The sequence below is a fragment of the Drosophila miranda genome (assembly GCF_003369915.1).
Source record: "Drosophila miranda strain MSH22 chromosome Y unlocalized genomic scaffold, D.miranda_PacBio2.1 Contig_Y3_pilon, whole genome shotgun sequence".
NCBI lineage: Eukaryota > Metazoa > Arthropoda > Insecta > Diptera > Drosophilidae > Drosophila > Drosophila miranda.
Window position 1 is genome coordinate 10,230,163 of NW_022881625.1, and position 144,179 is coordinate 10,374,341.

The 144,179-nt window shown below is 47.0% G+C and overlaps 4 protein-coding genes, 6 long non-coding RNA genes and 1 pseudogene across 12 annotated transcripts; 10 read left to right on the top strand and 1 right to left on the bottom strand.

Moving 5' to 3' along the window:
* Nucleotides 1-32,685: 32,685 nt before the first annotated feature.
* LOC117194715 lies at nt 32,686-53,486 on the top strand. Its single transcript, XR_004474881.1, has 3 exons — nt 32,686-32,747; nt 46,403-46,466; nt 53,355-53,486. It is a non-coding gene; the product is annotated as an uncharacterized LOC117194715 (long non-coding RNA).
* Nucleotides 46,971-47,264, top strand: LOC117194714. The gene is made up of 3 exons (XR_004474880.1): nt 46,971-47,005; nt 47,098-47,170; nt 47,224-47,264. It is a non-coding gene; the product is annotated as an uncharacterized LOC117194714 (long non-coding RNA).
* A 328-nt stretch (nt 53,487-53,814) lies between the features above and the next one.
* Nucleotides 53,815-54,085, top strand: LOC117194717. Its single transcript, XR_004474884.1, has 3 exons — nt 53,815-53,826; nt 53,919-53,991; nt 54,045-54,085. It is a non-coding gene; the product is annotated as an uncharacterized LOC117194717 (long non-coding RNA).
* Nucleotides 54,086-57,542: 3,457 nt separating this feature from the next.
* LOC117194716 lies at nt 57,543-58,087 on the top strand. Of its 2 annotated transcripts, none has more exons than XR_004474883.1 (3): nt 57,543-57,573; nt 57,921-57,993; nt 58,047-58,087. It is a non-coding gene; the product is annotated as an uncharacterized LOC117194716 (long non-coding RNA). The 2 variants fall into 2 exon arrangements; XR_004474882.1 differs by lacking the exon at nt 57,543-57,573 and adding an exon at nt 57,794-57,828.
* A 21,818-nt stretch (nt 58,088-79,905) lies between these two features.
* LOC117194768 lies at nt 79,906-80,199 on the top strand. The gene is made up of 3 exons (XR_004474912.1): nt 79,906-79,940; nt 80,033-80,105; nt 80,159-80,199. It is a non-coding gene; the product is annotated as an uncharacterized LOC117194768 (long non-coding RNA).
* A 719-nt stretch (nt 80,200-80,918) lies between these two features.
* LOC117194864 lies at nt 80,919-81,448 on the top strand. Its single transcript, XM_033399330.1, has 2 exons — nt 80,919-80,999; nt 81,044-81,448. Exons 1-2 carry the CDS (start codon nt 80,919-80,921, stop codon nt 81,446-81,448), a joined length of 486 nt encoding a protein of 161 aa, XP_033255221.1.
* Nucleotides 81,449-86,567: 5,119 nt separating this feature from the next.
* Nucleotides 86,568-87,112, top strand: LOC117194758. Of its 2 annotated transcripts, none has more exons than XR_004474907.1 (3): nt 86,568-86,598; nt 86,946-87,018; nt 87,072-87,112. It is a non-coding gene; the product is annotated as an uncharacterized LOC117194758 (long non-coding RNA). The 2 variants fall into 2 exon arrangements; XR_004474906.1 differs by lacking the exon at nt 86,568-86,598 and adding an exon at nt 86,819-86,853.
* Nucleotides 87,113-91,639: 4,527 nt separating this feature from the next.
* LOC117194775 lies at nt 91,640-92,497 on the top strand. The gene is made up of 2 exons (XM_033399267.1): nt 91,640-92,172; nt 92,263-92,497. The coding sequence occupies exons 1-2, from the start codon at nt 91,831-91,833 to the stop codon at nt 92,359-92,361; spliced, it is 441 nt and encodes a 146-aa protein (XP_033255158.1). The 5' UTR covers nt 91,640-91,830; the 3' UTR covers nt 92,362-92,497.
* Nucleotides 92,498-137,370: 44,873 nt separating this feature from the next.
* Nucleotides 137,371-139,323, top strand: LOC117194865 (annotated as a pseudogene).
* A 1-nt stretch (nt 139,324) lies between these two features.
* LOC117194866 (kinesin-like protein Klp61F) lies at nt 139,325-139,704 on the bottom strand (the record flags this gene model as incomplete). Its single annotated transcript, XM_033399331.1, has 2 exons — nt 139,633-139,704; nt 139,325-139,576 (listed from the first exon to the last, which is right to left on the bottom strand). Coding segments are annotated over exons 1-2 (324 nt in total), but the record flags the coding sequence as incomplete, so codon positions are not given.
* Nucleotides 139,562-140,397, top strand: LOC117194867. The gene is made up of 2 exons (XM_033399332.1): nt 139,562-139,961; nt 140,046-140,397. The coding sequence occupies exons 1-2, from the start codon at nt 139,912-139,914 to the stop codon at nt 140,395-140,397; spliced, it is 402 nt and encodes a 133-aa protein (XP_033255223.1). The 5' UTR covers nt 139,562-139,911.
* The last annotated feature ends 3,782 nt before the right edge of the window (nt 140,398-144,179 follow it).

Genomic DNA, 144,179 nt, shown 5'->3' on the forward strand with positions numbered 1-144,179 from the left:
CTGCTACAAAAATATTTCAAAACTTCGCCCCGCCCACTTCCGCCCCCACAAAGGACGAAAATCTGTGGCATCTACATTTTTAAAGATAGTATAAAACTAAAAACTCAGAATCTTAGAAGATGACTATATCTTCTAGAGTGCAAAATCTGAACCAGATCGTATAATTATTATAGCCAGAATCAAGAAAACAATTTCATTCTTTCTCGCTCTGTCTCTCTCTAACACACAGGTTTCATGGTCGGTTTTGCCAATTGCAAAATATGAGTTGAAGGATCTCAGAACCTATAAGAGCCAGAGCAACCAAATTTGGTATCCACACTCCTGTGATATCGGACCTTGACAGTTTCGTGTCCAAATTTCGCCCCACCCCCTTCCGCCCCCGCAAAGGACGAAAATCTGGGGCATCCAAAAATCTCAGAGACTATTAACGCTAGAGTAACCAAATTTGGTATCCGCACTTCTGTTAGGTCTCACAATAAAACGCATACCTCAGAATTTCGCCCCACCCCCTTCCGCCCCCACAAAGAACGAAAATCTGTTGCATCCACAATATTGCACATTCGAGAAAACTAAAAACGCAGAATCATAGAAAATAACCATATCTATCAGATTGCTGAATATGGATCAGATCAGATCATTTTTATAGCCAAAGGAAACAAATTAATTTGCAGTGGCTACGCAGCGCGTGACGTCACGCTCAGACTGATTTTCTGTCTCTCTCGCACGCACTCTTTGTCGTGTCGTTTAATATTAATGGCGTCTGCCGGAGGGGAGCCATACTGACTTAGTATCGGTATAACTGTAGAGTTGCGGTGTCCGCAGCAACTCACAACGTTCCCCCTCGTTTTATTTGCGGTTGTGTTTGCATGTGTGTTTGCGTTTTTGTTTGCGGCCAGGGCCTTCGTCATGAGGGGGGGTTCAAGCTCAAACCCGAACCAGGTTCGATTGTAATGTTCGATCCGTTCGCTGCTTCTTCCGCTCGGGCTGCAGTATCGTCTGTATGTATGTTCGTGTAATCGCGAAGGCAGGTATATTTCGAGGCCTCTTGTTCTGCGGACTCTTCACTGTTAGTCCGCTCTCTTTGTCGTTTCCCCCCTTCGACTCCTTCAGTTGATTCACTTGTTTCGAATGCAGGGGGAGGAGGCAATAAGAATGTGTGGGTGTTCGCGAGGTGCGGGAAAAGTGGCGTCCCCTCGTTTGTATTGGCGGGTCGGCAGCAGCCGCCGTCGCTGTGGCGTCGCTGGCGCTGTGCGCTGTCGCTGGCGCTGCCGTCTCTGCATTGGCAGCCGCTGCTGCTATCGTTGTGGATGGCTGCTGCTGCTGCCGCTAGGGTCCCTCTGCGGGCCGCTCTGCCGCCGTCGCTGTGGCGTCTGCTTGACCCTCGTCTGGCCATTCCTCTTGCCATTTTAGTTGCTGGTGTAGGTTTTCCCTTTCGTTAAGTTAATTGCAGTTGTGTTTTTTTTATACCCGATACTCAAAATGAGTATTGGGGTATATTAGATTTGTGGTGAAAATGGATGTGTGTAACGTCCAGAAGGAATCGTTTCCGACCCCATAAAGTATATATATTCTTGATCAGCATCAATAGCGGAGTCGATTGAGCCCTGCCTGTCTGTCCGTCTGTCCGTCCGTCCGTCCGTCCGTCTGTCCGTCTGTCCGTCCCCTTCATCGCCTAGTGCTCAAAGACTATAAGAGCTAGAGCAACGATGTTTTGGATCCAGACTTCTGTGATATGTCACTGCTACAAAAATATTTCAAAACTTCGCCCCGCCCACTTCCGCCCCCACAAAGGACGAAAATCTGTGGCATCCACATTTTCAAAGACACGATAAAGCCAAAAACGCAGAATCGTAGAGGATGACTATATGTTCTAGAGTGTAAAATCTCAACCAGATCGTATAATAATTATAGCCAGAATCAAGAAAACAATTTCATTCTTTCTCGCTCTGTCTCTCTCTAACACACAGGTTTCATGGTCGGTTTTGCCAATTGCAAAATATGAGTTGAAGGATCTCAGAACCTATAAGAGACAGAGCAACCAAATTTGGTATCCACACTCCTGTGATATCGGACCTTGACCGTTTCGTGTCCAAATTTCGCCCCACCCCCTTCCGCCCACGCAAAGGACGAAAATCTGGGGCATCAAAAAATCTCAGAGACTATTAAGGCTAGAGTAACCAAATTTGGTATCCGCACTTCTGTTAGATCTCACTATAAAACGTATATCTCAGAATTTCGCCCCACCCCCTTCCGCCCCCACAAAGAACGAAAATCTGTTGCATCCACAATATTGCACATTCGAGAAAACTAAAAGCGCAGAATCATAGATAATGACCATATCTATCAGATTGCTGAATCTGGATCAGATCGGATCATTTTTGTAGCCAAAAGGAACAAATCAATTTGCACTGGCTACGCAGCGCTCGACGTCACGCTCAGACTGATTTTCTGTCTCTCTCGCACGCACTCTTTGTCGTGTCGTTTAACATTAGCTGCGTCTGCCGAAGGAGAGCCATACTAACTAAGTATCGGGTATAAATGTAGAGTTGCGGTGTACGCAGCAACTCACAACGTTCCCCCTCGTTATACCCGATACTCCAAATGAGTATTGGGGTATATTAGATTTGTGGTAAAAGTGGATGTGTGTAACGTCCAGAAGGAATCGTTTCCGACCCCATAAAGTATATTTATTCTTGATCAGCATCAATAGCCGAGTCGATTGAGCCCTGTCTGTCTGTCCGTCCGTCCGTCCGTCCGTCCCCTTCAGCGCCTAGTGCTCAAAGACTATAAAATCTAGAGCAACGATGTTTTGGATCCAGACTTCTGTGATATGTCACTGCTACAAAAATATTTCAAAACTTCGCCCCGCCCACTTCCGCCCCCACAAAGGACGAAAATCTGTGGCATCCACATTTTCAAAGACACGATAAAGCCAAAAACGCAGAATCGTAGAGGATGACTATATGTTCTAGAGTGTAAAATCTCAACCAGATCGTATAATAATTATAGCCAGAATCAAGAAAACAATTTCATTCTTTCTCGCTCTGTCTCTCTCTAACACACAGGTTTCATGGTCGGTTTTGCCAATTGCAAAATATGAGTTGAAGGATCTCAGAACCTATAAGAGCCAGAGCAACCAAATTTGGTATCCACACTCCTGTGATATCGGACCTTGACCGTTTCGTGTCCAAATTTCGCCCCACCCCCTTCCGCCCACGCAAAGGACGAAAATCTGGGGCATCAAAAAATCTCAGAGACTATTAAGGCTAGAGTAACCAAATTTGGTATCCGCACTTCTGTTAGGTCTCACAATAAAACGCATATCTCAGAATTTCGCCCCACCCCCTTCCGCCCCACAAAGAACGAAAATCTGTTGCATCCACAATATTGCACATTCGAGAAAACTAAAAACGCAGAATCATAGAAAATAACCATATCTATCAGATTGCTGAATATGGATCAGATCAGATCATTTTTATAGCCAAAGGAAACAAATTAATTTGCAGTGGCTACGCAGCGCGTGACGTCACGCTCAGACTGATTTTCTGTCTCTCTCGCACGCACTCTTTGTCGTGTCGTTTAATATTAATGGCGTCTGCCGGAGGGAGCCATACTGACTTAGTATCGGGTATAACTGTAGAGTTGCGGTGTCCGCAGCAACTCACAACGTTCCCCCTCGTTTTATTTGCGGTTGTGTTTGCATGTGTGTTTGCGTTTTTGTTTGCGGCCAGGGCCTTCGTCATGAGGGGGGGTTCAAGCTCAAACCCGAACCAGGTTCGATTGTAATGTTCGATCCGTTCGCTGCTTCTTCCGCTCGGGCTGCAGTATCGTCTGTATGTATGTTCGTGTAATCGCGAAGGCAGGTATATTTCGAGGCCTCTTGTTCTGCGGACTCTTCACTGTTAGTCCGCTCTCTTTGTCGTTTCCCCCTTCGACTCCTTCAGTTGATTCACTTGTTTCGAATGCAGGGGGAGGAGGCAATAAGAATGTGTGGGTGTTCGCGAGGTGCGGGAAAAGTGGCGTCCCCTCGTTTGTATTGGCGGGTCGGCAGCAGCCGCCGTCGCTGTGGCGTCGCTGGCGCTGTGCGCTGTCGCTGGCGCTGCCGTCTCTGCATTGGCAGCCGCTGCTGCTATCGTTGTGGATGGCTGCTGCTGCTGCCGCTAGGGTCCCTCTGCGGGCCGCTCTGCCGCCGTCGCTGTGGCGTCTGCTTGACCCTCGTCTGGCCATTCCTCTTGCCATTTTAGTTGCTGGTGTAGGTTTTCCCTTTCGTTAAGTTAATTGCAGTTGTGTTTTTTTTATACCCGATACTCAAAATGAGTATTGGGGTATATTAGATTTGTGGTGAAAATGGATGTGTGTAACGTCCAGAAGGAATCGTTTCCGACCCCATAAAGTATATATATTCTTGATCAGCATCAATAGCGGAGTCGATTGAGCCCTGCCTGTCTGTCCGTCTGTCCGTCCGTCCGTCCGTCCGTCTGTCCGTCTGTCCGTCCCCTTCATCGCCTAGTGCTCAAAGACTATAAGAGCTAGAGCAACGATGTTTTGGATCCAGACTTCTGTGATATGTCACTGCTACAAAAATATTTCAAAACTTCGCCCCGCCCACTTCCGCCCCCACAAAGGACGAAAATCTGTGGCATCCACATTTTCAAAGACACGATAAAGCCAAAAACGCAGAATCGTAGAGGATGACTATATGTTCTAGAGTGTAAAATCTCAACCAGATCGTATAATAATTATAGCCAGAATCAAGAAAACAATTTCATTCTTTCTCGCTCTGTCTCTCTCTAACACACAGGTTTCATGGTCGGTTTTGCCAATTGCAAAATATGAGTTGAAGGATCTCAGAACCTATAAGAGACAGAGCAACCAAATTTGGTATCCACACTCCTGTGATATCGGACCTTGACCGTTTCGTGTCCAAATTTCGCCCCACCCCCTTCCGCCCACGCAAAGGACGAAAATCTGGGGCATCAAAAAATCTCAGAGACTATTAAGGCTAGAGTAACCAAATTTGGTATCCGCACTTCTGTTAGATCTCACTATAAAACGTATATCTCAGAATTTCGCCCCACCCCCTTCCGCCCCCACAAAGAACGAAAATCTGTTGCATCCACAATATTGCACATTCGAGAAAACTAAAAGCGCAGAATCATAGATAATGACCATATCTATCAGATTGCTGAATCTGGATCAGATCGGATCATTTTTGTAGCCAAAAGGAACAAATCAATTTGCACTGGCTACGCAGCGCTCGACGTCACGCTCAGACTGATTTTCTGTCTCTCTCGCACGCACTCTTTGTCGTGTCGTTTAACATTAGCTGCGTCTGCCGAAGGAGAGCCATACTAACTAAGTATCGGGTATAAATGTAGAGTTGCGGTGTACGCAGCAACTCACAACGTTCCCCCTCGTTATACCCGATACTCCAAATGAGTATTGGGGTATATTAGATTTGTGGTAAAAGTGGATGTGTGTAACGTCCAGAAGGAATCGTTTCCGACCCCATAAAGTATATTTATTCTTGATCAGCATCAATAGCCGAGTCGATTGAGCCCTGTCTGTCTGTCCGTCCGTCCGTCCGTCCGTCCCCTTCAGCGCCTAGTGCTCAAAGACTATAAAATCTAGAGCAACGATGTTTTGGATCCAGACTTCTGTGATATGTCACTGCTACAAAAATATTTCAAAACTTCGCCCCGCCCACTTCCGCCCCCACAAAGGACGAAAATCTGTGGCATCCACATTTTCAAAGACACGATAAAGCCAAAAACGCAGAATCGTAGAGGATGACTATATGTTCTAGAGTGTAAAATCTCAACCAGATCGTATAATAATTATAGCCAGAATCAAGAAAACAATTTCATTCTTTCTCGCTCTGTCTCTCTCTAACACACAGGTTTCATGGTCGGTTTTGCCAATTGCAAAATATGAGTTGAAGGATCTCAGAACCTATAAGAGCCAGAGCAACCAAATTTGGTATCCACACTCCTGTGATATCGGACCTTGACCGTTTCGTGTCCAAATTTCGCCCCACCCCCTTCCGCCCACGCAAAGGACGAAAATCTGGGGCATCAAAAAATCTCAGAGACTATTAAGGCTAGAGTAACCAAATTTGGTATCCGCACTTCTGTTAGGTCTCACAATAAAACGCATATCTCAGAATTTCGCCCCACCCCCTTCCGCCCCCACAAAGAACGAAAATCTGTTGCATCCACAATATTGCACATTCGAGAAAACTAAAAACGCAGAATCATAGAAAATAACCATATCTATCAGATTGCTGAATATGGATCAGATCAGATCATTTTTATAGCCAAAGGAAACAAATTAATTTGCAGTGGCTACGCAGCGCGTGACGTCACGCTCAGACTGATTTTCTGTCTCTCTCGCACGCACTCTTTGTCGTGTCGTTTAATATTAATGGCGTCTGCCGGAGGGGAGCCATACTGACTTAGTATCGGTATAACTGTAGAGTTGCGGTGTCCGCAGCAACTCACAACGTTCCCCCTCGTTTTATTTGCGGTTGTGTTTGCATGTGTGTTTGCGTTTTTGTTTGCGGCCAGGGCCTTCGTCATGAGGGGGGTTCAAGCTCAAACCCGAACCAGGTTCGATTGTAATGTTCGATCCGTTCGCTGCTTCTTCCGCTCGGGCTGCAGTATCGTCTGTATGTATGTTCGTGTAATCGCGAAGGCAGGTATATTTCGAGGCCTCTTGTTCTGCGGACTCTTCACTGTTAGTCCGCTCTCTTTGTCGTTTCCCCCCTTCGACTCCTTCAGTTGATTCACTTGTTTCGAATGCAGGGGAGGAGGCAATAAGAATGTGTGGGTGTTCGCGAGGTGCGGGAAAAGTGGCGTCCCCTCGTTTGTATTGGCGGGTCGGCAGCAGCCGCCGTCGCTGTGGCGTCGCTGGCGCTGTGCGCTGTCGCTGGCGCTGCCGTCTCTGCATTGGCAGCCGCTGCTGCTATCGTTGTGGATGGCTGCTGCTGCTGCCGCTGCCGCTAGGGTCCCTCTGCGGGCCGCTCTGCCGCCGTCGCTGTGGCGTCTGCTTGACCCTCGTCTGGCCATTCCTCTTGCCATTTCAGTTGCTGGTGTAGGTTTTCCCTTTCGTTAAGTTAATTGCAGTTGTGTTTTTTTTATACCCGATACTCAAAATGAGTATTGGGGTATATTAGATTTGTGGTGAAAATGGATGTGTGTAACGTCCAGAAGGAATCGTTTCCGACCCCATAAAGTATATATATTCTTGATCAGCATCAATAGCGGAGTCGATTGAGCCCTGCCTGTCTGTCCGTCTGTCCGTCTGTCCGTCCGTCCGTCCGTCCGTCTGTCCGTCTGTCCGTCCCCTTCATCGCCTAGTGCTCAAAGACTATAAGAGCTAGAGCAACGATGTTTTGGATCCAGACTTCTGTGATATGTCACTGCTACAAAAATATTTCAAAACTTCGCCCCGCCCACTTCCGCCCCCACAAAGGACGAAAATCTGTGGCATCCACATTTTCAAAGACACGATAAAGCCAAAAGCGCAGAATCGTAGAGGATGACTATATGTTCTAGAGTGTAAAATCTCAACCAGATCGTATAATAATTATAGCCAGAATCAAGAAAACAATTTCATTCTTTCTCGCTCTGTCTCTCTCTAACACACAGGTTTCATGGTCGGTTTTGCCAATTGCAAAATATGAGTTCAAGGATCTCAGAACCTATAAGAGCCAGAGCAACCAAATTTGGTATCCACACTCCTGTGATATCGGACCTTGACCGTTTCGTGTCCAAATTTCGCCCCACCCCCTTCCGCCCACGCAAAGGACGAAAATCTGGGGCATCCAAAAATCTCAGAGACTATTAAGGCTAGAGTAACCAAATTTGGTATCCGCACTTCTGTTAGATCTCACTATAAAACGTATGTCTCAGAATTTCGCCCCACCCCCTTCCGCCCCACAAAGAACGAAAATCTGTTGCATCCACAATATTGCACATTCGAGAAAACTAAAAACGCAGAATCATAGATAATGACCATATCTATCAGATTGCTGAATCTGGATCAGATCGGATCATTTTTGTAGCCAAAAGGAACAAATCAATTTGCACTGGCTACGCAGCGCTCGACGTCACGCTCAGACTGATTTTCTGTCTCTCTCGCACGCACTCTTTGTCGTGTCGTTTAACATTAGCTGCGTCTGCCGAAGGAGAGCCATACTGACTAAGTATCGGGTATAAATGTAGAGTTGCGGTGTACGCAGCAACTCACAACGTTCCCCTCGTTATACCCGATACTCCAAATGAGTATTGGGGTATATTAGATTTGTGGTAAAAGTGGATGTGTGTAACGTCCAGAAGGAATCGTTTCCGACCCCATAAAGTATATTTATTCTTGATCAGCATCAATAGCCGAGTCGATTGAGCCCTGTCTGTCTGTCTGTCCGTCCGTCCGTCCGTCCGTCCGTCCCCTTCAGCGCCTAGTGCTCAAAGACTATAAAATCTAGAGCAACGATGTTTTGGATCCAGACTTCTGTGATATGTCACTGCTACAAAAATATTTCAAAACTTCGCCCCGCCCACTTCCGCCCCCACAAAGGACGAAAATCTGTGGCATCCACATTTTCAAAGACACGATAAAGCCAAAAACGCAGAATCGTAGAAGATGACTATATGTTCTAGAGTGTAAAATCTCAACCAGATCGTATAATAATTATAGCCAGAATCAAGAAAACAATTTCATTCTTTCTCGCTCTGTCTCTCTCTAACACACAGGTTTCATGGTCGGCTTTGCCACTTGCAAAATATGAGTTCAAGGATCTCAGAACCTATAAGAGCCAGAGCAACCAAATTTGGTATCCACACTCCTGTGATATCGGACCTTGACCGTTTCGTGTCCAAATTTCGCCCCACCCCCTTCCGCCCACGCAAAGGACGAAAATCTGGGGCATCCAAAAATCTCAGAGACTATTAAGGCTAGAGTAACCAAATTTGGTATCCGCACTTCTGTTAGATCTCACTATAAAACGTATATCTCAGAATTTCGCCCCACCCCCTTCCGCCCCCACAAAGAACGAAAATCTGTTGCATCCACAATATTGCACATTCGAGAAAACTAAAAACGCAGAATCATAGATAATGACCATATCTATCAGATTGCTGAATATGGATCAGATCAGATCATTTTTATAGCCAAAGGAAACAAATTAATTTGCAGTGGCTACGCAGCGCGTGACGTCACGCTCAGACTGATTTTCTGTCTCTCTCGCACGCAGTCTTTGTCGTGTCGTTTAATATTAATGGCGTCTGCCGGAGGGGAGCCATACTGACTTAGTATCGGGTATAACTGTAGAGTTGCGGTGTCCGCAGCAACTCACAACGTTCCCCTCGTTTTATTTGCGGTTGTGTTTGCATGTGTGTTAGCGTTTTTGTTTGTGGCCAGGGCCTTCGCCATGAGGGGGGGTTCAAGCTCAAACCCGAACCAGGTTCGATTGTAATGTTCGATCCGTTCGCTGCTTCTTCCGCTCGGGCTGCAGTATCGTCTGTATGTATGTTCGTGTAATCGCGAAGGCAGGTATATTTCGAGGCCTCTTGTTCTGCGGACTCTTCACTGTTAGTCCGCTCTCTTTGTCGTTTCCCCCTTCGACTCCTTCAGTTGATTCACTTGTTTCGAATGCAGGGGAGGAGGCAATAAGAATGTGTGGGTGTTCGCGAGGTGCGGGAAAAGTGGCGTCCCCTCGTTTGTATTGGCGGGTCGGCAGCAGCCGCCGTCGCTGTGGCGTCGCTGGCGCTGTGCGCTGTCGCTGGCGCTGCCGTCTCTGCATTGGCAGCCGCTGCTGCTATCGTTGTGGATGGCTGCTGCTGCTGCCGCTAGGGTCCCTCTGCGGGCCGCTCTGCCGCCGTCGCTGTGGCGTCTGCTTGACCCTCGTCTGGCCATTCCTCTTGCCATTTTAGTTGCTGGTGTAGGTTTTCCCTTTCGTTAAGTTAATTGCAGTTGTGTTTTTTTTATACCCGATACTCAAAATGAGTATTGGGGTATATTAGATTTGTGGTGAAAATGGATGTGTGTAACGTCCAGAAGGAATCGTTTCCGACCCCATAAAGTATATATATTCTTGATCAGCATCAATAGCGGAGTCGATTGAGCCCTGCCTGTCTGTCCGTCTGTCCGTCTGTCCGTCCGTCCGTCCGTCCGTCTGTCCGTCTGTCCGTCCCCTTCATCGCCTAGTGCTCAAAGACTATAAGAGCTAGAGCAACGATGTTTTGGATCCAGACTTCTGTGATATGTCACTGCTACAAAAATATTTCAAAACTTCGCCCCGCCCACTTCCGCCCCCACAAAGGACGAAAATCTGTGGCATCCACATTTTCAAAGACACGATAAAGCCAAAAGCGCAGAATCGTAGAGGATGACTATATGTTCTAGAGTGTAAAATCTCAACCAGATCGTATAATAATTATAGCCAGAATCAAGAAAACAATTTCATTCTTTCTCGCTCTGTCTCTCTCTAACACACAGGTTTCATGGTCGGTTTTGCCAATTGCAAAATATGAGTTCAAGGATCTCAGAACCTATAAGAGCCAGAGCAACCAAATTTGGTATCCACACTCCTGTGATATCGGACCTTGACCGTTTCGTGTCCAAATTTCGCCCCACCCCTTCCGCCCACGCAAAGGACGAAAATCTGGGGCATCCAAAAATCTCAGAGACTATTAAGGCTAGAGTAACCAAATTTGGTATCCGCACTTCTGTTAGATCTCACTATAAAACGTATATCTCAGAATTTCGCCCCACCCCCTTCCGCCCCCACAAAGAACGAAAATCTGTTGCATCCACAATATTGCACATTCGAGAAAACTAAAAACGCAGAATCATAGATAATGACCATATCTATCAGATTGCTGAATCTGGATCAGATCGGATCATTTTTGTAGCCAAAAGGAACAAATCAATTTGCACTGGCTACGCAGCGCTCGACGTCACGCTCAGACTGATTTTCTGTCTCTCTCGCACGCACTCTTTGTCGTGTCGTTTAACATTAGCTGCGTCTGCCGAAGGAGAGCCATACTGACTAAGTATCGGGTATAAATGTAGAGTTGCGGTGTAAGCAGCAACTCACAACGTTCCCCCTCGTTATACCCGATACTCCAAATGAGTATTGGGGTATATTAGATTTGTGGTAAAAGTGGATGTGTGTAACGTCCAGAAGGAATCGTTTCCGACCCCATAAAGTATATTTATTCTTGATCAGCATCAATAGCCGAGTCGATTGAGCCCTGTCTGTCTGTCTGTCCGTCCGTCCGTCCGTCCGTCCGTCCGTCCGTCCGTCCCTTCAGCGCCTAGTGCTCAAAGACTATAAAATCTAGAGCAACGATGTTTTGGATCCAGACTTCTGTGATATGTCACTGCTACAAAAATATTTCAAAACTTCGCCCCGCCCACTTCCGCCCCCACAAAGGACGAAAATCTGTGGCATCCACATTTTCAAAGACACGATAAAGCCAAAAACGCAGAATCGTAGAAGATGACTATATGTTCTAGAGTGTAAAATCTCAACCAGATCGTATAATAATTATAGCCAGAATCAAGAAAACAATTTCATTCTTTCTCGCTCTGTCTCTCTCTAACACACAGGTTTCATGGTCGGCTTTGCCACTTGCAAAATATGAGTTCAAGGATCTCAGAACCTATAAGAGCCAGAGAAACCAAATTTGGTATCCACACTCCTGTGATATCGGACCTTGACAGTTTCGTGTCCAAATTTCGCCCCACCCCCTTCAGCCCACGCAAAGGACGAAAATCTGGGGCATCCAAAAATCTCAGAGACTATTAAGGCTAGAGTAACCAAATTTGGTATCCGCACTTCTGTTAGATCTCACTATAAAACGTATATCTCAGAATTTCGCCCCACCCCCTTCCGCCCCCACAAAGAACGAAAATCTGTTGCATCCACAATATTGCACATTTGAGAAAACTAAAAACGCAGAATCATAGATAATGACCATATCTATCAGATTGCTGAATATGGATCAGATCAGATCATTTTTATAGCCAAAGGAAACAAATTAATTTGCAGTGGCTACGCAGCGCGTGACGTCACGCTCAGACTGATTTTCTGTCTCTCTCGCACGCAGTCTTTGTCGTGTCGTTTAATATTAATGGCGTCTGCCGGAGGGGAGCCATACTGACTTAGTATCGGGTATAACTGTAGAGTTGCGGTGTCCGCAGCAACTCACAACGTTCCCCCTCGTTTTATTTGCGGTTGTGTTTGCATGTGTGTTTGCGTTTTTGTTTGTGGCCAGGGCCTTCGTCATGAGGGGGGTTCAAGCTCAAACCCGAACCAGGTTCGATTGTAATGTTCGATCCGTTCGCTGCTTCTTCCGCTCGGGCTGCAGTATCGTCTGTATGTATGTTCGTGTAATCGCGAAGGCAGGTATATTTCGAGGCCTCTTGTTCTGCGGACTCTTCACTGTTAGTCCGCTCTCTTTGTCGTTTCCCCCCTTCGACTCCATCAGTTGATTCACTTGTTTCGAATGCAGGGGAGGAGGCAATAAGAATGTGTGGGTGTTCGCGAGGTGCGGGAAAAGTGGCGTCCCCTCGTTTGTATTGGCGGGTCGGCAGCAGCCGCCGTCGCTGTGGCGTCGCTGGCGCTGTGCGCTGTCGCTGGCGCTGCCGTCTCTGCATTGGCAGCCGCTGCTGCTATCGTTGTGGATGGCTGCTGCTGCTGCCGCTGCCGCTAGGGTCCCTCTGCGGGCCGCTCTGCCGCCGTCGCTGTGGCGTCTGCTTGACCCTCGTCTGGCCATTCCTCTTGCCATTTTAGTTGCTGGTGTAGGTTTTCCCTTTCGTTAAGTTAATTGCAGTTGTGTTTTTTTTATACCCGATACTCAAAATGAGTATTGGGGTATATTAGATTTGTGGTGAAAATGGATGTGTGTAACGTCCAGAAGGAATCGTTTCCGACCCATAAAGTATATATATTCTTGATCAGCATCAATAGCGGAGTCGATTGAGCCCTGCCTGTCTGTCCGTCTGTCCGTCTGTCCGTCCGTCCGTCCGTCCGTCTGTCCGTCTGTCCGTCCCCTTCATCGCCTAGTGCTCAAAGACTATAAGAGCTAGAGCAACGATGTTTTGGATCCAGACTTCTGTGATATGTCACTGCTACAAAAATATTTCAAAACTTCGCCCCGCCCACTTCCGCCCCCACAAAAGACGAAAATCTGTGGCATCCACATTTTCAAAGACACGATAAAGCCAAAAGCGCAGAATCGTAGAGGATGACTATATGTTCTAGAGTGTAAAATCTCAACCAGATCGTATAATAATTATAGCCAGAATCAAGAAAACAATTTCATTCTTTCTCGCTCTGTCTCTCTCTAACACACAGGTTTCATGGTCGGTTTTGCCAATTGCAAAATATGAGTTGAAGGATCTCAGAACCTATAAGAGCCAGAGCAACCAAATTTGGTATCCACACTCCTGTGATATCGGACCTTGACCGTTTCGTGTCCAAATTTCGCCCCACCCCCTTCCGCCCACGCAAAGGACGAAAATCTGGGGCATCCAAAAATCTCAGAGACTATTAAGGCTAGAGTAACCAAATTTGGTATCCGCACTTCTGTTAGATCTCACTATAAAACGTATATCTCAGAATTTCGCCCCACCCCCTTCCGCCCCCACAAAGAACGAAAATCTGTTGCATCCACAATATTGCACATTCGAGAAAACTAAAAACGCAGAATCATAGATAATGACCATATCTATCAGATTGCTGAATCTGGATCAGATCGGATCATTTTTGTAGCCAAAAGGAACAAATCAATTTGCACTGGCTACGCAGCGCTCGACGTCACGCTCAGACTGATTTTCTGTCTCTCTCGCACGCACTCTTTGTCGTGTCGTTTAACATTAGCTGCGTCTGCCGAAGGAGAGCCATACTGACTAAGTATCGGGTATAAATGTAGAGTTGCGGTGTACGCAGCAACTCACAACGTTCCCCCTCGTTATACCCGATACTCCAAATGAGTATTGGGGTATATTAGATTTGTGGTAAAAGTGGATGTGTGTAACGTCCAGAAGGAATCGTTTCCGACCCCATAAAGTATATTTATTCTTGATCAGCATCAATAGCCGAGTCGATTGAGCCCTGTCTGTCTGTCTGTCCGTCCGTCCGTCCGTCCGTCCGTCCCCTTCAGCGCCTAGTGCTCAAAGACTATAAAATCTAGAGCAACGATGTTTTGGATCCAGACTTCTGTGATATGTCACTGCAAAAAAAATATTTCAAAACTTCGCCCCGCCCCCTTCCGCCCCCACAAAGGACGAAAATCTGTGGCATCCACATTTTCAAAGACACGATAAAGCCAAAAACGCAGAATCGTAGAAGATGACTATATGTTCTAGAGTGTAAAATCTCAACCAGATCGTATAATAATTATAGCCAGAATCAAGAAAACAATTTCATTCTTTCTCGCTCTGTCTCTCTCTAACACACAGGTTTCATGGTCGGCTTTGCCACTTGCAAAATATGAGTTCAAGGATCTCAGAACCTATAAGAGCCAGAGCAACCAAATTTGGTATCCACACTCCTGTGATATCGGACCTTGACCGTTTCGTGTCCAAATTTCGCCCCACCCCCTTCCGCCCACGCAAAGGACGAAAATCTGGGGCATCCAAAAATCTCAGAGACTATTAAGGCTAGAGTAACCAAATTTGGTATCCGCACTTCTGTTAGATCTCACTATAAAACGTATATCTCAGAATTTCGCCCCACCCCCTTCCGCCCCCACAAAGAACGAAAATCTGTTGCATCCACAATATTGCACATTTGAGAAAACTAAAAACGCAGAATCATAGATAATGACCATATCTATCAGATTGCTGAATATGGATCAGATCAGATCATTTTTATAGCCAAAGGAAACAAATTAATTTGCAGTGGCTACGCAGCGCGTGACGTCACGCTCAGACTGATTTTCTGTCTCTCTCGCACGCAGTCTTTGTCGTGTCGTTTAATATTAATGGCGTCTGCCGGAGGGGAGCCATACTGACTTAGTATCGGGTATAACTGTAGAGTTGCGGTGTCCGCAGCAACTCACAACGTTCCCCCTCGTTTTATTTGCGGTTGTGTTTGCATGTGTGTTTGCGTTTTTGTTTGCGGCCAGGGCCTTCGTCATGAGGGGGGGTTCAAGCTCAAACCCGAACCAGGTTCGATTGTAATGTTCGATCCGTTCGCTGCTTCTTCCGCTCGGGCTGCAGTATCGTCTGTATGTATGTTCGTGTAATCGCGAAGGCAGGTATATTTCGAGGCCTCTTGTTCTGCGGACTCTTCACTGTTAGTCCGCTCTCTTTGTCGTTTCCCCCCTTCGACTCCTTCAGTTGATTCACTTGTTTCGAATGCAGGGGGAGGAGGCAATAAGAATGTGTGGGTGTTCGCGAGGGGCGTGAAAAGTGGCGTCCCCTTGTTTGTATTGGCGGGTCGGCAGCAGCCGCCGTCGCTGTGGCGTCGCTGGCGCTGTGCGCTGTCGCTGGCGCTGCCGTCTCTGCATTGGCAGCCGCTGCTGCTATCGTTGTGGATGGCTGCTGCTGCTGCCGCTAGGGTCCCTCTGCGGGCCGCTCTGCCGCCGTCGCTGTGGCGTCTGCTTGACCCTCGTCTGGCCATTCCTCTTGCCATTTTAGTTGCTGGTGTAGGTTTTCCCTTTCGTTAAGTTAATTGCAGTTGTGTTTTTTTTATACCCGATACTCAAAATGAGTATTGGGGTATATTAGATTTGTGGTGAAAATGGATGTGTGTAACGTCCAGAAGGAATCGTTTCCGACCCCATAAAGTATATATATTCTTGATCAGCATCAATAGCGGAGTCGATTGAGCCCTGCCTGTCTGTCCGTCTGTCCGTCTGTCCGTCCGTCCGTCCGTCCGTCTGTCCGTCTGTCCGTCCCCTTCATCGCCTAGTGCTCAAAGACTATAAGAGCTAGAGCAACGATGTTTTGGATCCAGACTTCTGTGATATGTCACTGCTACAAAAATATTTCAAAACTTCGCCCCGCCCACTTCCGCCCCACAAAAGACGAAAATCTGTGGCATCCACAATTTTAAAGATATGAGAAAACCAAAAACGCAGAATCGTGGAGAATGACCATATCTTTTAGACTGCAGAATCTGAATTGGATCGTATTATTATTATAGCCAGCATCAAGAAAACAATTTCATTTTTTTTCGCCCTGTCTCTCTCTAACACACACGTGGCATAGGTGGCTTTGCTTAGAGTAAAACATTAGCGCCTAGATCTCAGAGACTATAAAAGCTAGAGCAACCAAATTTGGGATCCACACTCCTAACATATCGGACCGAGACGAGTTTGTTTCAAAATTTCGCCACAACCCCTTCCGCCCCCGCAAAGGACGAAAATCTAGGGATATTCACAAATCTCAGAGACTATTAACGCTAGAGTAATCAAATTTGGTATCCGCACTCCTGTTAGATCTTACTATAAAACGTATATCTCAAAATTTCGTCCTACCACCTTCCGCCCACACAAAGGACGAAAATCTGTGGCATCCACAATATTGCACATTCGAGAAAACTAAAAACGCAGAATCATAGATAACGACCATATCTATCAGATTGCAGAATGTGTATCAGATCAGATAATTTTTATAGCCAAAAGGAACAAATCAATTTGCACTGGCTACGCAGCGCTCGACGTCACGCTCAGACTGATTTTCTGTCTCTCTCGCACGCACTCTTTGTCGTGTCGTTTAACATTAGCTGCGTCTGCCGAAGGAGAGCCATACTGACTAAGTATCGGGTATAAATGTAGAGTTGCGGTGTACGCAGCAACTCACAACGTTCCCCCTCGTTATACCGATACTCCAAATGAGTATTGGGGTATATTAGATTTGTGGTAAAAGTGGATGTGTGTAACGTCCAGAAGGAATCGTTTCCGACCCCATAAAGTATATTTATTCTTGATCAGCATCAATAGCCGAGTCGATTAAGCCCTGTCTGTCTGTCCGTCCGTCCGTCCGTCCGTCCGTCCGTCCCCTTCAGCGCCTAGTGCTCAAAGACTATAAAATCTAGAGCAACGATGTTTTGGATCCAGACTTCTGTGATATGTCACTGCTACAAAAATATTTCAAAACTTCGCCCCGCCCACTTCCGCCCCCACAAAGGACGAAAATCTGTGGCATCCACATTTTCAAAGACACGATAAAGCCAAAAGCGCAGAATCGTAGAGGATGACTATATGTTCTAGAGTGTAAAATCTCAACCAGATCGTATAATAATTATAGCCAGAATCAAGAAAACAATTTCATTCTTTCTCGCTCTGTCTCTCTCTAACACACAGGTTTCATGGTCGGTTTTGCCAATTGCAAAATATGAGTTCAAGGATCTCAGAACCTATAAGAGCCAGAGCAACCAAATTTGGTATCCACACTCCTGTGATATCGGACCTTGACCGTTTCGTGTCCAAATTTCGCCCCACCCCCTTCCGCCCACGCAAAGGACGAAAATCTGGGGCATCCAAAAATCTCAGAGACTATTAAGGCTAGAGTAACCAAATTTGGTATCCGCACTTCTGTTAGATCTCACTATAAAACGTATATCTCAGAATTTCGCCCCACCCCCTTCCGCCCCCACAAAGAACGAAAATCTGTTGCATCCACAATATTGCACATTCGAGAAAACTAAAAACGCAGAATCATAGATAATGACCATATCTATCAGATTGCTGAATATGGATCAGATCAGATCATTTTTATAGCCAAAGGAAACAAATTAATTTGCAGTGGCTACGCAGCGCGTGACGTCACGCTCAGACTGATTTTCTGTCTCTCTCGCACGCAGTCTTTGTCGTGTCGTTTAATATTAATGGCGTCTGCCGGAGGGGAGCCATACTGACTTAGTATCGGGTATAACTGTAGAGTTGCGGTGTCCGCAGCAACTCACAACGTTCCCCTCGTTTTATTTGCGGTTGTGTTTGCATGTGTGTTTGCGTTTTTGTTTGCGGCCAGGGCCTTCGTCATGAGGGGGGTTCAAGCTCAAACCCGAACCAGGTTCGATTGTAATGTTCGATCCGTTCGCTGCTTCTTCCGCTCGGGCTGCAGTATCGTCTGTATGTATGTTCGTGTAATCGCGAAGGCAGGTATATTTCGAGGCCTCTTGTTCTGCGGACTCTTCACTGTTAGTCCGCTCTCTTTGTCGTTTCCCCCCTTCGACTCCTTCAGTTGATTCACTTGTTTCGAATGCAGGGGGAGGAGGCAATAAGAATGTGTGGGTGTTCGCGAGGGGCGTGAAAAGTGGCGTCCCCTTGTTTGTATTGGCGGGTCGGCAGCAGCCGCCATCGCTGTGGCGTCGCTGGCGCTGTGCGCTTTCGCTGGCGCTGCCGTCTCTGCATTGGCAGCCGCTGCTGCTATCGTTGTGGATGGCTGCTGCTGCTGCCGCTAGGGTCCCTCTGCGGGCCGCTCTGCCGCCGTCGCTGTGGCGTCTGCTTGACCCTCGTCTGGCCATTCCTCTTGCCATTTTAGTTGCTGGTGTAGGTTTTCCCTTTCGTTAAGTTAATTGCAGTTGTGTTTTTTTTATACCCGATACTCAAAATGAGTATTGGGGCATATTAGATTTGTGGTGAAAATGGATGTGTGTAACGTCCAGAAGGAATCGTTTCCGACCCCATAAAGTATATATATTCTTGATCAGCATCAATAGCGGAGTCGATTGAGCCCTGCCTGTCTGTCCGTCTGTCCGTCTGTCCGTCCGTCCGTCCGTCCGTCTGTCCGTCTGTCCGTCCCCTTCATCGCCTAGTGCTCAAAGACTATAAGAGCTAGAGCAACGATGTTTTGGATCCAGACTTCTGTGTTATGTCACTGCTACAAAAATATTTCAAAACTTCGCCCCGCCCACTTCCGCCCCCACAAAAGACGAAAATCTGTGGCATCCACAATTTTAAAGATATGAGAAAACCAAAAACGCAGAATCGTAGAGAATGACCATATCTTTTAGACTGCAGAATCTGAATTGGATCGTATTATTATTATAGCCAGCATCAAGAAAACAATTTCATTTTTTTTCGCCCTGTCTCTCTCTAACACACACGTGGCATAGGTGGCTTTGCTTAGAGTAAAACATTAGCGCCTAGATCTCAGAGACTATAAAAGCTAGAGCAACCAAATTTGGTATCCACACTCCTAACATATCGGACCGAGACGAGTTTGTTTCAAAATTTCGCCACAACCCCTTCCGCCCCCGCAAAGGACGAAAATCTAGGGATATTCACAAATCTCAGAGACTATTAACGCTAGAGTAATCAAATTTGGTATCCGCACTCCTGTTAGATCTTACTATAAAACGTATATCTCAAAATTTCGTCCTACCACCTTCCGCCCACACAAAGGACGAAAATCTGTGGCATCCACAATATTGCACATTCGAGAAAACTAAAAACGCAGAATCATAGATAACGACCATATCTATCAGATTGCAGAATGTGTATCAGATCAGATAATTTTTATAGCCAAAAGGAACAAATCAATTTGCACTGGCTACGCAGCGCTCGACGTCACGCTCAGACTGATTTTCTGTCTCTCTCGCACGCACTCTTTGTCGTGTCGTTTAACATTAGCTGCGTCTGCCGAAGGAGAGCCATACTGACTAAGTATCGGGTATAAATGTAGAGTTGCGGTGTACGCAGCAACTCACAACGTTCCCCCTCGTTATACCCGATACTCAAAATGAGTATTGGGGTATATTAGATTTGTGGTAAAAGTGGATGTGTGTAACGTCCAGAAGGAATCGTTTCCGACCCCATAAAGTATATTTATTCTTGATCAGCATCAATAGCCGAGTCGATTGAGCCCTGTCTGTCTGTCCGTCCGTCCTTCCGTCCGTCCGTCCGTCCCCTTCAGCGCCTAGTGCTCAAAGACTATAAGAGCTAGAGCAACGATGTTTTGGATCCAGACTTCTGTGATATGTCACTGCTACAAAAATATTTCAAAACTTCGCCCCGCCCACTTCCGCCCCCACAAAGGACGAAAATCTGTGGCATCCACATTTTCAAAGACACGATAAAGCCAAAAACGCAGAATCGTAGAGGAAGACTATATGTTCTAGAGTGTGAAATCTCAACCAGATCGTATAATAATTATAGCCAGAATCAAGAAAACAATTTCATTCTTTCTCGCTCTGTCTCTCTCTAACACACAGGTTTCATGGTCGGCTTTGCCAATTGCAAAATATGAGTTCAAGGATCTCAGAACCTATAAGAGCCAGAGCAACCAAATTTGGTATCCACACTCCTGTGATATCGGACCTTGACCGTTTCGTGTCCAAATTTCGCCACACCCCCTTCCGCCCCCGCAAAGGACGAAAATCTGGGGCATCCACAAATCTCAGAGACTATTAAAGATAGAGTAACCAAATTTGGTATCCGCACTTCTGTTGGATCTCACTATAAAACGTATATCTCAGAATTTCGCCCCACCCCCTTCCGCCCCCACAAAGGACGAAAATCTGTTGCATCCACAATATTGCAGATTCGAGAAAACTAAAAACGCAGAATCATAGATAATGACCATATCTATCAGACTGCCGAATCTGGATCATATCGGATCATTTTTATACCCAAAAGGAACAAATCAATTTGCACTGGCTACGCAGCGCCCGACGTCACGCTCAGACTGATTTTCTGTCTCTCTCGCACGCACTCTTTGTCGTGTCGTTTAATATTAGCTGCGTCTGCCGGAGGAGAGCCATACTGACTAAGTATCGGGTATAACTGTAGAGTTGCGGTGTCCGCAGCAACTCACAACGTTCCCCTCGTCAATTATGTTGATGTTGTTTTTGAAGAGCAATCTTCGTCTGGCTGCCTCAGCTGAGGTGGATGGCAGTTCTATTGTGTGCATTGCCGTTTTGCACAATGTCGTTGTCATTTTTATACCCGTTACTCAAAATGAGTATTGGGGTATATTAGATTTGTGGTGAAAATGGATGTGTGTAACGTACAGAAGGAATCGTTTCCGACCCCATAAAGTATATATATTCTTGATCAGCATCAATAGCCGAGTCGATTGAGCCCTGTCTGTCCGTCCGTCTGTCCGTCCGTCCGTCTGTCCGTCTGTCCGTCCCTTCATCGCCTAATGCTCAAAGACTATAAGAGCTAGAGCAACGATGTTTTGGATCCAGACTTCTGTGATATGTCACTGCTACAAAACTATTTCAAAACTTCGCCCCGCGCACTTCCGCCCCCACAAAGGATGAAAATCTGTATCATCCACATTTTTAAAGGTACGATAAACCCAAATACGCAGAACCGTAGAGAATGACCATATCTTTTAGACTGCAGAATCTGAATTGGATCGTATTATTATTATAGCCAGCATCAAGAAAACAATTTCATTTTTTCTCGCCCTGTCTCTCTCTAACACACACGTAGCATAGGCGGCTTTGCTTAGAGTAAAACATTAGCGCCTAGATCTCAGAGACTATAAAAGCTAGAGCAACCAAATTTGGTACCCAGACTCCTAATATATCCTACCGAGACGAGTTTGTTTCAAAGGATGAAAATCTGGGGATATTCACAAATCTCAGAGACTATTAGGGCTAGAGTAACCAAATTTGGTATCCGCACTCCTGTTAGATCTCACTTTAAAACGTATATCTCAAAATTTCGCCCCACCCCCTTTCGCCCCCACAAAGAACGAAAATCTGTTGCATCCACAATATTGCACATTCGAGAAAACTAAAAACGCAGAATCATAGATAACGACCATATCTATCAGACTGCCGAATCTGGATCATATCGGATCATTTTTATACCCAAAAGGAACAAATCAATTTGCACTGGCTACGCAGCGCCCGACGTCACGCTCAGACTGATTTTCTGTCTCTCTCGCACGCACTCTTTGTCGTGTCGTTTAATATTAGCTGCGTCTGCCGGAGGAGAGCCATACTGACTAAGTATCGGGTATAACTGTAGAGTTGCGGTGTCCGCAGCAACTCACAACGTTCCCCCTCGTCAATTATGTTGATGTTGTTTTTGAAGAGCAATCTTCGTCTGGCTGCCTCAGCTGAGGTGGATGGCAGTTCTATTGTGTGCATTGCCGTTTTGCACAATGTCGTTGTCATTTTTATACCCGTTACTCAAAATGAGTATTGGGGGATATTAGATTTGTGGTGAAAATGGATGTGTGTAACGTACAGAAGGAATCGTTTCCGACCCCATAAAGTATATATATTCTTGATCAGCATCAATAGCCGAGTCGATTGAGCCCTGTCTGTCCGTCCGTCTGTCCGTCCGTCCGTCTGTCCGTCTGTCCGTCCCCTTCATCGCCTAATGCTCAAAGACTATAAGAGCTAGAGCAACGATGTTTTGGATCCAGACTTCTGTGATATGTCACTGCTACAAAACTATTTCAAAACTTCGCCCCGCGCACTTCCGCCCCCACAAAGGATGAAAATCTGTATCACCCACATTTTTAAAGGTACGATAAACCCAAATACGCAGAACCGTAGAGAATGACCATATCTTTTAGACTGCAGAATCTGAATTGGATCGTATTATTATTATAGCCAGCATCAAGAAAACAATTTCATTTTTTCTCGCCCTGTCTCTCTCTAACACACACGTAGCATAGGCGGCTTTGCTTAGAGTAAAACATTAGCGCCTAGATCTCAGAGACTATAAAAGCTAGAGCAACCAAATTTGGTACCCAGACTCCTAATATATCCTACCGAGACGAGTTTGTTTCAAAGGATGAAAATCTGGGGATATTCACAAATCTCAGAGACTATTAAGGCTAGAGTAACCAAATTTGGTATCCGCACTTCTGTTATATCTCACTATAAAACGTATATCTCAGAATTTCGCCCCACTCCCTTCCGCCCCCACAAAGGACGAAAATCTGTTGCATCCACAATATTGCAGATTCGAGAAAACTAAAAACGCAGAATCATAGATAATGACCATATCTATCAGACTGCCGAATCTGGATCATATCGGATCATTTTTATACCCAAAAGGAACAAATCAATTTGCACTGGCTACGCAGCGCCCGACGTCACGCTCAGACTGATTTTCTGTCTCTCTCGCACGCACTCTTTGTCGTGTCGTTTAATATTAGCTGCGTCTGCCGGAGGAGAGCCATACTGACTAAGTATCGGGTATAACTGTAGAGTTGCGGTGTCCGCAGCAACTCACAACGTTCCCCCTCGTCAATTATGTTGATGTTGTTTTTGAAGAGCAATCTTCGTCTGGCTGCCTCAGCTGAGGTGGATGGCAGTTCTATTGTGTGCATTGCCGTTTTGCACAATGTCGTTGTCATTTTTATACCCGTTACTCAAAATGAGTATTGGGGTATATTAGATTTGTGGTGAAAATGGATGTGTGTAACGTCCAGAAGGAATTGTTTCCGACCCCATAAAGTATATATATTCTTGATCAGCATCAATAGCCGATTGAGCCATGTCTGTCTGTCCGTCCGTCCGTCTGTCCGTCCTTCCGTCTGTCCGTCTGTCCGTCCCCTTCATCGCCTAATGCTCAAAGCCTATAAGAGCTAGAGCAACGATGTTTTGGATCCAGACTTTTGTGATATGTCACTGCTACAAAACTATTTCAAAACTTCGCCCCGCCCACTTCCGCCCCCACAAAGGACGAAAATCTGTGGCATCCACATTTTTAAAGGTACGATAAACCCAAAAACGCAGAATCCTAGAGAATGACCATATCTCTTAGACTGCAGAATCTGAATTGGATCGTATTATTATTATAGCCAGCATCAAGAAAACAATTTCATTTTTTCTCGCCCTGTCTCTCTCTAACACACACGTAGCATAGGCGGCTTTGCTTAGAGTAAAACATTAGCGCCTAGATCTCAGAGACTATAAAAGCTAGAGCAACCAAATTTGGTACCCAGACTCCTAATATATCCTACCGAGACGAGTTTGTTTCAAAGGATGAAAATCTGGGGATATTCACAAATCTCAGAGACTATTAAGGCTAGAGTAACCAAATTTGGTATCCGCACTCCTGTTAGATCTCACTTTAAAACGTATATCTCAAAATTTCGCCCCACCCCCTTTCGCCCCCACAAAGAAAGAAAATCTGTTGCATCCACAATATTGCACATTCGAGAAAACTAAAAACGCAGAATCATAGATAACGACCATATCTATCAGATTGCTGAATCTGGATCAGATCAGATCATTTTTATAGCCAAAGGAAACAAATCAATTTGCAGTGGCTACGCAGCGCGTGACGTCACGCTCAGACTGATTTTCTGTCTCTCTCGCACGCACTCTTTGTCGTGTCGTTTAATATTAGTGGCGTCTGCCGGAGGGGAGCCATACTGACTTAGTATCGGGTATAACTGTAGAGTTGCGGTGTCCGCAGCAACTCACAACGTTCCCCTCGTTTTATTTGCGGTTGTGTTTGCATGTGTGTTTGCGTTTTTGTTTGTGGCCAGGGCCTTCGTCATGAGGGGGGTTCAAGCTCAAACCCGAACCAGGTTCGATTGTAATGTTCGATCCGTTCGCTGCTTCTTCCGCTCGGGCTGCAGTATCGTCTGTATGTATGTTCGTGTAATCGCGAAGGCAGGTATATTTCGAGGCCTCTTGTTCTGCGGACTCTTCACTGTTAGTCCGCTCTCTTTGTCGTTTCCCCCCTTCGACTCTCTCAGTTGATTCACTTGTTTCGAATGCAGGGGGAGGAGGCAATAAGAATGTGTGGGTGTTCGCGAGGGGCGGGAAAAGTGGCGTCCCCTCGTTTGTTTTGGCGGGTCGGCAGCAGACGCCGTCGCTGTGGCGTCGCTGGCGCTGTGCGCTGTCGCTGGCGCTGCCGTCTCTGCATTGGCAGCCGCTGCTGCTATCGTTGTGGATGGCTGCTGCTGCTGCCGCTAGGGCCCCTCTGCGGGCCGCTCTGCCGCCGTCGCTGTGGCGTCTGCTTGACCCTCGTCTGGCCATTCCTCTTGCCATTTTAGTTGCTGGTGTAGGTTTTCCCTTTCGTTAAGTTAATTGCAGTTGTGTTTTTTTTATACCCGATACTCAAAATGAGTATTGGGGTATATTAGATTTGTGGTGAAAATGGATGTGTGTAACGTCCAGAAGGAATCGTTTCCGACCCCATAAAGTATAGATATTCTTGATCAGCATAAATAGCCGAGTCGATTGAGCCCTGTCTGTCTGTCCGTCTGTCCGTCTGTCCGTCCGTCCGTCTGTCCGTCTGTCCGTCCCTATTAGCGCCTAGCGCTCAAAGACTATAAGAGCTAGAGCAACGACGTTTTGGATCCAGACTTCTGTGATATGTCACTGCTACAAAAATATTTCAAAACTTCGCCCCGCCCACTTCCGCCCCACAAAGGACGAAAATCTGTGGCATCCACAATTTTAAAGATATGAGAAAACCAAAAACGCAGAATCGTAGAGAATGACCATATCTTTAAGACTGCAGAATCTGAATTGGATCGTATTATTATTATAGCCAGCATCAAGAAAACAATTTCATTTTTTCTCGCCCTGTCTCTCTCTAACACACACGTGGCATAGGTGGCTTTGCTTAGAGTAAAACACTAGCGCCTAGATCTCAGAGACTATAAAAGCTAGAGCAACCAAATTTGCTATCCACACTCCTAACATATCGGACCGAGACGAGTTTGTTTCAAAATTTCGCCACAACCCCTTCCGCCCCCGCAAAGGACGAAAATCTAGGGATATTCACAAATCTCAGAGACTATTAACGCTAGAGTAACCAAATTTGGTATCCGCACTCCTGTTAGATCTTACTATAAAACGTGTATCTCAAAATTTCGTCCTACCCCCTTCCGCCCACACAAAGGACGAAAATCTGTGGCATCCACAATATTGCACATTCGAGAAAACTAAAAACGCAGAATCATAGATAACGACCATATCTATCAGATTGCTGAATGTGTATCAGATCAGATAATTTTTATAGCCAAAAGGAACAAAACAATTTGCACTGGCTACGCAGCGCTCGACGTCACGCTCAGACTGATTTTCTGTCTCTCTCGCACGCACTCTTTGTCGTGTCGTTTAATATTAGCTGCGTCTGCCGAAGGAGAGCCATACTGACTAAGTATCGGGTATAAATGTAGAGTTGCGGTGTACGCAGCAACTCACAACGCTCCCCCTCGTTTAAATTAATGTTATTTATTGGCAACTCTCGTTGGTTTGTGTTTTTATAGATTAATGTTATAAATTATTTATTGGGGAGCATAAAGTTTGCCGGTAGTAGTAGCGGCGGTGGGGGAAGGGACTTTTGTCATGTCAGGGGGGGGACGGCACGGCACACGACAAACACCACAAGAAAACAAGGCACCACAGAAAAAGAAATGGCGACACGGCAAAGAACAATTGAGTGAGATGAAAGTAGTCCGAGGGCAGCAGCACCGATAAGTCGGCAATGGAAATTGCAATGGCTGTTTGTTTAGTGGCTGTCTGTTTCGTGTTGTTGTTGGTTGGTGGCTCGTTTTTTTGTGTGTTCTTTGTGCTGTGTGTAGTGGCTGCACTGTTGTAAAGGAATGGGAAGGGATGGGAAGGGGAAAATTTGCCTGCTCCCGTATAACCACCCGGATACTTTTTACTTCCGGATCTTACGATCCGGGCGCGAGACGCTCCAAAGAGTCGACCGAAAGACCGAAGAGACTGAAATGGCTTTATTGGGGCGTTTGGCAGAGTGGCGAAGGTTGGCAGTGTATATTTTATTCCTGCTCAGCCGCATTTGGTCTTTAGTGGCGTTTGGACTGGGTGGAAGGGTGGGTGAGGAATTGGCTGGGCGTAAATTGCCGAAGTTGGCGGTCGATAACACACTGGCATTGAGAAATGCATTTTAAATTTGAATTGACTTTTTTGGTGAGTTATCGGCTCGGGTATTTTCCTTATTGGCGTGGTTTTTTTTTGGGTCATTAATGGCGTTGCTACTTGTCAGTTATTGGGAAATGGGTGATAGTTGGGAAAGAAGAAGAAGAAAGAGAAAAGAAGACGGATAAGTAAAAATATAAATGGACTACAAAAATTTACAATTAGACTACAATAAGACTACAATAAATTACAAAAACTTATTCCTAATATCACAGATAATTAACTAATGGTAAGTACAACACACTACGGAACAATAGAAGTGACATCTAAAACAAAAACATTGATGCAGACAAGGTAAAATAAACAATAATTGACATACATTTACACACATATAAACATATTAATTACAATTTATTTTTTTTTTATTTTTTTTATTTTTTTTTTTATTTTTAACAGGAGGACAAACGACAACGGAGCACCGGCCGGCATAGCGAAACGCAATGCGAACATTGCGCTGCATGCCGGTCGGCTCTGCTGTCCCCCTGTGCGTTGTGTTGGCTGGATTTTTGGTGTAGGCGTGCAGCGTGGGCAAAAGTTGGAGATGGCGAGCGGCTCTGGTCCGGCCGCCCACGTTGCATCTATCTGTTGGTTTGGTGCAGCAGACCGAGTGGCATTGGTCCGGCCACCCGAAGATGCATTGTCCAGTGTGTTGGCATTGACATCGAAATGTGATGCCAACGAATCGTGTTATTGGCCGCATCCAAGTGGCGAACTGGTCCGGCCACCAGGATACGTTGTCGATTTAATTGTTGGCCGCATCCGAGTGTCTGCTGGTCCGGCCACCCAGGATGCGTTGTCAGGTTTATTGGCCTGGCCTCCTCGGCCACGTTCATCGTCAATTTGTTATGGCGTTTTGAGTGGCTGCTGGTCCGGCCACCCAGATGAGGTGTTTGCTTTGGCTTTGAATTTTTTTTTATACCCGATACTCAAAATGAGTATTGGGGTATATTAGATTTGTGGTAAAAGTGGATGTGTGTAACGTCCAGAAGGAATCGTTTCCGACCCCATAAAGTATATATATTCTTGATCAGCATCAATAGCCGAGTCGATTGAGCCCTGTCTGTCCGTCCGTCCGTCTGTCCGTCTGTCCGTCCTCTCCAGCGCCTAGTGCTCAAAGACTATAAGAGCTAGAGCAACGATGTTTTGGATCCAGACTTCTGTGATATGTCACTGCTACAAAAATATTTCAAAACTTCGCCCCGCCCACTTCCGCCCCCACAAAGGACGAAAATCTGTGGCATCCACATTTTCAACGATACGATAAAACCAAAAACGCAGAATCGTAGAGGATGACTATATGTTTTAGAATATAAGATCTCAATTAGATCGTATTATTATTATAGCCAGAATCAAGAAAACAATTTCATTCTTTCTCGCTCTGTCTCTCTCTAACACACAGGTTTCATGGTCGGTTTTGCCAATTGCAAAATATGAGTTCAAGGATCTCAGAACCTATAAGAGCCAGAGCAACCAAATTTGGTATCCACACTCCTGTGATATCGGACCTTGACCGTTTCGTGTCCAAATTTCGCCACACCCCCTTCCGCCCCCGCAAAGGACGAAAAACTGGGGCATCCACAAATCTCAGAGACTATTAAGGCTAGAGTAACCAAATTTGGTATCCGCACTTCTGTTAGATCTCACTATAAAACGTATATCTCAGAATTTCGCCCCACCCCCTTCCGCCCCCACAAAGAACGAAAATCTGTTGCATCCACAATATTGCACATTCGAGAAAACTAAAGACGCAGAATCATAGATAACGACCATATCTATAAGATTGCTGAATCTGGATCAGATCAGATCATTTTTATAGCCAAAGGAAACAAATCAGACTGATTTTCTGTCTCTCTCGCACGCACTCTTTGTCGTGTCGTTTAACATTAGCTGCGTCTGCCGGAGGAGAGCCATACTGACTAAGTATCGGGTATAACTGTAGAGTTGCGGTGTCCGCAGCAACTCACAACGTTCCCCTCGTTTTAATTTGTGTTTATTTGCAGGTGCCTTTCGTCGATTTGGATGTAGTTGCTGGCAACCCTTGTCTGGTTTGTGTTGGCGTGAGGGACGTTTGCAGGTGAGTATTTGTGTATTTATTGGCAGCCTCCTTCATGATTCTCCTTCTTTTGTAGGATTTGCTGGCGTCCGGCGGCTCAACACCAGGCCATCCCGCCCTCACATAATTGGCATGAGAGACGGGTGTGACCCAGTGGAGCGGCAACAGGCGCCAGCATCTGCGTCGTCGTTGGGAATGGCTGGTCTATTTTCAGGTGGTATTGGCGTTGGACTTCTGCTATTCGGCGCAATCAGTAGACGTCGTTTAATCCGTCGCTTTCGAAATCGCCACTGGATTGTCCATTTAGGAACTTGCGCAGGTCATCGTAAGGCTCTTCGTCGGTCCATTGGCTATCGTCGTCCATGTCCATATCCGGCTCAGTGTCCGATTTGGCTACTGCTGTTGCTGTATTGGCGGCGACTGATGGTGTTGGCAGAGGGCCAGGAACTGCTGCTGCTGTTGGTTGGAGTGGGGGCATGGCTGTTGTGCCCTTGCCATTTGCTGCAGTCAATTTTGTGAGTAGCTCTGCTATCTGGTCGACCATCCTTTCCAACTCATTTATTCGCTGTGCGTATAATTGCAGATTTTGAGCGCAGCTGCCATCGCACTGAGCTACTGGCCGCTGCTGCTGCTGGTGTTGGCGTGGCCTCGGAGCATCATTCGCGATCGGCTGCATCAGCTGGACCCTCTGGTGTTGGCGCCCCCTGGTCGATGGGTGGGGATGATGGTCGCGATACCGATGCTGCTGCCGATGCTGACGATGCTGCTGATCCGGTTGGTATTGGCGTTGCTGCTGCGGCTGTTAATTGTGGAGTGGCTGTGGATGCGACTGCTGCTGCTGCTGTCGCTGTTGGATTGGCTGCTGTCGCTGTTGGATTGGCTGTGGCTGCTGTTTGCGACGCTCCTCCTCCCTGGCGACCCTGTGGGCCAGGAGCCGCTGCCTGCCATACCCTTGTATGAGCTGATGTGCTGGCCCTGGCAGTTGGCGCATTTGGGAGCGACGCTCCTCGGCTTGCTGCAGTCTGTCGTCAGGTGCCCACCCGCGCATTTCATGCAAACTGCAGCGCGTCTACAATATGCGCGGGTGTGGTCAAACATCTGGCAACGATGGCACTGGGCAGGGTCACGGGAGACTCCAAGTCTCTCAACCGTGACGGGCCTCCCACCCAGGCGTCGCATTTTCAACACCCCGCATTGGCCACGGTCCGGTTTGGGGGCGATCTCAGCCTCGAAGAGGTTGAATTGGCGTCTGCGATCGAATCGATCGGTGATCACCCTTATAAACCGAACCGTGAACCCCTCGTTCAGCATACTGCTGCGAATCCAGTTTGGCGGCGTGGAGTGGGAGAGTTCTCGGATGAGGATCCTCAAGCAACGATCCTGGCTGGGCTGATGCCCGAATTCGCCGTGCCGGATGTCATCGTCGGTGGTAGTGGCAGGGGTGTTTGTAATGGTGTTGGCGGTGGTGGTGTTGGTGGTGGCAGGTGTATTTGTAATTGTATTTGTATTGGCGTCATTATTTGTATTTCTATTGTCTGTATTGTCGGTATTGTCTGTGTGAATGGCTGGTGATTGTCTATGTATTGGCTGTTTGTGATGTTGGTGATGGCTGTGGGTCTGGCTATTGGCATTTACAGTAGTGGCAGGGGCAGGGGCAGGGGCATGTGTTGGCTGTGTAGATTGCGGCAGAGTGGCAGGATCGGCAACTGTGTTTGTGTTGGCTGCCTTTGTTGTCCGTTTCTGCTGCTTCTGCCGCAGCTCGTGCTGCCGCAGCTGCTCCTGGACAATTAGCTTCAACTCCTCCAATGTCTGCCTTTTCTTTTTCGGCTTTTTAATTGGCGGCCGCTGCTGCTGTTGGTGCTGGCTTCTTTTTTATACCCGATACTCAAAATGAGTATTGGGGTATATTAGATTTGTGGTAAAAGTGGATGTGTGTAACGTCCAGAAGGAATCGTTTCCGACCCCATAAAGTATATATATTTTTGATCAGCATCAATAGCCGAGTCGATTGAGCCCTGTCTGTTTGTCCGTCTGTCCGTCCGTCCGTCCCCTTCAGCGCCTAGTGCTCAAAGACTATAAGATCTAGAGCAACGATGTTTTGGATCCAGACTTCTGTGATATGTCACTGCAACAAAAATATTTCAAAACTTCGCCCCACCCCCTTCCGCCCACACAAAGGACGAAAATCTGTGGCATCCACATTTTTAAAGATACGATAAAACCAAAAACGCAGAATCGTAGAAGATGACTATATGTTCTAGAGTATCAAATCTGAACCAGATCGTATAATTATTATAGCCAGAATCAAGAAAACAATTTCATTCTTTCTTGCTCTGTCTCTCTCTAACACACAGGTTTCATGGTCGGCTTTGCCAATTGCAAAATATGAGTTCAAGGATCTCAGAACCTATAAGAGCCAGAGCAACCAAATTTGGTATCCACACTCCTGTGATATCGGACCTTGATCGTTTCGTGTCCAAATTTCGCCACACCCCCTTCCGCCCCCGCAAAGGACGAAAATCTGGGGCATCCACAAATCTCAGAGACTATTAAGGCTAGAGTAACCAAATTTGGTATCCGCACTTCTGTAAGATCTGATTATAAAACGTATATCTCAGAATTTCGCCCCACCCTTTTCCGCCCCCACAAAAGACGAAAATCTGTTGCATCCACAATATTGCACATTCGAGAAAACTAAAAGCGCAGAATCATAGATAATGACCATATCTATCAGATTGCTGAATCTGGATCAGATCATTTTTATAGCCAAAAGGAACAAATCTATTTGCACTGGCTACGCAGCCCCCGACGTCACGCTCAGACTGATTTTCTGTCTCTCTCGCACGCACTCCTTGCCGTGTCGTTTAATATTAGCGGCGTCTGCCGGAGGAGAGCCATACTGACTTAGTATAGGGTATAACTGTAGAGTTGCGCTCTCCGCAGCAACTCACAACGTTCCCCCTCTTTACACAGTTTTCTCTCGTTAGTTTGTGTTTAAACTATGTTATTTATTGGCAACTCTCGTTAGTTTATGTTTTTTAAAATTAATGTTATTTATTGGCGACTATTTTAAATTAATGTTATTTGTTGGCGAGGAGAAAGTTTGTCGGTAGTAGTAGTGGTGGAGGGGGAAAAAGACTTTTGTCATGTCAGGGGCACGGCACGGCACACGACGGACACCACAGAAAAAAAAAGGAAATTGCGACACGGCAAAAACAATCAAAAGGCGACACGACACGGTTATAGACGTACGTCCGACGATCGCAACCTCTCGAGCGGGTGGACGAGATGAGAGTGGCAGACGAGGTTCATGTTGGAACACTCTATGTCCGCCAACTCTCACACTCTCCCCTCCAGCCGAAAGGCCCGATCGCCGATCGTCATTTACCGGTGCTCTCACCCCCGGCTCCACTTTCACTCACCCCAATATTGAGTGAGATGAAAGTAGTCCGAGGGCAGCAGCACCGATAAGTAGGCAATGGAAAATTGTATTGGCTGTTTGTTTAGTGGCTGTCTGTTTCGTGTTGTTGTTGGTTGGTGGCTCGTTTTTTTGTGTGTTCTTTGTGCTGTGTGTATTGGCTGCTCTGTTGTAAGGGGATGGGATGGGATGGGATGGGAAGGGGAAAATTTGCCTGCTCCCGTAGAATTGGCTGGGCGTAAATTGCCGAATTCGCGACCAATAACACACAGGCATTGAGAAATGCATTTTGAATTTGAAGTGGCTTTTTTGGTGTGTTATCGGCTCGGGTATTTTCCTTATTGGCGTAGTATTTTTTGGGTCATTAATGGCGTTGCCACTTGTCAGTTATTGGGGATTGGGTGATAGTTGGGAAAGAAGAAGAAGAAAGAAAGGTAAATATGCTAAAATAAATAACTAAAAATAATTAAATAACATTACAGCTAAGGACAATCTATCTACAATTACTACAAATAAGGACTACAAAACTACAGAGATATATACAAGGTAAAACAAACAATAATTACAATACATTTACACAACAATAAACATACTTAAATATCATTTATTTTTAACAGGCGGACAACTACAACGAAGCACCGGCCGGCATGGCAAACGCAATGCAGAACATTGCGCCGCATACCGGCCGGATCCGTTGTCCCCCTGTGCAGGATTAGTGGCACCACCTGGGATCTTTAGTGGCAATGGCTGGAGTTGGAGATGGCGTGCATCGTGGGCAAAGGTGTTCATTGACGAGCGGCTCAGGTCCGGCCGCCCACGCTGCATCTGTCGTTGGTTGGTGTTGGCTGCTGCTTTCGATTGGCACTGGTCCGGCCACCCGATGCAATGTCAATGATGTTGGAGTTGGCGTCGATGCGTGATGCCAATGGTCCGAGTTATTGGCTGCATCCGAGTGGCTGCTGGTTCGGCCAACAGGATGCGATGTCGATTTTGTTGATTGGCCGCATCCAAGTGGCTCTGGTCCGGCCACCAGGATGCGTTGTCAGTAGAATTGGCCTGGCCTCCTCGGCCACGTTCGTCATCGGTTTTAATTGTGATTTTGAGTTGCTGCTGGTCCGGCCACCCAGATGAGGAGGTGTTCGTTTTGGCGTGTGATTTTAATTTGTGTTTATTTGCAGGTACTGGTCGACGTTTGGATGTTATTTGTGGCGACCCTTGTCTGGTTTGTGTTGGCGTAAAACTGCAGGTGAGTATTTTGTGTGTTTTTATCGACAGCCTCTCTCCTGGTTCTTCTTCCTTTGCAGGATTTGCTGGCGTCCGGCGGCTCAACACCAGGCCATCCCGCCCTCACATAATGGCATGAGAGACGGGTACGACCCAGTGGAGCGGCAACAGACGCCAGCATCTGCATCATCGTTGGAATAGCTGCTGTTGGTTCGGAGTGGCGTGACGTCACGGCCATGGTCAGGCGGCAGCGTAATCAAAAGAGGCCTCCTTTTCCGCCCCTTTGGCAGGAAATTGTTGATGTTGATGGCGAGGCAGCTTCTTGATGGTCAGCTCTGTCTGTGTATTGGCAGGTACGTATGATTATGGTGTGTTTTGGCTGTTTTACGTATATGTGTGTATTGATGTCTTTTTCCTTTGTTGCAGTGGCTGTCTCTGGAGTCGGTGGATTAGCGCATCAGTAGACGCCTTCAAACATCTCTTCATATGATTCGTGATCGGTCCACTGGCCGTCGTCATCATCGCTGTTTGTTTCGCAGTCCATATCGGATTCGCCATCCGATGTGGCTGCGGCGTCAAAGTGCGTATTTGGTGCTGGTCGTGGTGATGGCTGTGTGGATGCTGCTGCTGCTGTTGTTGTTCCTTGTTGTTCCGTCCCTTGCCTGCAGCAGGTTTGTCAATGTTGTCATTACATTAGACACCTTGAGAAATGGGCAGACAAATGGAAAATCACTCTAAATCCAACTAAGACGACGCACGTACTATTTACAAATAAAAGAAATCAAATAGACAACGTCCCAATTAAGGTTGGCGACAAAAAAGAAGGCGACATACCTAGGCGTCATACTAGACAAAAAATTGACAATGAGTGCACACATTACCAACCTAAAAATAAAAATGTGGGCAAGGGCCAAAAAACTGAGCTGGCTCATAGGCGGCAGAAGCAAGCTCAAGAAGACAAGCAAGGCGCTGATAATAAAAAAACTTATTGCCCCCCTCTGGCAATACACCCTCCCGGTGTGATGGGCCCTGACATGTAAAACGCAAATAAGAAGAATCCAGGGACAACAGAACAAAATAATAAGAAATGCACTCCTATCTGGACGCTACACAAGAAATGAAGTGCTTAGGGGAAAATACAACATAAACACAATTGAGGACACTTATCAAAAATCAAGCCAACGATATGCCAACTCCCTTGCCATCCACCCCAACCCAGAGGCGAGAAAACTAATAATAAAACGGACAACATTGGCAAGGCTAACAAGATTAAGATATACACAAAATATAAAATATTACAATAATATAATTACACATTTATTTGCTTATTTTGAATAGGTTGATTATAAATTATAAAAATTATGCAAACGCCGTCGGTTCTCGACTTTTTGGTTAATTATAACTAAAACAATGATGTATCTAAATATACAATATAAGAAATTATATATATATACTTAAATAAATATGCATAAATATAAATGGAATTGGTTATACATATATGTAAGATTAATAATAATGTATCGTTTATTAATAGTGTTTTTCGAAAAAGAGTACAAAGTGTATGATTTAAGATGTGCAATTAATGAGTCTGTTCTTCCGACTTTTTGTTCAACTTTCTGCTTCTACTCCCAACAACCGACTCCCGTATCGATAACCCCTTATCGGTTAGGTCTTTTAAACATCGGTTAAGTCTGGTTATATCGGTTAGGTCTTATCGATGGTATCTTAAGTTCAAATGTTAATTTAGATGGGATAGTGCTAACTGCTTGATACACTGTCCTTTACATTCGGCCCTCCTGCTCATCTTCATCTGTCCCAGATGATAATATATCATCGTTCTCTGAGACAAAACGCCATAGCTTCATATTGTCACTGCTCGTTGCTGTGATATTTGGCCCCTCGACTTGAGCAACCTTTCTGACGTCGTAGCGACCGTTCCGCTTTACCTTGGTGACTTCATATGGGCCTAGATACTCGCTGGCCAACTTGCGTCCTGCGACGAACTGCGTCCTCTTGATCGCGACCATGTCTCCTAGTCTGTAGCCGTGCTCAGGTCGTCGTTTTTTATCATAATAGCGCTTGTACACCTCTTGCGCCTTCTCAATGTTTTGTTTCGCTTGGTCACGCAGTTCTTGGCGCTCGTTGTTAAACTGCGTAACCAACTCTTCGTTGAGCACCTCCAATAGTCGACTTTCAGCTTGTCTGTGCATCTTTGTCCCAAACATGACCTCGAATGGCGACGACTTCAACGTAGAATGCACATGCGAATTAATCGCCATCTGGACCTGTGGCACATGCTTGTACCACTTCGTTGACTCCTGAGCTGAGAGCTTTGCGATGATACCCAAAATTGAACGGTTCACCCGCTCAATCTGACCGTTGCCTCACGCCACACCTGTCGTTGTACACACATGTTCGACTTTGTTCTCGTTAAGAAACTCGCTGAATGCGTTGGATGTAAACGCTGCTCCTCTGTCGCTGACTATGCGCTTGGGAAAACCAAACACAAATGACCAATCTCTCAGCCTCTTCACAACTTCTTCGTGACCTGTTGACTTAGTTGGGAACAGCCACACAAACTTGGAGAATGCATCTACCACAGCAAAAATGTACTTGTATTGCTTGGCTGTCGCATCCATTGGTCCCAAATGATCAACGTGCAGCGTGTATAGTGGTGTGTCACCCTTGTCAATGCAATGAAGATAGCATTCTTGTTTGCCCAACTTTTTGCTGAAAATTATACAACTGATACAATTAGTAATCAACTTATTTACTTTCCGTTCAAGGTGCGGAATCCAGTATTGCTGCTGAACTGAGTGCATTGTCTTCGCTGTGGAGAAATGACCAACTTCATGCGATCCTTGAATGATTTCCCTTTCCATCAGCCTTGGAACCACCAATAGGTCATTGCCATTTACAGATTTGAAGAGAAGACCTCCTTTAAGCTTGTAGTCTTGATATGGGTGCTGCTTCAGGATCTCAACTGTGGCTTTGATGAAATCGTCATCCTGCTGTGCTTTCTTTATCCGAGCTGTTAGCTCCGTCGTCACGAACATGCATGTCTGCGGAAAACGACTGAGACAGTCCACGTGTCTCATTCTGTCCCCTGGGCCGTGTACTGCTTTGAATGTAAAGTCCTCCATATACAGAATCCACTGGGAAACTTCTCTGGGTATATCTACTTTCGTTGTTGTCTGCTTAAACGCCGCACAGTCAGTGGCAAGATCAAATTTGATCCCCAACAGGTAGTGACGAAACTTCTTGAGTGCGAGGTATGCAGCTTTGACCTCCAAATAGTAACTGTGACGTTTGGACTCGGCTTGTGTAGTCTTTTTACTCCAATAGTAAATCGGGTGGAAATTGCCATCAGACTGCTGCAACAGAACTGCTCCGAAACCTTCTTTGGATGCATCCGTGTGGAGTTCCGTTGGCGCTTCTCGTGAGTATAAATGTAATACAGGTGCGATTACATGCAGATTCTTTAAGGTTTGTAGCGACTGTTGCTCTGCTTCGCCAATGTTGAAAACTGCTTCCTTCCTGAGTAGATTCGTGAGCGGCCGGGCAACTTGTGCATAGCCAGGGATGAACTTTCTGAAAATGCCTGTGAGTCCCAGAAATGCTTGAACTGCTTTAATGTCTTTGGGCGTAGCAAACCGACTGACAGCTGCTGTCTTCTCTTTGCCGGGCCAGATTCTCCCGTCCTCAATGATATGGCCCAGAAAGCTAATGCGTGGCTGCATGAAGCTACATTTCTTCCATTTGATCTTTAGGCCAAACTGCGCAGCTGTCTCCAGGACCAACTTTGTCTTCCTCATGCATACCTCGGGCGACGCGGCGTAAACAATTATGTCGTCCATATAAAGCTGCATAATGTCAGAGTTGATTAATTCTTGAAAAATATAGCTTACGAACCGAATGAACGCAGCTGGCGAGTTCTTGAATCCGAAAGGCGCTTTATTAAACTCGAATAATCCCTCCTTTGTAACAAATGCCGTATACGACTTGCTTTGCTCTTCCATAGGCACATGGAAAAATCCGTTTTCAAGGTCCATTATGGTAAACCACTTAGCCGACTGCAGCTTTTCCAAGACTTCCTCCATGATCGGGACTGGGAAGCAGTCCAGCAATACCATGCTGTTTAACTTCCTGTAGTCTACGCAAACTCTAAGTGTACCATCTTTTTTCTTCACGACGACAACTCTGCTCGCTACATTTGAAGACGACTTGCGCACGATTCCTTGCTCGATCCATTCTTCTTGCTTCTTTACGGCACTGGCTTCGTCTGTTGATAAACGACTCGGTGAGTGATAAAACGGCTTGATAAATCGGTCGGGAACTATCTTCAGTTGGATTGGAGACTGCTTTGCAACTTCTGTGGGCATTTGGTAACTGTTTCTTATCATCTGTTCAACGTCTTTTCGATATTGCGGCGGAGCTACAAAGGATGACTCTTCAGTTACATTATATATAAGAGCATGCTCATCTGTTGGCACAGGATCTGCGTCATGCTTCAAAAACGTGTATCCTTGCATATCAGCGACGAAACGGAACTTTTTAATGAAATCATGCCCCAAAAGTGCGTCGAAATCAATCTGGCTACTGGGGACTACTAAAAACTTCTGTGTGGTCTGCAACTTATCCACGGTAACTTCTGCATTAAAGTATCCAACAGGCTTTGTTGATATCTGACCCAGACCGCGCAACATAGTTGTGCACTTCAAAAGTTTAACGTTTTTCATGGTCTTCAACATACTCTCTTTGATTATGGTTACATCTGACCCTGTATCCACAAGACAGTCAACAACAATGCCGTTTATTTGAATTTTTTTCATGCGACTGCGATCCAAAATGACGCGAACTTTATCAACTTTATCAGCTTCATAAGGACAGTTACGTGAAATGTGACCATTCTGATTGCACTTAAAACACTTCGTTTCGGCTTTGCAGTCTTTGCGTTTGTGTTCTCCTGATCCACAGTTATAGCAATATTCTTTTTTACCGCTTTGCCCACTTTGCTGCTTGAAACTCGTTTTATGCTGTTCGTTATTGCCCTTCTTCCCGATATGTTCAAACGATCATAGATATCGAACTCTTCTTTCAAGGCCCTGAAGGTCTTACAGCGATACATGGCATACTTACACTCGTTTCTTATGTCCAGACCGTTTACAATATGGCCTTTAACAGCCGCGTGTTCAACATGTCCGACTGCTGCTATTTTTCTCATCTGCAGCAAGTACTCGTGCATCGACTCACTACTCTTCCTCTTTCTTTCTTGCAGCAGCTTATGAATGTCTGCACTGTTATAGCTACATGTGAACTCATCCAATAATACGTTCTTGAGTTCCTCATAGGTGCACACGCATTCAGCTTCAAGGAAAAGCTTAGCTGCACCGGTCATTTTTCCTCTGGCCTGCACATACTTTTGCTTTTCAGTAAGCTCATATGCGTCGGCATTTTTTTCGAATATCTCAAACCATTTTTCTATGGGAACCGATTTTCCATCACAATCGCTCACAACTTTTGTAAAATTATCTGGAGCGATCTTCATTTCTCGTTGCTCATCGCAAAGCAGTTTCAAACTTAGCAACTTTATCATTTGATCAATCTTGTCATCAGTATTCTTTTCTGCATTTTCTAAATCTTCCATCCCGTTTGCACTCGGGCGCGACGTTCCTGGTACAGCTTCTTCCTTCTCTCTCTCTTTCCAGTGCAACGGCGGCGGTGTTTGCATCATTTTGCGGCTCTTTTTGACTTGTGTCTGTGTACCCGACGAGTGCTTGTATTTTCTGTTTATAAGTGTGTATCACACACAACGTGTCTGTGCGTGTTTTTTCTGCTTGTGTACGTACTGCGCACGGACAAGGCGACGCTGCGGCGCGACAATGAATTTCACAATTTTCCAACCGAATTAAACGACCGATCTTTTTTAAACTCCGTGTCTACTGTTAGGCTCACAGAATTTGGATTGTTCAACTTAATGTTTATAGCCACAAACAACAACTTTACAACTTTATGTAGCTACAAACAACAACTTTAACAACTTTTCAACAATCCTCTTCTTGCATCAGCTTCTGCTTTCTTCTGTTTTTCTTTTTCACACACTCCGAGCTCTGTATTCGACGCGGACGAGCCCCCAAATGTAAGATTAATAATAATGTATCGTTTATTAATAGTGTTTTTCGAAAAAGAGTACAAAGTGTATGATTTAAGATGTGCAATTAATGAGTCTGTTCTTCCGACTTTTTGTTCATTTTTCTGCTTCTACTTCCAACAACCGACTCCCGTATCGATAACCCCTTATCGGTTAGGTCTTTTAAACATCGGTTAAGTCTGGTTATATCGGTTAGGTCTTATCGATGGTATCTTAAGTTCAAATGTTAATTTAGATGGGATAGTGCTAACTGCTTGATACACTGTCCTTTACATATATTTCAAATCAATTGTCAATTGGGAATCTGCAAAGCAAAAATTAAGATGCCGGTCGCACCATAAATTTTCTAATTCAATTATAAAATATCTTATGTACATACATATGTACATAAATATTAAAGTTTATTACATTCGTATATTGCATGAGGGTTTTCAAAATTACTGTTGTCTTGATGTCTTGGTGGCAAGCTTCTTAGAAAAGTGTTAGTACTCTTAAAGGGCACGCAAGTGCCTACTTAGTCCTACTAGAATGCCTTGCTTAACGAGGGGGAACGTTGTGAGTTGCTGCGGACACCGCAACTCTACGGTTATACCCGATACTAAGTCAGTATGGCTCTCCTCAGGCAGACGCCGCTAATATTAAACGACACGACAAAGAGTGCGTGCGAGAGAGACAGAAAATCAGTCTGAGCGTGACGTCGGGCGCTGCGTTGCCACTGCAAATTGATTTGTTCCTATTGGCTATAAAAATGATCTGATCTGATCCAGATTCAGATTCAGCAATCTGATAGATATGGTCATTATCTATGATTCTGCGTTTTTAGTTTTCTCGAATGTGCAATATTGTGGATGCAACAGATTTTCGTTCTTTGTGGGGGCGGAAGGGGTGGGGCGAAATTCTGAGATATACGTTTTATAGTGAGATCTAACAGAAGTGCGGATACCAAATTTGGTTACTCTAGCCTTAATAGTCTCTGCGATTTTTGGATGCCCCAGATTTTCGTCCTTTGCGTGGGCGGAAGGGGGTGGGGCGAAATTTGGACACGAAACTGTCAAGGTCCGATATCACAGGAGTGTGGATACCAAATTTGGTTGCTCTGGCTCTTATAGGTTCTGAGATCCTTGAACTCATATTTTGCAATTGGCAAAACCGACCATGAAACCTGTGTGTTAGAGAGAGACAGAGCGAGAAAGAATGAAATTGTTTTCTTGATTCTGGCTATAATAATTATACGATCTGGTTCAGATTTTGCACTCTAGAAGATATAGTCATCTTCTACGATTCTGAGTTTTTAGTTTTATAGTCTTTGAGCACTAGGCGCTGAAGGGGACGGACGGACGGACGGACGGACGGACAGACAGACAGGGCTCAATCGACTCGGCTATTGATGCTGATCAAGAATATATATACTTTATGGGGTCGGAAACGATTCCTTCTGGACGTTACACACATCCACTTTTACCACAAATCGAATATACCCCAATACTCATTTTGAGTATCGGGTATAACGAGGGGGAACGTTGTGAGTTGCTGCGGACACCGCAACTCTACAGTTATACCCGATACTAAGTCAGTATGGCTCTCCTCCGGCAGACGCCGCTAATATTAAACGACACGACAAAGAGTGCGTGCGAGATAGACAGAAAATCAGTCTGAGCGTGACGACGGGCGCTGCGTAGCCACTGCAAATTGATTTGTTACTATTGGCTATAAAAATGATCTGATCTGATCCAGATTCAGCAATCTGATAGCTATGGTCAGTATCTATGATTCTGCGTTTTTAGTTTTCTCGAATGTGCAATATTGTGGATGCAACAGATTTTCGTTCTTTGTGTGGGCGGAAGGGGGTGGGGCGAAATTTTGAGATACACGTTTTATAGTAAGATCTAACTGGAGTGCGGATATTAAATTTGGTTACTCTAGCCTTAATAGTCTCTGAGATTTTTGAATATCCCCAGATTTTCGTCCTTTGCGGGGCGGAAGGGGGTGTGGCGAAATTTTGAAACAAACTCGTCTCGGTCCGATATATTAGGAGTATGGATACCAAATTTGGTTGCTCTAGCTTTTGTAGTCTCTGAGATCTAGGCGCTAAGCAAAGCCGCCTATGCTACGTGTGTGTTAGAGAGAGACAGGGCGAGAAAAAATGAAATTGTTTTCTTGATGCTGGCTATAATAATAATACGATCCAATTCAGATTCCGCAGTCTTAAAGACATGGTCATTCTCTACAATTCTACGTTTTGGTTTTTTCATATCTTTAAAATTGTGGATGCCACAGATTTTCGTCCTTTGTGGGGGCGGAAGTGGGCGGGGCGAAGTTTTGAAATATTTTTGTAGCAGTGACATACCACAGAAGTCTGGGTCCAAGACATCGTTGCTCTAGCTCTTATAGTCTTTGAGCACTAGGCGCTGAAGGGGACGGACAGACGGACGGACGGACAGACGGACAGACAGACATGGCTCAATCGACTCGGCTATTGATGCTGATCAAGAATATATATACTTTATGGGGTCGGAAACGTTTCCTTCTGGACGTTACACACATCCACTTTTACCACAAATCTAATATACCCCAATACTCATTTTGAGTATCGGGTATAACAAGCAATCTAATATAATCTAATGTAATTAATAGGGAATAAACGCAACGTACCAGCGGAAAAACGAATCACTTGTCTTTCTCTCAAGCTTCGCGCGCGCTTTTTGTCTATCCATCATTCCACGCATTCATACTCACACACACTTGCATGCCCTTTAAGAGTACTAACACTTTTCTAAGAAAATTGCCACCAAGACATCAAGGCAACAGTAATTTTGAAAACCCTCATGCAATATATGAATGTAATAAACTTTAATATTTATGTACATATGTATGTACATAAGATATTTTATAATTGAATTAGAAAATTTATGGGTATTGTCCATGAGAGTATTCAAAGTGCGACCGGCATCTAAATTTTGCTTTGCAGATTCCCGTCGGAAAGCGCGCGATTGACAATTGATTTGAAATATATGTAAAACCAATTCCATTTATATTTATGCTTATTTATTTAAGTATATATAGTGACATATCTATAGTCCATGCTCCGCATACCCTTGTCTATGTCTATTACCCTGCACCCACAATACTATAAACAATACGACACCCCCAGCTTCGAACCCTCATAAACAATCTCACGCTCGAAATGGACCACGCGTAGCCGATTGCAGGCAATGTAAACAAACACCCTAAACTGGAAGTTGAAAAAAAAACAATAGATGCCGCACTAGAATCCAGCCGCACCAGAATCAGGCCACTCTTCAGAGATCAATTACTAATCGATTCTCAAGAATCACACCATCCTAGCTGACCAATCAGAGGCCCTATTCTCAGCCACCCCCAAGTAATGCAACACCGCTCATACGCAGCGGAAGCCTTTCATCAAAAGCCGCCTTTCCCACATATCGATCGAGTCACGTACTCCATTACCGAAGCCGAAGTCGAAGCCAACGCCTCCGAATCCAAATCCGAATCCCAAACCGAGCATCATAATATAAATAGTCTACATCTAAGAAGCCAGCTCAGTTCTGTTCAAGACAAACGTCAATCGCGACACCGTCGGAGAATTCAACCAAAGTTAATTCCGTTCAAGACATCAGACCTCAGTCATCGTCGGGGAAATAATTAACCAATGTACGCTAAGTTTAAGTGAAAGAATAAAACCTTTTTTAAAACTTAAACCGAAGTGTCGCATATTTAACTGGCGCAGTCGGTAGGATCTCAGTTAAAACTGAATCCTTTTTTTTAAGACGATCAATTGGCGTAGTGACAGTTACAGTGCGTAATAACCTACAGTGATCAGAGAAAAAGTAACGCTAATACTAAAGAGATCCGCCAAAGAATCTACACACGATTGAACTCAATTAATATTAAAAAAAAAAAAAAATAAATAAAAACAAATCAACAGAAATACCCCTGAACCAAGCCTTGAAGTCAATCAGGCAAATTCCACAATACGACGGATGCCAAGAACGCCTAAGCTCGTTCATAAGCAGGATTGAGTACATCTCCGAATTGTACCCAACAGAAGACATCCGGCAACAAAGCATCATGTACGGAGCCACTGAGGGTCAACTGGGCGGACGAGCACAACTTTTATCACAAAGCCTTCAACCCAACACCTGGACCGATCTAAAAGCAGCCCTAATAAGCAAATTCAACAACCACACTCCATACGAAACGCTGCTACAACAATTACACGACACCAAATTCAATGGGAATATTCGTAAGTTCGTAGAGGAACTAGAAATTAAGTCAAATGTTATAGTAAGTAAACTAAATCTGGAGACTAGCCCAGAAAATAAGATAATCTTTAAAAACGCTCTGGCAAATGCCACCAGACATACCACCAGAAGATGCTCTACCCAATAAACTGTTCATCATTTTAGCAAAGAAAGACATAATCTAGAACGAGGGGGAACGTTGTGAGTTGCTGCGGAGAGCGCAACTCTACAGTTATACCCGATACTAAGTCAGTATGGCTCTCCTCCGGCAGACGCCGCTAATATTAAACGACACGACAAGGAGTGCGTGCGAGAGAGACAGAAAATCAGTCTGAGCGTGACGTCGGGGGCTGCGTAGCCAGTGCAAATTGATTTGTTCCTTTTGGCTATAAAAATGATCTGATCTGATCCAGATTCCAGCAATCTGATAGATATGGTCATTATCTATGATTCTGCGTTTTTAGTTTTCTCGAATGTGCAAAATTGTGAATGCAACAGATTTTCGTCCTTTGTGGGGGCGGAAAAGGGTGGGGCGAAATTCTAAGATATACGTTTTATAGTGAGATCTAACAGAAGTGCGGATACCAAATTTGGTTACTCTAGCCTTAATAGTCTCTGAGATTTGTGGATGCCCCAGATTTTCGTCCTTTGCGGGGGCGGAAGGGGTTGTGGCGAAATTTGGACACGAAACGATCAAGGTCCGATATCACAGGAGTGTGGATACCAAATTTGGTTGCTCTGGCTTTTATAGGTTCTGAGATCCTTGAACTCATATTTTGCAATTGGCAAAGCCGACCATGAAACCTGTGTGTTAGAGAGAGACAGAGCGAGAAAGAATGAAATTTTTTTCTTGATTCTGGCTATAATAATTATACGATCTAGTTGAGATTTTACACTCTAGAACATATAGTCATCTTCTACGATTCTGCGTTTTTGGTTTTATCATATCTTTAAAAATGTGGATGCCACAGATTTTCGTCCTTTGTGGGGGCGGAAGTGCGCGGGGCGAAGGTTTGAAATATTTTTGTAGCAGTGACATATCACAGAAGTCTGGGTCCAAAACATTGTTGCTCTAGCTTTTATAGTCTGTGAGCACTAGGCGCTGAAGGGGACGGACAGACGGACAGACGGACGGACGGACAGACGGACAGACAGACATGGCTCAATCGACTCGGCTATTGATGCTTATCAATAATATATATTCTTTATGGGGTCGGAAACGATTCCTTTTGGACGTTACACACATCCACTTTTACCAAAAATCTAATATACCCCAATACTCATTTTGAGTATCGGGTATAACGAGGGGGAACGTTGTGAGTTGCTGCGGACACCGCAACTCTACAGTTATACCCGATACTAAGTCAGTATGGCTCTCCTCCGGCAGACGCCGCTAATATTAAACGACACGACAAAGAGTGCGTGCGAGAGAGACAGAAAATCAGTCTGAGCGTGACGTCGGGCGCTGTGTAGCCACTGCAAATTGATTTGTTCCTATTGGCTATAAAAATTGTCTGATCTGATCTAGATTCAGCAATCTGATAGATATGGTCAGTATCTATGATTCTGCGTTTTTAGTTTTCTCGAATGTGCAATATTGTGGATGCAACAGATTTTCGTTCTTTGTGTGGGTGGAAGGGGGTGGAGCGAAATTTTGAGATACACGTTTTATAGTAAGATCTAACAGGAGTGCGGATACCAAATTTGCTTACTCTAGCCTTAATATTCTCTGAGATTTTTGAATATCCCCAGATTTTCGTCCTTTGCGGGGGCGGAAGGGGGTGTGGCGAAATTTTGAAACAAACTCGTCTCGGTCCGATATATTAGGAGTGTGGATACCAAATTTGGTTGCTCTAGCTTTTGTAGTCTCTGAGATCTAGGCGCTAATGTTTTACTCTAAGCAAAGCCGCCTATGCTACGTGTGTGTTAGAGAGAGACAGGGCGAGAAAAAATGAAATTGTTTTCTTGATGCTGGCTATAATATATTAATACGATCCAATTCAGATTCCGCAGTCTTAAAGATATGGTCATTCTCTACAATTCTACGTTTTTGGTTTTCTCATATCTTTAAAATTGTGGATGCCACAGATTTTCGTTCTTTGTGGGGGCGGAAGTGGGCGGGGCGAAGTTTTGAAATATTTTTGTAGCAGTGACATATCACAGAAGTCTGGGTCCAAAACATCGTTGCTCTAGCTCTTATAGTCTTTGAGCACTAGGCGCTGAAGGGAACGGACAGACGGACGGACGGACAGACGGACAGACAGACATGGCTCAATCGACTCGGCTATTGATGCTGATCAAGAATATATATACTTTATGGGGTCGGAAACGATTCCTTCTGGACGTTACACACATCCACTTTTACCACAAATCTAATATACCCCAATACTCATTTTGAGTATCGGGTATAAAAATCAGCTCAAGAGTTAGGAATCTACGGTTCGTTACACAGCTAAGGACAATCTATCTACAATTACTACATATAAGGACTACAAAACTACAGAGGTATATACAAGGTAAAACAAACAATAATTACAATACATTTACACAACAATAAACATACTTAAATATCGTTTATTTTTAACAGGAGGACAACTACAACAAAGCAGCGGCCGGCATGGCAAACGCAATGCAGAACATTGCGCCGCATACCGGCCGGCTCTGTTGTCCCCCTGTGCAGGATTAGTGGCACCATCTGGGATCTTTGGTGGCGATGGCTGGACTTGGAGATGGCGTGCATCGTGGGCAAAGGTGTTCATTGACGAGCGGCTCTGGTCCGGCCGCCCACGTTGCATCTGTCGTTGGTTGGTGTTGGCAGTGCACAGTGGCACTGGTCCGGCCACCAAACTGCATTGTCGTTGTGCTGGCGTTGACATCGAAAAGTGATGCCAACGAATCATGATATTGGCCGCATCCAAGTGGCGAACTGGTCCGGCCACCAGGATACGTTGTCGTTTTTGTTGTTGTTGGCCGCATCCGAGTGGCTGCTGGTCCGGCCACCCAGGATGCGCTGTCAGTTGGATTGGCCTGGCCTCCTCGGCCACGTTCATCGTCGGTTTGTAATGGCGTTTTGAGTGGCTGCTGGTCCGGCCACCCAGTTGAGGAGGTGTTTGCTTTGGCGTGTGATTTTAATTTGTTTATTTGCAGGTACTTGTCGGCGTTTGGATGTTGTTGCTGGCGACCCTTGTCTGATTTGTGTTGGCTTAAGAGACGTTTGCGGGTGAGTATTTGTGTTTATTGGCAGCCTCTCTCCTGATTCTCCTTCTTTTGCAGGATTTGCTGGCGTCCGGCGGCTCAACACCAGGCCATCCCGCCCTCACATAATTGGCATGAGAGACGGGTGTGACCCAGTGGAGCGGCAACAGGCGCCAGCATCTGTGTCGTCGTTGGAAATGGCTGCTGTCTGTTTGGAGTGGCGTGACGTCATTGTGATGGTCGGTGGCAGCGTCATCAGATGAGGCCTCCTTTTCCGTCCCTTTGGCAGAAAATTGATGATGTTGATGGCGAGGCAGCTTCTTGTTGGTCAGCTCTGTCTGGTGATCGGCAGGTAAGTGTGGATTTCATGTGTTTTGGCCGTTTTTCGTTGTTGTCCGTATTGACGTCTTTTTCCTTTGTTGCAGTGGCTGTCTCTGGATCAACGATTGGCACCACATAGACGTCCCGGACTGACGGGGACAGACAGTTGGACAGCAAACTGACAGCACCAACCGACTGCGAGCCCCAGCTCCAGCCCCAGCTCCAGCCCCACGTCCAGTCTTCCATCGAGGTCCCTTTGTCGGTGGAAAGTGCAGCCGGACATACCACAGGCTTCTCCCAGCTGTCAGTCCGAGGCACTTTACATAACATATTCTCCTACGAGCTGATTCAAATAAAAGGTACCCCAATCGCAAAGCAGGCCTGGAAGTAGGCCTTTAATTGGACGTTACAGGAACCCCACCCGTTCGTCATAAACAGTCGGGCTTTGGAAGGAAGCACATCTCGAAAAAAAAAATAAAAAATAAATCCGTAAAATCGTTGTGAAAAAAGTAAAAATGTCTGATGTGAAAATAAAATTCGATTGGGGCGACGCCAGCCCATGCCACAGGCCTTCAAGGAGAAGGAGGTGGCCAAGGCCGGCTGCCACACCCCCCGGGTCTACCGCTTCAAGGACATCTACGAGGGCAAGAGGAAGCAGCAGCTGAGCAAGTGCCTCGAGGCGGAGCGCAAGCAGCGCGAGTTCCACAGCCGTCCAGTGCCCAACTTTCCCCAGATACACGAGCGCCAGGCGGCCAAGCCCGTCGTCCACCGTGTCACCCAGCCGGTCACCCCCAACGTGCTCAAGAACTCTGCTCCGGCAGAGATGAGGCGCCGCCAGCGGCTGGAGTTGGAGTCCTCGCGTCCAGCTCTGAAGCCTCTGCCCAGCAACTTCAATGCCCAGACCTCGCAGAAGCAGGAGGCCCGTCGCCAGCAGCAGGAGCAGCGCCTCCGTAAGGAGCGTGAGGACTACCAGAAGCACCGCCAGTTGACCACGTTCCGGGTTAGTCCCAGCCCGTTCAGCACTACGCCACGTTAGTGGGGAGTGGCCTTCCTTTTTCCCCTCATCCCTTTGCCCCTTTTTCAATTTTGTTTTGCTTCGTTTTTTAAATTGTTGTTCAAATTTGTTTTGTTGTTCGAAGAAATTAAATTACTATAATCAGCACATGAGTGTGAATGACTGCACAATCAATTTGTTCGGCATACCCTTGGCGAGGGGTACACCACCAAAGGGTCGAAACGAAACGCACTACAACGAAATCCACCTCGAAAGGGTATCCCTCAGTTCGGTCTCCCAGGCGAGACCCATTTTCTGGTTTAAAATGGCTCGGGACGGTGGCTCCATCAATCAAGTGGCCCCCGACCCAGCCCCAGGCCAAGCCACAGCCAATCCGCAGGGCAGGGCCACGCCCACGTGTGCCCGTACAAACAATTTGTTGTAAGTGTATCAATTGATGCGCCCCCGATGCACGTACGAGTGTGAGCTTTCCACGTGTGCCAGTGTGGAGGAGGAGTACGTCACATAATCAAAAGCACAAATACTAAAACAAGCACTCAAACTGTCAAAGCGATGATTGATAGTGTTGACATTCGCTTTTTGGCTCCATCAATGCTTTCACTCACCCCAATATTGAGTGAGATGAAAGTGGTCCGAGGTCAGCAGCACCGATAAGTAGGCAATGGAGAATTTGCATTGGCCGTTTGTTTTAGTGGCTGTCTGTGTTGTCGTTGGTTAATGGCCAGTGTCTTATGTTTGTGCTGTTTGTGTTGGCTGCTCTGTTGGCGGGGGATGGAATGGGAAGGGGGAAATTTGCCTGCTCCCGTATAACCGCCCGGATACTTTAAACTTCCGGATCTTACGATCCGGGCGCGAGACGCTCCGAAGAGTCGACCGCATAGCATCTTGTGGGCGGTTTAAGTGGCTTTGTTGGAGCATTTGGCAGAGTGGCGAAGGATGGCAGTGTTCATTTTAGTCCTGCTCAACCGCATTTGGCATTTAGTGGGTGAGGAGTTGGCTGGGCATTAATTGCCGAAGTTGGCGACCGATAACACACCGGCATTGATAAATACAATTTGAATTTGTAGTGACTTTTTGGTGTGTTATCGGCTCGGGTATTTTTATACCCGATACTCAAAATGAGTATTGTCCCTCTGTCCGTCCCCTTCAGCGCCTAGTGCTCAAAGACTATAAGAGCTAGAGCAACGATGTTTTGGCTGCAGACTTCTGTGATATGTCACTGCTACAAAAATATTTCAAAACTTCGCCCCGCCCACTTCCGCCCCCACAAAAGACGAAAATCTGTGGCATCCACAGTTTTAAAGATATGAGAAAACCAAAAACGTAGAATTGTAGAGAATGCCCATGTCTTTAAGACTGCGGAATCTGAATTGGATCGTATTATTATTATAGCCAGCATCAAGAAAACAATTTCATTTTTTCTCGCCCTGTCTCTCTCTAACACACACGTAGCATAGGCGGCTTTGCTTAGAGTAAAACATTAGCGCCTAGATCTCAGAGACTACAAAAGCTAGAGCAACCAAATTTGGTATCCACACTCCTAATATATCGGACCGAGACGAGTTTGTTTCAAAATTTCGCCACACCTCCTTCCGCCCCCGCAAAGGACGAAAATCTGGGGATATTCAAAAATCTCAGAGACTATTAAGGCTAGAGTAACCAAATTTGGTATCCGCACCCCTGTCACACCTTACTATAAAACGTGTATCTCAAAATTTCGCTCCACCCCCTTCCGCCCACACAAAGGACGAAAATCTGTTGCATTCACAATATTGCACATTTGAGAAAACTAAAAACGCAGAATCATAGATAATGACCATATCTATCAGATTGCTGAATCTGAATCTGGATCAGATCAGATCATTTTTATAGCCAATAGGAACAAATCAATTTGCAGTGGCTACGCAGCGCCCGACGTCACGCTCAGACTGATTTTCTGTCTCTCTCGCACGCACTCTTTGTCGTGTCGTTTAATATTAGCGGCGTCTGCCGGAGGAGAGCCATACTGACTTAGTATCGGGTATAACCGTAGAGTTGCGGTGTCCGCAGCAACTCACAACGTTCCCCCTCGTTTTTTTTTTATAACTAAGTGGGTGTGAGTGTTTGTTAAGCAAGGCATTCTAGTAGGACTAAGTAGGCACTTGCGTGCCCTTTAAGAGTACTAACACTTTTCTAAGAAGCTTGCCACCAAGACATCAAGACAACAGTTATTTTGAAAACCCTCATGCAATATACGAATGTAATAAACTTTAATATTTATGTACATATGTATGTACATAAGATATTTTATAATTGAATTAGAAAATTTATGGGTATTGTCCATGAGAGTATTCAAGGTGCGACCGGCATCTAAATTTTTGCTTTGCAGATTCCCAATTGACAATTGATTTGAAATATATGTAAAGGACAGTGTATCAAGCAGTTAGCACTATCCCATCTAAATTAACATTTGAACTTAAGATACCATCGATAAGACCTAACCGATATAACCAGACTTAACCGATGTTTAAAAGACCTAACCGATAAGGGGTTATCGATACGGGAGTCGGTTGTTGGAAGTAGAAGCAGAAAGTTGAACAAAAAGTCGGAAGAACAGACTCATTAATTGCACATCTTAAATCATACACTTTGTACTCTTTTTCGAAAAACACTATTAATAAACGATACATTATTATTAATCTTACATTTGGGGGCTCGTCCGCGTCGAATACAGAGCTCGGAGTGTGTGAAAAAGAAAAACAGAAGAAAGCAGAAGCTGATGCAAGAAGAGGATTGTTGAAAAGTTGTTAAAGTTGTTGTTTGTAGCTTCATAAAGTTGTAAAGTTGTTGTTGGTGTCTATAAACATTAAGTTGAACAATCCAAATTCTGTGAGCCTAACAGTAGACACGGAGTTTAATAAAAGATCGGTCGTTTAATTCGGTTGGAAAATTGTGAAATTCATTGTCGCGCCGCAGCGTCGCCTTGTCCGTGCGCAGTACGCCCCGATGCACGTACGAGTGTGAGCTTTCCACGTGTGCCAGTGTGGAGGAGGAGTACGTCACATAATCAAAAGCACAAATACTAAAACAAGCACTCAAACTGTCAAAGCGATGATTGATAGTGTTGACATTCGCTTTTTGGCTCCATCAATGCTTTCACTCACCCCAATATTGAGTGAGATGAAAGTGGTCCGAGGGCAGCAGCACCGATAAGTAGGCAATGGAGAATTTGCATTGGCCGTTTGTTTTAGTGGCTGTCTGTGTTGACGTTGGTTAATGGCCAGTGTCTTATGTTTGCGCTGTTTGTGTTGGCTGCTCTGTTGGCGGGGGATGGAATGGGAAGGGGGAAATTTGCCTGCTCCCGTATAACCGCCCGGATACTTTAAACTTCCGGATCTTACGATCCGGGCGCGAGACGCTCCGAAGAGTCGACCGCATAGCATCTTGTGGGCGGTTTAAGTGGCTTTGTTGGAGCATTTGGCAGAGTGGCGAAGGATGGCAGTGTTCATTTTAGTCCTGCTCAACCGCATTTGGCATTTAGTGACGTTTGAAGTGGGTGGGGGGGGTGGGTGAGGAGTTGGCTGGGCATTAATTGCCGAAGTTGGCGACCGATAACACACCGGCATTGATAAATGCAATTTGAATTTGTAGTGACTTTTTGGTGTGTTATCGGCTCGGGTATTTTTATACCCGATACTCAAAATGAGTATTGTCCCTCTGTCCGTCCCCTTCAGCGCCTAGTGCTCAAAGACTATAAGAGCTAGAGCAACGATGTTTTGGATGCAGACTTCTGTGATATGTCACTGCTACAAAAATATTTCAAAACTTCGCCCCGCCCACTTCCGCCCCCACAAAAGACGAAAATCTGTGGCATCCACAGTTTTAAAGATATGAGAAAACCAAAAACGTAGAATTGTAGAGAATGACCATATCTTTAAGACTGCGGAATCTGAATTGGATCGTACTATTATTATAGCCAGCATCAAGAAAACAATTTCATTTTTTCTCGCCCTGTCTCTCTCTAACACACACGTAGCATAGGCGGCTTTGCTAAGAGTAAAACATTAGCGCCAAGATCTCAGAGACTACAAAAGCTAGAGCAACCAAATTTGGTATCCACACTCCTAATATATCGGACCGAGACGAGTTTGTTTCAAAATTTCGCCACACCCCCTTCCGCCCACGCAAAGGACGAAAATCTGGGGATATTCAAAAATCTCAGAGACTATTAAGGCTAGAGTAACCAAATTTGGTATCCGCACTCCTGTTAGATCTTACTATAAAACGTGTATCTCAAAATTTCGCCCCACCCCCTTCCGCCCACACAAAGGACGAAAATCTGTTGCATCCACAATATTTTACATTCGAAAAAACTAAAAACGCAGAAGCATAGATAATGACCATATCTATCAGATTGCTGAATCTGGATCAGATCAGATCATTTTTATAGCCAATAGGAACAAATCAATTTGCAGTGGCTACGCAGCGCCCGACGTCACGCTCAGACTGATTTTCTGTCTCTCTCGCACGCACGGAGGAGAGCCATACTGACTTAGTATCGGGGATAACCGTAGAGTTGCGGTGTCCGCAGCAACTCACAACGTTCCCCCTCGTTCTAATTGGCGTGGTATTTTTGGGTCATTAATGGCGTTGCCACTTGTCAGGTATTGGGGAATGGGTGATAGTTGGGAAAGAAGAAGAAGAGGGGAAGGTAAATATGCTAAAATAAATAACTAAAATTAATTAAATTACATTACAGCTAAGGACAATCTATCTACAATTACTACAAATAAGGACTACAAAACTACAGAGATATATACAAGGTAAAACAAACAATAATTACAATACATTTACACAACAATAAACATACTTAAATATCATTTATTTTTAACAGGAGGACAACTACAACAAAGCACCGGCCGGCATGGCAAACGCAATGCAGAACATTGCGCCGCATACCGGCCGGCTCTGTTGTCCCCATGTGCAGGATTAGTGGCACCATCTGGGATCTTTGGTGGCGATGGCTGGACTTGGAGATGGCGTGCATCGTGGGTAAAGGTGTTCATTGACGAGCGGCTCTGGTCCCGCCGCCCACGTTGCATCTGTCGTTGGTTGGTGTTGGCTGCTGCACTCGAGTGGCACTGGTCCGGCCACCAAACTGCATTGTCGTTGTGCTGGCGTTGACATCGAAAAGTGATGCCAACGAATCATGATATTGGCCGCATCCAAGTGGCGAACTGGTCCGGTCACCAGGATACGTTGTCGTTTTTGTTGTTGTTGGCCGCATCCGAGTGGCTGCTGGTCCGGCCACCCAGGATGCGCTGTCAGTTGGATTGGCCTGGCCTCCTCGGCGACGTTCATCGTCGGTTTTTAATGGCGTTTTGAGTGGCTGCTGGTCCGGCCACCCAGTTGAGGAGGTGTTTGCTTTGGCGTGTGATTTTAATTTGTTTATTTGCAGGTACTTGTCGGCGTTTGGATGTTGTTGCTGGCGACCCTTGTCTGATTTGTGTTGGCTTAAGAGACGTTTGCGGGTGAGTATTTGTGTTTATTGGCAGCCTCTCTCCTGATTCTCCTTCTTTTGCAGGATTTGCTGGCGTCCGGCGGCTCAACACCAGGCCATCCCGCCCTCACATAATTGGCATGAGAGACGGGTGTGACCCAGTGGAGCGGCAACAGGCGCCAGCATCTGTGTCGTCGTTGGAAATGGCTGCTGTCTGTTTGGAGTGGCGTGACGTCATTGTGATGGTCGGTGGCAGCGTCATCAGAAAGGGGCCTCATATTCCGCCCATTTGGCAGGAAATTGTCAATATTGGTGGCGAGGCAGCTTCTTGTTGGTCAGCTCTGTCTGGTGATTGGCAGGTAAGTGTGGATTTTGTGTGTTTTGGCAGTCCTTCTTTGTTGTCCGTATTGACGTCTTTTTCATTGTTGCAGTGGCTGGCCTCTGGACCGACGATTGGGCACATCAATGGGCGCCGCCCGATCGCATGCTTTCGCGTGCGCTGGCGATTTGGGCCCTCCACACTTGGCCCAGACCCTCTAGCTCGTCGAATGGATCGTGGTCGGTCCATTCGTCGTCATCTTCGTCGTCAATTGCTTCGCAGTCCATATCGGATTCGGAGTCCGATATGGCTGCGGCGTCATGGTGCGTATTTGGTGCTGGTCGTGGTGATGGCTGTGTGGATGCTGCTGCTGCTGTTGTTGTCCGTTGTGGCGGCACTCCTCCCGTGCTCTCGTCCCTTGCCTGCAGCAGGTTTGTCAGTTTTGTTGAAATTGCTGCCAGTTTTTCTTCCAGCTCTTCTTCTGGCATCTCTTTTCAAGATATGGGCACAGCTCCCATCGCACTGGGCGCCTGGCTGCTGCTGTAGCTGGGGTTGGCGTGGCTCCGGAGCACGATTTGGGATCGGCTGCATCGGCTGGACCCTCTGGTATTGGCGCCCCCTGGTCGATGGCTGGGGATGTTGGTCGCGATGCTGTAGTTGTTGTCGATGCTGCCGACCCGTTGGCGTTGGCGTTGCTGCTGCGGCTGTGGGTGGAGTGGCTGTGTGGGTGGCTGCTGCTGCAACTGTCGCTGTAGTGGCTGCTGGTGACGTTGTTGTGTACCCCTCGGCCTGCATGCAGTCCCGGAACCAGTCAGAGGGCGTGGAATGGGGAAGACCTCGGATGAGGATCCTCAATCCTCTGTCCTCCACAGGCTGATGCCCGAACTCGCCGTGCCGGATGTCATTGGCAATGGCAAGGGTGTGTGTATTGGGAGTGGCAGTAGTTGTGTTGGTGTTGGTATTGGCGAGGGTGCTGGTGTGAGTGGCGGTGACGGTGTTGGTGTTTGTATTTGTGTTTTGTGTTTGCTGCCGCTGCTGGTGATGGCGGCCCCGTCGTCTAGCCTGCTTCCTCTCACCCTCACCGTCATCGTCACTCCCACTGTCGATGAGGGCGCGGCGTCGTTTTGGTGTTGGTGGGATTGGTGGCATATGTGCAGGCTGGGCATTGGCCCGGATCGACCCGCGGCTTGAACTCGAACCAAGTTCGACACGCAACGAGTTCGATCCGGTCGTGTGTGTGTGTGTGTGCGTGGCGGCCCTTTGGCCCGCTCTTTTTCGACGGCTTGCCGGCTCTCCTCTGTCTTCTTCCTCTCCCGTTACTCCTGAACTGTTTTGTGCGTCCGAGAGCGTGAGAGGCGGGAAAAGCGGCAGTGAGAGCGGCGTCTTTTCGGCCTTTCCCTTTGTGTTTGGCGGGTTTTTGGGATTTGGCGGGGTTGCGGGATTTGCGGTTGGTATTGTTGGTATTGGCGCTGCTGTTGCTGCTGATGTGATGGGACTCGTGGGGGGAGTGGCTGTGGCCGTGGATATATCGGCCATGGCAATGGCTGGGTACTCACTCGATGGATGGCTGTGGCGTCGGCGCTGCATTGGCTGGGGCGTTGGTTTTGGCGCCTGCGCCGAGGGCTCTGCTGCTGCTGCTGCTAATGGCGGTGTTGGTGTTGGTGTTGTTGGCTGCTGCTGCTGCTGCTGCTAGGGCGCCTCTGCGGGCCGCTCTGCCGCCGTCGCTGTGTCGTCTGGTTGACCCTCGTCTGGCCATTCCTCTGGTCATGGCTGGCTGTTGGTTTGTGTGTTGGCGATCTGCTGCCTGTGTGTTGTTTTTAATTGAAAAGTCTCTTGTGTGTGTGTGTTTGTGTTTAATGTATTTATTGGCACTTTTATTCACTGCTTTCTCATCTATCACAGTTATCTCTTTTTGGTTTGCGATGTGGACGGGAACAAAAGCTTGTCATAGATAGTAATGGGTGTGGTGGAGGAAGGGCGGCACGGCACGGCACGGCACACAACAGACACCACAAAAAGAACAGGGCAACACAGAAAAAACGTCAATGGCGACACGGCACAGAACAGTCAAAAAGCGACACGACACGAAACGGTTATAGACGTACGTCCGACGATCGCGACCTCTCGAGCGGGTGGACGAGATGAGAGTGGCGGACGAGGTTCATGGTGGAACACTCATAAGTCCACCAACTCCCATAATCTCCCCCTCAACTCGACCGGCCCGATCGCCGATCGTCATTTACCGGTGCTCTCACCCCCGGTTCCACTTTCATTCACCCCCATATTGAGTGAGATGAAAGTGGTCCGAGGTCAGCAGCACCGATAAGTAGGCAATGGAGAATTTGCATTGGCCGTTCGTTTTAGTGGCTGTCTGTGTTGTCGTTGGTTAATGGCCAGTGTCTTATGTTTGTGCTGTTTGTGTTGGCTGCTCTGTTGGCGGGGGATGGAATGGGAAGGGGGAAATTTGCCTGCTCCCGTATAACCGCCCGGTTACTTTAAACTTCCGGATCTTACGATCCGGGCGCGAGACGCTCCGAAGAGTCGACCGCATAGCATCTTGTGGGCGGTTTAAATGGCTTTGTTGGGGCATTTGGCAGAGTGGCGAAGGATGGCAGTGTTCATTTTAGTCCTGCTCAACCGCATTTGGCATTTAGTGACGTTTGAAGTGGGTGGGGGGGTGGGTGAGGAATTGGCTGGGCATTAATTGCCGAAGTTGGCGACCGATAACACACCGGCATTGATAAATGCAATTTGAATTTGTAGTGACTTTTTGGTGTGTTATCGGCTCGGGTATTTTTCTAATTGGCGTGGTATTTTTGGGTCATTAATGGCGTTGCCACTTGTCAGGTATTGGGGAATGGGTGATAGTTGGGAAAGAAGAAGAAGAGGGAAAGGTAAATATGCTAAAATAAATAACTAAAATTAATTAAATTACATTACAGCTAAGGACAATCTATCTACAATTACTACAAATAAGGACTACAAAACTACAGAGATATATACAAGGTAAAACAAACAATAATTACAATACATTTACACAACAATAAACATACTTAAATATCATTTATTTTTAACAGGAGGACAACTACAACAAAGCACCGGCCGGCATGGCAAACGCAATGCAGAACATTGCGCCGCATACCGGCCGGCTCTGTTGTCCCCCTGTGCAGGATTAGTGGCACCATCTGGGATCTTTGGTGGCGATGGCTGGACTTGGAGATGGCGTGCATCGTGGGCAAAGGTGTTCATTGACGAGCGGCTCTGGTCCGGCCGCCCACGTTGCATCTGTCGTTGGTTGGTGTTGGCTGCTGCACTCGAGTGGCACTGGTCCGGCCACCAAACTGCATTGTCGTTGTGCTGGCGTTGACATTGAAAAGTGATGCCAACGAATCATGATATTGGCCGCATCCAAGTGGCGAACTGGTCCGGCCACCAGGATACGTTGTCGTTTTTGTTGTTGTTGGCCGCATCCGAGTGGCTGCTGGTCCGGCCACCCAGGATGCGCTGTCAGTTGGATTGGCCTGGCCTCCTCGGCCACGTTCATCGTCGGTTTTTAATGGCGTTTTGAGTGGCTGCTGGTCCGGCCACCCAGTTGAGGAGGTGTTTGCTTTGGCGTGTGATTTTAATTTGTTTATTTGCAGGTACTTGTCGGCGTTTGGATGTTGTTGCTGGCGACCCTTGTCTGATTTGTGTTGGCTTAAGAGACGTTTGCGGGTGAGTATTTGTGTTTATTGGCAGCCTCTCTCCTGATTCTCCTTCTTTTGCAGGATTTGCTGGCGTCCGGCGGCTCAACACCAGGCCATCCCGCCCTCACATAATTGGCATGAGAGACGGGTGTGACCCAGTGGAGCGGCAACAGGCGCCAGCATCTGTGTCGTCGTTGGAAATGGCAGCTGTTGGTTCGGATTGGCGTGACGTCACGGCCATGGTCAGGCGGCAGCGTCATCAGATGAGGCCTCCTTTTCCGTCCCTTTGGCAGAAAATTGATGATGTTGATGGCGAGGCAGCTTCTTGTTGGTCAGCTCTGTCTGGTGATTGGCAGGTAAGTGTAGATTTCATGTGTTTTGGCCGTTTTTCGTTTTTGTCCGTATTGACGTCTTTTTCCTTTGTTGCAGTGGCTGTCTCTGGATCAACGATTGGCACCACATAGACGTCCCGGACTGACGGGGACAGACAGTTGGACAGCAAACTGACAGCGCCAACCGACTGCGAGCCCCAGCTCCAGCCCCACGTCCAGTCTTCCATCGAGGTCCCTTTGTCGGTGGAAAGTGCAGCCGGACATACCACAGGCTTCTCCCAGCTGTCAGTCCGAGGCACTTTACATAACATATTCTCCTACGAGCATGATTCACATAAAAGGTACCCCAATCGCAAAGCAGGCCTCGAAGTAGGCCTTTAATTGGACGTTACAGGAACCCCACCCGTTCGGCATAAACAGTCGGGCTTTGGAAGGAAGCACATCTCGAAAAAAAAATAAAAAATAAATCCGTAAAATCGTTGTGAAAAAAGTAAAAATGTCTGATGTGAAAATAAAATTCGATTGGGGCGACGCCAGTGTGGATCAGCCCATGCCACAGGCCTTCAAGGAGAAGGAGGTGGCCAAGGCCACCGTTTGCACTCGGGCGCGACGTTCCTGGTACAGCTTCTTCCTTCTCTCTCTCTTTCCAGTGCAACGGCGGCGGGGTTTGCATCATTTTGCGGCTCTTTTTGACTTGTGTCTGTGTACCCGACGAGTGCTTGTATTTTCTGTTTATAAGTGTGTATCACACACAACGTGTCTGTGCGTGTTTTTTCTGCTTGTGTACGTACTGCGCACGGACAAGGCGACGCTGCGGCGCGACAATGAATTTCACAATTTTCCAACCGAATTAAACGACCGATCTTTTTTAAACTCCGTGTCTACTGTTAGGCTCACAGAATTTGGATTGTTCAACTTAATGTTTATAGCCACCAACAACAACTTTACAACTTTATGTAGCTACAAACAACAACTTTAACAACTTTTCAACAATCCTCTTCTTGCATCAGCTTCTGCTTTCTTCTGTTTTTCTTTTTCACACCCCCCGACCTCTGTATTCGACGCGGACGAGCCCCCAAATGTAAGATTAATAATAATGTATCGTTTATTAATAGTGTTTTTCGAAAAAGAGTACAAAGTGTATGATTTAAGATGTGCAATTAATGAGTCTGTTCTTCCGACTTTTTGTTCAACTTTCTGCTTCTACTTCCAACAACCGACTCCCGTATCGATAACCCCTTATCGGATAGGTCTTTTAAACATCGGTTAAGTCTGGTTATATCGGTTAGGTCTTATCGATGGTATCTTAAGTTCAAATGTTAATTTAGATGGGATAGTGCTAACTGCTTGATACACTGTCCTTTACATATATTTCAAATCAATTGTCAATTGGGAATCTGCAAAGCAAAAATTTAGATGCCGGTCGCACCATAAATTTTCTAATTCAATTATAAAATATCTTATGTACATACATATGTACATATATATTAAAGTTTATTACATTCGTATATTGCATGAGGGTTTTCAAAATTACTGTTGCCTTGATGTCTTGGTGGCAAGCTTCTTAGAAAAGTGTTAGTACTCTTAAAGGGCACGCAAGTGCCTACTTAGTCCTACTAGAATGCCTTGCTTAACAAACACTCACACCCACTTAGTTATAAAAAAAAAAACGAGGGGGAACGTTGTGAGTTGCTGCGGACACCGCAACTCTACGGTTATACCCGATACTAAGTCAGTATGGCTCTCCTCAGGCAGTCGCCGCTAATATTAAACGACACGACAAAGAGTGCGTGCGAGAGAGACAGAAAATCAGTCTGAGCGTGACGTCGGGCGCTGCGTTGCCACTGCAAATTGATTTGTTCCTATTGGCTATAAAAATGATCTGATCTGATCCAGATTCAGATTCAGCAATCTGATAGATATGGTCATTATCTATGATTCTGCGTTTTTAGTTTTCTCGAATGTGCAATATTGTGGATGCAACAAATTTTCGTTCTTTGTGGGGGCGGAAGGGGGTGGGGCGAAATTCTGAGATATACGTTTTATAGTGAGATCTAACAGAAGTGCGGATACCAAATTTGGTTACTCTAGCCTTAATAGTCTCTGCGATTTTTGGATGCCCCAGATTTTCGTCCTTTGCGTGGGCGGAAGGGGGTGGGGCGAAATTTGGACACGAAACTGTCAAGGTCCGATATCACAGGAGTGTGGATACCAAATTTGGTTGCTCTGGCTCTTATAGGTTCTGAGTTCCTTGAACTCATATTTTGCAATTGGCAAAACCGACCATGAAACCTGTGTGTTAGAGAGAGACAGAGCGAGAAAGAATGAAATTGTTTTCTTGATTCTGGCTATAATAATTATACGATCTGGTTCAGATTTTGCACTCTAGAAGATATAGTCATCTTCTACGATTCTGAGTTTTTAGTTTTATAGTCTTTGAGCACTAGGCGCTGAAGGGGACGGACGGACGGACAGACAGACAGGGCTCAATCGACTCGGCTATTGATGCTGATCAAGAATATATATACTTTATGGGGTCGGAAACGATCCCTTCTGGACGTTACACACATCCACTTTTACCACAAATCGAATATACCCCAATACTCATTTTGAGTATCGGGTATAACGAGGGGGAACGTTGTGAGTTGCTGCGGACACCGCAACTCTACAGTTATACCCGATACTAAGTCAGTATGGCTCTCCTCCGGCAGACGCCGCTAATATTAAACGACACGACAAAGAGTGCGTGCGAGATAGACAGAAAATCAGTCTGAGCGTGACGACGGGCGCTGCGTAGCCACTGCAAATTGATTTGTTACTATTGGCTATAAAAATGATCTGATCTGATCCAGATTCAGCAATCTGATAGCTATGGTCAGTATCTATGATTCTGCGTTTTTAGTTTTCTCGAATGTGCAATATTGTGGATGCAACAGATTTTCGTCCTTTGTGTGGGCGGAAGGGGGCGGGGCGAAATTTTGAGATACACGTTTTATAGTAAGATCTAACTGGAGTGCGGATATTAAATTTGGTTACTCTAGCCTTAATAGTCTCTGAGATTTTTGAATATCCCCAGATTTTCGTCCTTTGCGGGGCGGAAGGGGGTGTGGCGAAATTTTGAAACAAACTCGTCTCGGTCCGATATATTAGGAGTATGGATACCAAATTTGGTTGCTCTAGCTTTTGTAGTCTCTGAGATCTAGGCGCTAATGTTTTACTCTAAGCAAAGCCGCCTATGCTACGTGTGTGTTAGAGAGAGACAGGGCGAGAAAAAATGAAATTGTTTTCTTGATGCTGGCTATAATAATAATACGATCCAATTCAGATTCCGCAGTCTTAAAGACATAGTCATTCTCTACAATTCTACGGTTTAGTTTTTTCATATCTTTAAAATTGTGGATGCCACAGATTTTCGTCCTTTGTGGGGGCGGAAGTGGGCGGGGCGAAGTTTTGAAATATTTTTGTAGCAGTGACATACCACAGAAGTCTGGGTCCAAAACATCGTTGCTCTAGCTCTTATAGTCTTTGAGCACTAGGCGCTGAAGGGGACGGACAGACGGACGGACGGACAGACGGACAGACAGACAGGGCTCGATCGACTCGGCTATTGATGCTGATCAAGAATATATATACTTTATGGGGTCGGAAACGATTCCTTCTGGACGTTACACACATCCACTTTTACCACAAATCTAATATACCCCAATACTCATTTTGAGTATCGGTTATAACAAGCAATCTAATATAATCTAATGTAATTAATAGGGAATAAACGCAACGTACCAGCGGAAAAACGAATCACTTGTCTTTCTCTCAAGCTTCGCGCGCGCTTTTTGTCTATCCATCATTCCACGCATTCATACTCACACACACTTGCATGCCCTTTAAGAGTACTAACACTTTTCTAAGAAGCTTGCCACCAAGACATCAAGGCAACAGTAATTTTGAAAACCCTCATGCAATATATGAATGTAATAAACTTTAATATTTATGTACATATGTATGTACATAAGATATTTTATAATTGAATTAGAAAATTTATGGGTATTGTCCATGAGAGTATTCAAAGTGCGACCGGCATCTAAATTTTGCTTTGCAGATTCCCGTCGGAAAGCGCGCGATTGACAATTGATTTGAAATATATGTAAAACCAATTCCATTTATATTTATGCTTATTTATTTAAGTATATATAGTGACATATCTATAGTCCATGCTCCGCATACCCTTGTCTATGTCTATTACCCTGCACCCACAATACTATAAACAATACGACACCCCCAGCTTCGAACCCTCATAAACAATCTCACGCTCGAAATGGACCACGCGTAGCCGATTGCAGGCAATGTAAACAAACACCCTAAACTGGAAGTTGAACATAAAACAATAGATGCCGCACTAGAATCCAGCCGCACCAGAATCAGGCCACTCTTCAGAGATCAATTACTAATCGATTCTCAAGAATCACACCATCCTAGCTGACCAATCAGAGGCCCTATTCTCAGCCACCCCCAAGTAATGCAACACCGCTCATACGCAGCGGAAGCCTTTCATCAAAAGCCGCCTTTCCCACATATCGATCGAGTCACGTACTCCATCACCGAAGCCGAAGTCGAAGCCAACGCCTCCGAATCCAAATCCGAATCCCAAACCGAGCATCATAATATAAATAGTCTACATCTAAGAAGCCAGCTCAGTTCTGTTCAAGACAAACGTCAATCGCGACACCGTCGGAGAATTCAACCAAAGTTAATTCCGTTCAAGACATCAGACCTCAGTCATCGTCGGGGAAATAATTAACCAATGTACGCTAAGTTTAAGTGAAAGAATAAAACCTTTTTTAAAACTTAAACCGAAGTGTCGCATATTTAACTGGCGCAGTCGGTAGGATCTCAGTTAAAACTGAATCCTTTTTTTTAAGACGATCAATTGGCGTAGTGACAGTTACAGTGCGTAATAACCTACAGTGATCAGAGAAAAAGTAACGCTAATACTAAAGAGATCCGCCAAAGAATCTACACACGATTGAACTCAATTAATATTAAAAAAAAAAATAAATAAATAAAAAGAAATCAACAGAAATACACCTGAACCAAGCCTTGAAGTCAATCAGGCAAATTCCACAATACGACGGATGCCAAGAACGCCTAAGCTCGTTCATAAGCAGGATTGAGTACATCTCCGAATTGTACCCAACAGAAGACATCCGGCAACAAAGCATCATGTACGGAGCCACTGAGGGTCAACTGGGCGGACGAGCACAACTTTTATCACAAAGCCTTCAACCCAACACCTGGACCGATCTAAAAGCAGCCCTAATAAGCAAATTCAACAACCACACTCCATACGAAACGCTGCTACAACAATTACACGACACCAAATTCAATGGGAATATTCGTAAGTTCGTAGAGGAACTAGAAATTAAGTCAAATGTTATAGTAAGTAAACTAAATCTGGAGACTAGCCCAGAAAATAAGATAATCTTTAAAAACGCTCTGGCAAATGCCACCAGACATACCACCAGAAGATGCTCCACCCAATAAACTGTTCATCATTTTAGCAAAGAAAGACATAATCTAGAACGAGGGGGAACGTTGTGAGTTGCTGCGGAGAGCGCAACTCTACAGTTATACCCGATACTAAGTCAGTATGGCTCTCCTCCGGCAGACGCCGCTAATATTAAACGACACGACAAAGAGTGCGTGCGAGAGAGACAGAAAATCAGTCTGAGCGTGACGTCGGGGCTGCGTAGCCAGTGCAAATTGATTTGTTCCTTTTGGCTATAAAAATGATCTGATCTGATCCAGATTCCAGCAATCTGATAGATAGGGTGATTATCTATGATTCTGCGTTTTTAGTTTTCTCGAATGTGCAATATTGTGGATGCAACAAATTTTCGTTCTTTGTGGGGGCGGAAGGGGGTGGGGCGAAATTCTGAGATATACGTTTTATAGTGAGATCTAACAGAAGTGCGGATACCAAATTTGGTTACTCTAGCCTTAATAGTCTCTGCGATTTTTGGATGCCCCAGATTTTCGTCCTTTGCGTGGGCGGAAGGGGGTGGGGCGAAATTTGGACACGAAACTGTCAAGGTCCGATATCACAGGAGTGTGGATACCAAATTTGGTTGCTCTGGCTCTTATAGGTTCTGAGTTCCTTGAACTCATATTTTGCAATTGGCAAAACCGACCATGAAACCTGTGTGTTAGAGAGAGACAGAGCGAGAAAGAATGAAATTGTTTTCTTGATTCTGGCTATAATAATTATACGATCTGGTTCAGATTTTGCACTCTAGAAGATATAGTCATCTTCTACGATTCTGAGTTTTTAGTTTTATAGTCTTTGAGCACTAGGCGCTGAAGGGGACGGACGGACGGACAGACAGAGAGGGCTCAATCGACTCGGCTATTGATGCTGATCAAGAATATATATACTTTATGGGGTCGGAAACGATCACTTCTGGACGTTACACACATCCACTTTTACCACAAATCGAATATACCCCAATACTCATTTTGAGTATCGGGTATAACGAGGGGGAACGTTGTGAGTTGCTGCGGACACCGCAACTCTACAGTTATACCCGATACTAAGTCAGTATGGCTCTCCTCCGGCAGACGCCGCTAATATTAAACGACACGACAAAGAGTGCGTGCGAGAGAGACAGAAAATCAGTCTGAGCGTGACGTCGGGCGCTGCGTAGCCACTGCAAATTGATTTGTTCCTATTGGCTATAAAAATTGTCTGATCTGATCTAGATTCAGCAATCTGATAGATATGGTCAGTATCTATGATTCTGCGTTTTTAGTTTTCTCGAATGTGCAATATTGTGGATGCAACAGATTTTCGTCCTTTGTGTGGGCGGAAGGGGGTGGAGCGAAATTTTGAGATACACGTTTTATAGTAAGATCTAACAGGAGTGCGGATACCAAATTTGCTTACTCTAGCCCTAATAGTCTCTGAGATTTTTGAATATCCCCAGATTTTCGTCCTTTGCGGGGGCGGAAGGGGGTGTGGCGAAATTTTGAAACAAACTCGTCTCGGTCCGATATATTAGGAGTGTGGATACCAAATTTGGTTGCTCTAGCCTTTGTAGTCTCTGAGATCTAGGCGCTAATGTTTTACTCTAAGCAAAGCCGCCTATGCTACGTGTGTGTTAGAGAGAGACAGGGCGAGAAAAAATGAAATTGTTTTCTTGATGCTGGCTATAATAATAATACGATCCAATTCAGATTCCGCAGTCTTAAAGACATGGTCATTCTCTACAATTCTACGTTTTAGTTTTTTCATATCTTTAAAATTGTGGATGCCACAGATTTTCGTAATTTGTGGGGGCGGAAGTGGGCGGGGCGAAGTTTTGAAATATTTTTGTAGCAGTGACATACCACAGAAGTCTGGGTCCAAAACATCGTTGCTCTAGCTCTTATAGTCTTTGAGCACTAGGCGCTGAAGGGGACGGACAGACGGACGGACGGACAGACGGACAGACAGACATGGCTCGATCGACTCGGCTATTGATGCTGATCAAGAATATATATACTTTATGGGGTCGGAAACGATTCCTTCTGGACGTTACACACATCCACTTTTACCCCAAATCTAATATACCCCAATACTCATTTTGAGTATCGGTTATAACAAGCAATCTAATATAATCTAATGTAATTAATAGGGAATAAACGCAACGTACCAGCGGAAAAACGAATCACTTGTCTTTCTCTCAAGCTTCGCGCGCGCTTTTTGTCTATCCATCATTCCACGCATTCATACTCACACACACTTGCATGCCCTTTAAGAGTACTAACACTTTTCTAAGAAGCTTGCCACCAAGACATCAAGGCAACAGTAATTTTGAAAACCCTCATGCAATATATGAATGTAATAAACTTTAATATTTATGTACATATGTATGTACATAAGATATTTTATAATTGAATTAGAAAATTTATGGGTATTGTCCATGAGAGTATTCAAAGTGCGACCGGCATCTAAATTTTGCTTTGCAGATTCCCGTCGGAAAGCGCGCGATTGACAATTGATTTGAAATATATGTAAAACCAATTCCATTTATATTTATGCTTATTTATTTAAGTATATATAGTGACATATCTATAGTCCATGCTCCGCATACCCTTGTCTATGTCTATTACCCTGCACCCACAATACTATAAACAATACGACACCCCCAGCTTCGAACCCTCATAAACAATCTCACGCTCGAAATGGACCACGCGTAGCCGATTGCAGGCAATGTAAACAAACACCCTAAACTGGAAGTTGAACATAAAACAATAGATGCCGCACTAGAATCCAGCCGCACCAGAATCAGGCCACTCTTCAGAGATCAATTACTAATCGATTCTCAAGAATCAGAGGCCCTATTCTCAGCCACCCCCAAGTAATGCAACACCGCTCATACGCAGCGGAAGCCTTTCATCAAAAGCCGCCTTTCCCACATATCGATCGAGTCACGTACTCCATCACCGAAGCCGAAGTCGAAGCCAAATCCGAATCCCAAACCGAGCATCATAATATAAATAGTCTACATCTAAGAAGCCAGCTCAGTTCTGTTCAAGACAAACGTCAATCGCGACACCGTCGGAGAATTCAACCAAAGTTAATTCCGTTCAAGACATCAGACCTCAGTCATCGTCGGGGAAATAATTAACCAATGTACGCTAAGTTTAAGTGAAAGAATAAAACCTTTTTTAAAACTTAAACCGAAGTGTCGCATATTTAACTGGCGCAGTCGGTAGGATCTCAGTTAAAACTGAATCCTTTTTTTTAAGACGATCAATTGGCGTAGTGACAGTTACAGTGCGTAATAACCTACAGTGATCAGAGAAAAAGTAACGCTAATACTAAAGAGATCCGCCAAAGAATCTACACACGATTGAACTCAATTAATATTAAAAAAAAAAATAAATAAATAAAAAGAAATCAACAGAAATACACCTGAACCAAGCCTTGAAGTCAATCAGGCAAATTCCACAATACGACGGATGCCAAGAACGCCTAAGCTCGTTCATAAGCAGGATTGAGTACATCTCCGAATTGTACCCAACAGAAGACATCCGGCAACAAAGCATCATGTACGGAGCCACTGAGGGTCAACTGGGCGGACGAGCACAACTTTTATCACAAAGCCTTCAACCCAACACCTGGACCGATCTAAAAGCAGCCCTAAAAGCAGCCTAATAAGCCCTACTAAGTCAGTATGGCTCTCCTCCGGCAGACGCCGCTAATATTAAACGACACGACAAGGAGTGCGTGCGAGAGAGACAGAAAATCAGTCTGAGCGTGACGTCGGGGGCTGCGTAGCCAGTGCAAATTGATTTGTTCCTTTTGGCTATAAAAATGATCTGATCTGATCCAGATTCCAGCAATCTGATAGATATGGTCATTATCTATGATTCTGCGTTTTTAGTTTTCTCGAATGTGCAATATTGTGAATGCAACAGATTTTCGTCCTTTGTGGGGGCGGAAAAGGGTGGGGCGAAATTCTAAGATATACGTTTTATAGTGAGATCTAACAGAAGTGCGGATACCAAATTTGGTTACTCTAGCCCTAATAGTCTCTGAGATTTGTGGATGCCCCAGATTTTCGTCCTTTGCGGGGGCGGAAGGGGTTGTGGCGAAATTTGGACACGAAACGATCAAGGTCCGATATCACAGGAGTGTGGATACCAAATTTGGTTGCTCTGGCTTTTATAGGTTCTGAGATCCTTGAACTCATATTTTGTAATTGGCAAAGCCGACCATGAAACCTGTGTGTTAGAGAGAGACAGAGCGAGAAAGAATGAAATTGTTTTCTTGATTCTGGCTATAATAATTATACGATCTAGTTGAGATTTTACACTCTAGAACATATAGAACATATCCTCTACGATTCTGCGTTTTTGGTTTTATCGTATCTTTAAAAATGTGGATGCCACAGATTTTCGTCCTTTGTGGGGGCGGAAGTGGGCGGGGCGAAGGTTTGAAATATTTTTGTAGCAGTGACATATCACAGAAGTCTGGGTCCAAAACATTGTTGCTCTAGCTTTTATAGTCTTTGAGCACTAGGCGCTGAAGGGGACGGACAGACGGACAGACGGACGGACGGACAGACGGACAGACAGACATGGCTCAATCGACTCGGCTATTGATGCTGATCAAGAATATATATACTTTATGGGGTCGGAAACGATTCCTTTTGGACGTTACACACATCCACTTTTACCAAAAATCTAATATACCCCAATACTCATTTTGAGTATCGGGTATAACGAGGGGGAACGTTGTGAGTTGCTGCGGACACCGCAACTCTACAGTTATACCCGATACTAAGTCAGTATGGCTCTCCTCCGGCAGACGCCGCTAATATTAAACGACACGACAAAGAGTGCGTGCGAGAGAGACAGAAAATCAGTCTGAGCGTGACGTCGGGCGCTGCGTAGCCACTGCAAATTGATTTGTTCCTATTGGCTATAAAAATTGTCTGATCTGATCTAGATTCAGCAATCTGATAGATATGGTCAGTATCTATGATTCTGCGTTTTTAGTTTTCTCGAATGTGCAATATTGTGGATGCAACAGATTTTCGTCCTTTGTGTGGGCGGAAGGGGGTGGGGCGAAATTTTGAGATACACGTTTTATAGTAAGATCTAACAGGAGTGCGGATACCAAATTTGCTTACTCTAGCCTTAATAGTCTCTGAGATTTTTGAATATCCCCAGATTTTCGTCCTTTGCGGGGGCGGAAGGGGGTGTGGCGAAATTTTGAAACAAACTCGTCTCGGTCCGATATATTAGGAGTGTGGATACCAAATTTGGTTGCTCTAGCTTTTGTAGTCTCTGAGATCTAGGCGCTAATGTTTTACTCTAAGCAAAGCCGCCTATGCTACGTGTGTGTTAGAGAGAGACAGGGCGAGAAAAAATGAAATTGTTTTCTTGATGCTGGCTATAATAATAATACGATCCAATTCAGATTCCGCAGTCTTAAAGACATGGTCATTCTCTACAATTCTACGTTTTAGTTTTTTCATATCTTTAAAATTGTGGATGCCACAGATTTTCGTAATTTGTGGGGGCGGAAGTGGGCGGGGCGAAGTTTTGAAATATTTTTGTAGCAGTGACATACCACAGAAGTCTGGGTCCAAAACATCGTTGCTCTAGCTCTTATAGTCTTTGAGCACTAGGCGCTGAAGGGGACGGACAGACGGACGGACGGACAGACGGACAGACAGACATGGCTCGATCGACTCGGCTATTGATGCTGATCAAGAATATATATACTTTATGGGGTCGGAAACGATTCCTTCTGGACGTTACACACATCCACTTTTACCACAAATCTAATATACCCCAATACTCATTTTGAGTATCGGTTATAACAAGCAATCTAATATAATCTAATGTAATTAATAGGGAATAAACGCAACGTACCAGCGGAAAAACGAATCACTTGTCTTTCTCTCAAGCTTCGCGCGCGCTTTTTGTCTATCCATCATTCCACGCATTCATACTCACACACACTTGCATGCCCTTTAAGAGTACTAACACTTTTCTAAGAAGCTTGCCACCAAGACATCAAGGCAACAGTAATTTTGAAAACCCTCATGCAATATATGAATGTAATAAACTTTAATATTTATGTACATATGTATGTACATAAGATATTTTATAATTGAATTAGAAAATTTATGGGTATTGTCCATGAGAGTATTCAAAGTGCGACCGGCATCTAAATTTTGCTTTGCAGATTCCCGTCGGAAAGCGCGCGATTGACAATTGATTTGAAATATATGTAAAACCAATTCCATTTATATTTATGCTTATTTATTTAAGTATATATAGTGACATATCTATAGTCCATGCTCCGCATACCCTTGTCTATGTCTATTACCCTGCACCCACAATACTATAAACAATACGACACCCCCAGCTTCGAACCCTCATAAACAATCTCACGCTCGAAATGGACCACGCGTAGCCGATTGCAGGCAATGTAAACAAACACCCTAAACTGGAAGTTGAACATAAAACAATAGATGCCGCACTAGAATCCAGCCGCACCAGAATCAGGCCACTCTTCAGAGATCAATTACTAATCGATTCTCAAGAATCAGAGGCCCTATTCTCAGCCACCCCCAAGTAATGCAACACCGCTCATACGCAGCGGAAGCCTTTCATCAAAAGCCGCCTTTCCCACATATCGATCGAGTCACGTACTCCATCACCGAAGCCGAAGTCGAAGCCAACGCCTCCGAATCCAAATCCGAATCCCAAACCGAGCATCATAATATAAATAGTCTACATCTAAGAAGCCAGCTCAGTTCTGTTCAAGACAAACGTCAATCGCGACACCGTCGGAGAATTCAACCAAAGTTAATTCCGTTCAAGACATCAGACCTCAGTCATCGTCGGGGAAATAATTAACCAATGTACGCTAAGTTTAAGTGAAAGAATAAAACCTTTTTTAAAACTTAAACCGAAGTGTCGCATATTTAACTGGCGCAGTCGGTAGGATCTCAGTTAAAACTGAATCCTTTTTTTTAAGACGATCAATTGGCGTAGTGACAGTTACAGTGCGTAATAACCTACAGTGATCAGAGAAAAAGTAACGCTAATACTAAATAGATCCGCCAAAGAATCTACACACGATTGAACTCAATTAATATTAAAAAAAAAATAAATAAATAAAAAGAAATCAACAGAAATACACCTGAACCAAGCCTTGAAGTCAATCAGGCAAATTCCACAATACGACGGATGCCAAGAACGCCTAAGCTCGTTCATAAGCAGGATTGAGTACATCTCCGAATTGTACCCAACAGAAGACATCCGGCAACAAAGCATCATGTACGGAGCCACTGAGGGTCAACTGGGCGGACGAGCACAACTTTTATCACAAAGCCTTCAACCCAACACCTGGACCGATCTAAAAGCAGCCCTAATAAGCAAATTCAACAACCACACTCCATACGAAACGCTGCTACAACAATTACACGACACCAAATTCAATGGGAATATTCGTAAGTTCGTAGAGGAACTAGAAATTAAGTCAAATGTTATAGTAAGTAAACTAAATCTGGAGACTAGCCCAGAAAATAAGATAATCTTTAAAAACGCTCTGGCAAATGCCACCAGACATACCACCAGAAGATGCTCTACCCAATAAACTGTTCATCATTTTAGCAAAGAAAGACATAATCTAGAACGAGGGGGAACGTTGTGAGTTGCTGCGGAGAGCGCAACTCTACAGTTATACCCGATACTAAGTCAGTATGGCTCTCCTCCGGCAGACGCCGCTAATATTAAACGACACGACAAGGAGTGCGTGCGAGAGAGACAGAAAATCAGTCTGAGCGTGACGTCGGGGGCTGCGTAGCCAGTGCAAATTGATTTGTTCCTTTTGGCTATAAAAATGATCTGATCTGATCCAGATTCCAGCAATCTGATAGATATGGTCATTATCTATGATTCTGCGTTTTTAGTTTTCTCGAATGTGCAATATTGTGAATGCAACAGATTTTCGTCCTTTGTGGGGGCGGAAAAGGGTGGGGCGAAATTCTAAGATATACGTTTTATAGTGAGATCTAACAGAAGTGCGGATACCAAATTTGGTTACTCTAGCCTTAATAGTCTCTGAGATTTGTGGATGCCCCAGATTTTCGTCCTTTGCGGGGGCGGAAGGGGTTGTGGCGAAATTTGGACACGAAACGATCAAGGTCCGATATCACAGGAGTGTGGATACCAAATTTGGTTGCTCTGGCTTTTATAGGTTCTGAGATCCTTGAACTCATATTTTGCAATTGGCAAAGCCGACCATGAAACCTGTGTGTTAGAGAGAGACAGAGCGAGAAAGAATGAAATTGTTTTCTTGATTCTGGCTATAATAATTATACGATCTAGTTGAGATTTTACACTCTAGAACATATAGTCATCCTCTACGATTCTGCGTTTTTGGTTTTATCGTATCTTTAAAAATGTGGATGCCACAGATTTTCGTCCTTTGTGGGGGCGGAAGTGGGCGGGGCGAAGTTTTGAAATATTTTTGTAGCAGTGACATATCACAGAAGTCTGGGTCCAAAACATTGTTGCTCTAGCTTTTATAGTCTTTGAGCACTAGGCGCTGAAGGGGACGGACAGACGGACAGACGGACGAACGGACAGACGGACAGACAGACATGGCTCAATCGACTCGGCTATTGATGCTGATCAAGAATATATATACTTTATGGGGTCGGAAACGATTCCTTTTGGACGTTACACACATCCACTTTTACCAAAAATCTAATATACCCCAATACTCATTTTGAGTATCGGGGATAACGAGGGGGAACGTTGTGAGTTGCTGCGGACACCGCAACTCTACAGTTATACCCGATACTAAGTCAGTATGGCTCTCCTCCGGCAGACGCCGCTAATATTAAACGACACGACAAAGAGTGCGTGCGAGAGAAACAGAAAATCAGTCTGAGCGTGACGTCGGGCGCTGCGTAGCCACTGCAAATTGATTTGTTCCTATTGGCTATAAAAATTGTCTGATCTGATCTAGATTCAGCAATCTGATAGATATGGTCAGTATCTATGATTCTGCGTTTTTAGTTTTCTCGAATGTGCAATATTGTGGATGCAACAGATTTTCGTCCTTTGTGTGGGCGGAAGGGGGTGGAGCGAAATTTTGAGATACACGTTTTATAGTAAGATCTAACAGGAGTGCGGATACCAAATTTGGTTACTCTAGCCTTAATAGTCTCTGAGATTTTTGAATATCCCCAGATTTTCGTCCTTTGCGGGGGCGGAAGGGGGTGTGGCGAAATTTTGAAACAAACTCGTCTCGGTCCGATATATTAGGAGTGTGGATACCAAATTTGGTTGCTCTAGCTTTTGTAGTCTCTGAGATCTAGGCGCTAATGTTTTACTCTAAGCAAAGCCGCCTATGCTACGTGTGTGTTAGAGAGAGACAGGGCGAGAAAAAATGAAATTGTTTTCTTGATGCTGGCTATAATAACAGTACGATCCAATTCAGATTCCGCAGTCTTAAAGATATGGTCATTCTCTACAATTCTACGTTTTTGGTTTTCTCATATCTTTAAAACTGTGGATGCCACAGATTTTCGTCTTTTGTGGGGGCGGAAGTGGGCGGGGCGAAGTTTTGAAATATTTTTGTAGCAGTGACATACCACAGAAGTCTGGGTCCAAAACATCGTTGCTCTAGCTCTTATAGTCTTTGAGCACTAGGCGCTGAAGGGGACGGACAGAGGGACAATACTCATTTTGAGTATCGGGTATAAAAATACCCCAGCCGATAACACACCAAAAAGTCACTACAAATTCAAATTGCATTTATCAATGCCGGTGTGTTATCGGTCGCCAACTTCGGCAATTAATGCCCAGCCAATTCCTCACCCACCCCCCCCACCCACTTCAAACGTCACTAAATGCCAAATGCGGTTGAGCAGGACTAAAATGAACACTGCCATCCTTCGCCACTCTGCCAAATGCTCCAACAAAGCCACTTAAACCGCCCACAAGATGCTATGCGGTCGACTCTTCGGAGCGTCTCGCGCCCGGATCGTAAGATCCGGAAGTTTAAAGTATCCGGGCGGTTATACGGGAGCAGGCAAATTTCCCCCTTCCCATTCCATCCCCCGCCAACAGAGCAGCCAACACGAACAGCGCAAACATAAGACACTGGCCATTAACCAACGTCAACACAGACAGCCACTAAAACAAACGGCCAATGCAAATTCTCCATTGCCTACTTATGCTGCTGCCCTCGGACCACTTTCATCTCACTCAATATTGGGTTGAGTGAAAGCATTGATGGAGCCAAAAAGCGAATGTCAACACTATCAATCATCGCTTTGACAGTTTGAGTGCTTGTTTTAGTATTTGTGCTTTTGATTATGTGACGTACTCCTCCTCCACACTGGCACACGTGGAAAGCTCACACTCGTACGTGCATCGGGGGCGTACTGCGCACGGACAAGGCGACGCTGCGGCGCGACAATGAATTTCACAATTTTCCAACCGAATTAAACGACCGATCTTTTATTAAACTCCGTGTCTACTGTTAGGCTCACAGAATTTGGATTGTTCAACTTAATGTTTATAGCCACCAACAACAACTTTACAACTTTATGTAGCTACAAACAACAACTTTAACAACTTTTCAACAATCCTCTTCTTGCATCAGCTTCTGCTTTCTTCTGTTTTTCTTTTTCACACACTCCGAGCTCTGTATTCGACGCGGACGAGCCCCCAAATGTAAGATTAATAATAACGTATCGTTTATTAATAGTGTTTTTCGAAAAAGAGTACAAAGTGTATGATTTAAGATGTGCAATTAATGAGTCTGTTCTTCCTACTTTTTGTTCAACTTTCTGCTTCTACTTCCAACAACCGACTCCCGTATCGATACCCCCTTATCGGTTAGGTCTTTTAAACATCGGTTAAGTCTGGTTATATCGGTTAGGTCTTATCGATGGTATCTTAAGTTCAAATGTTAATTTAGATGGGATAGTGCTAACTGCTTGATACACTGTCCTTTACATATATTTCAAATCAATTGTCAATTGGGAATCTGCAAAGCAAAAATTTAGATGCCGGTCGCACCTTGAATACTCTCATGGACAATACCCATAAATTTTCTAATTCAATTATAAAATATCTTATGTACATACATATGTACATAAATATTAAAGTTTATTACATTCGTATATTGCATGAGGGTTTTCAAAATTACTGTTGTCTTGATGTCTTGGTGGCAAGCTTCTTAGAAAAGTGTTAGTACTCTTAAAGGGCACGCAAGTGCCTACTTAGTCCTACTAGAATGCCTTGCTTAACAAACACTCACACCCACTTAGTTATAAAAAAAAAAACGAGGGGGAACGTTGTGAGTTGCTGCGGACACCGCAACTCTACGGTTATACCCGATACTAAGTCAGTATGGCTCTCCTCCGGCAGACGCCGCTAATATTAAACGACACGACAAAGAGTGCGTGCGAGAGAGACAGAAAATCAGTCTGAGCGTGACGTCGGGCGCTGCGTAGCCACTGCAAATTGATTTGTTCCTATTGGCTATAAAAATGATCTGATCTGATCCAGATTCAGATTCAGCAATCTGATAGATATGGTCATTATCTATGATTCTGCGTTTTTAGTTTTCTCAAATGTGCAATATTGTGAATGCAACAGATTTTCGTCCTTTGTGTGGGCGGAAGGGGGTGGAGCGAAATTTTGAGATACACGTTTTATAGTAAGATCTAACAGGAGTGCGGATACCAAATTTGGTTACTCTAGCCTTAATAGTCTCTGAGATTTTTGAATATCCCCAGATTTTCGTCCTTTGCGGGGGCGGAAGGAGGTGTGGCGAAATTTTGAAACAAACTCGTCTCGGTCCGATATATTAGGAGTGTGGATACCAAATTTGGTTGCTCTAGCTTTTGTAGTCTCTGAGATCTAGGCGCTAATGTTTTACTCTAAGCAAAGCCGCCTATGCTACGTGTGTGTTAGAGAGAGACAGGGCGAGAAAAAATGAAATTGTTTTCTTGATGCTGGCTATAATAACAATACGATCCAATTCAGATTCCGCAGTCTTAAAGACATGGTCATTCTCTACAATTCTACGTTTTTGGTTTTCTCATATCTTTAAAATTGTGGATGCCACAGATTTTCGTCCTTTGTGGGGGCGGAAGTGGGCGGGGCGAAGTTTTGAAATATTTTTGTAGCAGTGACATACCACAGAAGTCTGGGTCCAAAACATCGTTGCTCTAGCTCTTATAGTCTTTGAGCACTAGGCGCTGAAGGGGACGGACAGACGGACGGACGGACAGACGGACAGACAGACATGGCTCGATCGACTCGGCTATTGATGCTGATCAAGAATATATATACTTTATGGGGTCGGAAACGATTCCTTCTGGACGTTACACACATCCACTTTTACCACAAATCTAATATACCCCAATACTCTTCCAGCTCTTCTTCTGGCATCTCTTTTCAAGATATGGGCACAGCTCCCATCGCACTGGGCGCCTGGCTGCTGCTGTAGCTGGGGTTGGCGTGGCTCCGGAGCACGATTTGGGATCGGCTGCATCGGCTGGACCCTCTGGTATTGGCGCCCCCTGGTCGATGGCTGGGGATGTTGGTCGCGATGCTGTAGCTGTTGTCGATGCTGCCGACCCGTTGGCGTTGGCGTTGCTGCTGCGGCTGTGGGTGGAGTGGCTGTGTGGGTGGCTGCTGCTGCAACTGTCGCTGTAGTGGCTGCTGGTGACGTTGTTGTGTACCCCTCGGCCTGCATGCAGTCCCGGAACCAGTCAGAGGGCGTGGAATGGGGAAGACCTCGGATGAGGATCCTCAATCCTCTGTCCTCCACAGGCTGATGCCCGAACTCGCCGTGCCGGATGTCATTGGCAATGGCAAGGGTGTGTGTATTGGGAGTGGCAGTAGTTGTGTTGGTGTTGGTATTGGCGAGGGTGCTGGTGTGAGTGGCGGTGACGGTGTTGGTGTTTGTATTTGTGTTTTGTGTTTGCTGCCGCTGCTGGTGATGGCGGCCCCGTCGTCTAGCCTGCTTCCTCTCACCCTCACCGTCATCGTCACTCCCACTGTCGATGAGGGCGCGGCGTCGTTTTGGTGTTGGTGGGATTGGTGGCATATGTGCAGGCTGGGCATTGGCCCGGATCGACCCGCGGCTTGAACTCGAACCAAGTTCGACACGCAACGAGTTCGATCCGGTCGTGTGTGTGTGTGTGTGCGTGGCGGCCCTTTGGCCCGCTCTTTTTCGACGGCTTGCCGGCTCTCCTCTGTCTTCTTCCTCTCCCGTTACTCCTGAACTGTTTTGTGCGTCCGAGAGCGTGAGAGGCGGGAAAAGCGGCAGTGAGAGCGGCGTCTTTTCGGCCTTTCCCTTTGTGTTTGGCGGGTTTTTAGGATTTGGCGGGGTTGCGGGATTTGCGGTTGGTATTGTTGGTATTGGCGCTGCTGTTACTGCTGATGTGATGGGACTCGTGGGGGGAGTGGCTGTGGCCGTGGATATATCGGCCATGGCAATGGCTGGGTACTCACTCGATGGATGGCTGTGGCGTCGGCGCTGCATTGGCTGGGGCGTTGGTTTTGGCGCCTGCGCCGAGGGCTCTGCTGCTGCTGCTGCTAATGGCGGTGTTGGTGTTGGTGTTGTTGGCTGCTGCTGCTGCTGCTGCTAGGGCGCCTCTGCGGGCCGCTCTGCCGCCGTCGCTGTGTCGTCTGGTTGACCCTCGTCTGGCCATTCCTCTGGTCATGGCTGGCTGTTGGTTTGTGTGTTGGCGATCTGCTGCCTGTGTGTTGTTTTTAATTGAAAAGTCTCTTGTGTGTGTGTGTTTGTGTTTAATGTATTTATTGGCACTTTTATTCACTGCTTTCTCATCTATCACAGTTATCTCTTTTTGGTTTGCGATGTGGACGGGAACAAAAGCTTGTCATAGATAGTAATGGGTGTGGTGGAGGAAGGGCGGCACGGCACGGCACGGCACACAACAGACACCACAAAAAGAACAGGGCAACACAGAAAAAACGTCAATGGCGACACGGCACAGAACAGTCAAAAAGCGACACGACACGAAACGGTTATAGACGTACGTCCGACGATCGCGACCTCTCGAGCGGGTGGACGAGATGAGAGTGGCGGACGAGGTTCATGGTGGAACACTCATATGTCCACCAACTCCCATACTCTCCCCCTCAACTCGACCGGCCCGATCGCCGATCGTCATTTACCGGTGCTCTCACCCCCGGTTCCACTTTCACTCACCCCAATATTGAGTGAGATGAAAGTGGTCCGAGGTCAGCAGCACCGATAAGTAGGCAATGGAGAATTTGCATTGGCCGTTTGTTTTAGTGGCTGTCTGTGTTGTCGTTGGTTAATGGCCAGTGTCTTATGTTTGTGCTGTTTGTGTTGGCTGCTCTGTTGGCGGGGGATGGAATGGGAAGGGGGAAATTTGCCTGCTCCCGTATAACCGCCCGGATACTTTAAACTTCCGGATCTTACGATCCGGGCGCGAGACGCTCCGAAGAGTCGACCGCATAGCATCTTGTGGGCGGTTTAAGTGGCTTTGTTGGAGCATTTGGCAGAGTGGCGAAGGATGGCAGTGTTCATTTTAGTCCTGCTCAACCGCATTTGGCATTTAGTGACGTTTGAAGTGGGTGGGGGGGGTGGGTGAGGAATTGGCTGGGCATTAATTGCCGAAGTTGGCGACCGATAACACACCGGCATTGATAAATGCAATTTGAATTTGTAGTGACTTTTTGGTGTGTTATCGGCTGGGGTATTTTTATACCCGATACTCAAAACGAGTATTGTCCCTCTGTCCGTCCCCTTCAGCGCCTAGTGCTCAAAGACTATAAGAGCTAGAGCAACGATGTTTTGGAGGCAGACTTCTGTGATATGTCACTGCTACAAAAATATTTCAAAACTTCGCCCCGCCCACTTCCGCCCCCACAAAAGACGAAAATCTGTGGCATCCACAGTTTTAAAGATATGAGAAAACCAAAAACGTAGAATTGTAGAGAATGACCATATCTTTAAGACTGCGGAATCTGAATTGGATCGTACTGTTATTATAGCCAGCATCAAGAAAACAATTTCATTTTTTCTCGCCCTGTCTCTCTCTAACACACACGTAGCATAGGCGGCTTTGCTAAGAGTAAAACATTAGCGCCAAGATCTCAGAGACTACAAAAGCTAGAGTAACCAAATTTGGTATCCACACTCCTAATATATCGGACCGAGACGAGTTTATTTCAAAATTTCGCCACACCCCCTTCCGCCCCCGCAAAGGACGAAAATCTGGGGATATTCAAAAATCTCAGAGACTATTAAGGCTAGAGTAACCAAATTTGGTATCCGCACTCCTGTTAGATCTTACTATAAAACGTGTATCTCAAAATTTCGCCCCACCCCCTTCCGCCCACACAAAGGACGAAAATCTGTTGCATCCACAATATTTTACATTCGAAAAAACTAAAAACGCAGAATCATAGATAATGACCATATCTATCAGATTGCTTAATCTGGATCAGATCAGATCATTTTTATAGCCAATAGGAACAAATCAATTTGCAGTGGCTACGCAGCGCCCGACGTCACGCTCAGACTGATTTTCTGTCTCTCTCGCACGCACGGAGGAGAGCCATACTGACTTAGTATCGGGTATAACCGTAGAGTTGCGGTGTCCGCAGCAACTCACAACGTTCCCCCTCGTTCTAATTGGCGTGGTATTTTTGGGTCATTAATGGCGTTGCCACTTGTCAGGTATTGGGGAATGGGTGATAGTTGGGAAAGAAGAAGAAGAGGGAAAGGTAAATATGCTAAAATAAATAACTAAAATTAATTAAATTACATTACAGCTAAGGACAATCTATCTACAATTACTACAAATAAGGACTACAAAACTACAGAGATATATACAAGGTAAAACAAACAATAATTACAATACATTTACACAACAATAAACATACTTAAATATCATTTATTTTTAACAGGAGGACAACTACAACAAAGCAACAACCAGGATACGTTGTCGTTTTTGTTGTTGTTGGCCGCATCCGAGTGGCTGCTGGTCCGGCCACCCAGGATGCGCTGTCAGTTGGATTGGCCTGGCCTCCTCGGCCACGTTCATCGTCGGTTTGTAATGGCGTTTTGAGTGGCTGCTGGTCCGGCCACCCAGTTGAGGAGGTGTTTGCTTTGGCGTGTGATTTTAATTTGTTTATTTGCAGGTACTTGTCGGCGTTTGGATGTTGTTGCTGGCGACCCTTGTCTGATTTGTGTTGGCTTAAGAGACGTTTGCGGGTGAGTATTTGTGTTTATTGGCAGCCTCTCTCCTGATTCTCCTTCTTTTGCAGGATTTGCTGGCGTCCGGCGGCTCAACACCAGGCCATCCCGCCCTCACATAATTGGCATGAGAGACGGGTGTGACCCAGTGGAGCGGCAACAGGCGCCAGCATCTGTGTCGTCGTTGGAAATGGCAGCTGTTGGTTCGGATTGGCGTGACGTCACGGCCATGGTCAGGCGGCAGCGTCATCAGATGAGGCCTCCTTTTCCGTCCCTTTGGCAGAAAATTGATGATGTTGATGGCGAGGCAGCTTCTTGTTGGTCAGCTCTGTCTGGTGATTGGCAGGTAAGTGTGGATTTCATGTGTTTTGGCCGTTTTTCGTTGTTGTCCGTATTGACGTCTTTTTCCTTTGTTGCAGTGGCTGTCTCTGGATCAACGATTGGCACCACATAGACGTCCCGGACTGACGGGGACAGACAGTTGGACAGCAAACTGACAGCACCAACCGACTGCGAGCCCCAGCTCCAGCCCCAGCTCCAGCCCCACGTCCAGTCTTCCATCGAGGTCCCTTTGTCGGTGGAAAGTGCAGCCGGACATACCACAGGCTTCTCCCAGCTGTCAGTCCGAGGCACTTTACATAACATATTCTCCTACGAGCATGATTCAAATAAAAGGTACCCCAATCGCAAAGCAGGCCGCGAAGTAGGCCTTTAATTGGACGTTACAAGAACCCCACCCGTTCGTCATAAACAGTCGGGCTTTGGAAGGAAGCACATCTCGAAAAAAAAAATAAAAAAAAAATCCGTAAAATCGTTGTGAAAAAAGTAAAAATGTCTGATGTGAAAATAAAATTCGATTGGGGCGACGCCAGTGTGGATCAGCCCATGCCACAGGCCTTCAAGGAGAAGGAGGTGGCCAAGGCCGGCTGCCACACCCCCGGGTCTACCGCTTCAAGGACATCTACGAGGGCAAGAGGAAGCAGCAGCTGAGCAAGTGCCTCGAGGCGGAGCGCAAGCAGCGCGAGTTCCACAGCCGTCCAGTGCCCAACTTTCCCCAGATCCACGAGCGCCAGGCGGCCAAGCCCGTCGTCCACCGTGTCACCCAGCCGGTCACCCCCAACGTGCTCAAGAACTCTGCTCCGGCAGAGATGAGGCGCCGCCAGCGGCTGGAGTTGGAGTCCTCGCGTCCAGCTCTGAAGCCTCTGCCCAGCAACTTCAATGCCCAGACCTCGCAGAAGCAGGAGGCCCGTCGCCAGCAGCAGGAGCAGCGCCTCCGTAAGGAGCGTGAGGACTACCAGAAGCACCGCCAGTTGACCACGTTCCGGGCTAGTCCCAGCCCGTTCAGCACTACGCCACGTTAGTGGGGAGTGGCCTTCCTTTTTCCCGTCATCCCTTTGCCCCTTTTTCAATTTTGTTTTGTTTCTTTGTTTTTAAATTGTTGTTCAAATTTGTTTTGTTGTTCGAAGAAATTAAATTACTATAATCAGCACAGACGTACACCCATGAGTGCATGAGTGTGAATGACTGCACAATCAATTTGTTCGGCATACCCTTGGCGAGGGGTACACCACCAAAGGGTCGAAACGAAACGCACTACAACGAAATCCACCTCGAAAGGGTATCCCTCAGTTCGGTCTCCCAGGCGAGACCCATTTTCTGGTTTAAAATGGCTCGGGTCGGTGGCTCCATCAATCAAGTGGCCCCCGACCCAGCCCCAGGCCAAGCCACAGCCAATCCGCAGGGCAGGGCCACGCCCACGTGTGCCCGTACAAACAATTTGTTGTAAGTGTATCAATTGATGCGCCCCCGATGCACGTACGAGTGTGAGCTTTCCACGTGTGCCAGTGTGGAGGAGGAGTACGTCACATAATCAATAGCACAAATACTAAAACAAGCACTCAAACTGTCAAAGCGATGATTGATAGTGTTGACATTCGCTTTTTGGCTCCATCAATGCTTTCACTCACCCCAATATTGAGTGAGATGAAAGTGGTCCGACGGCAGCAGCACCGATAAGTAGGCAATGGAGAATTTGCATTGGCCGTTTGTTTTAGTGGCTGTCTGTGTTGTCGTTGGTTAATGGCCAGTGTCTTATGTTTGCGCTGTTTGTGTTGGCTGCTCTGTTGGCGGGGGATGGAATGGGAAGGGGGAAATTTGCCTGCTCCCGTATAACCGCCCGGATACTTTAAACTTCCGGATCTTACGATCCGGGCGCGAGACGCTCCGAAGAGTCGACCGCATAGCATCTTGTGGGCGGTTTAAGTGGCTTTGTTGGAGCATTTGGCAGAGTGGCGAAGGATGGCAGTGTTCATTTTAGTCCTGCTCAACCGCATTTGGCATTTATTGACGTTTGAAGTCGGTGAGGGGGGTGGGTGAGGAATTGGCTGGGCATTAATTGCCGAAGTTGGCGACCGATAACACACCGGCATTGATAAATGCAATTTGAATTTGTAGTGACTTTTTGGTGTGTTATCGGCTCGGGTATTTTTATACCCGATACTCAAAATGAGTATTGTCCGTCTGTCCGTCCCCTTCAGCGCCTAGTGCTCAAAGACTATAAGAGCTAGAGCAACGATGTTTTGGACCCAGACTTCTGTGGTATGTCACTGCTACAAAAATATTTCAAAACTTCGCCCCGCCCACTTCCGCCCCCACAAAGGACGAAAATCTGTGGCATCCACAATTTTAAAGATATGAGAAAACCAAAAACGTAGAATTGTAGAGAATGACCATGTCTTTAAGACTGCGGAATCTGAATTGGATCGTATTATTATTATAGCCAGCATCAAAAAAACAATTTCATTTTTTCTCGCCCTGTCTCTCTCTAACACACACGTAGCATAGGCGGCTTTGCTTAGAGTAAAACATTAGCGCCTAGATCTCAGAGACTACAAAAGCTAGAGCAACCAAATTTGGTATCCACACTCCTAATATATCGGACCGAGACGAGTTTGTTTCAAAATTTCGCCACACCTCCTTCCGCCCCCGCAAAGGACGAAAATCTGGGGATATTCAAAAATCTCAGAGACTATTAAGGCTAGAGTAACCAAATTCGGTATCCGCACTCCTGTTAGATCTTACTATAAAACGTGTATCTCAAAATTTCGCTCCACCCCCTTCCGCCCACACAAAGGACGAAAATCTGTTGCATTCACAATATTGCACATTTGAGAAAACTAAAAACGCAGAATCATAGATAATGACCATATCTATCAGATTGCTGAATCTGAATCTGGATCAGATCAGATCATTTTTATAGCCAATAGGAACAAATCAATTTGCAGTGGCTACGCAGCGCCCGACGTCACGCTCAGACTGATTTTCTGTCTCTCTCGCACGCACTCTTTGTCGTGTCGTTTAATATTAGCGGCGTCTGCCGGAGGAGAGCCATACTGACTTAGTATCGGGTATAACCGTAGAGTTGCGGTGTCCGCAGCAACTCACAACGTTCCCCCTCGTTTTTTTTTTATAACTAAGTGGGTGTGAGTGTTTGTTACGCAAGGCATTCTAGTAGGACTAAGTAGGCACTTGCGTGCCCTTTAAGAGTACTAACACTTTTCTAAGAAGCTTGCCACCAAGACATCAAGACAACAGTAATTTTGAAAACCCTCATGCAATATACGAATGTAATAAACTTTAATATTTATGTACATATGTATGTACATAAGATATTTTATAATTGAATTAGAAAATTTATGGGTATTGTCCATGAGAGTATTCAAGGTGCGACCGGCATCTAAATTTTTGCTTTGCAGATTCCCAATTGACAATTGATTTGAAATATATGTAAAGGACAATGTATCAAGCAGTTAGCACTATCCCATCTAAATTAACATTTGAACTTAAGATACCATCGATAAGACCTAACCGATATAACCAGACTTAACCGATGTTTAAAAGACCTAACCGATAAGGGGTTATCGATACGGGAGTCGGTTGTTGGAAGTAGAAGCAGAAAGTTGAACAAAAAGTAGGAAGAACAGACTCATTAATTGCACATCTTAAATCATACACTTTGTACTCTTTTTCGAAAAACACTATTAATAAACGATACATTATTATTAATCTTACATTTGGGGGCTCGTCCGCGTCGAATACAGAGCTCGGAGTGTGTGAAAAAGAAAAACAGAAGAAAGCAGAAGCTGATGCAAGAAGAGGATTGTTGAAAAGTTGTTAAAGTTGTTGTTTGTAGCTACATAAAGTTGTAAAGTTGTTGTTGGTGGCTATAAACATTAAGTTGAACAATCCAAATTCTGTGAGCCTAACAGTAGACACGGAGTTTAATAAAAGATCGGTCGTTTAATTCGGTTGGAAAATTGTGAAATTCATTGTCGCGCCGCAGCGTCGCCTTGTCCGTGCGCAGTACGCCCCCGATGCACGTACGAGTGTGAGCTTTCCACGTGTGCCAGTGTGGAGGAGGAGTACGTCACATAATCAAAAGCACAAATACTAAAACAAGCACTCAAACTGTCAAAGCGATGATTGATAGTGTTGACATTCGCTTTTTGGCTCCATCAATGCTTTCACTCACCCCAATATTGAGTGAGATGAAAGTGGTCCGAGGGCAGCAGCACCGATAAGTAGGCAATGGAGAATTTGCATTGGCCGTTTGTTTTAGTGGCTGTCTGTGTTGACGTTGGTTAATGGCCAGTGTCTTATGTTTGCGCTGTTTGTGTTGGCTGCTCTGTTGGCGGGGGATGGAATGGGAAGGGGGAAATTTGCCTGCTCCCGTATAACCGCCCGGATACTTTAAACTTCCGGATCTTACGATCCGGGCGCGAGACGCTCCGAAGAGTCGACCGCATAGCATCTTGTGGGCGGTTTAAGTGGCTTTGTTGGAGCATTTGGCAGAGTGGCGAAGGATGGCAGTGTTCATTTTAGTCCTGCTCAACCGCATTTGGCATTTAGTGACGTTTGAAGTGGGTGGGGGGGGTGGGTGAGGAATTGGCTGGGCATTAATTGCCGAAGTTGGCGACCGATAACACACCGGCATTGATAAATGCAATTTGAATTTGTAGTGACTTTTTGGTGTGTTATCGGCTGGGGTATTTTTATACCCGATACTCAAAATGAGTATTGTCCCTCTGTCCGTCCCCTTCAGCGCCTAGTGCTCAAAGACTATAAGAGCTAGAGCAACGATGTTTTGGATGCAGACTTCTGTGATATGTCACTGCTACAAAAATATTTCAAAACTTCGCCCCGCCCACTTCCGCCTCCACAAAAGACGAAAATCTGTGGCATGCACAGTTTTAAAGATATGAGAAAACCAAAAACGTAGAATTGTAGAGAATGACCATATCTTTAAGACTGCGGAATCTGAATTGGATCGTACTGTTATTATAGCCAGCATCAAGAAAACAATTTCATTTTTTCTCGCCCTGTCTCTCTCTAACACACACGTAGCATAGGCGGCTTTGCTAAGAGTAAAACATTAGCGCCAAGATCTCAAAAGCTAGAGCAACCAAATTTGGTATCCACACTCCTAATATATCGGACCGAGACGAGTTTATTTCAAAATTTCGCCACACCCCCTTCCGCCCCCGCAAAGGACGAAAATCTGGGGATATTCAAAAATCTCAGAGACTATTAAGGCTAGAGTAACCAAATTTGGTATCCGCACTCCTGTTAGATCTTACTATAAAACGTGTATCTCAAAATTTCGCCCCACCCCCTTCCGCCCACACAAAGGACGAAAATCTGTTGCATCCACAATATTTTACATTCGAAAAAACTAAAAACGCAGAATCATAGATAATGACCATATCTATCAGATTGCTGAATCTGAATCTGGATCAGATCAGATCATTTTTATAGCCAATAGGAACAAATCAATTTGCAGTGGCTACGCAGCGCCCGACGTCACTCTCAGACTGATTTTCTGTCTCTCTCGCACGCACTCTTTGTCGTGTCGTTTAATATTAGCGGCGTCTGCCGGAGGAGAGCCATACTGACTTAGTATCGGGTATAACCGTAGAGTTGCGGTGTCCGCAGCAACTCACAACGTTCCCCCTCGTTCTAATTGGCGTGGTATTTTTGGGTCATTAATGGCGTTGCCACTTGTCAGGTATTGGGGAATGGGTGATAGTTGGGAAAGAAGAAGAAGAGGGAAAGGTAAATATGCTAAAATAAATAACTAAAATTAATTAAATTACATTACAGCTAAGGACAATCTATCTACAATTACTACAAATAAGGACTACAAAACTACAGAGATATATACAAGGTAAAACAAACAATAATTACAATACATTTACACAACAATAAACATACTTAAATATCATTTATTTTTAACAGGAGGACAACTACAACAAAGCACCGGCCGGCATGGCAAACGCAATGCAGAACATTGCGCCGCATACCGGCCGGCTCTGTTGTCCCCCTGTGCAGGATTAGTGGCACCATCTGCGATCTTTGGTGGCGATGGCTGGACTTGGAGATGGCGTGCATCGTGGGCAAAGGTGTTCATTGACGAGCGGCTCTGGTCCGGCCGCCCACGTTGCATCTGTCGTTGGTTGGTGTTGGCTGCTGCACTCGAGTGGCACTGGTCCGGGCACCAAACTGCATTGTCGTTGTGCTGGCGTTGACATCGAAAAGTGATGCCAACGAATCATGATATTGGCCGCATCCAAGTGGCGAACTGGTCCGGCCACCAGGATACGTTGTCGTTTTTGTTGTTGTTGGCCGCATCCGAGTGGCTGCTGGTCCGGCCACCCAGGATGCGCTGTCAGTTGGATTGGCCTGGCCTCCTCGGCCACGTTCATCGTCGGTTTGTAATGTCGTTTTGAGTGGCTGCTGGTCCGGCCACCCAGTTGAGGAGGTGTTTGCTTTGGCGTGTGATTTTAATTTGTTTATTTGCAGGTACTTGTCGGCGTTTGGATGTTGTTGCTGGCGACCCTTGTCTGATTTGTGTTGGCTTAAGAGACGTTTGCGGGTGAGTATTTGTGTTTATTGGCAGCCTCTCTCCTGATTCTCCTTCTTTTGCAGGATTTGCTGGCGTCCGGCGGCTCAACACCAGGCCATCCCGCCCTCACATAATTGGCATGAGAGACGGGTGTGACCCAGTGGAGCGGCAACAGGCGCCAGCATCTGTGTCGTCGTTGGAAATGGCTGCTGTCTGTTTGGAGTGGCGTGACGTCATTGTGATGGTCGGTGGCAGCGTCATCAGAAAGGGGCCTCATATTCCGCCCATTTGGCAGGAAATTGTCAATATTGGTGGCGAGGCAGCTTCTTGTTGGTCAGCTCTGTCTGGTGATTGGCAGGTAAGTGTGGATTTTGTGTGTTTTGGCAGTCCTTCTTTGTTGTCCGTATTGACGTCTTTTTCTTTGTTGCAGTGGCTGGCCTCTGGACCGACGATTGGGCACATCAATGAGCGCCGCCCGATCGCATGCTTTCGCGTGCGCTGGCGATTTGGGCCCTCCACACTTGGCCCAGACCCTCCAGCTCGTCGAATGGATCGTGGTCGGTCCATTCGTCGTCATCTTCGTCGTCAATTGCTTCGCAGTCCATATCGGATTCGGAGTCCGATATGGCTGCGGCGTCATGGTGCGTATTTGGTGCTGGTCGTGGTGATGGCTGTGTGGATGCTGCTGCTGCTGTTGTTGTCCGTTGTGGCGGCACTCCTCCCGTGCTCTCGTCCCTTGCCTGCAGCAGGTTTGTCAGTTTTGTTGAAATTGCTGCCAGTTCTTCTTCCAGCTCTTCTTCTGGCATCTCTTTTCAAGATATGGGCACAGCTCCCATCGCACTGGGCGCCTGGCTGCTGCTGTAGCTGGGGTTGGCGTGGCTCCGGAGCACGATTTGGGATCGGCTGCATCGGCTGGACCCTCTGGTATTGGCGCCCCCTGGTCGATGGCTGGGGATGTTGGTCGCGATGCTGTAGCTGTTGTCGATGCTGCCGACCCGTTGGCGTTGGCGTTGCTGCTGCGGCTGTGGGTGGAGTGGCTGTGTGGGTGGCTGCTGCTGCAACTGTCGCTGTAGTGGCTGCTGGTGACGTTGTTGTGTACCCCACGGCCTGCATGCAGTCCCGGAACCAGTCAGAGGGCGTGGAATGGGGAAGACCTCGGATGAGGATCCTCAATCCTCTGTCCTCCACAGGCTGATGCCCGAACTCGCCGTGCCGGATGTCATTGGCAATGGCAAGGGTGTGTGTATTGGGAGTGGCAGTAGTTGTGTTGGTGTTGGTATTGGCGAGGGTGCTGGTGTGAGTGGCGGTGACGGTGTTGGTGTTTGTATTTGTGTTTTGTGTTTGCTGCCGCTGCTGGTGATGGCGGCCCCGTCGTCTAGCCTGCTTCCTCTCACCCTCACCGTCATCGTCACTCCCACTGTCGATGAGGGCGCGGCGTCGTTTTGGTGTTGGTGGGATTGGTGGCATATGTGCAGGCTGGGCATTGGCCCGGATCGACCCGCGGCTTGAACTCGAACCAAGTTCGACACGCAACGAGTTCGATCCGGTCGTGTGTGTGTGTGTGTGCGTGGCGGCCCTTTGGCCCGCTCTTTTTCGACGGCTTGCCGGCTCTCCTCTGTCTTCTCCCTCTCCCGTTACTCCTGAACTGTTTTGTGCGTCCGAGAGCGTGAGAGGCGGGAAAAGCGGCAGTGAGAGCGGCGTCTTTTCGGCCTTTCCCTTTGTGTTTGGCGGGTTTTTGGGATTTGGCGGGGTTGCGGGATTTGCGGTTGGTATTGTTGGTATTGGCGCTGCTGTTGCTGCTGATGTGATGGGACTCGAGGGGGAGTGGCTGTGGCCGTGGATATATCGGCCATGGCAATGGCTGGGTACTCACTCGATGGATGGCTGTGGCGTCGGCGCTGCATTGGCTGGGGCGTTGGTTTTGGCGCCTGCGCCGAGGGCTCTGCTGCTGCTGCTGCTAATGGCGGTGTTGGTGCTGGTGTTGTTGGCTGCTGCTGCTGCTGCTGCTAGAGCGCCTCTGCGGGCCGCTCTGCCGCCGTCGCTGTGTCGTCTGGTTGACCCTCGTCTGGCCATTCCTCTGGTCATGGCTGGCTGTTGGTTTGTGTGTTGGCGATCTGCTGCCTGTTTGTTGTTTTTAATTGAAAAGTCTCTTGTGTGTGTGTGTTTGTGTTTAATGTATTTATTGGCACTTTTATTCACTGCTTTCTCATCTATCACAGTTATCTCTTTTTGGTTTGCGATGTGGACGGGAACAAAAGCTTGTCATAGATAGTAATGGGTGTGGTGGAGGAAGGGCGGCACGGCACGGCACGGCACGGCACGGCACACAACAGACACCACAAAAAGAACAGGGCAACACAGAAAAAACGTCAATGGCGACACGGCACAGAACAGTCAAAAAGCGACACGACACGAAACGGTTATAGACGTACGTCCGACGATCGCGACCTCTCGAGCGGGTGGACGAGATGAGAGTGGCGGACGAGGTTCATGGTGGAACACTCATATGTCCACCAACTCCCATACTCTCCCCCTCAACTCGACCGGCCCGATCGCCGATAATCTTTTACCGGTGATCTCACCCCCGGTTCCACTTTCACTCACCCCAATATTGAGTGAGATGAAAGTGGTCCGAGGGCAGCAGCACCGATAAGTAGGCAATGGAGAATTTGCATTGGCCGTTTGTTTTAGTGGCTGTCTGTGTTGTCGTTGGTTAATGGCCAGTGTCTTATGTTTGTGCTGTTTGTGTTGGCTGCTCTGTTGGCGGGGGATGGAATGGGAAGGGGGAAATTTGCCTGCTCCCGTATAACCGCCCGGATACTTTAAACTTCCGGATCTTACGATCCGGGCGCGAGACGCTCCGAAGAGGCGACCGCATAGCATCTTGTGGGCGGTTTAAATGGCTTTGTTGGGGCATTTGGCAGAGTGGCGAAGGATGGCAGTGTTCATTTTAGTCCTGCTCAACCGCATTTGGCATTTAGTGACGTTTGAAGTGGGTGGGGGGGGTGGGTGAGGAATTGGCTGGGCATTAATTGCCGAAGTTGGCGACCGATAACACACCGGCATTGATAAATGCTATTTGAATTTGTAGTGACTTTTTGGTGTGTTATCGGCTCGGGTATTTTTCTAATTGGCGTGGTATTTTTGGGTCATTAATGGCGTTGCCACTTGTCAGGTATTGGGGAATGGGTGATAGTTGGGAAAGAAGAAGAAGAGGGAAAGGTAAATATGCTAAAATAAATAACTAAAATTAATTAAATTACATTACAGCTAAGGACAATCTATCTACAATTACTACAAATAAGGACTACAAACCTACAGAGATATATACAAGGTAAAACAAACAATAATTACAATACATTTACACAACAATAAACATACTTAAATATCATTTATTTTTAACAGGAGGACAACTACAACAAAGCACCGGCCGGCATGGCAAACGCAATGCAGTACATTGCGCCGCATACCGGCCGGCTCTGTTGTCCCCCTGTGCAGGATTAGTGGCACCATCTGGGATCTTTGGTGGCGATGGCTGGACTTGGAGATGGCGTGCATCGTGGGCAAAGGTGTTCATTGACGAGCGGCTCTGGTCCGGCCGCCCACGTTGCATCTGTCGTTGGTTGGTGTTGGCTGCTGCACTCGAGTGGCACTGGTCCGGCCACCAAACTGCATTGTCGTTGTGCTGGCGTTGACATCGAAAAGTGATGCCAACGAATCATGATATTGGCCGCATCCAAGTGGCGAACTGGTCCGGCCACCAGGATACGTTGTCGTTTTTGTTGTTGTTGGCCGCATCCGAGTGGCTGCTGGTCCGGCCACCCAGGATGCGCTGTCAGTTGGATTGGCCTGGCCTCCTCGGCCACGTTCATCGTCGGTTTGAAATGGCGTTTTGAGTGGCTGCTGGTCCGGCCACCCAGTTGAGGAGGTGTTTGCTTTGGCGTGTGATTTTAATTTGTTTATTTGCAGGTACTTGTCGGCGTTTGGATGTTGTTGCTGGCGACCCTTGTCTGATTTGTGTTGGCGTAAGAGACGTTTGCGGGTGAGTATTTGTGTTTATTGGCAGCCTCTCTCCTGATTCTCCTTCTTTTGCAGGATTTGCTGGCGTCCGGCGGCTCAACACCAGGCCATCCCGCCCTCACATAATTGGCATGAGAGACGGGTGTGACCCAGTGGAGCGGCAACAGGCGCCAGCATCTGTGTCGTCGTTGGAAATGGCAGCTGTTGGTTCGGATTGGCGTGACGTCACGGCCATGGTCAGGCGGCAGCGTCATCAGATGAGGCCTCCTTTTCCGTCCCTTTGGCAGAAAATTGATGATGTTGATGGCGAGGCAGCTTCTTGTTGGTCAGCTCTGTCTGGTGATTGGCAGGTAAGTGTGGATTTCATGTGTTTTGGCCGTTTTTCGTTGTTGTCCGTATTGACGTCTTTTTCCTTTGTTGCAGTGGCTGTCTCTGGATCAACGATTGGCACCACATAGACGTCCCGGACTGACGGGGACAGACAGTTGGACAGCAAACTGACAGCGCCAACCGACTGCGAGCCCCAGCTCCAGCCCCACGTCCAGTCTTCCATCGAGGTCCCTTTGTCGGTGGAAAGTGCAGACGGACATACCACAGGCTTCTCCCAGCTGTCAGTCCGAGGCACTTTACATAACATATTCTCCTACGAGCATGATTCAAATAAAAGGTACCCCAATCGCAAAGCAGGCCTCGAAGTAGGCCTTTAATTGGACGTTACAGGAACCCCACCCGTTCGTCATAAACAGTCGGGCTTTGGAAGGAAGCACATCTCGAAAAAAAAATAAAAAATAAATCCGTAAAATCGTTGTGAAAAAAGTAAAAATGTCTGATGTGAAAATAAAATTCGATTGGGGCGACGCCAGTGTGGATCAGCCCATGCCACAGGCCTTCAAGGAGAAGGAGGTGGCCAAGGCCGGCTGCCACACCCCCCGGGTCTACCGCTTCAAGGACATCTACGAGGGCAAGAGGAAGCAGCAGCTGAGCAAGTGCCTCGAGGCGGAGCGCAAGCAGCGCGAGTTCCACAGCCGTCCAGTGCCCAACTTTCCCCAGATCCACGAGCGCCAGGCGGCCAAGCCCGTCGTCCACCGTGTCACCCAGCCGGTCACCCCCAACGTGCTCAAGAACTCTGCTCCGGCAGAGATGAGGCGCCGCCAGCGGCTGGAGTTGGAGTCCTCGCGTCCAGCTCTGAAGCCTCTGCCCAGCAACTTCAATGCCCAGACCTCGCAGAAGCAGGAGGCCCGTCGCCAGCAGCAGGAGCAGCGCCTCCGTAAGGAGCGTGAGGACTACCAGAAGCACCGCCAGTTGACCACGTTCCGGGCTAGTCCCAGCCCGTTCAGCACTACGCCACGTTAGTGGGGAGTGGCCTTCCTTTTTCCCGTCATCCCTTTGCCCCTTTTTCAATTTTGTTTTGTTTCTTTGTTTTTAAATTGTTGTTCAAATTTGTTTTGTTGTTCGAAGAAATTAAATTACTATAATCAGCACAGACGTACACCCATGAGTGCATGAGTGTGAATGACTGCACAATCAATTTGTTCGGCATACCCTTGGCGAGGGGTACACCACCAAAGGGTCGAAACGAAACGCACCACAACGAAATCCACCACGAAAGGCTATCCCTCAGTTCGGTCTCCCAGGCGAGACCCATTTTCTGGTTTAAAATGGCTCGGGTCGGTGGCTCCATCAATCAAGTGGCCCCCGACCCAGCCCCAGGTCAAGCCACAGCCAATCCGCAGGGCAGGGCCACGCCCACGTGTGCCCGTACAAACAATTTGTTGTAAGTGTATCAATTGATGCGCCCCCGATGCACGTACGAGTGTGAGCTTTCCACGTGTGCCGGTGTGGAGGAGGAGTACGTCACATGATCAATAGCACAAATACTAAAACAAGGACTCAAACTGTCAAAGCGATGATTGATAGTGTTGACATTCGCTTTTTGGCTCCATCAATGCTTTCACTCACCCCAATATTGAGTGAGATGAAAGTGGTCCGACGGCAGCAGCACCGATAAGTAGGCAATGGAGAATTTGCATTGGCCGTTTGTTTTAGTGGCTGTCTGTGTTGTCGTTGGTTAATGGCCAGTGCCTTATGTTTGTGCTGTTTGTGTTGGCTGCTCTGTTGGCGGGGGATGGAATGGGAAGGGGGAAATTTGCCTGCTCCCGTATAACCGCCCGGATACTTTAAACTTCCGGATCTTACGATCCGGGCGCGAGACGCTCCGAAGAGTCGACCGCATAGCATCTTGTGGGCGGTTTAAATGGCTTTGTTGGGGCATTTGGCAGAGTGGCGAAGGATGGCAGTGTTCATTTTAGTCCTGCTCAACCGCATTTGGCATTTATTGACGTTTGAAGTGGGTGGGGGGGGGTGGGTGAGGAATTGGCTGGGCATTAATTGCCGAAGTTGGCGACCGATAACACACCGGCATTGATAAATGCTATTTGAATTTGTAGTGACTTTTTGGTGTGTTATCGGCTGGGGTATTTTTATACCCGATACTCAAAATGAGTATTGTCCCTCTGTCCGTCCCCTTCAGCGCCTAGTGCTCAAAGACTATAAGAGCTAGAGCAACGATGTTTTGGATGCAGACTTCTGTGATATGTCACTGCTACAAAAATATTTCAAAACTTCGCCCCGCCCACTTCCGCCTCCACAAAAGACGAAAATCTGTGGCATGCACAGTTTTAAAGATATGAGAAAACCAAAAACGTAGAATTGTAGAGAATGACCATATCTTTAAGACTGCGGAATCTGAATTGGATCGTACTGTTATTATAGCCAGCATCAAGAAAACAATTTCATTTTTTCTCGCCCTGTCTCTCTCTAACACACACGTAGCATAGGCGGCTTTGCTAAGAGTAAAACATTAGCGCCAAGATCTCAGAGACTACAAAAGCTAGAGCAACCAAATTTGGTATCCACACTCCTAATATATCGGACCGAGACGAGTTTATTTCAAAATTTCGCCACACCCCCTTCCGCCCCCGCAAAGGACGAAAATCTGGGGATATTCAAAAATCTCAGAGACTATTAAGGCTAGAGTAACCAAATTTGGTATCCGCACTCCTGTTAGATCTTACTATAAAACGTGTATCTCAAAATTTCGCCCCACCCCCTTCCGCCCACACAAAGGACGAAAATCTGTTGCATCCACAATATTTTACATTCGAAAAAACTAAAAACGCAGAATCATAGATAATGACCATATCTATCAGATTGCTTAATCTGGATCAGATCAGATCATTTTTATAGCCAATAGGAACAAATCAATTTGCAGTGGCTACGCAGCGCCCGACGTCACGCTCAGACTGATTTTCTGTCTCTCTCGCACGCACGGAGGAGAGCCATACTGACTTAGTATCGGGTATAACCGTAGAGTTGCGGTGTCCGCAGCAACTCACAACGTTCCCCCTCGTTCTAATTGGCGTGGTATTTTTGGATCATTAATGGCGTTGCCACTTGTCAGGTATTGGGGAATGGGTGATAGTTGGGAAAGAAGAAGAAGAGGGAAAGGTAAATATGCTAAAATAAATAACTAAAATTAATTAAATTACATTACAGCTAAGGACAATCTATCTACAATTACTACAAATAAGGACTACAAACCTACAGAGATATATACAAGGTAAAACCAACAATAATTACAATACATTTACACAACAATAAACATACTTAAATATCATTTATTTTTAACAGGAGGACAACTACAACAAAGCACCGGCCGGCATGGCAAACGCAATGCAGAACATTGCGCCGCATACCGGCCGGCTCTGTTGTCCCCCTGTGCAGGATTAGTGGCACCATCTGGGATCTTTGGTGGCGATGGCTGGACTTGGAGATGGCGTGCATCGTGGGCAAAGGTGTTCATTGACGAGCGGCTCTGGTCCGGCCGCCCACGTTGCATCTGTCGTTGGTTGGTGTTGGCTGCTGCACTCGAGTGGCACTGGTCCGGCCACCAAACTGCATTGTCGTTGTGCTGGCGTTGACATCGAAAAGTGATGCCAACGAATCATGATATTGGCCGCATCCAAGTGGCGAACTGGTCCGGCCACCAGGATACGTTGTCGTTTTTGTTGTTGTTGGCCGCATCCGAGTGGCTGCTGGTCCGGCCACCCAGGATGCGCTGTCAGTTGGATTGGCCTGGCCTCCTCGGCCACGTTCATCGTCGGTTTGTAATGGCGATTTGAGTGGCTGCTGGTCCGGCCACCCAGTTGAGGAGGTGTTTGCTTTGGCGTGTGATTTTAATTTGTTTATTTGCAGGTACTTGTCGGCGTTTGGATGTTGTTGCTGGCGACCCTTGTCTGATTTGTGTTGGCGTAAGAGACGTTTGCGGGTGAGTATTTGTGTTTATTGGCAGCCTCTCTCCTGATTCTCCTTCTTTTGCAGGATTTGCTGGCGTCCGGCGGCTCAACACCAGGCCATCCCGCCCTCACATAATTGGCATGAGAGACGGGTGTGACCCAGTGGAGCGGCAACAGGCGCCAGCATCTGTGTCGTCGTTGGAAATGGCAGCTGTTGGTTCGGATTGGCGTGACGTCACGGCCATGGTCAGGCGGCAGCGTCATCAGATGAGGCCTCCTTTTCCGTCCCTTTGGCAGAAAATTGATGATGTTGATGGCGAGGCAGCTTCTTGTTGGTCAGCTCTGTCTGGTGATTGGCAGGTAAGTGTGGATTTCATGTGTTTTGGCCGTTTTTCGTTGTTGTCCGTATTGACGTCTTTTTCCTTTGTTGCAGTGGCTGTCTCTGGATCAACGATTGGGCGCATTAACAGGCACCGCCCGATCGCATGCCTTGCCTGCAGCAGGATTGTCAGTTTCGTTGTAATTGCTGCCAGCTTTTCTTCCAGCTCTCTAATTTTTCTGGCATATCTTTCTAGATTATGGGCACAGCTCCCATCGCACTGGGCGCCTGGCTGCTGCTGTAGCTGGGATTGGCGTGGCGTCGGGGCATCATTCGCGATCGGTTGCATCGGTTGGACCCTCTGGTGTTGGCGCCCCCTGGTCGATGGCTGGGGATGATGGTCGCCATACCGATGCTGCTGCCGATGCTGCCGATCCGGTTGGTGTTGGCGTTGCTGCTGCGGATAATGGAGTGGCTGTGGATGTGGCTGCTGCTGGCTACGTTGGATTGGCTGCTGTCGCTGTTGGATTGGCTGTGGCTACTGATTGCGACGCTCCTCCTCCCTGGCGAGCCGCTGCCTGGCTGCCTTGTAGGCGCTGCAGCCCTTGTAGGCGCTGCAGCCCTTGTAGGCGCTGATGTGGGCGCCCTGGCAGTTGGCGCATTTGGGAGCGACGTTCCTCGGCTTGCTGCACTCCGTCGTCAGGTGTCCACCCGCGCATTTCATGCAGACAGCAGCTCGTCTACAATATGCGCGGGTGTGGCCAAACACCTGACATCGATGGCACTGGGCAGGGTCACGTGAGACTCCAAGTCTCTCAACCGTGACGGGCCTCCCACCCAGGCGTCGCAGCTTCAACACATCGAATTGACCACGGTCCGGTTTGGGGGCGATCTCAGCCTCGAAGAGGTTGTATTGGCGGCTGCGATCGAATCGATCAGTGATCGCCCGAGTAAACCGGACCGTGTACCCTCGGCCTGCATGCAGTCCCGGAACCAGTCAGAGGGCGTGGAATGGGGGAGATCCGGATGAGGATCCTCAATCCTCTGTCCTCCACAGGCTGATGCCCGAACTCGCCGTGCCGGATGTCATTGGCAATGGCAAGGGTGTGTGTACTGGGAGTGGCAGTAGTTGTGTTGGTGTTGGTTATGGCGATGGTGCTGGTGTGAGTGGCGGTGACGGTGTTGGTGTTTGTATTTGTGTTTTGTGTTTGCTGCCGCTGCTGGTGATGGCGGCCCCGTCGTCTGGCCTGCTTCCTCTCACCATCACCCTCATCGTCACTCCCACTGTCGATGAGGGCGCGGCGTCGTTTTGGTGTTGGTGGGATTGGTGGCATTTGTGCAGGCTGGGCATTGGCACGGATCGACCCGCTGCTCGAACTCGAACCAGGTTCGGCTCTCAACAGGTTCGATCCGGTCGTGTGTGTGTGTGTGCGTGGCGGCCCGTTGGCCCGCTCTTTCTCGTCGGCTTGCCGGCTCTGCTCTGTCTTCTCCCTCTCCCGTTACTCACGAACTGTTTTGTGCGTCCGAGAGCGTGAGAGGCGGGAAAAGTGGCGTCTTGTTGGGCCTTTCTTTTGTGTTTGGCGCCTTTCTTTGGGTATTATTGGCAAGGGTGGGGGGGGGGGGGGGGGGAAGGCAATGCAAGTGGCGGGAATGGCTGTGTCTGTGTGTGTATTGGCGGCATCTGCGTACTCACGATCGGTGCAGTCTGTGTTGGCGTTTTTGTTGCTGCTGCTGATGCAGCCACCGTCGCTGTGGCGTCGGCGCTCTACATTGGCATCGTCGTTGGTGTTGGCGCCTGCGCCGAGGGCTCTGCTGCTGCTGCTGCTATTGGCGGTGTTGGTGTTGGTGTTGTTGGCTGCTGCTGCTGCTGCTAGGGCGCCTCTGCGGGCCGCTCTGCCGCCGTCGCTGTGGCGTCTGTTCGACCCTCGTCTGGCCATTCCTCTCGTCATAGTTGTTGTTAGTTTGTGTATTGGCGATTTGCTGTCTGTTTGCTGTTTTCCCTTATTGAAAAGTCTCTTGTGTGTGTGTGTTTGTGTTTAATGTATTTATTGGCCATTTCTGTCTCTTTACACAGTTTGTCTCTCGTTAGGTTTGTGTTTTTATAAGTTAATGTTATTTATTGGCGTTTAAAATTAATGACATTTATTGGGGAGCAGAAAGCTTGTCGATAGTAGTAGTGGCGGTGGTCGGGGGAGGAAGGGACTTTTTGTCCAGCCACTGCAACAAAGAAAAAGACGTCAATACGGACAACAAAGAAAGACTGCCAAAACACACAAAATCCACACTTACCTGCCAATCACCAGACAGAGCTGACCAACAAGAAGCTGCCTCGCCACCAACATTGACAATTTCCTGCCAAATGGGCGGAATATGAGGCCCCTTTCTGATGACGCTGCCACCGACCATCACAATGACGTCACGCCACTCCAAACAGACAGCAGCCATTCCAACGACGACGCAGATGCTGGCGCCTGTTGCCGCTCCACTGGGTCACACCCGTCACTCATGCCAATTATGTGAGGGCGGGATGGCCTGGTGTTGAGCCGCCGGACGCCAGCAAATCCTGCAAAAGGAAGAAGAAAAAGGAGAATCATGAACGAGGCTGCCAATAAAAAACACAAATACTCACCTGCAAACGTCTCCTATGCCAACACAAACCAGACAAGGGTAGCCAGCAACAACATCCAAATCGACGACAGGCACCTGCAAATAAACACAAATTAAAAATCAAACGCCAAAACAAACACCTCCTCAACTGGGTGGCCGGACCAGCAGCCACTCAAAACGCCATTACAAATTGACGACGAACGTGGCCGAGGAGGCCAGGCCAATTCTACTAACAACGCATCCTGGGTGGCCGGACCAGCAGCCACTCGGATGCGGCCAACAATTAAAACCGACAACGTATCCTGGTGGCCGGACCAGTTCGCCACTTGGATGCGGCCAATACTACAATTTATTGGCATCACACATCGATGCCAACGCCAAAACACTGGACAATGCATCTTCGGGTGGCCGGACCAGTGCCACTCGGTCTGCTGCACCAAACCCACAGACAGATGCAACGTGGGCGGCCGGACCAGAGCCGCTCGCCATCAACAACACAATCATTGCCCACGATGCACGCCAATACACACATCCAGCCAATAAACAACACACAGGGGGACAACAGAGCCGGCCGGTATACAGCGTAATGTTCGCATTGCGTTTGTTATGCCCGCCGGTGCTCCGTTGTTGTTTGTCCTCCAGTTAGAAATAAAATAAATATAATTAATATGTTTATATGTTGTAAATGTATGTCAATTATCGTTTATTTTACCTTGTCGAGTACAACACCCAGGTATTTGTACGAGCTCTTGTGCGTAAGTGTGGAGCCCAGCATATTAATGCCTCCGCAAGAAAGTGTTCTCGTAGCAAAAGTAACATTAGCACATTGGCTGCTGTTGATGCCTATGTTCCATTTCTGAGCCCAGACCTCAAAGCTGCTCACATATTGTTGCAGAGCTTCCGTAGCTAGATTTATGCTTGGACTTCTGGTCAGCACTGCAGTGTCATCCGCGTAGGTTGCTATCAACACATCGTCCTCGTCCAACCCAGTTATTACCCTTGAGGAAGGCATATCGGCTGTATATAGGGTATATAACGTTGGTCCAAGAACGCTGCCTTGTGGGACGCCTGCACAGATTGGGCGCTTCGATGATTTTGCTCCATTTACAACAACTCTAAAACTTCTGTCCATTAGAAAGCTACTCACCAGCTGGAATAGCTGCGGCGGCAATATGTTTCTCAGCTTAAAGAGGAGGCCATCATGCCCCACCCTGTCAAACGCTTGTTGAATGTCCATAAACACAGCTACCGAATACATTTTTTGCTCCATTGCATCAAGCGCGAAGTTGACCACTCGATGAAGTTGTTCTGGCGTGCCGTGACCTTGTCTAAATCCAAACTGCCACTTTGGAATTCTTTGCTTTACAGGTTCAAGCTGCATGATGCGGTTCAGTATCATTCTTTCCGCCATCTTCCCTAGCGCTGAGAGCAGGCTAATTGGTCTGTAGCCATCGACTTCTGTGTGTTGTTTTTCTGGCTTAGGTACCATGGAGATTAGCGCCATCTTCCAGCAGGTAGGAAAGTGTCCTATCCTAAGAATGCTGTTGAGGAGCAGCACTAAAAATAGCAGGGCTTTTTTAGGCAGTAGTTTCAAAGTCCTGTTGTCCAGCAGGTCCTCACCAGGGGGTTTTTTGGCCTTCAGCTTCTTAATTTGCTGCACCACCTCTTGAAATGTGACTGGGCTTGCTGGCAAGGACATTTGAAATGGCATTTCCAATTGTAGCTCGACGGCCCTTCGTGTAACAGCAGACGTAAGATTAAATGGCTTAAATCTTTGCTCTAAACTGTATGCGAAGATATCAGCCTTTTGCTGACTGGAGTAGCACCAACCGCCTGCTGGATTTTTAATTGGCGATTTAGGCATGACTACTCTTTTAAATCGGCTTGTTAGCTTCCAGAGAGGATAGTTGAAAGATGCATCGGGGCCAGCTTTTTCTAAAATGTTATCAATGCTCGTCTGCTTGACTTTTGCAAGAACCTTTTGCAAAAAAATCAAATTTTAAGTTAGGGAGAATTACAAAGAAGAGACAGCATACTTTTGAGCGTGGCCCCACTTCAATTTCTTGACTCACACCACACACACACACACACACTTGACACCAAATGGAAAGTCGTGTCGGGAACGTTGTGGAGTCGAGACGTGTCTGAGGTTTAGTCCCTCCGTCAAAGTGCCGAATATTTTGTCTCTCTCTTTTTCCCTTCCCCCCACCCCTGCTGGCAGCGGGCCTAGTCGAGGTTACAAGTGTTTCGTTGCTGCAGATTATATATGTTTGTAAACTATTGTGCCATCAAATGTACTAGTGTGTTTGAGTGTCGTTTAAAGTTGAATTGTAAAACAAACAAAAATGTACATAAATTAAATTAAGACATATACTGCCCATTATTAATAAAGCAACGCGCTTGGTTGCTGGCGGCTCACACCCCAGCCTCTCAGCCCCTCCTCAACCCAAAGCGGGTATATATTGAAAAAAATATAATTTGGCTTGACAAAAACTCCACTCGCGTGGGTCGAAAAATTTATTACCAAATCCAACCAAAGCCAATCCAGCGCAGCTATGCCACGCGGATCCACTGCCAGAAGAGGACGACGACGACGAGGACCACACAGCCAGGGATCGCCCCAAATCAGCCATTTCCACTGCCAGCTCCGACAGCGCCGCCGACGGCGAAGCCAGCGCCGACAGCGCAGCCACCGGCACCGTGGCAAACGCAGCGATACTGAGACGCCAATCCACCGACTCTGCCACCTGGTTGGAGGCACTTCCTCCAATTCCTGGACCGGCTCCAGCCACCATTACCGGGTATGTGAGGACCACAAATGCCGACACCACCATCACGGCCACTCCGGCCGTGTGGAGAGAGCCGGAAACAGCAAGGAGCGAGAGAAGGCGCAAAGAGAGAGCGGGTAACGACCTCGTACCAGCGACAGTACGAGAGGGCACTCGAGCAGCCTCTGCACGAACAGCAGCCAACAAAAGATTCGTGTTCGAGTGCCCGTTCGGGAGCGAGTTCGAACTCGAACCACAGCCATGGCACAAACCCCGCTCGATCGGCCACAGCAGCGGTTCCAAATGCAATGCACACAGCCAATACCACAACCACAACCTCAAATACAATGATGACATACATCAGCACACAAACAGCGACATCAAACACAAAAACGACAACTACAATTACGTCGGCAGCCAGACGATGCCTGGACGGTTTTCTAAGGGTTAAACTACAAAGAGAGTGAGAGCGCTCTAACTGCGATTGCCCACTCGGAGAACGGCGTCGTTTCATGCTAGGGCGGCGTAACCTCGTCTCCGATCACCATGAAGAGTCTTCGTTTGCGTGTCGACGAAATCACAACGACAATTAGCAGTTGCAGCTGGCCGCGCTTAAACTCGTATTACCCATTACATTGTACTCTATACGCGATTAAGATTAAAGTTTAAGTTGATTGAAGTCCAAATGAATTAATCTCGAATTGTCTATATCGTGTAGTACATTATTAAACGCAAAGATTCCCCAGAGCATTTCTGCTCAACATTGAAATCTCGTATCGAGGGTTTCACAACATTTTTGGTGGCCCATGGGGGGACCCGCGTTTAATTCGTACTATACGCATATAATTCTACCTCGTTCCGCGTTCAGTTAAATGTACAAATAAAATCATATTTTACCGGCTGCAACTGTAAACGGCAAACACAACGCAAACCAACGGTTTATCCAACAGCCGCTATCTCTCGCACACAACAACAACACAAGCCGACGGTTAGACAGCAGCCTCTCTCTCATGCAAAGCAGAGACCAAGAGACCAGCGAGCGTTCTGTTGCTGCACATCATCTCTAGACACAAGGCCTAAACTCAACGCTCACAGTAGCACAGTTTCTGCTCTCCGCTCGGACAACACCAACAACAACGACTCGCAAGTTCTCTTAAGCTACGCTTTAAGCAAAGAGAAGCACTCCCGAGTACCAGAGTAAGTGTTTCGTTGTGGGTATTTTGTACAAGTTCAAAGAGAGTGCAACTAAGGGTGAGAAACGTACATACACATATAACAGCAACATGTCAACAGCCGAGTCCCACGACCTCGAAGCCGATCCTCAGGTGGAGATCGACAATCTCAGTGTTATTCAGACAAATCTCATTGCGAGGGTTAATCAAACGGTGCGTAATTTCAGAAAGGATGGCGCAGATCGGAAAACAAAAGCTTATTTTCAAACGCGCTTACAAACTTTGCAACGGTTCTTAGGTGAATTTGAGCAAAATCATCAACGTTTACTAATACTTCGATGTCCAAGTACGCATAGTTATGTGTCCAGCGAAGTAGCCTTTCGCTTTGATGAAGACTATACAACGGCATTCATTCTCGTCCTCAAGCGATACGACAACAAACGGCTGCAGTTTATGTACCATATGAACGGTTTGTATGACTTGCCACAGTTGACAAAGGAGCAGTCTGCTGATATAAAACATATGCTTAATGTTGCGACGGTTTGTCTCAATGCTTTAAAGAATCTAGATGTTCAGCATTGGATGGCTCATCATCTCACTTCCAGCCTGTCAAGCACGACACTGCAAGCTTGGAGCTCCATCTCGGTAGCTCTGCCGAACATGCCACATTTTCTCAGCTACAATCATTTCTCAACGACCGTCTCGTCAGCATCGATGTGTTCGAAAATCGAGGCCACTCCACGACGCGGACACCTGTGCCGCAGCCTGTCAACCAAAGGCACCCGAAGAAGTCAGTTGGCAACGTAACATACAAGGGCAACAGTTTCCACGGCAAGACTGCGGTTGCCGAACACACTCGCTGTCTCACTGTAGCGACAGTCACAATCTTCGGCATTGCCCGGACCTTTTGTCCAAGGACTGCTTTGCAAGGAAAGCCATCGTCAATCATGCAAAGGCATGCCTCAACTGTCTGAGCCGTTCCCATGCACTTTCAAAATGTACCAGTAAAAGGAACTGCACGCAGTGTGGTCAAAGACACCATACACTGCTGCACTTCCCGACTCCTGCTCAGGTGGCAACACAGCCTCACGCAGCCTCCCATAGCGCTCGTTCCGGTAACTCCTGGCAGTATACAACGAGCGACTCATCTGGCAGGGCTACACCTACGCAACTCTACGCTAGGACCCCACTTCCTACTCAGAGCACTGCACAGCCTCTCCCAGTTGTTCCCAACACTAGCTCCGGTGGTCATCCACAGTCTGCAGCGACCGACTCGTCTGTGAGAACACACTCTGCGCAACTAGTCTCCGCTACGGCAACGCATCACGGACCCAGCACTGTCCTTCTGGCCACTGCCCTGGTCACAATCCACAACCCCCACACTGGCCAATCAGCTGTGGTACGTGCGTTAGTGGATTCAGGCTCGGAAGGAACCCTCATTACAGAGCACACAGTGCAGGCTCTCAACCTCAAGCGGCATCCAATTTCGGCAGAAATTGCTGGAGTTGGGACCACCTCCAAGAACAGGTGTACCTACACTACAGAATTGTCATTAAGTTCTTGTACTTCGCAGTTTTGTACTACCATTGATACTGCGTTTATACTTAAAACGCTTACATCGCAATTACCTTCAAAATCCATCAAATTGCAGCAATGTCCTCATTTGAACGGAATAGAACTCGACGATCCCAGGTTCTACAAATCACAACGGATTGATTTTCTGCTGGGAGCGGACGTAATCCCACAGATCCTGCTTTCAGATATCCGCAGAGGAAAGGAGAACCAACCAATTGCACAGCACACCCAGCTTGGCTGGATAGTCTTTGGTCGAGCCACTTCCACACGCTCACACGCTGTCACCATTAGATGTCACCACAACAGGCTAGAGAATCTCGTCCAGAAATTCTTCGAAATGGAGCATCTCGGTTCTGCAAAACAGCTCACACCGGAAGAGCGATGGTGCGAGGAGCATTTAAAACGAACTCACATCCGTCAACGAAACGGCAAGTATTTGGTACGGTTACCACTTAAGCGTTTGTTTGACCCTTCGCAGGTGCTAGGCAAATCACGTCAAATCGCGATTAATCGATTCCAAATGCTTCAACGAAGATTCCAAAGGCAGCCGGAGCTACAAGCCAAATATTCGGAAGTCATGAAGGAGTACTTTCAACTAGGTCAGGTGACCAAAGTAACAACCAAGGAGCAGCAGCATTGCATCATTAGCAAGGAGAATGGAATCGAGTCCACATGTTGCACCTTGCCTCATAACGCAGTATTCAAAGAGGAAAGTGTCACTACAAAGGTTAGAGTAGTATATGACGCCTCCTGTAAAACGTCAAACGGAAAATCGCTCAATGACGTCCTATGCACCGGACCAGCGCTCCAAAACGATCTAGCCGGTGTGGTCCTGAATTGGCGTTTCCATCGTTTTGTTTTTCCTGCCGACATTCAAAAGATGTATAGATGCATTGACATAAATGCAGAGGATTCGCAATATCAACGCATCTTTTGGCATGACGAACACAACCAAGTAGCTGAGTATTATCTCAACACGCGACCGATACCCACTCGCGGAAAGGGTCCTTCGACACGAAATATACGTTGATGACGTACAAAGCGGAGCTTCCACTCGCGAAGGAGCATTAGAAATTCAAAATCCATTGATCGGAGCCTTACGATCAGCAGGAATGGAGCTTCGAAAGTGGTCTGCGAATGACGCTTCGCTGCTACAAGACATACCTCCACACCATTTATCTCATAAGACATTATTAGAGTTTGAGTACCAAGATCCCGTTAAAACCTTAGGCCTCTATTGGCATCCACATCAAGACCATTTTGGGTTCAAGATAAATTTTGAAATCAGTCACGCACATACTAAACGTTCTTTGCTTTCCACAGTCGCCCGACTGTACGACCCATTAGGTTTCATCACGCCCTGTGTCATGACAGCGAAGGCGATACTCAAGGACTCATGGATGGCCCGCATCAAACGCAACGATGGCAGCCTAGCACAACTGGACTGGGATGAACCGCTGCCAACCGAACTGCTTGATAGATGGCAGGGATTCATACAGAACTTGCCATATGTCGAGCAAATTCAAGTACCACGATGGCTGCGCTTCAACATCCACGAGCTTGCGTCATTACAGCTACATGTTTTCTGCGATGAATCATCACTGGCGTATGCAGCATGTGCATATATTCGTGCAGAGCTACCAAACGGAATGATTCAAACTCATTTGCTAGCTGCACGCAGTCGAGTCACACCCACGAAACCGATCACAATTCCACGAGTCGAACTTTCGGGTGCGCTGCTGGCAGTTAAACTGGCAAAATGGATCCGGGACCAACTTCGCACTGCAGGACCAAATATGGCAACCTTCTATTGGTCAGATGCTACTATCGTTTTGTTTTGGATAAATGGAGACCCCCACCGATGGCAAACCTTTGTGTCAAATCGCGTTGGACAGATTTTGGAGCATAGTACATCAACTCAGTGGAGACATGTACCTACTGCGGTAAGCCCAGCGGACTGCGCAACTCGTGGCTTAGCACCACAAGAGTTAGCAGTACATCCATTATGGTGGTCTGGACCATCATGGCTACAGCAGCCGGAAAGCCAATGGCCGGCAAACGGAGTTCCCAGTCAGGACATCGACAGGACTATAATCGAGGAGAAACCATCAGTTTTGTTCCAAAATGCTGTGCAAGTCTCGGAGGCTCCAGAAGCCTTCATCCAAAACTCGTCCTCATACGACAGATTAATATCAGTCATGGCATATGTTCTACGGTTTATAAATAACATTCAAGCCAAAGGGGACAAACTGTCTGGACCACTGAGTGTGCAGGAGCTCGACAACGCTTTAATTCATCTCGTTCGCAGCATTCAACAGGAGGTCTACGCGACAGAAATATTGAGGTTGAAGGGAAACAAGGCACTATCGGGCACACACAAGCAGTGTCAATTATCCCCATTTCTAGATGACCAACAAATTCTACGAGTCAGAGGTCGACTGCGAAATGCAATGCACCTTCCAATAAGCCAGCGACAACCAATGATCATTCCCAATCATCATCATTTTACCGATCTCGTCGTGCGTAATGCCCACCGCCTCGCACTCCACGGCGGCACCGAATTAACGCTGGCCACTATTCGACACAAATTCTGGATAGTCAACGGAAAACAAACTGTCAAACGCATTCTTCGACAATGCGTCCGATGTTTTCGTCACCGACCGAAACCAGCAGCACAATTGATGGCCGATCTTCCCCTACATAGAGTCAATCCGCCAACTCGTGCATTCATCGCCACCGGAGTGGACTATACAGGCGCGTTCGAAATTCAAGCATCCAGATTCCGTGGACACACAAACTACAGGGCGTATATCGCAGTTTTCATCTGTTTGGCTACAAAGGCAATTCATCTTGAAGCGGTCACGGGCTTAACCACCGAACACTTTCTCATGGCCCTACAACGTTTCATCGCGCGTCGGGGCTACTGTCAACACATGTATAGCGACTGCGGCACGAACTTCATTGGTGCCGACCGGGCTCTTCAAACCTGGCAAATACATTTGAAACGAGAGCTACCCACAACTGTAATACCTGCTTTAGCGGCCCGAAACGTCCAATGGCATTTTAATCCACCGCATAGTCCTAATTTCGGAGGCCTTTGGGAGGCAAATGTAAAGTCTGTCAAAACACATCTCTATCGAGCCTTTTCAGGATATAAAATGACCTACGAACAACTTGCTACCGTGCTAACACAAATTGAAGCCTGTTTAAATTCCAGGCCATTATGTCCACTAAGCGCGGAGCCGGAGGACCTAGCTGTCCTCACCCCGGCACATTTTCTTATTGGAGATTCATTATTAGCTCCGCCGGATGTAACGACAAGGGATGTTCCACTCACAGTCCAATTTCTAGAAGGACAGAAAATGATCCGGCAATTTTGGAAACGTTGGAGTTCGGATTGGCTATCACATCTTCAAGACCGTCCAAAGTGGCGACATGAAACCGACAATCTACAAGTCAGCGATCTAGTAATTGTCAAGGATGACCGACTGCCACACAACGAGTGGAAACTGGGAAGGATAATAGAAGTTCACCCTGGAGCTGACAGTTTAGTCAGAGTCGCAACTCTAAAAACAGCATCAGGCGTATACAAACGATCGGTCTCTAAACTATGTCGGCTACCGTTGCCACAGACCTCAGAATAATCCTACCACCGTTGCTAGCTCCATTCGACCATACATGTACCATAACGAACACTTTATTTATTCACAGAGCATTCACATGTGACATCCTTTGGTTTCTAATACTGGTCCTAGTATTGGGGGCGGCATGGACGGTTTTCTAAGGGTTAAACTACAAAGAGAGTGAGAGCGCTCTAACTGCGATTGCCCACTCGGAGAACGGCGTCGTTTCATGCTAGGGCGGCGTAACCTCGTCTCCGATCACCATGAAGAGTCTTCGTTTGCGTGTCGACGAAATCACAACGACAATTAGCAGTTGCAGCCGGCCGCGCTTAAACCCGTATTATCCATTACATTGTACTCTATACGCGATTAAGATTAAAGTTTAAGTTGATTGAAGTCCAAATGAATTAATCTCGAATTGTCTATATCGTGTAGTACATTATTAAACGCAAAGATTCCCCAGAGCATTTCTGCTCAACATTGAAATCTCGAGGATTTCACAACAATGCCTGTTAACAGCAATGTTAACAGGCGGACCCCCCCCACCACCGCCGCCAGAGGAACATCAGCAGCAGCAAACACATCAACAACAACAACATCAACAAGTAACCAACAGTCAAGCAAATCCCATATCCCCCAAATTCATCCCCCACCATCTCCATCATCACCAACAATCAAACCAGCAACAACATCAGCGGACAATTACACAAAATGCCCCTGCCCCTGCCACTGCCAATGCTCCACTAGGTCTACCTCACTCACCTGCAAATGCAACTAATAGTTGCGGCACAGGAACCCACAGCAGCAGCGGCGGCGGCGGCGTTGGGCTGCTCCAGCTGCCCTCCCTGAGTATGCCCAATGCCAGACAAATTCGGATGCTGCAGCGACAGCACCAACCAACGACAATTATTCCCCCCCCTGTCGCACCGAGTGGCCATGCAGGAGTTGCGTCGCAAGCGCAGCTCGCTTCTGCAGCCATTGCCAGAGCAGCAGCCCCCAGCAAAAACAACACCAGCACATCCAGGGCGCCGACAGCAGCAGCAACAGCCAGCTCAAACGCCAGCCAATCCCTGGCGCGGACAGCAGCAGCAGGCAGCATGGACGCCAATCAATGTCTCCTCTCCTGGGCGACGAAGAGGACAACAACATCAGCAGAAGCAGAAGCAGCAGCAGCCAATACAGACAAGAAAACAGACGCCTGCTGCCTCTGGCCCACGCACTGGGCGACGACGTCCAGAGCAGCCATTGAGCCGTTCCCAGGCACAACAGCAGCAGCTACAGCAGCTGCAACAGCAGCTGCAACAGCAGCCGCAGCGCGAACAACAACAACAGCGACAGCAGCAGCAGCAGCAGCTTGCCAACAACCGCTCCCGGCAGAAGATGCAGCCGAAACGCCAATCTTTCGAGGGATCCTGCAGCCAGGCACTGTTGGAGAATACGCAGAGGATGACGCGATTGGAAAAGAGGCTGGAAGTGATGATGTCACTACTCACCTCGCTCATCCAATCCCAGGCAGTGACGGCAACTCCAGCAGTTCCAGAAACATCGGAAAATCCACCAACAATGGCAGCAGCAACAGTGGTTGCCGCAGCTCCAGCAGCCAGGCGGTCAAAGAAACCACCACGATCACAGCCACCACAAAAAACGTTAGGGCCAACGCCAGCCGCCATTCCAGAGACGGATCCTGAAATGGATGAAGAAAATGATGACGATGAGATGTGGACAGATGACGACTCCATGGATGACATTAAGGCCTACGCCCGCAACATGAGGTACCAGCTTGACAACCAGATATCCTGGAACGCTGTGTACTAATTGGACACATCTCTGCCACTGCATTGGATTAAATGACAAATGCATATCACTCGCATGCCACAACAAAAATGAACAACGGACGCTGCCGCCATCAAAGCCATTAAATAAAACATAAACGAATAAAAATGCTGCCATACACACTTGCAAAATCATACGGCCGGACAAATTCAAATCGAATGCAGTGCGTTGGTGATTGCTAGAATAGCCAAAAACAGACACACACACACAAAAACCCATTACACTTGGGCGGCCGGACCTGTGCCGTTCGAGTTATGTGTGTCGTGTCCGCCATCGTCCTTAGTTGGTGGCCGGATCCAGAGCCATGGCATTCAGAGTGCCCTATGGTCCTGGAAAAGGAAAAATCCATCAGCCACACATACGATTAAAAAGGGCTCTCAAAATACTTACCGCCAGCCATTCAGACACACACACACAAGCACCCATTACACTTGGGCGGCCGGACCTGTGCCGTTCGAGTAGGTGTGTCATGTCCGCCATTGCCCTCAACTGGTTGCTGGAACCAGGTGCCGTGGCATTCAGAGTGCCATGTGTACCTGGAATGGAAATACACACACAAACACAAACATCCATTACACTTGGGCGGCCGGTCCTGTGCCGTTCGAGTTATGTGTGTCGTGTCCGCCATCGTCCTTAGTTGGTGGCCGGATCCAGTGCCATGGCAATCAGAGTGCCCTATGGTCCTGGAAAAGGAAAAATCCATCAGCCACACATACGATTAAAAAGGGCTCTCAAAATACTTACCGCCAGCCATTCAGACACACACACACAAACATCCATTACACTTGGGCGGCCGGACCTGTGCCGTTTGAGTAGGTGTGTCATGTCCGCCATCGTCCTTAGTTGGTGGCCGGATCCAGTGCCATGGCATACAGAGTGCCCTATGGCCTGGAAAAGGAAAAATCCATCAGCCACACATATGATTAAAAAGGGCTCTCAAAATACTTACCAGCCATTCAGACACACACACACAAACACCCATTACACTTGGTGGGTTTCGCTGACGACGTCGCAATAGTGGCGGTAGCGAAGGAACTTGCCGCAGTGGAGGAGCTTGCCAACGTCGCCATACAAGCCGTCGAGGCGTGGCTAGCCGCCGCGGGGTTGGAACTGGCGGCCCAAAAAACGGAGGCGGTCCTGATATCCAGCCGTAAAGTGGTCGAGACCGCCAGAGTACAGGTTGGTGGGACCGTGATCGAATCGCAGAGGTCCATCAAGTACCTTGGAGTCCTCATCGACACGCGCCTGTCCTTCAAAGAGCATCTGGAATACGTCCACACGAAGGCCGGTGGGACCGCGGGAGCGCTATCCAGGATGCTGCTAAACACCAGAGGGCCAAAGCAGGCAAAGAGGAAACTGCTGACGAGCGTCGTGACGTCGCAGATGCTCTACGCCGCACCGGTGTGGGCAGAAGCCGCGAAGGTGAGGAGCTACATGCGAGGAGTGGAGGCAACGTACAGACTGTGCGCCAGACGAAGCCGCGTTAGTCATTGCCGGGCAAGTTCCGCTCAGGGAGCTGATAAGGGAGAGGAAGGAGATCCATGATGCCATGACGGACAGTGCAGTGCAGCCGAGGTACGCTCCAAAGCAGAAATTAAGGACGCCGCCAGAAGGACCAGCATAGACAGATGGCAGACTCGATGGGACCACTCACCCAAAGGCCGATGGACCCACACCCTCATCCCAAGCATAGCATGCTGGGTTGAAAGGAAGCACGGCCAGGTGGATTTCTACCTTACCCAGGCACTGAGCGGACATGGCTGCTTCCGCGGCTACCTCAAGCGCTTCGGCCACGAGACAGAGGACTGGTGCCCCGAGTGTGGCACAGGCATAGAGGAGGACGCTCGCCACGTCCTCTTCGACTGCCACAGGTTTGACCTCGAGCGTCAGACATTGGAGACAGCAGCAGGGTCTAGGGTCAGCACCGAGACTCTGGTGCCGCTGATGCTGGCAGACCCGAAGATGTGGGAAGCGGCCGCGGAGTTCCTTGGAGAGAAGGCGGAAGGAGCAGACGGAGTAGGTGTCCACGCCACTGCGAAGCAATGCTTTGCGGCAGTACCGCAGTCCGCGGGGCCCCTAGTCCCAACATACTCTTGTCCGTTAAATTTAGTTAAATATAAATTGTATAGTATATATTATAGAGCAAATAAATAAGTATATGAATATAAAAAAAAACGAGGGGGAACGTTGTGAGTTGCTGCGGACACCGCAACTCTACAGTTATACCCGATACTAAGTGTTAAGACCTTAAAAGAAAAGTCTAGACATTTGCGAGTTGAGTTGTAAATTCAAACTGAATTTTATTCTTAAAATCAGAGCCTTGTGATTTGACAATGAGGTAGGAGGTACAATTTGGTAGTCTATAATTATCGTTAGACCTACGCAGAGGATACACTTTACTGAGGGGGTCTTTTTGAGTACATGCTTACATTAGTTTTATTTTAGGACCGCATTTGTTAAGTGTTTTCTCCACTTGTGTTTTGTTGTCGTATTAATGGGTTACAGATCTCTGTTTACACCAGTGCAGTCATAACTTGTCTACTTTATGTTATTTCTTTAGAGATCGGTGTTGTTACATGAGTTTATGTGTACAATAATCTAGTTATATTTAAACATTCTGCAAGGGGCCGAAAGTGGCATTGTATTGACGATAATATGTTCATTTTTGAATATTCTGCAAAGGGCCGAAAGTGGCATTGTTTGTATTTGGATTCTTGTGAACCTTTTTGTGTACATTTTCTTTATAGCTATAATTACAAGTACAGATAATCATTTACAGTCAATTACAGTGGGTAGGGAAGTGCTATCGTTTGCAGTTTTCGTGCTACTTTAATTCTTCTTATGGCATAGATTATTAATATTATCATTATTATGATTCCGATAATCAAGGCCGCATGTCCAGATACATGATGGAACTTAAGTCCTTTTAAGTCATGATGACCTTCCTTTAACTATTTTATTTCGTTTCTTAACTTATCCATTTCTTCTGTATGGTTAATTAATGGTACTGTTAATTATTAAGGCTAGAGTAACCAAATTTGGTATCCGCACTCCTGTTAGATCTCACTATAAAACATATATCTCAAAATTTAGCCCCACCCCCTTCCGCCCCCACAAAGGACGAAAATCTGTTGCATCCACAATATTGAGGATACGAGAAAACTAAAAACGCAGAATCATAGATAATGATCATATATATCAGATTGCTGAATCTGGATCAGATCAGATCATTTTTATAGCCAAAAGGAACAAATCAATTTGCACTGGCTACGCAGTTGCTGCGTACACCGCAACTCTACAGTTATACCCGATACTAAGTCAGTATGGCTCTCCTGCGGCAGACGCCGCTAATATTGAACCACACGACAAAGAGTGCGTGCGAGAGAGACAGAAAATCAGTCTGAGCGTGACGTCGGGGGCTGCGTAGCCAGTGCAAATTGATTTGTTTCTTTTGGGTATAAAAATTATCTGATCTGATCCAGATTCAACAATCTGATAGATATAGTCATTATCTATGATTCTGCGTTTTTAGTTTTCTCGAATGTGCAATATTGTGGATGCAACAGATTTTCGTTCTTTGTGGGGGCGGAAGGGGGTGGGGCGAAATTCTGAGATATACGTTTTATAGTGAGATCTAACAGGAGTGCGGATACCAAATTTGGTTACTCTAGCCTTAATAGTCTCTGAGATTTGTGGATGCCCCAGATTTTCGTCCTTTGCGGGGGCGGAAGGGGGTGTGGCGAAATTTGGACACAAAACGGTCAAGGTCAGATATCACAGGAGTGTGGATACCAAATTTGGTTGCTCTGGCTTTTATAGGTTCTGAGATCCTTGAACTCATATTTTGCAATTGGCAAAGCCGACCATGAAACCTGTGTGTTAGAGAGAGACAGAGCGAGAAAGAATGAAATTGTTTTCTTGATTCTGGCTATAATAATTACACGATCTAGTTGAGATTTTACGCTCTAGAACATATAGTAATCTTCTACGATTCTGCATTTTTGGTTTTATCGTATCCTTAAAAATGTGGATGCCACAGACTTTCGTCCTTTGTGGGGGCGGAAGTGGGCGGGGCAAAGTTTTGAAATATTTTTGTAGCAGTGATATTTCACAGATGTCTGGATCCAAAACATCGTTGCTCTAGTTCTTATAGTCTTTGAGCAATAGGCGCTGAAGGGGACGGACGGACGGATGGACGGACGGACGGACGGACGGACGGACGGACGGACGGACGAACGGACAGACGGACGGACAGACGGACAGACAGACACGGCTCAATCGACTCGGCTATTGATGCTGATCAAGAATATATATACTTTATGGGGTCGGAAACGATTCTTCTGGACGTTACACACATCCACTTTTACCACAAATCTAATATACCCCAATACTCATTTTGAGTATCGGGTGTAAAAAAACCCATTACACTTGGGCGGCCGGACCTGTGCCGTTCGAGTAGGTGTGTCGTTGTCCGCCATTGCCCACAGCTGGTGGCCGGACCAGTGCCACTCGCTCTACATTAGGGCCACAATTGCCGACGCACACACACACTCACATCCATTTTACTTTGGCGGCCGGACCCGTGTCGCCACAGTAATATGTGTGCCGTTTACTGCTGGCTCCCAGCTGGTGGCCGGACCAGTGCCACTGGTTCTCCAAGAGGGCAGCCACAGCCACAACGACGACGAGGTGCTTATTGCACTTACTTCTGACGATTTCGGATGACGCCAATTTCGACGACCAGGGGGGACGACCCTGGTTTGTGCCATGGCTGTGGTTCGAGTTCGAACTCGCTCCCGAACGGGCACTCGAACACGAATCTTTTGTTGGCTGCTGTTCGTGCAGAGGCTGCTCGAGTGCCCTCTCGTACTGTCGCTGGTACGAGGTCGTTACCCGCTCTCTCTTTGCGCCTTCTCTCGCTCCTTGCTGTTTCCGGCTCTCTCCACACGGCCGGAGTGGCCGTGATGGTGGTGTCGGCATTTGTGGTCCTCACATACCCGGTAATGGTGGCTGGAGCCGGTCCAGGAATTGGAGGAAGTGCCTCCAACCAGGTGGCAGAGTCGGTGGATTGGCGTCTCAGTATCGCTGCGTTTGCCACGGTGCCGGTGGCTGCGCTGTCGGCGCTGGCTTCGCCGTCGGCGGCGCTGTCGGAGCTGGCAGTGGAAATGGCTGATTTGGGGCGATCCCTGGCTGTGTGGTCCTCGTCGTCGTCGTCCTCTTCTGGCAGTGGATCCGCGTGGCATAGCTGCGCTGGATTGGCTTTGGTTGGATTTGGTAATAAATTTTTCGACCCACGCGAGTGGAGTTTTTGTCAAGCCAAATTATATTTTTTTCAATATATACCCGCTTTGGGTTGAGGGCTCTCAGTGCTCCACAGGGGAGGGGCTGAGAGGCTGGGTTGTGAGCCGCCAGCAACCAAGCGCGTTGCTTTATTAATAATGGGCAGTATATGTCTTAATTTAATTTATGTACATGGGGGAAGGGAAAAGAGAGAGACAAAATATTCGGCACTTTGACGGAGGGACTAAACCTCAGACACGTCTCGACTCCACAACGTTCACGACACGACTTTCCATTTGGTGTCAAGTGTGTGTGTGTGTGTGGTGTGAGTCAAGAAAGTGAAGTGGGGCCACGCTCAAAAGTATACTGTCTCTTCTTTGTAATTCTCCCTAACTTAAAATTTGATCTGCAATCCCCTGTGAGTTCGTCAACTTGATGTTTTGTTGGTTGTAATGCGGTATGTGGTCTTCAGTCCCCTCTACTACCCTTGCCGCCTGCTGAGGGCAGACGACTAGGAATGTAGCATGTACATGTGGGCGGGCAGTTTATAGGGGGCGTAGTTGTTTTATGCGAAGACTAGCATTTTTGGCTCAATTTAGGCCGTAGTGGTGGTGTGGCGGCAACTGATGCTGATTTGAAAGTCGATTTGAAACCGATAATCGATTGTCAGCACCGTTGCCGCCGAAGATTTATCACAGATTGTAATAATTTTGTAGTGGGGTGTCGGAGAACCGCACTAATTACGAAAATAACAATAGGGGGGGGAAGAAGGGGTTAAAGAAATGAGATCGAAAATTCAGAAAGTGCAATGTTGCAACACGTGGTCAATTGAGGAATAGATAAAGAGAAAAGGTAAACAATGCAGGTGCTTTGCGTGGAAAATAAGAGGAAATACACTAAATAACGAGGGGGAACGTTGTGAGTTGCTGCGGAGACCGCAACTCTACAGTTATACCCGATACTAAGTCAGTATGGCTCTCCTCCGGCAGACGCCGCGAATATTAAACGACACGACAAGGAGTGCGTGCGAGAGAGACAGAAAATCAGTCTGAGCGTGACGTCGGGGGCTGCGTAGCCAGTGCAAATTGATTTGTTTCTTTTGGGTATAAAAATTATCTGATCTGATCCAGATTCAGCAATCTGATAGATATGGTCATTATCTATGATGCTGCGTTTTTAGTTTTCTCGAATGTGCAATATTGTGGATGCCCCAGATTTTCGTCCTTTGCGGGGGCGGAAGGGGGTGTGGCGAAATTTGGACACAAAACGGTCAAGGTCAGATATCACAGGAGTGTGGGTACCAAATTTGGTTGCTCTGGCTCTTATAGGTTCTGAGATCCTTGAACTCATATTTTGCAATTGGCAAAGCCGACCATGAAACATGTGTGTTAGAGAGAGACAGAGCGAGAAAGAATGAAATTGTTTTCTTGATTCTGGCTATAATAATTACACGATCTAGTTGAGATTTTACGCTCTAGAACATATAGTAATCTTCTACGATTCTGCATTTTTGGTTTTATCGTATCCTTAAAAATGTGGATGCCACAGACTTTCGTCCTTTGTGGGGGCGGAAGTGGGCGGGGCAAAGTTTTGAAATATTTTTGTAGCAGTGACATTTCACAGATGTCTGGATCCAAAACATCGTTGCTCTAGTTCTTATAGTCTTTGAGCAATAGGCGCTGAAGGGGACGGACGGACGGATGGACGGACGGACGGACGGACGGACGGGCGGACGGACGGACGGACGGACGAACGGACAGACGGACGGACAGACGGACAGACAGACACGGCTCAATCGACTCGGCTATTGATGCTGATCAAGAATATATATACTTTATGGGGTCGGAAACGATTCCTTCTGGACGTTACACACATCCACTTTTACCACAAATCTAATATACCCCAATACTCATTTTGAGTATCGGGTGTAAAAAAACCCATTACACTTGGGCGGCCGGACCTGTGCCGTTCGAGTAGGTGTGTCGTTGTCCGCCATTGCCCACAGCTGGTGGCCGGACCAGTGCCACTCGCTCTACATTAGGGCCACAATTGCCGACGCACACACACACTCACATCCATTTCACTTTGGCGGCCGGACCCGTGTCGCCACAGTAATATGTGTGCCGTTTACTGCTGGCTCCCAGCTGGTGGCCGGACCAGTGCCACTGGTTCTCCAAGAGGGCAGCCACAGCCACAACGACGACGAGGTGCTTATTGCACTTACTTCTGACGATTTCGGATGACGCCAATTTCGACGACCAGGGGGGACGACCCTGGTTTGTGCCATGGCTGTGGTTCGAGTTCGAACTCGCTCCCGAACGGGCACTCGAACACGAATCTTTTGTTGGCTGCTGTTCGTGCAGAGGCTGCTCGAGTGCCCTCTCGTACTGTCGCTGGTCCGAGGTCGTTCCCCGCTCTCTCTTTGCGCCTTCTCTCGCTCCTTGCTGTTTCCGGCTCTCTCCACACGGCCGGAGTGGCCGTGATGGTGGTGTCGGCATTTGTGGTCCTCACATACCCGGTAATGGTGGCTGGAGCCGGTCCAGGAATTGGAGGAAGTGCCTCCAACCAGGTGGCAGAGTCGGTGGATTGGCGTCTCAGTATCGCTGCGTTTGCCACGGTGCCGGTGGCTGCGCTGTCGGCGCTGGCTTCGCCGTCGGCGGCGCTGTCGGAGCTGGCAGTGGAAATGGCTGATTTGGGGCGATCCCTGGCTGTGTGGTCCTCGTCGTCGTCGTCCTCTTCTGGCAGTGGATCCGCGTGGCATAGCTGCGCTGGATTGGCTTTGGTTGGATTTGGTAATAAATTTTTTGACCCACGCGAGTGGAGTTTTTGTCAAGCCAAATTATATTTTTTTCAATATATACCCGCTTTGGGTTGAGGGCTCTCAGTGCTCCACAGGGGAGGGGCTGAGAGGCTGGGTTGTGAGCCGCCAGCAACCAAGCGCGTTGCTTTATTAATAATGGGCAGTATATGTCTTAATTTAATTTATGTACATGGGGGAAGGGAAAAGAGAGAGACAAAATATTCGGCACTTTGACGGAGGGACTAAACCTCAGACACGTCTCGACTCCACAACGTTCACGACACGACTTTCCATTTGGTGTCAAGTGTGTGTGTGTGTGTGGTGTGAGTCAAGAAAGTGAAGTGGGGCCACGCTCAAAAGTATACTGTCTCTTCTTTGTAATTCTCCCTAACTTAAAATTTGATCTGCAATCCCTGTGAGTTCGTCAACTTGATGTTTTGTTGGTTGTAATGCGGTATGTGGTCTTCAGTCCCCTCTACTACCCTTGCCGCCTGCTGAGGGCAGACGACTAGGAATGTAGCATGTACATGTGGGCGGGCAGTTTATAGGGGCGTAGTTGTTTTATGCGAAGACTAGCATTTTTGGCTCAATTTAGGCCGTAGTGGTGGTGTGGCGGCAACTGATGCTGATTTGAAAGTCGATTTGAAACCGATAATCGATTGTCAGCACCGTTGCCGCCGAAGATTTATCACAGATTGTAATAATTTTGTAGTGGGGTGTCGGAGAACCGCACTAATTACGAAAATAACAATGGGGGGGGGAAGAAGGGGTTAAAGAAATGAGATCGAAAATTCAGAAAGTGCAATGTTGCAACACGTGGTCAATTGAGGAATAGATAAAGAGAAAAGGTAAACAATGCAGGTGCTTTGCGTGGAAAATAAGAGGAAATACACTAAATAACGAGGGGGAACGTTGTGAGTTGCTGCGGAGACCGCAACTCTACAGTTATACCCGATACTAAGTCAGTATGGCTCTCCTCCGGCAGACGCCGCTAATATTAAACGACACGACAAGGAGTGCGTGCGAGAGAGACAGAAAATCAGTCTGAGCGTGACGTCGGGGGCTGCGTAGCCAGTGCAAATTGATTTGTTTCTTTTGGGTATAAAAATTATCTGATCTGATCCAGATTCAGCAATCTGATAGATATGGTCATTATCTATGATTCTGCGTTTTTAGTTTTCTCGAATGTGCAATATTGTGGATGCCCCAGATTTTCGTCCTTTGCGGGGGCGGAAGGGGGTGTGGCGAAATTTGGACACAAAACGGTCAAGGTCAGATATCACAGGAGTGTGGATACCAAATTTGGTTGCTCTGGCTCTTATAGGTTCTGAGATCCTTGAACTCATATTTTGCAATTGGCAAAGCCGACCATGAAACCTGTGTGTTAGAGAGAGACAGAGCGAGAAAGAATGAAATTGTTTTCTTGATTCTGGCTATAATAATTACACGATCTAGTTGAGATTTTACGCTCTAGAACATATAGTAATCTTCTACGATTCTGCATTTTTGGTTTTATCGTATCCTTAAAAATGTGGATGCCACAGACTTTCGTCCTTTGTGGGGGCGGAAGTGGGCGGGGCAAAGTTTTAAAATATTTTTGTAGCAGTGACATTTCACAGATGTCTGGATCCAAAACATCGTTGCTCTAGTTTTTATAGTCTTTGAGCAATAGGCGCTGAAGGGGACGGACGGACGGATGGACGGACGGACGGACGGACGGACGGACGGACGACGGACGGACGAACGGACAGACGGACGGACAGACGGACAGACAGACACGGCTCAATCGACTCGGCTATTGATGCTGATCAAGAATATATATACTTTATGGGGTCGGAAACGATTCCTTCTGGACGTTACACACATCCACTTTTACCACAAATCTAATATACCCCAATACTCATTTTGAGTATCGGGTGTAAAAAAACCCATTACACTTGGGGGGCCGGACCTGTGCCGTTCGAGTAGGTGTGTCGTTGTCCGCCATTGCCCACAGCTGGTGGCCGGACCAGTGCCACTCGCTCTACATTAGGGCCACAATTGCCGACGCACACACACACTCACATCCATTTCACTTTGGCGGCCGGACCCGTGTCGCCACAGTAATATGTGTGCCGTTTACTGCTGGCTCCCAGCTGGTGGCCGGACCAGTGCCACTGGTTCTCCAAGAGGGCAGCCACAGCCACAACGACGACGAGGTGCTTATTGCACTTACTTCTGACGATTTCGGATGACGCCAATTTCGACGACCAGGGGGGACGATGCTATGCCGGCCGATGTTCCGCTGTTTCTTGTCTTCCCTGTAATTATAGAAAAAGATATAGACATTATTTTAAATTGTTATGTTTATTGTAATATTGTAAACGTAAATCAATTGTACCTGTTTTGTCTCGTCTTTGTTCCAGTGTAGTATCTCTTTTATTATCTGTTTTTCCGTCGTCTTCACTCCAGTCTACTACTTATCTGTATTGTTATTTCTGCAAGTGCTTGTCTCTTTTTATACCCGATACTCAAAATGAGTATTGGGGTATATTAGATTTGTGGTAAAAGTGGATGTGTGTAACGTCCAGAAGGAATCGTTTCCGACCCCATAAAGTATATATATTCTTGATCAGCATCAATAGCCGAGTCGATTGAGCCCTGTCTGTCTGTCCGTCTGTCCGTCCGTCCGTCCGTCCGTCCCCTTCAGCGCCTAGTGCTCAAAGACTATAAGAACTAGAGCAACGATGTTTTGGATCCAGACATCTGTGAAATGTCACTGCTACAAAAATATTTCAAAACTTTGCCCCGCCCACTTCCGCCCCCACAAAGGACGAAAGTCTGTGGCATCCACATTTTTAAGGATACGATAAAACCAAAAATGCAGAATCGTAGAAGATTACTATATGTTCTAGAGCGTAAAATCTCAACTAGATCGTGTAATTATTATAGCCAGAATCAAGAAAACAATTTCATTCTTTCTCGCTCTGTCTCTCTCTAACACACATGTTTCATGGTCGGCTTTGCCAATTGCAAAATATGAGTTCAAGGATCTCAGAACCTATAAGAGCCAGAGCAACCAAATTTGGTACCCACACTCCTGTGATATCTGACCTTGACCGTTTTGTGTCCAAATTTCGCCACACCCCCTTCCGCCCCCGCAAAGGACGAAAATCTGGGGCATCCACAATATTGCACATTCGAGAAAACTAAAAACGCAGCATCATAGATAATGACCATATCTATCAGATTGCTGAATCTGGATCAGATCAGATAATTTTTATACCCAAAAGAAACAAATCAATTTGCACTGGCTACGCAGCCCCCGACGTCACGCTCAGACTGATTTTCTGTCTCTCTCGCACGCACTCCTTGTCGTGTCGTTTAATATTAGCGGCGTCTGCCGGAGGAGAGCCATACTGACTTAGTATCGGGTATAACTGTAGAGTTGCGGTCTCCGCAGCAACTCACAACGTTCCCCCTCGTTATTTAGTGTATTTCCTCTTATTTTCCACGCAAAGCACCTGCATTGTTTACCTTTTCTCTTTATCTATTCCTCAATTGACCACGTGTTGCAACATTGCACTTTCTGAATTTTCGATCTCATTTCTTTAACCCCTTCTTCCCCCCCCCTATTGTTATTTTCGTAATTAGTGCGGTTCTCCGACACCCCACTACAAAATTATTACAATCTGTGATAAATCTTCGGCGGCAACGGTGCTGACAATCGATTATCGGTTTCAAATCGACTTTCAAATCAGCATCAGTTGCCGCCACACCACCACTACGGCCTAAATTGAGCCAAAAATGCTAGTCTTCGCATAAAACAACTACGCCCCCTATAAACTGCCCGCCCACATGTACATGCTACATTCCTAGTCGTCTGCCCTCAGCAGGCGGCAAGGGTAGTAGAGGGGACTGAAGACCACATACCGCATTACAACCAACAAAACATCAAGTTGACGAACTCACAGGGGATTGCAGATCAAATTTTAAGTTAGGGAGAATTACAAAGAAGAGACAGTATACTTTTGAGCGTGGCCCCACTTCACTTTCTTGACTCACACCACACACACACACACACTTGACACCAAATGGAAAGTCGTGTCGTGAACGTTGTGGAGTCGAGACGTGTCTGAGGTTTAGTCCCTCCGTCAAAGTGCCGAATATTTGGTCTCTCTCTTTTCCCTTCCCCCATGTACATAAATTAAATTAAGACATATACTGCCCATTATTAATAAAGCAACGCGCTTGGTTGCTGGCGGCTCACACCCCAGCCTCTCAGCCCCTCCCCTGTGGAGCACTGAGAGCCCTCAACCCAAAGCGGGTATATATTGAAAAAAATATAATTTGGCTTGACAAAAACTCCACTCGCGTGGGTCGAAAAATTTATTACCAAATCCAACCAAAGCCAATCCAGCGCAGCTATGCCACGCGGATCCACTGCCAGAAGAGGACGACGACGACGAGGACCACACAGCCAGGGATCGCCCCAAATCAGCCATTTCCACTGCCAGCTCCGACAGCGCCGCCGACGGCGAAGCCAGCGCCGACAGCGCAGCCACCGGCACCGTGGCAAACGCAGCGATACTGAGACGCCAATCCACCGACTCTGCCACCTGGTTGGAGGCACTTCCTCCAATTCCTGGACCGGCTCCAGCCACCATTACCGGGTATGTGAGGACCACAAATGCCGACACCACCATCACGGCCACTCCGGCCGTGTGGAGAGAGCCGGAAACAGCAAGGAGCGAGAGAAGGCGCAAAGAGAGAGCGGGTAACTACCTCGTACCAGCGACAGTACGAGAGGGCACTCGAGCAGCCTCTGCACGAACAGCAGCCAACAAAAGATTCGTGTTCGAGTGCCCGTTCGGGAGCGAGTTCGAACTCGAACCACAGCCATGGCACAAACCCCGCTCGATCGGCCACAGCAGCGGTTCCAAATGCAATGCACACAGCCAATACCACAACCACAACCACAAATACAATGATGACATACATCAGCACACAAACAGCGACATCAAACACAGGAGCGACAACTACAATTACGTCGGCAGCCAGACGATGCCTGGACGGTTTTCTAAGGGTTAAACTACAAAGAGAGTGAGAGCGCTCTAACTGCGATTGCCCACTCGGAGAACGGCGTCGTTTCATGCTAGGGCGGCGTAACCTCGTCTCCGATCACCATGAAGAGTCTTCGTTTGCGTGTCGACGAAATCACAACGACAATTAGCAGTTGCAGCCGGCCGCGCTTAAACTCGTATTACCCATTGCATTGTACTCTATACGCGATTAAGATTAAAGTTTAAGTTGATTGAAGTCCAAATGAATAAATCTCGAATTGTCTATATCGTGTAGTACATTATTAAACGCAAAGATTCCCCAGAGCATTTCTGCTCAACATTGAAATCTCGCATCGAGGATTTCACAACATTTTTGGTGGCCCATGGGGGGACCCGCGTTTAATTCGTACTATACGCATATAATTCTACCTCGTTCCGCGTTCAGTTAAATGTACAAATAAAATCATATTTTACCGGCTGCAACTGTAAACGGCAAAAACACAACGCAAACCAACGGTTTATCCAACAGCCGCTATCTCTCGCACACAACAACAACACAAGCCGACGGTTAGACAGCAGCCTCTCTCTCGTGCAAAGCAGAGACCAAGAGACCAACGAGCGTTCTCTTGCTGCACATCATCTCTAGACACAAGGCCTCAACTCAACGCTCACAGTAGCACAGTTTCTGCTCTCCGCTCGGAAAACACCAACAACAACGACTCGCAAGTTCTCTTAAGCTACGCTTTAAGCAAAGAGAAGCACTCCCGAGTACCAGAGTAAGTGTTTCGTTCTGGGTATTTTGTACAAGGTCAAAGAGAGTGCAACTAAGGGTGAGAAACGTACATACACATATAACAGCAACATGTCAACAGCCGAGTCCCACGACCTCGAAGCCGATCCTCAGGTGGAGATCGACAATCTCAGTGTTATTCAGACAAATCTCATTGCGAGGGTTAATCAAACGGTGCGTAATTTCAGAAAGGATGGCGCAGATCGGAAAACAAAAGCTTATTGTCAAACGCGCTTACAAACTTTGCAACGGTTCTTAGGTGAATTTGAGCAAAATCATCAACGTTTACTAATACTTCGATGTCCAAGTACGCATAGTTATGTGTCCAGCGAAGTGGCCTTTCGCTTTGATAAAGACTATACAACGGCATTCAGCATCATATCAGAGGCCTACGAAAATGTATGTCCAAGAGCACCACCGGTACAGCAGAATCCAGAGCCAGCAAATCCATCTGTATCATCAGTGCAATTGCCCAAGCTACCTGTACCGACATTTACAGGCAAGTTTGTGGATTGGCCGGCATTTCACGATGCATTTGTTCAACTCATCTATAACAACCAGAAACTGTCCGACGTCCAAAGGTTTCATTTCCTGAAACAAGCTCTTCCCTCGGATCGCGACGAGGATATTCAGCAGATGGCGCTTGCGGGAAATAACTATGCAACAGCTTGGAGTCTCGTCCTCAAGCGATACGACAACAAACGGCTGCAGTTTATGTACCATATGAACGGTTTGTATGACTTGCCACAGTTGACAAAGTAGCAGTCTGCTGATATAAAACATATGCTTAATGTTGCGACGGTTTGTCTCAATGCTTTCAAGAATCTAGATGTTCAGCATTGGATGGCTCATCATCTCACTTCCAGACTGTCAAGCACGACACTGCAAGCTTGGGAGCTCCATCTCGGTAGCTCTGCCGAACATGCCACATTTTCTCAGCTACAATCATTTCTCAACGACCGTCTCGTCAGCATCGATGTGTTCGAAAATCGAGGCCACTCCACGACGCGGACACCTGTGCCGCAGCCTGTCAACCAAAGGCACCCGAAGAAGTCAGTTGGCAACGTAACATACAAGGGCAACAGTTTCCACGGCAAGACTGCGGTTGCCGAACACACTCGCTGCCCTCACTGTAGCGACAGTCACAACCTTCGGCATTGCCCGGACCTTTTGTCCAAGGACTGCTTTGCAAGGAAAGCCATCGTCGATCATGCAAAGGCATGCCTCAACTGTCTGAGCCGTTCCCATGCACTTTCAAAATGTACCAGTAAAAGGAACTGCACGCAGTGTGGTCAAAGACACCATACACTGCTGCACTTCCCGACTCCTGCTCAGGTGGCAACACAGCCTCACGCAGCCTCCCATAGCGCTCGTTCCGGTAACTCCTGGCAGTATACAACGAGCGACTCATCTGGCAGGGCTACACCTACGCAACTCTACGCTAGGACCCCACTTCCTACTCAGAGCACTGCACAGCCTCTCCCAGTTGTTCCCAACACTAGTTCCGGTGGTCATCCACAGTCTGCAGCGACCGACTCGTCTGTGAGAACACACTCTGCGCAACTAGTCTCCGCTACGGCAACGCATCACGGACCCAGCACTGTCCTTCTGGCCACTGCCCTGGTCACAATCCACAACCCCCACACCTTTAAAATCCATCAAATTGCAGCAATGTCCTCATTTGAACGGTATAGAACTCGCCGATCCCAGGTTCTACAAATCACAACGGATTGATCTTCTGCTGGGAGCGGACGTAATCCCACAGATCCTGCTTTCAGATATCCGCAGAGGAAAGGAGAACCAACCAATTGCACAGCACACCCAGCTTGGCTGGATAGTCTTTGGTCGAGCCACTTCCACACGCTCACACGCTGTCACCATTAGATGTCACCACAACAGCCTAGAGAATCTCGTCCAGAAATTCTTCGAAATGGAGCATCTCGGTTCTGCAAAACAGCTCACACCGGAAGAGCGATGGTGCGAGGAGCATTTTAAACGAACTCACATCCGTCAACGAAACGGCAAGTATTTGGTACGGTTACCACTTAAGCGTTTGTTTGACCCTTCGCAGGTGCTAGGCAAATCACGTTAAATCGCGATTAATCGATTCCAAATGCTTCAACGAAGATTCCAAAGGCAGCCGGAGCTGCAAGCCAAATATTCGGAAGTCATGAAGGAGTACTTTCAACTAGGCCAGGTGACCAAAGTAACAACCAAGGAGCAGCAGCATTGAAGGGAAACAAGGCACTATCGGGCACACACAAGCTGTGTCAATTATCCCCATTTCTAGATGACCAACAAATTCTACGAGTCAGAGGTCGACTGCGAAATGCAATGCACCTTCCAATAAGCCAGCGACAACCAATGATCATTCCCAATCATCATCATTTTACCGATCTCGTCGTGCGTAATGCCCACCGTCTCGCACTCCACGGCGGTACCGAATTAACGCTGGCCACTATTCGACACAAATTCTGGATAGTCAACGGAAAACAAACTGTCAAACGCATTCTTCGACAATGCGTCCGATGTTTTCGTCACCGACCGAAACCAGCAGCACAATTGATGGCCGATCTTCCCCTACATAGAGTCAATCCGCCAACTCGTGCATTCATCGCCACCGGAGTGGACTATACAGGCGCGTTCGAAATTCAAGCATCCAGATTCCGTGGACACACAAACTACAGGGCGTATATCGCAGTTTTCATCTGTTTGGCTACAAAGGCAATTCATCTTGAAGCGGTCACGGGCTTAACCACCGAACACTTTCTCATGGCCCTACAACGTTTCATCGCGCGTCGGGGCTACTGTCAACACATGTATAGCGACTGCGGCACGAACTTCATTGGTGCCGACCGGGCTCTTCAAACCTGGCAAATACATTTGAAACGAGAGCTACCCACAACTGTAATACCTGCTTTAGCGGCCCGAAACGTCCAATGGCATTTTAATCCACCGCATAGTCCTAATTTCGGAGGCCTTTGGGAGGCAAATGTAAAGTCTGTCAAAACACATCTCTATCGAGCCTTTTCAGGATATAAAATGACCTACGAACAACTGGCTACCGTGCTAACACAAATTGAAGCCTGTTTAAATTCCAGGCCATTATGTCCACTAAGCGCGGAGCCGGAGGACCTAGCTGTCCTCACCCCGGAACATTTTCTTATTGGAGATTCATTATTAGCTCCGCCGGATGTAACGACAAGGGATGTTCCACTCACAGTCCAATTTTTGGAAGGACAGAAAATGATCCGGCAATTTTGGAAACGTTGGAGATATGATTGGCTATCACATCTTCAAGCCCGTCCAAAGTGGCGACATGAAACCGACAATCTACAAGTCAGCGATCTAGTAATTGTCAAGGATGACCGACTGCCACCCAACGAGTGGAAACTGGGAAGGATAATAGAAGTTCACCCTGGAGCTGACAGTTTAGTCAGAGTCGCAACTGTAAAAACAGCATCAGGCGTATACAAACGATCGGTCTCTAAACTATGTCGGCTACCGTTGCCACAGACCTCAGAATAATCCTACCACCGTTGCTAGCTCCATTCGACCATACATGTACCATAACGAACACTTTATTTATTCACAGAGCATTCACATGTGACATCCTTTGGTTTCTAATACTGGTCCTAGTATTGGGGGCGGCATGGACGGTTTTCTAAGAGTTAAACTACAAAGAGAGTGAGAGCGCTCTAACTGCGATTGCCCACTCGGAGAACGGCGTCGTTTCATGCTAGGGCGGCGTAACCTCGTCTCCGATCACCATGAAGAGTCTTCGTTTGCGTGTCGACGAAATCACGACAATTAGCAGTTGCAGCCGGCCGCGCTTAAACCCGTATTACCCATTACATTGTACTCTATACGCGATTAAGATTAAAGTTTAAGTTGACTAAGGTCCAAATGAATAAATCTCGAATTGTCTATATCGTGTAGTACATTATTAAACGCAAAGATTCCCCAGAGCATTTCTGCTCAACATTGAAATCTCGTATCGAGGATTTCACAACAATGCCTGTTAACAGCAATGTTAACAGGCGGACCCTTCCCACCACCGCCGCCAGAGGAACATCAGCAGCAGCAAACACATCAACAACAACAACATCAGCCAACGGGAACAAACACAGCCAATACCGATGATATCCCATCCACCTCTGCTGCAGCGGCCCGTTCGCCACTGAAGCAAGTCCGCGCCCAGGTGGATGATGATGACGATGATGACAGTGATGTTATGGTTGTTGAGTTTGATGACGACGACAATTTGGATGCCAATCATGCATCGGCCAAACGACAACTCCGGGAAAGTAACCAACAGGCAAGCAAATCCCATATCCCCCAAATTCAAAACCATCCCCATCATCACCAACAATCAAACCAGCAACAACATCAGCGGACAATTACACAAAATGCCCCTGCCCCCGCCCCTGCCCCTGCCCCCGCCCCTGCCCCTGCCCCTGCCACTGCCAATGCTCCACTAGCTCTACCTCACTCACCTGCAAATGCAACTAATAGTTGCGGCACAGGAACCCACAGCCGCAGCGGCGGCGGCGGCGTTGGGCTGCTCCAGCTGCCCTCCCTGAGTATGCCCAATGCCAGACAAATTCGGATGCTGCAGCGACAGCACCAACCAACGACAATTATTCGCCCAACAACAACATCGACAGCAGCAGCAGCAGCTTGCCAATGCACGCTCCCGGCAGAAGATGCAGCCGAAACGCCAATCTTTCGAGGGATCCTGCAGCCAGGCACTGTTGGAAAAGAGGCTGGAAGTGATGATGTCACTACTCACCTCGCTCATCCAATCCCAGGCAGTGACGGCAACTCCAGCAGTTCCAGAAACATCGGAAAATCCACCAACAATGGCAGCAGCAACAGTGGTTGCCGCAGCTCCAGCAGCCAGGCGGTCAAAGAAACCACCACGATCACAGCCACCACAAAAAACGTTAGGGCCAACGCCAGCCGCCATTCCAGAGACGGATCCTGAAATGGATGAAGAAAATGATGACGATGAGATGTGGACAGATGACGACTCCATGGATGACATTAAGGCCTACGCCCGCAACATGAGGTACCAGCTTGACAACCAGATATCCTGGAACGCTGAGTACTAATTGGACACATCTCTGCCACTGCATTGGATTAAATGACAAATGCATATCACTCGCATGCCACAACAAAAATGAACAACGGACGCTGCCGCCATCAAAGCCATTAAAGCCAAATTCAAATCGAATGCAGTGCGTTGGTGATTGCTAGAATAGCCAAAAACAGACACACACACACAAACATCCATTACACTTGGGCGGCCGGACCTGTGCCGTTCGAGTTATGTGTGTCGTGTCCGCCATCGTCCTTAGTTGGTGGCCGGATCCAGTGCCATGGCATTCAGAGTGCCCTATGGTCCTGGAAAAGGAAAAATCCATCAGCCACACATACGATTAAAAAGGGCTCTCAAAATACTTACCGCCAGCCATTCAGACACACACACACAAACACCCATTACACTTGGGCGGCCGGACCTGTGCCGTTCGAGTAGGTGTGTCATGTCCGCCATTGCCCTCAACTGGTTGGAACTGGCGGCCCAAAAAACGTGAGGCGGTCCTGATATCCAGCCGTAAAGTGGTCGAGACCGCCAGAGTGCAGGTTGGTGGGACCGCGATCGAATCGCAGAGGTCCATCAAGTACCTTGGAGTCCTCATCGACACGCGCCTGTCCTTCAAAGAGCATCTGGAATACGTCCACACGAAGGCCGGTGGGACCGCGGGAGCGCTATCCAGGATGCTGCTAAACACCAGAGGGCCAAAGCAGGCAAAGAGGAAACTGCTGACGAGCGTCGTGACGTCGCAGATGCTCTACGCCGCACCGGTGTGGGCAGAAGCCGCGAAGGTGAGGAGCTACATGCGAGGAGTGGAGGCAACGTACAGACTGTGCGCCAGACGAAGCCGCGTTAGTCATTGCCGGGCAAGTTCCGCTCAGGGAGCTGATAAGGGAGAGGAAGGAGATCCATGATGCCATGACGGACAGTGCAGTGCAGCCGAGGTACGCTCCAAAGCAGAAATTAAGGACGCCGCCAGAAGGACCAGCATAGACAGATGGCAGACTCGATGGGACCACTCACCCAAAGGCCGATGGACCCACACCCTCATCCCAAGCATAGCATGCTGGGTTGAAAGGAAGCACGGCCAGGTGGATTTCTACCTTCCCCAGGCACTGAGCGGACATGGCTGCTTCCGCGGCTACCTCAAGCGCTTCGGCCACGAGACAGAGTACTGGTGCCCCGAGTGTGGCACAGGCATAGAGGAGGACGCTCGCCACGTCCTCTTCGACTGCCACAGGTTTGACCTCGAGCGTCAGACATTGGAGACAGCAGCAGGGTCTAGGGTCAGCACCGAGACTCTGGTGCCGCTGATGCTGGCAGACCCGAAGATGTGGGAAGCGGCCGCGGAGTTCCTTGGAGAGAAGGCGGAAGGAGCAGACGGAGTAGGTGTCCACGCCACTGCGAAGCAATGCTTTGCGGCAGTACCGCAGTCCGCGGGGCCCCTAGTCCCAACATACTCTTGTCCGTTAAATTTAGTTAAATATAAATTGTATAGTATATATTATAGAGCAAATAAATAAGTATATGAATATTAAAAAAAAAAACCCATTACACTTGGGCGGCCGGACCTGTGCCGTTCGAGTAGGTGTGTCGTTGTCCGCCATTGCCCACAGCTGGTGGCCGGACCAGTGCCACTCGCTCTACATTAGGGCCACAATTACCGACGCACACACACACTCACATCCATTTCACTTTGGTGGCCGGACCCGTGTCGCCATAGTAATATGTGTGTCGTCTACTCCTGGCTCCCAGCTGGTGGCCGGACCAGTGCCACTGGTTCTCCAAGAGGGCAGCCACAGCCACAACGACGACGAGGTGCTTATTGCACCTACTTCTGAGGACTTCGGATGACGCCAATTTCGACGACCAGGGGGGACGACGGGGTCGGCCGGTATGCAACGCAATATCTTTACAAGCATTGTGTTTTGCTATGCCGACCGATGCTCCGCTGTTTCTTGTCTTCCCTGTAATTAAAAAAAAAAGATATAGACATTATTTTAAATTATGTTTATTGTAATATTGTAAACGTAAATCAATTGTACCTGTTTTGTCTCGTCTTTGTTCCAGTGTAGTATCTCTTTTATTACCTGTTTTTCCGTCGTCTTCACTCCAGTCTACTACTTATCTGTATTGTTATTTCTGCAAGTGCTTGTCTCTTTTTATACCCGAAACTCAAAATCAGTATTGGGGTATATTAGATTTGTGGTAAAAGTGGATGTGTGTAACGTCCAGAAGGAATCGTTTCCGACCCCATAAAATATATATATTCTTGATCAGCATCAATAGCCGAGTCGATTGAGCCCTGTCTGTCTGTCCGTCTGTCCGTCCGTCCGTCCGTCCGTCCGTCCGTCCGTCCGTCCGTTCGTCCGTCCCCTTCAGCGCCTAATGCTCAAAGACTATAGGAGCTAGAGCAACGATGGTTTGGATCCAGACTTCTGTGATATGTCACTGCTACAAGAATATTTCAAAACTTCGCCCCGCCCACTTCCGCCCCCACAAAGAACGAAAATCTGTGGCATCCACATTTTTAAAGATACGATAAAACCAAAAACGCAGAATCGTAGAGGATAACTATATGTTCTAGAGTGTAAGATCTCAACCAGATCGTATAATTATTATAGCCAGAATCAATAAAACAATTTCATTCTTTCTCGCTCTGTCTCTCTCTAACACACAGGTTTCATGGTCGGCTTTGCCAATTGCAAAATATGAGTTCAAGGATCTCAGAACCTATAAGAGCCAGAGCAACCAAATTTGGTATCCACACTCCTGTGATATCGGACCTTGACCGTTTCGTGTCCAAATTTCGCCACACCCCCTTCCGCCCCCGCAAAAGACGAAAATCTGGGGCATCCCCAAATCTCAGAGACTATTAGGGCTAGAGTAACCAAATTTGGTATCCGCACTTCTGTTAGATCTCACTATAAAACGTATATCTCAGAATTTCGCCCCACCCCCTTCCGCCCCCACAAAGGACGAAAATCTGTTGCATCCACAATATTGCACATTCGAGAAAACTAAAAACGCAGAATCAGAGATAATGACCATATCTATCAGATTGCTGAATCTGCATCAGATCCGATTCTTTTTATAGCCAAAAGGAACAAATCAATTTGCACTGGCTACGCAGCCCCCGACGTCACGCTCAGACTGATTTTCTGTCTCTCTCGCACGCACTCCTTGTCGTGTCGTTTAATATTAGCGGCGTCTGTCGGAGGAGAGCCATACTGACTTAGTATCGGGTATAACTGTAGAGTTGCGGTCTCCGCAGCAACTTACAACGTTCCCCCTCGTTATTTAGTGTATTTCCTCTTATTTTCCACGCAAAGCACATGCATTGTTTACCTTTTCTCTTTATCTATTCCTCAATTGACTACGTGTTGCAACACTTCACATTCTGAATTTTCGATCTCATTTCTTTAGGGCGGGATGGCCCAGTGTTAAGCCGCCGGACGCCAGCAAATCCTGCAAAAGAAGAAGAAACAGGAGGGAGAAGCAGACAGCCAATACACAAAATACTCACCTGCTGTTTTACGCCAACACCAACCAGACAAGGGTCGCCACAAATAACATCCAAACGCCGACAGTACCTGCAAATAAACATAAATTAAAATCAAAGCCAAAACAAACACCTCCTCATCTGGGTGGCCGGACCAGCAGTCACTCAAAACGCCATTACAATCCGACGACGAACGTGGCCGAAGAGGCCAGGCCAATACAACTGACAACGCATCCTGGGTGGCCGGACCAGCAGCCACTCGGATGCGGCCAACAACAACAAAATCGACAACGCATCCTGGTGGCCGGACCAGTTCGCCACTTGGATGCGGCCAATATCATGATTCGTTGGCATCACACACCGATGTCAATGCCACTCCATTCCACGATCGCATCTCGGGTGGCCGGACCAGTGCCACTCGATCTCCACCTGACAGATGCAACGTGGGCGGCCGGACCAGAGCCGCTCGTCAATGAACACCTTTGCCCACGATGCACGCCAATACACACATCCAGCCAGCCAATAAACAACACACAGGGGGACAACAGAGCCGGCCGGTATACAGCGTAATGTTCGCATTGCGTTTGTTATGCCCGCCGGTGCTCCGTTGTTGTTTCCTCCTCCTGTTGTCCTCCTGTTAGAAATAAAATAAATATAATTAATATGTTTATATGTTGTAAATGTATGTCAATTATCGTTTATTTTACCTTGTCTGCATCAATGTATTTGTTGTAGATGTCAATCCTGTTGTTTCTGTAGTTTTTGCATGTCCGTAGATAGTTTGTCCATAGTTTTAGTTGCTAGCCTGTGATATTAGGAATAAGTTTTTGTAAATTAATGTAGTTTTTTCTGTAGTTAATTGTATATTTTTCGTAGTTTCTAATTAGTTTTATTACCTACTTACTCTTCTTCCCAACCTATCTGCCATTCCCATAATTCCCCTTGACACGTGGTATTACCAAAAATACCACGCAAATACCAGACTCTGACCGATAGCACACCAAAAAGCCAATTCAAATTTAAAATGCATTTATCAATGCCGGTGTGTTATCGGTCGCAATTTCGGCATTTTATGCCCAGCCAATTCCTCCCCACCCCCTACCCACTTCAAAGCAGCTAAAGACCAAATGCGGTTGAGCAGGAACAAAATGAACACTGCCAATCTACGCCACTCTGCCAAATGCCCCAACAAAGCCATTTCAACCGCCCATATGATGCTATGCGGTCGACTCTTCGGAGCGTCACGCGCCCGGATCGTAAGATCCGGAAGTTGAAAGTATCCGGGTGGTTATACGGGAGCAGGCGAATTTCCCCCTTCCCTTTCCATCCCATCCCCCAACAACAGAGCAGCCAATACACAGAGCCAAAGAACATAAGACACTAGCCATTAACCAACGACAACACAGACAGCCACTATAACAAACGGCCATTCCAATTCTCACTTGCCTACTTATCGGTGCTGCTGCCCTCGGACTACTTTCATCTCACTCAATATTGGGGTGAGTGAAAGTGGAACCGGGGGTGAGAGCACCGGTAAAAGACGATCGGCGATCGGGTCTCCCGAGTGGGGGGGAGAGTGTGAGAGTTGGTGGACATGTGAGTGTTCCACCATGAACCTCGTCCGCCACTCTCATCTCGTCCACCCGCTCGAGTGGTCGCGATCGTCGGACGTACGTCTATAACCGTTTCGTGCCGTTTCGTGTCGCATTTTCGTTGTTCTTTGCCGTGTCGCCATTGACGTTTTTCTGTGTTGCCCTGTTCTTTTGTGGTGTCTGACGTGTGCCGTGCCGTGCCGTGCCGCCCTTCCTCCACCACACCCATTACTATCCTTGACAAACTTTTGTTCCCGTGCACATCACAAACCAAAAAAAGAGAAGACTAGTGAGGAGGGCAGTTAGGGCCACAAGATACACAAGAAACGACAATATCAGAAGTGTATACAATATCAAAACTGTCCAGGAGGTTTACGAGAAAGCTAGCGGCCGTCTCGCTAACTCACTCGTGGATCACTCAAACTCCGAAGTGGCCAGACTGCTGACCAACCCCCATGTCCCTAATAGATTAAAATCTAGCCGCCACAGATATGACAATCAACTCCGGAAGTTTATCCTCCCGCGTAGTAATGGACAACGTCAGGAACAACCAAATCCAGATCTGGATCCGACTCGATACTATTCCGAAGCTGAGCGCAAAGTTATAGTAGAGAAGTATGTACCCATCCTGAGGAAAGGACTTCCTACTCTGCTGAGGTTAGAAAATGAAGAACAGGAAAGACTGGAAAAGGCTAAAATGGACAATAGAGGGGCCGAACGGAAGAAAAAACCATACAAACACCCGGACAGATTCTGCGAACTAAAAATAAACGTGTACAGAAAAATGTATGCTCAAGGGAAATACACTAGGGAAACAATACTTGAAAGAATCAGGGGCCAACCATTGGGTATACAAAGAATTATAGTGCCAGACCACAGAGGGGATGAAGAGGAAGGCGTCTTCCAGCCGAATGGTTAAGACTTGGTCCAATGGCACAGCAAAAATGGACACATTATCACCAAATCCAGAAAATATAAGCCTACAAATAAAACTTATTAAAAGCAGCCAAAACATAACTTAAACCGCTTACCAAATCACCTCCAAGCAAACCAATCAAAACCTGCAAATAAAATACAATCAAAATTAGCCAAAACAGAAATAAACTCGCTCACCAAATTCAACGCACACCTCCTAATAAACCAATTGAACCTGCAAATAAAATACAATTAAAATCAGTCAAAACACAAATTAATTTACTTACCACGCTAGCTTCCAAACAAACTAATCAAAACGTGCAAATGGAATACAATCAAAATCAGTCAAAACAGAAATAGACTCGCTTACCAAACACAACGCAAACCTCCTAATAAACCAATTGAACCTGCAAATAAAATACAATTAAAATCAGTCAAAACACAAATTAATTTACTTACCACGCTAGCTTCCAAACAAACCAATCAAAACCTGCAAATGGAATACAATCAAAATCAGCCAAAACAGAAATAGACTCGCTTACCAAACACAACGCAAACCTCCAAATAAACCAATTGAACCTGCAAATAAAATACAATTAAAATCAGTCAAAACACAAATTAATTTACTTACCACGCTAGCTTCCAAACAAACTAATCAAAACGTGCAAATGGAATACAATCAAAATCAGCCAAAACAGAAATAAACTCGCTCACCAAATTCAACGCACACCTCCAAATAAACCAATTGAACCTGCAAATTAAATACAATTAAAATCAGTCAAAACACAAATTAATTTACTTACCACGCTAGCTTCCAAACAAACCAATCAAAACCTGCAAATGGAATACAATCAAAATCAGCCAAAACAGAAATAGACTCGCTTACCAAACACAACGCAAACCTCCAAACAAACCAATTGAACCTGCAAATAGAATACATTCAATAGTCAGTCAAAACACAAATTAATTCACTTACTACGCTACCTTCCAAACAAACCAATCAAAACCTGCAAATAAAATACAATCAAAATCAGCCAAAACAGAAATAAACTGACTTACCAAATTCAACACAAACCTCCAAATAAACCAATTGAACCTGCAAATAAAATACAATTAAAATCAGTCAAAACACAAATTAATTTACTTACCACGCTAGCTTCCAAACAAACCAATCAAAACCTGCAAATGGAATACAATCAAAATCAGCCAAAACAGAAATAAACTCGCTCACCAAATTCAACGCACACCTCCAAATAAACCAATTGAACCTGCAAATAAAATACAATTAAAATCAGTCAAAACACAAATTAATTTACTTACCACGCTAGCTTCCAAACAAACCAATCAAAACCTGCAAATGGAATACAATCAAAATCAGCCAAAACAGAAATAGACTCGCTTACCAAACACAACGCAAACCTCCAAACAAACCAATTGAACCTGCAAATAGAATAAATTCAATAGTCAGTCAAAACACAAATTAATTCACTTACTACGCTACCTTCCAAACAAACCAATCAAAACCTGCAAATAAAATACAATCAAAATCAGCCAAAACAGAAATAAACTGACTTACCAAATTCAACACAACCCTCTAAATAAATTAATTTAGCCGTCAAGTAAAATGTAGCTAAAATTAACCAAAGGAAAAGCACAAATTGACTTACTTACCAAACTCAACGCAAACCTCCCAATGGACGAATCGAACCTGTAAATAGAAAATAATTAAAACGAGGGGGAACGTTGTGAGTTGCTGCGTACACCGCAACTCTACAGTTATACCCGATACTAAGTCAGTATGGCTCTCCTGCGGCAGACGCCGCTAATATTGAACCACACGACAAAGAGTACGTGCGAGAGAGACAGAAAATCAGTCTGAGCGTGACGTCGGGCGCTGCGTGGCCACTGCAAATTGATTTCTTGCTTTTGGCTACAAAAATGATCTGATCTGATCCAGATTCAGCAATCTGATAGATATGGTCATTATCTATGATTCTGCGTTTTTAGTTTTCTCGAATGTGCAATATTGTGGATGCAGCAGATTTTCGTTCTTTGTGGGGGCGGAAGGGGGTGGGGCGAAATTCTGAGATATACGTTTTATAGTGAGATCTAACAGAAGTGCGGATACCAAATATGGTTACTCTAGCCTTAATAGTCTCTGAGATTTGTGGATGCCCCAGGTTTTCGTCTTTTGCGGGGGCGGAAGGGGGTGTGGCGAAATTTGGACACGAAACGGTCAAGGTCCGATATCACAGGAGTGTGGATACCAAATTTGGTTGCTCTGGCTCTAATAGGTTCTGAGATCCTTGAACTCATATTTAGCAATTGACAAAACCGACCGTGAAACCTGTGTGTTAGAGAGAGACAGAGCGAGAAAGAATGAAATTGTTTTCTTGATTCTGGGTATAATCATTATTCGATCTGGTTCAGATTTTGCACTGTAGAAGATATGGTCATCCTCACCGATTCTGCGTTTTTGGTTTTATCGTATCGGTAAAAATGTGGATGCCACAGATTTTCGTCCTTTGTGGGGGCGGAAGTGGGCGGGGCAAAGTTTTGAAATATTTTTGTAGAAGTGACATATCACAGATGTCTGGATCCAAAACATCGTTGCTCTAGCTCTTATAGTCTTTGAGCACTAGGCGCTGAAGGGGACGGACGGACGGACGGACGGACGGACGGACGGACGGACGGACGGACGGACAGACGGACAGACAGACAGGGCTCAATCGACTCGGCTATTGATGCTGATCAAGAATATATATACTTTATGGGGTCGGAAACGATTCCTTCTGGACGTTACACACATCCACTTTTACCAAAAATCTAATATACCCCAATACTCATTTTGAGTATCGGGTATAAAAATCACATCCCCAATGTTGGACAGGCAGATGAGCATCAGCGGGATGCCGACGATGGCATAGAAATCGTTGTCACCTTGCCCCAAGTGAGCTTGGGGGCGGGAGGCTCTTATCCCCCCCTCCCGGCTACCGCCTTAACCTTAACCTAAGGCTTTATTTAGCTTGCACAAAGTTGAAAAGAGTAAACGTGTACATTTCCAAGTGCTGTAAACAAAAGTTACACACCATATTTTGGGTGGCATCATTTTTACGCGCTAAAAAGTGAATTTTGAGTTTTGTGCTGTAAAATGGACACATCGAACAACGTACGCCTGCAACTTCAGCAGCAGCAGGCACGCAAATCGAATCAAAACATTCAGGTCTATGTGCTCGTTAGGTGAGTGCCCCATCTACGGGTAGTAGATCGCCCAATAAGTACGATTTCCATCCCTGCAGGCCGCTGAATGCACGCGAGCGATGCGTACGCTCCGCAGAGGTTGTGGATGTGCTCAATCCACGCGAGATCCTCACACGCCACACCCTCGACTCGAAGTTGACGAAGAAGTTTACGTTTGAGGCTCCGATCGGCCCCGAGTCCAAGCAATGCGATGTCTATGCGGTGGTGGTGTCGCCCCTGATCGAAGAGGTGCTAAGCGGCTACAATTGCACGGTGTTCGCGTACGGACAGACGGGTACTGTCAAGACACACACGATGGTGGGGAATGAGACCGCGGAGTTGAAGTCCTCTTGGGAAGATGTGAGTAGAGGGAACCAGTTTTCTAATTCCTAGAATCGGACGAGGGAGGCGGTTTAAACGTTAATTGCTGCTCTACCTGCCTTTTGTCTTTGGCTTTTGGCCCTTTTGTAGGACTCTGATGTGGGCATCATACCGCGTGCCTTGAGTCACCTTTTCGACGAACTCCGCATGATGGAAGTTGAGTTTACGATGCGCATCTCCTACCTGGAGCTGTACAACGAGGAGCTGTGCGACCTCCTCTCCACCGATGACTCCACAAAGATACGCATCTTCGACGACAGCACAAAGAAGGGTTCGGTGATCATCCAGGGTCTCGAGGAGATCACTGTCCAGAGCAAGGACGATGTCTACAAGCTCCTGGAGAAGGGCAAGGAGCGACGCAAGACCGCGACCACCCTGATGAACGCGCAGTCCTCGCGCAGCCACACCGTCTTCTCCATAGTGGTGCACATTCGTGAGAACGGCATCGATGGCGAGGATATGCTGAAGATCGGAAAACTCAATCTGGTGGATTTGGCGGGCAGCGAGAACGTCTCCAAGGCGGGCAACGAGAAGGGGATACGCGTGCGCGAGACGGTCAAAATCAACCAGAGCCTCCTGACGCTGGGCCGTGTGATTACCGCTCTGGTGGATCGGGCCCCCCATGTCCCGTACCGCGAATCGAAGCTGACGCGCCTGCTGCAGGAGTCGCTGGGCGGCCGGACAAGGACCTCGATCATTGGCACCATCTCGCCAGGGCACAAGGACATTGACGAGACACTCAGCACGCTGGAGTACGCGCATCGGGCGAACAATATCCAGAATAAGCCAGAAGTCAATCAGAAGCTAACCAAGAAAACGGTCCTCAAGGAGTACACCGAGGAGATTGAAGCGAGATCTCCTCGCAGCGCGAGACAAGAATGGCATCTATCTGGAGGAGACCTACGGGGAGGTGACCATGAAAATGGACTCGCAGAATCGAGAGCTCAACGAAAAGATGTTGCTGCTGAAGGCCCTCAAAGATGAGCTGCAGTCGAAGGAGAAGACCTTCAACAAGGTGAGCCTGAGTCTCGTGGAGAAGACCCAGGAGCTGAAGAAAACGGAGCAGCACCTAACCGACACCAAGGGGAGTCTACTGCTGACAAAGAAGGTCCTCACGAAGACCAAGCGCCGCTACAAGGAGAAGAAACAGCTGGTGGGCTCGCACATGAAAACGGAGGAGACGCTTACGACGCAGGCGCACAAAATCCTGACCGTGGCAGATCTGGCCACCAATGAAACGGAGCAGCTTCATGGCACCATCGAACGGCGAAGGGACACCGATGAAAAGATACGCAGTGCCTGCGATCAGTTCAAGGATCGCATGCAGGACAATCTGGAGGTGATTGGCGGCAGCCTGAGTCTCTATTTGGAGCAGCAGGCGGCCTCCAAGCAGCATCTGAGCCAGGAATTGGGTGAGCCACGACCAAAAGCTCTCCCTGTGCCAGTTTACACCTTATTTCTGTTCTGTTCTGTTCAGTACCTGTCTGTCCGTACGCGAACACCGTGCAATTGTAGCCGCTTAGCACCTCTTCGATCAGGGGCGACACCACCACCGCATAGACATCGCATTGCTTGGACTCGGGGCCGAAGCTCCGATCAAACGTAAACTTCTTCGTCAACTTCGAGTCGAGGGTGTGGCGTGTGAGGATCTCGCGTGGATTGAGCACATCCACAACCTCTGCGGAGCGTACGCATCGCTCGCGTGCATTCAGCGGCCTACAGGGATGGAAATCGTACTTATTGGGCGATCTACTACCCGTAGATGGGGCACTCACCTAACGCGCACATTGACCTGAATGTTTTGATTCGATTTGCGTGCCTGCTGCTGCTGAAGTTGCAGGCGTACGTTGTTCGATGTGTCCATTTTACAGCACAAAACTCAAAATTCACTTTTTAGCGCGTAAAAATGATGCCACCCAAAATATGGTGGGAAACTTTTGTTTCCAGCACTTGGAAATGTACACGTTTACTCTTTTCAACTTTGTGACAGCTAAATAAAGCCTTAAAAGACCTTAAAATCCGACTGGGGCAAGGTGACAACGATTTCTATGCCATCGTCGGCATCCCGCTGATGCTCATCTGCCTGTCCAACATTGGGGATGTGATGGCCACGTCATTCCGGTGAGCCTCTGCGCGCTGACATCTCCACAGCTGCGTGACTCCGCCGCTAATGACTCCACTCCACACCACTTCTCTCTTTCATAGTTTTCTCTACTGGCGCATCTGCTGCTATGTGTGCACGCGGACGGCCAAGCGGCCGAGGAATGCCCGCTCCAGGCAGCGGTCGGTGAGGGGACAGCGGTATGCCCGCTCCCAGCCGCCACCCTCGTTCCGGCGATCCATGAAGATGACACAGCGATCGGGCAATGACTCCGGGTTCGGTCCCTCCATGGGGCATGCCCATTCCGATCCGGAGCTGCGCATCATGGGGCGGGGCGTCGGCGGCGGCTACGATGATAGCGAGTTTGGCCACCGCAGCAGTGGAGGACGCAATCGCCGCCAGCAGCAGATTGCGGCACAGCCTCGCCAGCAGCGGCACAACATCTACGGGGTGTAGCGCTTGTAGCAGGGAATGCTGAGTTTTTGTGGCGCCATCTAGTGCTCAGAGTGGCAGGCGAACGGCAGGTAAAGGGAAAACCAAAAAGACGGTAACAGGTCAAAACGTCAGGCTATCTCTGTTGAAAATGCATCCAGGGACCTGTTAGAGGATTTGCCGCCAGAACGTTGGCGTCCCTATCGGCTATTCCCTCGTGAAAGTCCATTGAGTCGGTTGCGTATCGGTCCGACGAAAAGGAAAAACCAAGAATTTAGTGAAGAGAAAAACTCTAGGGAATCTAAATATCTAAATCCAAGATTCGACTGCGAGATTCTTGGTTGAAGGCGAGTGGGCTATTCAGTCGTCAGAAGCCGTATAGCGCTGAGTCCGGTTGGGGTAAGTGCTGCGGTAAGAGAAGAGAAGGGCTAAAGGAGAATAAAGAGTAGTCTTGGCGCTTAGTAAATCGAGTTAAGCAGTGCGGATTCGATCGTCCAAGGAAGCCAGCCAGCAAACAACAGCAGCCGCAAGCCTAACAAAGTGGCGTTTAAACCTTTGGGATTGTCAGGAAAGCGCTCAGCCATCGGAGAAGCGAGCGTGGAAGCAGAGGGAGAAGACATTTGAGGAGCGCTCGGTCCCCCCAAGCGGCTAGCTTCCCGAGGCGTTGGCGTCGGCACTTTAGTAGTCGAGCGCGACGCGGCAGATAAGGAGGTCCCGTCCCTTGGTCGCGAGCAGATCGGCGGAGAGAAAGTGTCGATCTAGCACCGTCGGAGATTGGCCGTTTGGCCTTTTCTTTGCTTTCGCGTACCTTTCACCTGCAGAAGCAGGGGAAAAGAATTTGTGCTGTTCCCTTTCGCCCAGGAGGTGGAAAGGAAACATAGATGACAGTCGGGAGAAAGAGAATAGAAAAAAAAGAGGAAGCAACGGATTGACGGAGTAATTGTATTCGTGTTTGTAAATGTGTAATTAATTATGATTTCTGTGCGGAGTTAATAAGGAGAGAGTAAGATTTGATTCCGGTAGTGGCTTCTCGTGACTGTCGCCGATCTGCAAATATGATTTCCCCCAACCTTGTGCCCATTTAAGTGTTCTTCCGCCACAGCAGCTTTAGGTATTCATCGAGGAAAGCGCTTTCGCCGATGGAGCCATAAACTGGAGAAAAGGTATGAGTGGACTTAAATTCTGTTATTAATATTATGATTATATTATGGTATTTGCGGGTAATGTTATTGTTTTAGCCAGTAAGTGAATAAACTTTATAATGTATTAATCTACCGCTTTGCTTTCGCTGGCAAATTCCCCATGTAGGACGCCCCGGACAAAGGGGCCATTCAGTCAATAAATCGAACGGTTTGGAATGGCCATGGTAGGGTGGGCGACACGACCTCGACAACACCAGAGGCGGAGTTGAGATACCTTTCCAGCACACATCCACCATTCTATTCAGGGAAAAACAGTGTCTCCCGGTTAAGCATTTTCGTCGTGACACGCTACTTCATTCGCGGTATAATGCGTATAGGCCACCAGCAGGAGGGGGCAAGAACATCACTCCAATAGCCGACGAGCAGAGGCCGGAAACCCAAAGCTTGTGCTTCCCTTCGCTGAATAACAGCTAGCCTGGCAGGATTTATATACACAGACGTGCGTAGGTGACACGTTACATTTATGAATCATAGATATAGTATTATAACTAAAAATTGGCGCCCAACGTGGGGCCACACCTATTCAGGTGTGACACCATCAACACTGTGACATCCTTTTTGTTGTTTTTAAAACTTCCCGACTCAGCATAGACGGCATTGACCAAAATTGATTCTCTGGAAGTGGTCATTGCTCAAGAATATCTTCTTTTCTCAACACCAAGTAGAGGGCTCGTCAGACGATTCGGAAAACGGAAGCAGAAGTTTTGACTTTTCATCCGGCCACGTCTGAGGAGCGTTTCGAGCATCGATCTTAATAATACCCTACTTTTTCTGAGTCAGGAGTCTTAAACATGGTCTTTCGGGCGCATAGGACTGCAGAGGGAATCTCGTTTACTTACGGAACCCTGCCCACGGCTGAAGGACTGTGCGGAAGGCTTAGCCATTGCTGCTGATGAGTTTTAGCGCGTTGGACATACTCGGATTAATCTTGATTATAGAATTCCGTTGGCCACGAGTGAAATCAGAAGCAGCATGCTCATTTCAAGTGTAGAGTGCCGAGCCGAGATGTTTGGACGACAGCGGCGCGAATCAAAGCAGCAGCTGGCCACGGCTCGCGCATGCAGTTGTTGTTGGTTTTGATTAGACAGCGTCAAGTGCAAGGCGTCTGCGCGCGTACACATTCTTTTCATTTTCTTTTGTGCTTAGGAATTGGGGTCTCAATTAGCATAGGGTCCGTTTCGCATGGGGATTAGCTATGCGTAAGGCAAACATTTTTATGACTTTATTTTATCGTATCATATTCTTTGCGTTCTATTCTTGTGGTTTACATTACATGTGTGTTATTTGGTAGGGCTGTTAATTTGCTAGCTCTCCCGCTGTACAAGGGAAGCGAGACTTGAGAACAGCTGTGGCGGTTGCTGGGCCATTGACCCTAAGTTGGCAACGTGAATTATAACACGAGGAATCAGTTCTCTTTGCAATTTGAGTTCACGTACAATTACTTATTATTTTTGAATTTTTAGGTCATCTTAGGTTTGCTAGCATAAGTTATCTGACTTTTAACTAGAATACTTAATTTAGTTTTACTATTAATTCATTTTTAACTTTGGTTTTGTCTGCGTTTGATAAGTAAGTGTTTAGGTTTTGTCGTGTAATTTTTGTGGGATATATTTTTGTCAGGACAGTTAGGAATTAAGTTTGATTTATTTTTTTGTACAATGGAGAACCCCGATAACGAGCCTGAACCGGCTCCGGCGCCAAAATGCCAGTTGTGTGGGAAACATCTGGCTTCGGCTCCTACATTGAAAACAAAGTGCAGCCACGAGTTTCACAAAACTTGTATTGAGTCACATGTCAAGACCCATACTACCTATCCCACATGCAAGACGCTATGCGTCGATAGAAGTACTCCTCATAATACCAAACAAAACGATGCAGCAGCCATAACCGCTGAAAGAGTTAGTAGCATTGTTACACAGGCCATCAGCACGATGCAAAACGAGGTGGTAGCCCAGCTCACGGACAAAATGGCTCAAATCGTTCAGTCCAGCATAGCATTTCCAAGAGACTGGCAATAGCATTCCTCAAGGGAATAGACGTGGGGAAGCGGATAATCCGGTCCAACAAAATAGGGACAGAGAAGTGGAGGAAACATTCCGACAGGGACTGAATAGTCAGTATTCAGCACAGTTTCCGAGCTACGACCGTCCAAGCAGTGCAGTCTCAGATCTGAGTCAGCGACCGGACAAAGTCGCCCATATCCTCAATAGTTGGAAATTACGTTTTAATGGGACCCAAGAAGGATTGAGCATTGATAATTTTCTCTATAGGGTAGAGGCTTTGACGCATCAGACTCTCGAGGGAAATTTTCCAGTTCTGTGCAGTAACGCCAGTCTGCTTTTTGACGGAAAGGCCAGAGATTTTTATTGGCGTTACCACAAGACTTCCGGATCGATGAGATGGGTCCGGTTATGCCAAGCCCTAAGAAAGCAGTTTAGGGATTCTCGAACCGATGTGGATATCAGAGATGCGATAAGGGACAGGAAGCAAAAAGAAAAAGAAAATTTCGATTCCTTCCACGACGCCCTGATACAGCTGATGGATGATTTGGAAACTCCCATGTCAGAGAAAGCGATTGTGGAAACTTTACGGCGCAATTTGCGA

Coding starts and splice junctions, on each gene's coding strand:
- LOC117194867 (XM_033399332.1), top strand. CDS start 139,912: ATGCTCATCTGCCTGTCCAACATTGGGGATGTGATGGCCACGTCATTC. Junction 139,962..140,045: donor GTGATGGCCACGTCATTCCG/GTGAGCCTCTGC, acceptor TCTCTTTCATAG/TTTTCTCTACTGGCGCATCT.
- LOC117194775 (XM_033399267.1), top strand. CDS start 91,831: ATGTCTGATGTGAAAATAAAATTCGATTGGGGCGACGCCAGTGTGGAT. Junction 92,173..92,262: donor GGCGCCGCCAGCGGCTGGAG/TTGGAGTCCTCG, acceptor CGCCAGCAGCAG/GAGCAGCGCCTCCGTAAGGA.
- LOC117194864 (XM_033399330.1), top strand. CDS start 80,919: ATGTCTGATGTGAAAATAAAATTCGATTGGGGCGACGCCAGTGTGGAT. Junction 81,000..81,043: donor AGGCCTTCAAGGAGAAGGAG/GTGGCCAAGGCC, acceptor TACCGCTTCAAG/GACATCTACGAGGGCAAGAG.